At 50.6% G+C, this 141,335-nt stretch overlaps 3 protein-coding genes across 8 annotated transcripts; 2 read left to right on the plus strand and 1 right to left on the minus strand.

Moving 5' to 3' along the window:
• Positions 1-368: 368 nt before the first annotated feature.
• PTPN7 (protein tyrosine phosphatase non-receptor type 7) lies at positions 369-19,076 on the plus strand. Of its 6 annotated transcripts, none has more exons than XM_063709608.1 (10): positions 369-569; positions 6,458-6,765; positions 7,734-7,917; positions 8,212-8,296; positions 10,427-10,503; positions 11,713-11,850; positions 12,201-12,311; positions 13,344-13,501; positions 15,627-15,740; positions 17,324-19,076. In XM_063709608.1, the coding sequence occupies exons 2-10, from the start codon at positions 6,527-6,529 to the stop codon at positions 17,415-17,417; spliced, it is 1,200 nt and encodes a 399-aa protein (XP_063565678.1). In that variant the 5' UTR covers positions 369-569; positions 6,458-6,526; the 3' UTR covers positions 17,418-19,076. The 6 variants fall into 6 exon arrangements, with proteins under 6 accessions (XP_063565678.1, XP_063565677.1, XP_063565680.1 ...); XM_063709607.1 differs by having other exon boundaries at positions 371-569; positions 6,409-6,765; XM_063709610.1 differs by lacking the exon at positions 369-569 and adding an exon at positions 4,517-4,690 and having other exon boundaries at positions 6,596-6,765.
• A 2,240-nt stretch (positions 19,077-21,316) lies between these two features.
• Positions 21,317-32,648, plus strand: ARL8A (ARF like GTPase 8A). Its single transcript, XM_004028156.5, has 7 exons — positions 21,317-21,629; positions 27,604-27,684; positions 28,028-28,101; positions 30,265-30,358; positions 30,539-30,606; positions 30,845-30,915; positions 31,555-32,648. Exons 1-7 carry the CDS (start codon positions 21,507-21,509, stop codon positions 31,602-31,604), a joined length of 561 nt encoding a protein of 186 aa, XP_004028205.1. The 5' UTR covers positions 21,317-21,506; the 3' UTR covers positions 31,605-32,648.
• A 3,898-nt stretch (positions 32,649-36,546) lies between these two features.
• On the minus strand, positions 36,547-43,221 carry GPR37L1 (G protein-coupled receptor 37 like 1). The gene is made up of 2 exons (XM_004028155.5): positions 42,470-43,221; positions 36,547-38,314 (listed from the first exon to the last, which is right to left on the minus strand). Exons 1-2 carry the CDS (start codon positions 43,097-43,099, stop codon positions 37,499-37,501), a joined length of 1,446 nt encoding a protein of 481 aa, XP_004028204.1. The 5' UTR covers positions 43,100-43,221; the 3' UTR covers positions 36,547-37,498.
• Between the last annotated feature and the right edge of the window lie 98,114 nt (positions 43,222-141,335).

Raw genomic sequence — 141,335 nt, forward strand, 5'->3', positions numbered from 1 at the left:
GCCCAGGACTCAGAACAAACTCAGGTAGTGGGGAGAGGGGATGTGTGGAAAACACGCAGGTATAGAAGTCTGAACACCGACGCAGCCTCTCTGGTAGCTGGATTCTCCTGGGCCTGCCCCAGCAGGGAGGACAAGCCTGCCTCCGAGACCAGCTCAGCCCAGCTCCCTGCTCAGGCCACAGCCAGGGGCTGCTTGCCCCTCCCCCGCTCCACCCAGCCCCAAACCTCAGAGCCGCCCACCCGGCCCCTGGATGGGGGCCTGGAAACTCAGCACTGCAGACTCAGGAGATTTTCCAGGCCGTGTGTGCGCCTGCGCATATGTGCTCTTTTGAAAGGCGGGGGCGGGGGGCGGGGGAAGGTTGCAACCAGGGAAACTGATGTGAAAGGGAAGAGGTCCCAGTCTGGCCAAGAGGTGGCGGAAACATCGTACCTTCTCATCCCGCTTCACCTGGGGACATATCACTCTGTTCTTTCTGGTAGCCTTGATCAGCAACCAAAAAGGGGAGAGGCGGGGTGGAGGCGCCCTAATTCGGAATCTAAGGAGAAGAGACACACAGGACACATGTCTAGGTAAAGGCAGAGTGTGTCAGAACCTGCTCAAGAGTCCCCACAAAAAAGAGGTCTGCGGGGCCCAGCACAGACTCCATAGCTAGTCCTTTGGACGGAGCCTTGAGGAGGCACCTGGCCCTAAGATGCACAGCTGCCAGCCCCCAGCGCAGCCTAGGGGACCAGGAGACAGGGTCCCTAGAGGTTCTGATAAATAAGCTAGGCATGGTGGCTCATGCCTGTAATCTCAGGACTTTGGGAGGCTGAGGTGGGCGGATCACGAGATCAGGAGATCAAGACCATCCTGGCCAAAATGGTGAAACCTCGTCTCTACTAAAAATACAAAAAATTAGCTGGGTGTGGCGGCACATGCCTGTAATCCCAGCTACTCGGGAGGCTGAGGCAGGAGAATCACTAGAACCACGGAGTTAGAGGTTTCAGTGAGCTGAGATGGCACCACTGCACTCCAGCCTGGTGACAGAGTGAGACTCCGTCTCAAAAAAATAAAATAAAATAAATAAGCAGCAGCCTCCCCAGCCCAAACGTCTCCATTCAGCAAAAGAAAAGGTACCACAAGGGCTGTATCTCCTCCCCAGCAACCACCCCCACAGACAAACCCACATCCTCTCCCTAGAGAACCCCTGGGGTTCCCCCCCGCTACCCTGAGGTCTCAGGGCACCTTACTGATTCCTTCTGGAGAGAGCCAGCCAGGAGGCAGAGGAGAGAGCAAGGGGCAGATCTGGGAGTGCTGGCTTCCAAATGTGAACTGGCCTGGCCTACAGCTGTCCCAGGCAGCGCTCTTCCGGCCCCTCCCTGCTCTCCCACAGCCTGAAGCCTGGCCTTGGGCAGCCCCCACACTGGAGGAAGATAATCACCGGGCAGCAGAGGGGCAGGGTGGCTCAGGACAGCCAAGTCGCCCACTCCCCCTGCTGCCTATACTATGGGGAAGGTGGCCAGGGAGTGGGGGAAGGCCTAGGTCCCCCTGACCAGGCCATGGGAGAGCAGGGGAGGGGCTGGTCATGTGTGGATTGACACTGTGCATGTGCATTTGTGCAAACGTGGGCCATGAGGGTGTACACACCTGTCTGGATGGATGTATGAGTGGGTGTCCAGGGATAACACAGAGCGGGAGGGAGACGGGAGCCCCTGGGAAGAAAAGGCCACATTGTAGAATAGATGTCCATTTGGCTGGCTCTGGGCTTGGGAGAGAGGGAGGGACTCTTCTATCCTAAAACCTTCCTGCCAGGGTCCTGAGTTCCAGCATGGGGCAAAGAACCAGGCACTTTCCTGGACCTCCTGGCAGGCTGGCCCTGGCATCCCAGTGCCAAGCAGGGCTGGATTACTGGTCCTCTCAGCCAGGGGTAAATGGTATGGGACGTTCCCCTTCATCCAAAAGGTAGCAAGAGGTCCTAGCTGGCCTGGCACAGGGTTGAAGCTTTGAGACAGGGGTGCAGTTGTCACTCTGGTCGGCCTGGACTTATCCCATGCCCTTAACAGCACTTCCCTGCCCCACTCACCCTGTCTCCCCTGCTGTCTCCCTGCTTCCTGTGGGATGAGGCTTCCCAGATCCAGTTCTTGGTGTTTCTGTCTCCCCCACACAAACAGGAACAAGCCAGGGCCTGTAAAGTTGGGGCAGAACAAGCCAGCTCAGGCTGGCCTAGGATTTTGGGGGTGGGAAGGATGGAGGAACAGCCACCCGAGATCCTAGTGCTTCTCCAGAGAGGAGCCGAGGAGGGCAGCTAGGAAGGGGGCAGAGCAGCTGGAGTGTGCAGGACCCAGCAGTCCTGGCCCCAAGCAGCTGACTCTCTCCCCAGGATCCTCCCCTTGGATTGTTAGAAGGTGGCAGCCTTTGCCTCTGGGGGCCAACTGCTCCCCAGCAAGGAGCTCCCTACTCCCTAGGGGCTGGCAAAGAGCAACGACTTCTGGGAATTCCAGATGTAATGGCCGCCTTTCCCCGGGCCTGGGCTAGGGAGGGGGGCGCTTCTGACACTTGGGGCAGGGAGCTGCGGCTCACAGCCCTGGAACTGGGAATCACTAGAGGGGAAAACAAGAGAGTCAAGACGTGTGTGGCCAGAGCTTGGGAGGGCTGAGGGCACCCACCACAGCCTCAGATGGGACAAGGCTGACTCTCAAGATGCGTCATGCCCTGCACCAGTCCCTCCCCAGCCTGGCCTGGTGGCTTGGGACACCCCTCTTTGTCCTCCCTGGAGTGGACTCTGTCCCACCTGGGATGCTGGGAGACCCCTGGGAGTGACTCCTTCCTGCACTTCCTCAGTGCTCGGCTGGAAGTGCCCTGGCAGCCCGGTCAGGGAGAAAGTCAGCAGTGAGGAGGAAGAGGGAGGCTGGGGAGAGGTGAGACCCGGCAGCCATGACCTCCTCACCCTGTGCTGCTCCCAGACCCACTTCCCCAGCCAGCTCCTCCCAGCTCCTCGGTCCTCTGGCTGCTGACTCCCAACCTCTCCTCCGTGAGCAAAGCACGCCATGGGCTGACAAGGGAGGTGCTATGATCATCCCCCAGTGGAGGGAGGAAGCTGAGGAGGAGACTGAGACTCAGCAATTTGCCCAAGGTCACACAGTTAATAAGCTACGTTTAGACTCATTATGCACAGATCTTTCTGATTTCCAACTATTACTATACTTTCTCTGGAGTCGAGGGTGGCTAGAACCTAAATCTCAACCCAGGAACACAAATCAATTCGAGTGATGGAAGTTTGAGAGCTGCTGGGACCTTTTGGCCCCAGGGGTGGGAAGGTTCTGGAGGGGAGAGGGAGTCACGCCCAGGAGCCTTCCAACAGCCCGGATGGGACAGAGTCCACTCCAGAGAGGGCAGAGAGGGGCGTCCCAAGTCACCAGGCCAGGCTGGGGAGGGGGTGGTGCAGGGCGATGACGCATGTCTTGTGCCATCTGAGGTTGCAGTTGGCATCCTCAGCCCTCATGAGCTCTGGCCACACGCCTCCATGGATGTCCAGGTATCCCTAAGCACAGGGGAAGAAGGAGTGGGCAGGAGCCAAGGAGTGACTGTCCCCTCTACCCCAAACCCACCCAGAGGGAACAGGGGATCTTTGAGAGGTCTTGCCTAATGCTCAGCCACTACCCCTACCCCCAACCCCAACTATCTTCCCCATCGCCTGGCTCCCAGCTTCCTTGCTGTGAAGCTCAGCTTCCAACTGTCCAGCCACTGCTAGGCCTCGGTCTGTGGGGAAAAGGGGTGGGCTCACAGCCAACAGGGCTCAGACCCTGGAAACTTGGGGGGACCAGGCAGACCTGTGTGGGGAGGGCTTTGCCGCTTCCTCCTCCCACCCCTGTGGTGTCCTAGCTTCCTGTTCTTGATAACAATCAGCATAGGCTCAGAGCCGGGCCCTCTTTCCAACCCCCACCTGCCCCCTCCTCTGTCCCCAGGGCCCCCACTACCCACCAGTGGAAACACTGACTGGTGTGGGGGGTGAGGCAGAGGCCAGTCTCCAGGTCACTGCCCGCAAGCATGTTAGGGATTCCCAGGTTCCTGCTTCCCTCCAGTCTGTCCTGAGCACGGGAACCAACCCCTTTCCCAGCCCTAATCGGCCTCCTCCTCAGGGAAACCCACCCACTCCGGAGAGGAACGCAGGCTGCAGGGAAGGAGGTGCCAGGATCAGCTGGCCATGGAGGGGCTCAAAAAAGAGCCAGCCCCTGTCCCCACTGCCAAGAGGAAGGGCGGGTGCTGGGAGGCCTTCTGAGCCTCTGGGGGCTGTTCTTGTTCTTCGTCTCAACCCTCCTCCTCAAGGGGCCAGCAGAAGGCCAGCCCCCTCCCGACCACCCCCTCCGGCGTGCCTACCCCCTGTGCCTAGGGTACCTCATTTCTTTTTTGCTGTCACCATTTGACAGCTGAATCAGGGAAGTGGGAGGAAGAAAGAGGACGTGGATTGCGCGTGTTGGGGGCCGGGAAGGGAAGGGCGTTTGAAATGTTACAAGGTAAAAGGAGGCGTGCAGCGAGCATGAACTGGCTGGGCTGCTGGCCCGCAAGGAGCCTGCCAAGGTCAGGCAGGGGCAGTGGGCAGAGGAGTCTTGGACTTGGGGGCCACCCTTCAGGTCCCAGGCATCCAGGCACCCCAGCAGCGAAGAGGACATGGGAGTCCCCTGGTGTGAGGGCCAGAGACTGTCCACTGTCTGTAAGTCTTCTAAGTAGATGTCAGGGTTCTGGGAGGAGGCCTGCAGGGGGCTGGGGGCCCAGGGGAAGCCCCTCAGACTCCCTCCCACAAGTGGACTCTGCTATCTACTTCCTGCTGGGCTGGCCTACACTCAGGCTGTGGGCTGTGGAGAGCTGGGCCGTGGCACAGGCGTGGAGATGACCTTTTTGGCCTGGCCCCGGCCCTTTCCTTCACATTGTGAGGCATGGATTCTTGCCTCTTCTTTTTCCCCACCCCGAGTCTGTGCCACATCTGCTCTGGGAAGATGTGGTCTGTGCTTGGCCATGAATTCCCAAGGCTTGAAGCAGCAAGGGCTTTGAGGGAGAGGGCTGTGGGGCAGAAGCAGAGAAGGAGAAATAAGCCTCCGGCCAAGGTCAGGTTGAGCAGGAGAGCCTTGGGTTCTTTGTGGGACAGCACAGAGCTGGGGGTCAGGCGAGCTGTGCCCAGCAAGTAGGCAGCGGCTGGATGTGACAAAGACCCAGAGGAGAAACACAGAAGAGGGGAGAGGGTCTGGAAGCTGGGGAAAGCAGGATGGTCGGGAAGGCCTGGCCTCTCACCCATTCCCAGGCAATGGGGCCTTGGGCCCCAGAAGGGCACAGGCGGGAGGCAGCCGACCCCTGGTGGCAGCGGCAGCAGGCACAGGAGGGCAGAATGCAGCTGGGGTGTGCGTGGGTGGCAGCAAGGAGGGGCGGAGGGAGGAAGCTGGCTTCCTGGAGCCTTCTCAGCCCTCAAAGACAGAACGACAGACAGACAGACAGCTGGCAAGAGGCAGCGTGGGGGCCACAGCTGCTTCAGTAAGTATCTGAAGAGGGGACTGGGAGTACTGTGGCCCCGGGGGGTGCGAACTCCGGGGATATAAGAGGGCATCTCCAGGAGGGAGTGCGGGAGGGTGAGTGGGGCACCACAGTGCCTGGCTGGGGTATGGGTGCTCACAGACCTGATGTCCCCAAGACGGGGGTGAGCAGGGAAGCCACAGGGAGCTGCAAGGAGAGCAGAGGCTGAAGGGACCTTTTCTGCTGCCAGAGACCCTCGCTCTACCACTCACACCTGTGCCAGGCCCTTTCTGTCCCCTCACCTCCGTCCCTGCTGCCTTGGTGATTCAATACCCCCACCACCTCGCCCACTGTGACCCTGGCTCTGGGAGATAGGGACTGCCCCCAAGAGGAGATGGTCCCACCACCTCCATGCCCCTGTCTTGCCCCCAGCTGTCGCCTCACCATGCGCTGTCGCTCAAGGGCTTGGTGAGGCCATTTCCTGTGACGGTTACAGAGGCGGGAGACGGGGGGATGGGCAGGAGGAGGAAGGAAGCACCTCCAGCCTACCTCCCTGGACAGAGACCCCAGAAGCCAGAAATAGACTTGGGAGTGGAACAGCAGCAGTTAGGAGAGGACCCTGCTGGGGTCCAGGAGCCTGCCTGCCTGGCTGCCCAACCAGCTCCAACACTGCTGGAGGCCTCCATTCTCTGTTCAGGAGAAGGCCCACTGGTTAGCTCAGAGATGGCTTCTGCATGCTTTCTCCCTTCCGTCCTAGAGAACACATGTTTTCTGTTTCCTCCCTTGCCTTCTCCCACTTGGACCTGCTCAGAGCCCTGTGTACTCTGGTGTGTGGCCTCTCTCCCCTCTCTCTTTTCCTCCTCCTGGATTCTTTCCTATCTTCATCCACAATCTCTACCCTTTATCTTGCCATTACTCTACCCCCAGACTGCCTTCTGCCCTGGGTCCCACCAAATAGATCCTGTCCTTCCCTTAGTGAAAATGAGGCCACCTCTTGGAGAACAGAAGACGCCCCAGTGAAAACAGAGTGCAAAGCTGGCCTGGCATGGGAGCCTCCTTCTGGCCAATCAGGCAGGCCAGAGAACAGCAGCAGAGGGCCCTGTCTTTCAGGCAGACCTCATGGCTGAGTGAGCCTCCCCTGGGCCCAGCACCCCACCCCAGCATGGTCCAAGCCCATGGGGGGCGCTCCAGAGCACAGCCGTTGACCTTGTCTTTGGAGGCAGCCATGACCCAGCCTCCGCCTGCCAAAACGCCAGCCAAGAAGCACGTGCGACTGCAGGAGAGGTGAGATCTTCCCTGGGGGAGGGGTCTTCCCAGCCCTGAGCCCCCATTCCGCTCCTCCCTTCCTTCCATCTGCCCCTCCAGCTCTGACAGCAGGGTCCAGAGGGCCCTCAGTTGTTGACTCCAATTTGGAAAGGAAACCAGTAGTGCTCATTTGCAGGTCTTTTGCATGTCTGGAGCACAGAGTTTCATATCAATCATGAGCCTGCTCCCTAAATTCCAGGCAAGGCCAGCAGCCTTCTTGGTGCTGGATGCATGTCGGAGCCACAGGGCCTGGCTGGGAGTGGGAAGAGGCAGGCAGCTGGAAGGAGCAGTTGAGTTCAAGGCTGCCCTGTTCTGGCTGACAAAGGGAGAGGGCTGAGCCGGGCATGGTAGCTCATGCCCAAAATCCCAGCACTTTGGGAGGCTGAGGTGAGAGGATCTCCTGAGTCCAGGAGTTAGAGACCAGCCTAGGCAATATAGTGAGACCTCCTCTCTCTCAAAAAAAAAAAAAAAAAAAAAAGAGGGCACACAGCAGGGGCCCAAACCCTAAATTTACTGGGCCTCCAGGTTAAAGGAAAGATAAAGAGTGGCCCCCTCAGAGGTGCCTTATAACAGTAATACTTGTAAGAAAAGCAAATATGGTCAGGCACAGTGGCTCATGCCTATAATCCCAGCACTTTGGGAAGCCAAGGCAGAAGGATCACTTGAGCCCAGGAGTTCAAAACCAGCCTGAGCAACAGAGCAAGACACTGTCTCTCCAAAAAAAAAAATTTAAATTAGCCAGGTGTGGTAGCATGTACCTGTGGTCCCAGTTACTCTGGAGGCTGAGGTGGGAGGATCGCTTCAGCCCAGGAGTTTGAGGCTGCTGTGAGCCATAATAGTGCCATCACACTCCAGACCTGGGCAACAGAGAGAAACCCCATCTCTAAAAGAAAAGAAAAGCAAATATGATTGGGTGCTCACTAGGCAGTGGTGGGCTATGCCTGCAGGCGGGGCTCCAATGTGGCTCTGATGCTGGACGTTCGGTCCCTGGGGGCCGTAGAACCCATCTGCTCCGTGAACACACCCCGGGAGGTCACCCTACACTTTCTGCGCACTGCTGGACACCCCCTTACCCGCTGGGCCCTTCAGCGCCAGCCACCCAGCCCCAAGCAACTGGAAGAAGAATTCTTGGTAAGAAATTGGGGTCCCCTCCGAATCGCTCTGCCCTCTGTATCAGAGGCAGCCAGCTGGAACCATTCTCTCACGGGCACCCTGGGCAAGTCTCCCCTTTGGGCCCCTTAGGAAAGAGAACTTCAGGGCTGAGGGAGGGGCTGCCCCCAGGCTTCCCCTTCTGCCCCCACCCCATCTAGGCCTACATACTAATGTCAAGAAGGAATGGCCAGAGTCCAGCTGTTCTAGAAACAGGTAGAAGGAGAGAAAAGGAGGCTAGGAGTCAGCTGCTCACCCATTTCCTCCCCCTGCCAGAAGATCCCTTCAAACTTTGTCAGCCCCGAAGACCTGGACATCCCTGGCCACGCCTCCAAGGACCGATACAAGACCATCTTGCCAAGTAAGAACTGCCGCTGGGATGAAGGGAGCTGGGTACAGTCCCTGGGGCTAGAGAACTTCAGAGGACAAAGTACACAGTTTCAGCCAGGGAAGATCAACCTTGCTTGGCACATCTTCTCTCAGCAGAGAAAGGGGGAAGAAGGAGCAAGAATCACATCAGCAGCAATAATAATGTTTGCAGATATGTACCCTGGGCCAGGCCCTGTTCTCAATCCTTTTTTTTTTTTTTTTAAGACGGAGTTTTCACTCTTGTCACCCAGGCTGGAGTGCAATGGCGCAATCTGGGCTCACTGCAACCTCCGCCTCCCGGGTTCAAGCGATTCTCCTGCCTCAGCCTCCCGAGTAGCTGGGATTACAGGCATGCGCCTCCATGCGCGGCTAATTTTGTATTTTTAGTAGAGGTGGGGTTTCTCCATGTTGGTCAGGCTGGTCTCGAACTCCCGACCTCAGGTGATCCGCCCACCTCGGCCTCCCAAAGTGCTAGGATTACAGGCGTGAGCCACCGCGTCCTGCCTCAATCCTTTATATTCACTCATTTCTCACAACAATCCCATGAAGTTGGTACTGTGATGACCATTTTACAAGTGAGGAAACTGAGGCACAGAGAAGTTGAATATCTTACCTAAGATATTCAACTTAGCTACTTGCACCAAGCCCTTTTCCTTGTCTTCCTCTTGCATGGGAAATGCCCAGCCAAGGCTTGCAGTGAAGGAAGCACCACCAGGAGGGCTCCCAGAGAGACGGCTTTGAGAAAGTCAGATGGAGACAGGGCAACGGCCAGCAAGAGAGCAGTGGAGGCAGGGAGGGAGGACACTGTGCTAGGAGGGGGTGACCCTGCAAACTGGCAGACCCGGGACAAGCACCTTGTATTTTTCAGAGGCAGGCATGAGACCCTGGAGCCTCTCCCTCCCTCCCCTGCTCTCCCTACAGGGAAGCTACTCCCAGCTTGAGGCTTCAGCTCAGTGAGCACCCAGGCCCTGTCTCCTGCTAACCCTCCTGGAGTGTCCTCTGCCTGCATGGGCGGATCAAGGTGCTATTAGCACTATTCCAGGCCAGGGGGAGGAGTAGCCCTTGTTCTTGGCCTAATTCTAATCAGCCCTGCAGCCATCAGAAAAGGGAAAAATTCCTTTGCCTGAGATTCCCCTGGTCCCCAGGGTACCTTCTGTCCATGACCAGGCTGGCATGAGCAGAGCGAGAGTCTCTTCTCCTTTCCTCACAAGCCAGCTTCTTCGTCCATGTTTGGGTTTCATTTAGAGAAATCCTTCCCCCTTAGAGGCAGAGGCCAAATGCCTCGTGGCTGAGTGGAATCTGAGTCCCAGTCCCACTTCACAGCTATGTGATATCTGGCAAGTTGCTCATGTGAATCCCATATTCACCATTAGAAAACCAATTCTTCTTCCTCTACATCTCTTTTTCCATCCCTAGTGGCATAATCTTATTCTAAACCTGTACTGATCTCAAGGATAGAATACTCTATCTATTAGAATATTATATCTAATATTGTATCTTCCCATTTGGTCTCTGCTGTTCCGTTCCCTTTCTTCTCTAGTCCATCCTATACAGCACCACTCAGTTAATCTTCCCAAACTATTGTTTTGATCATGTCACTCTCCTGCTCAAAAACATTATATAGCTTCCTACTGTTTGCGTATAAAATACTTCAATAGAGGCCAGACATGGTGGCTCACACATGTAATCTCAGCACTTTGGGAGGTTGAGGTGGGAGAATTGCTTGAAGCCAGAAATTCAAGACCAGCTTGGGCAACAAAGTGAAACCCAATCTCTACAAAAAACATAAATAAATAAATAAATAAATAAGCCAGGTGTGGTGGCATTTGCCTATAGTCCCAGCTATGTCAAAGGCTGAGACAAAAGTATCACTTGAGCCCAAGAGTTAGAGGTTACAGTGAGCTATGATCGCACCACTGCACTCCAGCCTAGGCAACAGAATGAGACCCTGTCTCTAAAAACAACAACAAAAACAACAACAACTTCAGTGGGTGTAAGGCCACCTGCTATACACAAGGTGCTATGACTGTGATGAGCACAGGAACTCTCCTCTTTCTGACCCTGCTGGAGTCTGTGTTGGTCACCTTCTGACCTCTGACCTCTGCTGATTTTTATTTCCTAGATCCCCAGAGCCGTGTCTGTCTAGGCCGGGCACAGAGCCAGGAGGACGGAGATTACATCAATGCCAACTACATCCGAGTGAGTGGCCTGGCTGCAGTGGTGGGCGGGGAATGGGGGAATTCTCAGACGTCTGAGAATATCTTCCAGCCGTGGCTGGTGGATCAGGTGCCTGCATTTCCTACCCTCCCTGTTCCAGCTCACTGCTGTCATAGCCCTACCAAGCTGGGCTGGTACTGAACATGCCCCAAAACACCAACCTAAAAAACGGAGCAGATGTTGAAAAATATCTGGAGAGACCACCAAGTCTTCCTAACCTCCACTATCAGCCCTCCCATGCCACCCTCTAAACTTAGCAGGAAGTTAGCATTGTTGAACCCAATCTCCAGCTGCTTAAGAGCTCACAGCTCCCGAGAACTGCATAGGTGATGCCAGCACTAATGGGACCTCCCCGCCAACTTACCTTAACTGCCCCTCAGATAGCCCCTCTTATATGAAGATGGTTGATTGACGTCAAGCTATAGGAAGCTCCAGGCCAGGTGGGTGTTCCACGCCAGCTTCTCGCTGCTGTGGGCCCTAAGGAGATGTAAAAGCAGCGCTCTCTAGTGACTCAATGTGGGTAAGACATCAGTCAGGGGCGCAGGGAGGCGAAAAGCTCTTAGCTAGGGAAGCCATGGGGAAACATGATCTTACATTTGCCGGCCAATACCGGATCAACTGCAGTCTGGATTTCACCATCTTGAGAAGCAGGAAGCTGAGGATCCTGAAGGTGAGAAAATCAGGTTAGGGAGAGTGTGCTACATTTTGCTACTACTTTCATAGAAAAGTAGTAACATGTAAATGTGAAACTGTCACTGAACAAATATTAAACACTGTTTAGGTATTTTGTGCTAGAAGAAAGCAGCAGGGGAGGAAGGGAATAAACATTTATAGAGCACTTGCTATCGGCTAGACTCTCAATATATCTTACTGAATTTAATCCACTCTACATTCCTACAAGATAGATATTATTATGCCCAATTTACAGATGATACCACTGAGGCTTACGGAGGCTAGGTAACTGGCTTATAGTGGTACAGCCAGGAAACAGCAGAACAGGGATCTGATCCTCATTCCAGAACCCGTATCCTTTCCATCATGTGGCTTCTGAGTGTGCATGTCCGTGCATGTGTATGTCTACACGTGTGGTTCACAGCTTCAGGCTGACCCCAGCACCTGAGGCATCTACGATCTCCCCAGAGCTCTGCTCTCACTGCTCCCCACCCCTTCCCCTGTGCTTCTACCTTCCAGGGCTATGACGGGAAGGAGAAGGTCTACATTGCCACCCAGGGCCCCATGCCCAACACTGTGTCGGACTTCTGGGAGATGGTGTGGCAAGAGGAAGTGTCCCTCATTGTCATGCTCACTCAGCTCCGAGAGGGCAAGGAGGTAGGAGGCAGAGCCACAGTTCATGATGAACCCAGAAAGTGCTATGCCCGCCCCACCCCCACCCCACAGACAGGGCAGCTCAGGACCAGAGGTTTCCCTGGGAGCCAGCCCCAGCTCATACCTCTCAGAAAGTTCCCTGAGATATAGCCCTGGGAGGCTGTCTATGGCCAAAATATGGGATAGGGTGAGCACTCTGCTTGCAGGTATCAAGCTCAGAAGAGCCAGGCTCCCTGTTGCTGACCTCCCATCCAGTAGGGGTGGAGGATGGGGAGGAGATACCAGCCCCTCTCTGCTGCCCTGTCACCTGCTCCAGCTGACCCTCTTCTGACTCCCAGCTCCCTCCCTCCTAGAAATGTGTCCACTACTGGCCCACAGAAGAGGAAACCTATGGACCCTTCCAGATCCGTATCCAGGACATGAAAGAGTGCCCAGAATACACTGTGCGGCAGCTCACCATCCAGGTACCACCCCCCGGAGCCAGGCCCAGTGGGAAGTTGGGCCGCCCACAGCATCTCTGGGACTCAGGCTGGCTCTTCACTAGGAGCCAAGGGTTTGCTCATCTAAACCATCTTAAACCCACATCTATAGAAGAAAGAGAAACTTGAGCACTGTCCTCAGCCTCTAGTCTAATAGGGCAGAGCCAATAAGCCAAATAGGACTACCGGGAAGTACCCACCCATCTGTGTAAATGGTCAGGCGAGGAAAGGCTGGATCCAGGAGCAGGGCCAAGGGAAGGAGAGGAGGTTAAAGGAGATGTGGAAGGCCAGGTGTGGCGGCTCATGCCTGTAATCCCAACACTTTGGGAGGCTGAGGCGGGCGGATCACTTGAGGTCAGGAGTTCCAGACCAGCCTGGCCAACATGGTGAAACTTTGTCTGTACTAAAAATTACAGCTGCTTGGAAGGCTAAGACAGGAGAATCACTTGAACCCAGGAGGCAGAGGTTGCAGTGAGCCAAGATTGTGCTACTGCACTCCAGCCTGGGTGATGGAGTGAGACTGTCTGTCTCAAAAAAAAAAAAAACAAAAAACAAAATAAAACAAAAAAAGAGAAAGAGATGTGAAATAACATGTACACAAGGGCTTTTAAAATGCCTTCTATTATTTTATGGTGTTTTATATTTTTGAAAGCATTCCTCTATCAACTCATTCTCCTCCAAATATCCTGGCAAGTAAACCAGTAAGATATCACTGTTCCCATTTTCCAGGTGAAGAAAATGAGATCAAGGGACTTGCCCAAAGTCATGTGCTTATGGGAAGCAGAGCCAGGGCTTGAATTTGGGTCTCTCCCCTCTCCCAGGACAATGCTCCTTCCCAGGATTTTGAAGGGGGAAGTGGTGGAGAACAATGAGCACGAAAATTGCAACCTAGCTTGCTTTGAGTAGATGACCCCCCGACAGGGTAATTCCAGCCCTTGCCCTCCTCAGGCACCAGAGAAGAAGGTAGACAGTGCCCTCCACCCTGACCTTGGTTCTCATGCCTTGTCTCCAACCCAGTACCAGGAAGAGTGCCGGTCAGTAAAGCACATCCTCTTTTCGGCCTGGCCAGACCACCAGACACCAGAATCAGCTGGGCCCCTGCTGCGCCTAGTGGCAGAGGTGGAGGAGAGCCCGGAGACAGCCGCCCACCCCGGGCCTATCGTAGTCCACTGCAGGTGCGTGGCCCTCCCTTGACTGCAGCTTGTGGACTGTGCTCCCCTCCCCTGCCCCCTGGGTCTCTCCTGGGGAAGGGTCTGAGCAGAAAAGCATCAGGCAAGCCTAGTCCTTACTCAGACATGACTCGCAAGGCCATTCAGCAAGGGCTCTGTTCTTTTTACCTCCTTCACGCAGAACCCAGACATCTGGGCTGGACACCCAGGCCCCATCCACAGAGGGGATGGAATATCAGGAAGATCCCAGTCAGCTGCAGGAGGACATAAACAGGATTCCAGCTGTTGGGGAACTCATTTACTCATTCAACAAATATGTATTGAAAATCCTATTATTGGCCGGGCACGGTGGTTCACACCTATAATCCCAGCACTTTGGGACGCCAGGGCTGGCAGATCACCTGAGGTCAGGAGTTTGAGACCAGCCTGGCCAACATGGTGAAAACCTGTCTCTACTAAAAAATACAAAAATTAGCCAGGTGTGGTAGCACACACTTGTAATCCCAGCTACTTGGGAGGCTGAGGCAGGAGAATTGCTCGAACCCTGGAGGCAGAGGTTGCAGTGAGCCGAGATCACACCACTGCACTCCAGCCTGGGTGACAGAGCGAGACTCCATCTCAAAAAAGGAAAACCTATTTTTGTCAGGCACAGTGTTAGATGCAAAGGAGACAGCTATGAACCAAGCAGTTTGGTTTCTTCCCAGACAGGTTTATAGGCTGGTGGGAAAGAAGGCAGATTAGGCTGGGTGCAGTGGCTCATGCTTATAATCTCAGCACTTTGGGAGGCTGAGGCGGGAGGATCACCTGAGGTCGGGAGTTCAAGACCAGCCTGACCAACATGGAGAAACCCTGTCTCTACTAAAAATACAAAATTAGCCACACATGGTGGCGCATGCCTGTAATCCCAGTTACTCGGGAGGCTGAGGCAGTAGAATTGCTTGAACCCAGGAGGTGGAGGTTGTGGTGAGCTGAGATGGCACCATTGCATTCCAGGTTGGGCAACAAGAGCAAAACTCTGTCTCAAAAAAAATTAAATACCACGCAATGTGATGAGAGCTGTGATGGGGATATTATGGGGACCATAGAACCAAGTCTCCTAAACCAGACTTTGACCAGAGAAAGTTTTCCAAGAGAAAGGCCATCTAAGCCAAGCTAAGACCTGAAAGGTGAATTAGCCAAGTGAAGAGAGGGAAGGGAACACGTTCCAGGCAAGCGGAAGAGCATATGCTAAGGCCCAGAGAAGAAATGTGAAAATGGATACACTGCTGGGAGCAGGGTTACAGGTTAGGCCCAGAGGTTGTGTGTGGGGTAATGATGGGAGATGGGTTTGGAAGGCCAGTGAAGGTCAGATGATGAGGGGACTTGTAGGACTGGCTAAGACACTTGGATTTGCCATTTTAAAAGAACACTTTGGCTATAGAGTGAAAAATGGATTGGGCCAGAGTGAGGGGGTGTCGTAGGGGACAAGACTAAAGAAAGAGACCACTTGGGAGTGCATATCCTAAATAAAACAGAGCACAGAGGCAAAAGGCATGACACAGGGGCCTCCCAGCCCACCCACAGGTAGCACTGGGACATGTGCAGGGAGGTCATTAGGGGCTCACGCAAGAGGAAGGGGAGGCCTAGGGGGTTTTGAAATAAAGAGAGGGCACGATAGAGAAAGCAGAACAGAGTGGAGAGAAGACTGTGGGAGGGCGCCAAGGTGGGAAACAGAGGGGCCGGGCGTGGGCTGCATGGAAGATGAGTCTGAGCTGAGAGGAAGTCAAGGTTAGATAAGGAGGGCTCGAGGGTCAGCACACCCACAAGTAGGAAACTGTCTGTTGGAAACCACTGTAGACTCAGCAGAAGGGAGATCGTCAAAACGTCCACAGGGACCAAAAGGTGGCCTGCAACAGGCTTACAGTAAGGCTGGTAAGAAATGTAAACTCCTCCCATGCCAATTAAAACCTGCCTCCAGCAGGGCCCCCAAGGGGACTGGAAAGCAGAGTACTGCTACCTGCCTCCATCTCCAGAGCCCTATCCCCAAAATATAGCACCTGCAGGTCCCATTTCTTTCTCCATAGTTTGGGGCCTGGCTCTCATATTCCCTGGTCTCCCATGACCTCCCTGTCCCCTCCCTGGCTATCTCCAGTGCAGGGATTGGCCGGACGGGCTGCTTCATCGCCACGCGAATTGGCTGTCAACAGCTGAAAGCCCGAGGAGAAGTGGACATTCTGGGTATTGTGTGCCAACTGCGGCTAGACAGGTGGGTCTGTGGGTGTAAACAAGGCCAACAACGTTAGCGGGTGGCCTCAGTGCCTCTGGGCCCCAGAGTTCTGCTAGGCCCATCACCATCAAGCACTCCTGCAAGAAAGGAAGAAACCCTTTCTGCTTAGAGCTGTTTATTTTACAACTAACCAGGAAAAAATATCTATCTGGATGGCCGGGTGCGGTGGCTCACACCTGTAATCCCAGCACTTTGGGAGGCGGAGGCGGGTGGATCACCTGAGCCCAGGAGTTCGAGACCAGCCTGGCCAACATGGTGTAAACCCTGTCTCTACTAAAAATACAAAAATTAGCCAGGCCTGGTGCGGGCCCCTGTGATCCCAGCTACTCAGGAGGCTGAGGCAGGACAATTGCTTGAACCCAGGAGGTGGAGGTTGCAATGAGCCGAGATTGTGCCATTGCACTGCAGCCTGGGTGACAGAGCAAGACTCTGACTCAAAAAAAAAAAAAAAAAAAAGGATCTATCTGGAATGTTGGCTTGGATGCCTGGAATTAAACATGATATGAGGCAGCAACAAGCAGTGCAAAGAAGATCACTGGTGGAGGCAGAGCCGGTGTTCAGATTCCGACATCTGTCTCACTGAGATGTCACTAGATTTCTCTGAGCCCCCATTTCTTTTTTTTTTCTTTCTTCTTTTTTTAATAATAGAGATGGGGGTCTCACTATGTTGCCCAGACTAGTCTCGAACTCCTGGGCTCAACCATGCCCACTTGGCTTTGCAAAGTGCTGGGATTACAGGCTTAAGCCGCTGTACCCAGCCCCCACTTCTTCTTTATCTAGACAGAGATAATGGCTCCTTCCCCCAGAAAACTGTTGTAAGAAATGAGTTAACTTATATGAAAATGTTTTGGAAATGGAAACTACTATACAAATATATGGAATCATTATTTTTACTCTTTAAGATTATTAGAAAGAAGGAAACTTGAGGCTCAGGAGTATTCCTGGCCCAACCCAAGGCTTCAGAGATCTGGTTTTGTCCCAGGAGCTGAGTGGATCAAGGAAGACCAAGTGTCAACATGGGGCATCACCCCTCAGCACGTGTAAGGGGCAGAGGACTTCTCTCACAGCAGATCTGAGGGGCAGCAATGAGGAGTAGAAAGTAGAAAAGATGAATATAGGTGGTGGGGCATGGTGGCTCATGTCTGCAATCCAAGCAGTTTGGGAGGCCAAGATGGGCCAATCACTTGAGGTCAGGAGTTCAAGACCACCCTGGCAACATGGTGAAACCCTGTTTCTACTAAAAATACAAAAATTAGCTGGGCAAGGTGGCAGGCACTTGTAGTCCTAGCTACTCAGGAGATTGAGGCAGGAGAATCACTTGAACCTGGGAGGCAGAGGTTGCAGTGAGCTGAGATCATACCACTGCTCTCCAGCCTGGCTATCAGAGTGAGACTCTGTCTCACAAAAAAAAAATGTGAAAAGATGAATATAGGCAAAGGAGTTGGCATGTTCTTTGAGAAAGTCAGGACTTTCCCAGTAGGACCACAAGGATGTTTGACTGGAGCCATTCAGCCAGCACCCTGACCCTCCTTCACTCATGGTCTGTGTGTTTCTCCTTGCAGAGGAGGGATGATCCAGACGGCAGAGCAGTACCAGTTCCTGCACCACACTTTGGCCCTGTATGCAGGCCAGCTGCCCGAGGAACCCAGCCCCTGACCCCTGCCACCCTCCAGTGGCCCAGGTGCCTACCTCCCTCAAGCCTGGGAAGGTGGGTCTGGGGAAAGTGGGCCGAGTGATCTGGGGGTACCCCTTGGGTTGGTGTGGGGAAGGAGTGCCTCCTTAGTGGTGCTTGCAGTCACAGGAAGCAGCATCAGTAAGGACAAGGGGCCGGATTCCAGGTCTTCAACACTGGCCACTCCTCTGCTTCCTCTGTTGGCCCCAGATGGACAGTAAGGGGAACCTCCAATGTCTCTCTGAACTTAAAGACAGGAGCTGGCATTTATGACAGACAAAGAAAGAAGCCCAGGTGTCCTGGTCTTCTCTGAGACACTCTTTGTGAGCTTCAGTTTCCTGTTCTATAACATGAACATAAGTGCTTAGCTGCCATGAGGGAAAAGTAATGAGAGAAGTTTCTAGAAGCCACTCCAGCCACTCCTTCCTGGGGCTGACAAAAGGGTGATTCCAAGATCATCCTTCACCCGTGGTCCTGCCCAAGCACAGGCCAGATGCAAGAATGGGGAAAAGTCTGGTCCTGATCTCCAAGTCTCAACATCCTAGCAGTGACTCTGCTCCCTGACCACACATCGGAAGGGCTGGATGACCCCAATCAAAAGAAAGAACAAGGACTCTGGTTACCCTTGCCTCCACCCATGTGTCATAAGAGTAGGCTACAGAGGTGACCAGGCCTGGCAGTTGAAATCTCTGGAAGAGGGAACATGTGGGGACTACTCAGAGGCAAAGAGGGGCTGCTCCTGCCTCCATGGTTGCTGGCCACTCCCACCAACTACTCTTAGGGAGGCTAAGCAGTCTCTGTTTTGCTTCCATGGCTCAAATAATACCCTGGGTATGCAGGAAGATAAAAGAAAGAGGCAAGGGGAGAAGAGGAGGCAAAGTGCTCAGTCTGATTTTAGATAACCAATCCCGCCGTGACCCACTATACCTTGCATTTGCTGAGTACACCTAGAGAGCTTGGCTGTTTCCAAAAACAATCAGGGTCATAACCATCCATGCAGACATGGAGGCTCGGCTGAACCAGGACTCCTCACTGTCTACCTGAGAGAATGAGCACCCCTCATCCATCTCAGCATCAACACAATTTCCAGGGGACCTCAGGTCTACCTCAGGACTGAACGCCACACCTCAGGATTCCTCCTCCTTGAATCTGAGACTGGCTGCCCATTCTGAGATGGGGATGAAGGTAAGATGCCGCATCACCAGGCATGCCGCCCCTGACAGCTGCCTTGATACCAGCTCTCTGTGGAAACCCCTGAGGAGCTGGATCTGGAGAACAGCTGGGCCTCCTCACTCAGGACTTCTCTCCTGAAGAACATGCAGTGCTAAAACTGAGGATGATTTCCCTAATGCTTCTGCTTGGCCTTATGGAGGAGCTGCTCCTTCCTTACAGCCTTGGGGATGGACTTGCCCACACCTCCACCTCCCCTGAGCCCTGTGAGAGGCACGACTGTCTATGCCAGTGAGGCTCGGTGGGGGGCTCTCAAGTGCCTGATCCTGCCCTGGGCTTAGAGCCAGCCCAGAGGGAAGCAACTGCACAGCCCCACAGGCCCTCCCTGGCACTGTCCCCCCAACCCCATCTCAGAGCTCAGAGGGTACAAGCTCCAGAACAGTAACCAAGTGGGAAAATAAAGACTTCTTGGATGACTGTCTCATTCCTTCTTTCCATCTTCTTCTTGGCCCTCTGGGGCCTCTTTGTAGCAAGAGAGAAAGACTGCAGACCAGGGACTGGCAGGCTGCAAATCTTTGCCCTTGGGATATGCACTTTTCTAGCACTTCCAAGGACATAAAATAAGGTGAAACCAAAGTCAATTTAGGAAGTGAGACAGGGTGGACCCTCATAGCCTACTCAGGCAGCTGTAACAATTCACACTACCGTAAACCATGTGGCTTCTAAACAACAGAAATGTATTGCTGGCCTGGCGTGGTGGCTCATGCCTGTAATCCCAGCACTTTGGGAGGCCGAGGCAGGCGGATCACGAGGTCAGGAGATCCAGCTAACACAGTGAAACCCTGTCTCTACTAAAAATACAAAAAATTAGCCAGACGTGGTAGCACACACCTGTAGTCAGCTATTCGGGAGGCTGAGGCAGAAGAACTGTTTGAACCCTGGAGGTGGAGGGTGCAGTGAGTTATCATGCCACTGCACTCCAGCCTGGATGACAGAGCAAGACTCCATCTCAAAAAAAAAAAAAAGAAAAAAGAAAAAAAGAAATGTATTGCTCACAGTTCTGGAAGCTGGGAAGTCTAGGATCAAGACACTTGCAGACTCAGTGTCTGGCTATTAGGCAGAGCCTTCTTTCTGTCCTTGCATGGTGAAAAGGTTGTGGGCTGGTATTCTTCCCCCTAATCCCACCGGCCCCCTTTATAAGGCTCCACCCTCATAACTTAATCACCTCCTAATACCATCACTTTAGGGATTAGGACTTCAACCTATGAATTTGGGGGGACACAAACATTCAGTCCATAGCCTTTATCTTAGGAGGTAGAGGAGGACTTATAAAGGGCAGAGGTTAGAAAGATGGTGCTTAATAAACCAGAATATTGGCCAGGCTCATGCCTGTAACCCCAGCACTTTGGGAGGCTGAGGCAGGCAGATGGCTTGAGCTCAGGGCTTCGAGACCAGCCTGGACAACATGGCAAAACCCCGTCTCTACCAAATATACAAAAATTAGGCTGGCATGGTGGCGCATGCCTGTAGTCCCAGCTACTCGGGAGGCTGAGGTAGAAGAATCACCTGAGCCCGAGGAGGTGGAGGCTGCAGTGAGTCGAGATCCCACCACTGCACTCCAGCCTGGGCCACACAGTGAGACCCCATAAAAAAAAAACAAACCCAGAATATTATGCTAGCCCAAACCTTGTGATTCTTCTACTTTGGTAACTGTTTGACTATTTGGGGTCATCTAACTCCAGCTGATTGGACAGATATGGTTGATATTGATAGTTTACCCACTTTTGACTAAAACAATAGACTACATATGACTACATTTGAAAACCAAACCCCAACGGGCAGCCAGCGTAGGCTGGGGACTGCCCGAAGCCTGAGCCTACCCGGGACTGCCAGCTGGGGTTGTCAGCCTGCCTGAGCAGGCCCTATGGGTGGGTCTTGCAAGGAGAGGGGCAGGAGTAAGGCATCTTTGCAGGCACTCCACACCCACTTCAAGAGGAGAACTATCACTTCTCCTCCTGAAGAATACTCTGCTTTTCACCAAAACAGGGCAACATTTTCCTTTGTCACAGACGTTCCTCACTGAAAACCCCCTGCCAGGACTGTATCTGTTTGGGTATCTTGGGGATGCTGGTAAAAATCCGGAGCAAGTTCAAGCGTCCGTTTCACTTGGGGCCAGAGGCTTCCTAACAAGTGGTCGGGGTAAATTGTGGTGAACAAAACAAGATGGAGTATTAAAAGACCCGAATACGGTTGTCCCTCTGCACTGGGTGCATTTTGAGAGGATGGGACTGTACCCAGGAATGCTCAGAGGCAAGGGTTCAGGGACAAAAAAGCCTCCATCTGCCTCCCTGTCGTAGAGATCTCATCTCCGTGTCCTGGAAAGTGGGTGACCCACTCTCCTTCAACCTGGAAAGGCTCCTGCTTAACCGGAACCTCACCCACCTCGAGCCCACCACCCTTTAAGAAAGGGGGTGCCAGTCAGGGCGCGGCAGTCGGGGACAGGGTCTAAAATAAATTAGACCCCATTTCCCAAGCGCCTCTCGACGCCAGCTGCCAGTCAACCCCCGCCGCTGAAGCCTGCGGATTCCCTGCTCACCCCACCTGGGGGTGCGGCCCCTGGCCCCCCGGCTCCAGCGAGGGAGGAGCGCGCGCTCGGGTGCGAGCAGGACACGGCCCGGCCGCGCGGGAGGGCGGCGGCGGCGGCGGAGGAGGAGGGCGCTGAAGCCACACCCATCGGCGAGCCGATTCCGGGGCAGCGAGTCGTCGGCCGCCGCGCTCGAGCCTCCGCCCGCACCGAGCCGCGGGACCCGGGCCGTACCGGGGAGGGGCCGCTCCGGGCCGCAGCGCGAGGGCAGCGAGGGGCGGCGGGGACCTGGCACCGGGCGGGGCCGGCGGCAGCGACCATGATCGCTTTGTTCAACAAGCTGCTGGACTGGTTCAAGGCCCTATTCTGGAAGGAGGAGATGGAGCTCACGCTGGTCGGGCTTCAGTACTCGGGCAAGACCACCTTCGTCAACGTGATCGCGGTACGAGGGCGTCGGGCGCGGGGTCCCCGGGCGCGGACCGCGGGTCGGGCCTGTCCCCGCCCGCGCCGCGCCCTGCTGAGCCGGGGTCGCCGCCTGGCATGGCCGGGCACCGCCGGGCGCCGGGCGGGGGAGGAGCCGGCCCCGAGCGCTTGGGGCCTAGTACGGCCCGTGCCGTGGGGGACCGGGGCGGCGCGCGACCCGCTCTCTCACCCGGGCCGGTACTGCACGGCTGGGGGCAGGGGAAGGCGGGCGAACGGACAGGGCCGGTGCCACGGGGCAGGCGGCACCGAGGGGCTCTCGAAGCAGGAGGGACCCGCTGCCGGCTGAGACGGGCTCCCTCAGGCCCCCGCGCAAGGGGGCATGACGGGGCGAAAGTGCACGGGCCTTCCTGTCCCGCGGGTAGAGGGTCACGGGACGGGGCGGCCGAGAGGCTTGAGGAGGGGGTTTGGGCAAGCCCAGCCCCACCCAGAGGGCTTAACCCCTCCTTGCCGGAAGAGGAAGCCCCGGCCCTATTGAGGGGGAGGGGAGGTATCCCCCGGGGTAGAGGAGTCAGCTGAGGCCCTTGGCTCAAGCCCAGACTCCTCCCCAACTTCTCCCCGACCCGCAGTGTCTAGCCGGGGGTCCAGGGAGGATCGCATGGTAACGGGAGTTTGGAGACTCCGTCTGGCTCAGAAGTTTGCAGGAGCAGGTGCTCCCGACAAGAGAGGATGAGGTGTAGGGGCACTGCCCACTCGGGCCTTGGGAGAGTGGCTCTAAGGGCTTTGGGTCGTCAACACTGAAGTGGGTGATTGTAAGTCTTTCAGTGCCAGGGGAGTGGTGGGGAAGGAGTTAAAATCTCTCTCAAAAAAAGGGGAAGATGAGCTCCACGGGTGTGAGCTGAGGCTGCAGTAATGGCTGCGGCCTGCCTGTCAGAGCCAGGCTTGACAGGGCTTGTGGGTCGAGGAAGCATGGGACAGGGGCTGGGGTTGTCCAGGGACCTGGCCCCAGTCCCAAAGCTGAGGTTTCCAACAACTGTGAGTTGGCCAGATAGTAACCAAAGATACTGATGAGATAGGTCAGCAGAGGAATGTATCCAGCCGGCCTAGGTACCTCTACCTGTCCGTGTTGTTGCCCCGCCTTGCAGAAGATGGGCCTCCCCGACAGTTCTCAGCGTCCTATAAGGCAGGGGACGTCACTTCATTGGACCTGGGGCATGAAGGCAGGTGGAAAGCTCGAGGGGCGGGCATCCTGTGGTTACACGATTGAACACTGGCTTCCTTTCCCAAACATGCTCTGCAAATGACCTCTGCCCTTCCTCGACCCAGTGTCTCCTGTCTCCTGACCTAACAGGGCAGGATCTTCAGGCCAATGCTGCGGTTTTGGCACAGTAATTTTCGGAGCTAACGCCCCTGGGCTCTGTCTGCCTAGGCTCTGCCCTTGGGGTCAGAGACCCTCTGGTTAAACTCGGCATTGACTTAGGCTCTTGGATTCCCAGAGCAGGCACATAACACCTGGACTCTGACCTGACTCTGCAGGCCTAGGTGGCTTGGGTTCTAGGCGTTTAGGTCTGAAAAATGCAGCTGGGCCTAGGTATCTCCTCGTTCCCCAGGGTGTTACTATAGCTGTGCTCTGGGACAGGGATCCACAGGTACCCAGGTGGGTTCGGTTTCTGGGTCTGCAGCTGAGCCTTTGACAGGAGGGCCCCCTCTAGACCAGCATCATATCCAGAGAGTTGGAGACTATAGCAGGCCAGAAACAGAACCCAAGGGTCCCAAATTCCCCTGCCAGGGTCAAGAGTTCCTGTGATATACAGGAAAAGCCCCCCATCTCCAGCCCACAAGGTCCCCTTTTTAATCTTAAATTTGCCACTTCCGCTGGCACATTCTAAAAGAGCAGGCAAGCTAAATTCCCTTCTTTAGAGAGGCTTCCCAAGGAAAACCACCCCATGTGGGCTGCAGTTGGAATTCCAGTGTCCCGGTCACTCCAGTGTTTTCAGATCCTCTGGGGCTACCACACTGGCATTTCTGCCCACCCCGTGTATAATCACAGTTGAGTGTCTTCCAGAAAGAAAAGAAGAGTTGGGACCCCTGGGCTCTGTTCCCATGCCTACCACTGAATTTCTGAATTACCTGTGCCTGTTCATTTGGCCTCTGTTTGTCTCAGATCTTTCGCCATTGGGTTTTTTCTACTCACCCTATGAGGTCTGGCTGTAAATAGAAATTGAGTTTAGTGTGTCTAGCTGCTCAGCAGGTTAATGTGAGCTGGAAAGAAATTATATACACTGCTTCTAAGAACCTGAAACATCGGCCGGGCATGGTGGCTCACGCCTGTAATCCCAGCAATTGGGAGGCCAAAGTGGGGGGATCACCTGAGGCTAGGAGTTCGAGACCAGCCTGGCCAACATGGCGAAACCCCATCTCTATTAAAAATACAAAAATTAGCTAGGCATGGTGGTGGCCACCTGTAATCCCAGCTACTTGGGAGGCTGAGGCAAGAGAATTGCTTGAACCCAGGAGGCGGAGGCTGCAGTGAGTTAAGATCGTGCCGCCACTGCACTCCAGCCTGGGCAACAAGAGCGAAACTCTGTCTCAAAAAAAAAAAGAACCTAAAACATCCTTTGAGTTCTGAAGAAGTTGTGATGCTAGAAAAGTGGGAGATGTTTTGTCCTAGGAAACAACAGGGTCATTTTCAAATATTTAAAAGTGTCAAAGACTGTCCTATGGAATAACTAGTCTTGGAGTGCCGAAGGGGACTTAGGAACAATGGGTGGACATTCTAGGAATGATAGATTTTTTTTTTCTTTTTTTTCTTTTTTCTTTTTTTTTTTTTGAGACAGAGTGTTGCTCTGTCGCCCAGGCTGGGAGTGCAGTGGTGCAATCTCGGCTCACTGCAACCTCCGCCTCCCAGGCTCAAGCAATTCTCCTGCCTCAGTCTCCCGAGTAGCTGGGATTACAGGCATGCACCACCATGCCTGGCTAATTTTTGTATTTTTAGTAGAGATGGGGTTTTGTCATGTTGGCCAGGCTGGTCTCAAACTCCTGACCTCAGATGATCTGCCTGCCTCAGCCTCCCAAAGTGCTGGGATTACAGGTATGAGCCACCATGTCCAGCCGGATTGTTAACTCAATATAAAGAACTTTCTGATAGTTGGAACTGACCCAAGAGGGGATGGGGCAGAAGGGATTGAAGTCTGAGACAAGAGGTTGGGCTGCATGACTTCAGGTTACTTCCAACCTTAAATGAGGAGCTTATGAGACAGGGAGGCATTAGCAGGGAAATTAAGTCATAATCTGATTCCACCTTAGCTCCGATTCACAGCTGAACAAGACCTACTGGTGCTGGGGAGCCTGGCTCCTTGAAGGCCCTCCCAGCATCCCCCTCTGCCAAGGTCACATTCTGCCAGGCTGGGCTTCTCATTTACTTGGTAGCCTGTGGATCTTCTAGTTGCCAAAGAGCAGTGATGGTTCCCCATGCTATATCGAAACCATTTCCAAGCACGTTGTGAGTCTTATTTACAGTTCCTAGGAGACCAAAACCCTTCTCCCCAATTTTACATTCAGAAACACTGAGGTCCAGAGAAGTTCAAGTTTCTTATCCAAGCACCCCCTGGGATGAGAGACAAACAAGAACTGGGCCTCCTTCCTCAGACTCTATTGTTGGGGATGGGGTAGACTGCAGCATGCTGCCGGGGTTTGGGTAATTACAGCACACTTAATTCTCCCTGATTAGCTAGAAGAAGCCATTCCCTCTTCCTCAGTGGTTCCTAACTTTGGGGGCTCTCAGAACTTTTTGATATCTGAAAGAAGTAAGAGACCCTTTCTCCAGAAAAATGTACACACAAACAAAACTTTGCACACACACACAGATTGCGTACAGTTTCAGGGGGTTCAGGGGATCTCTGAAGCCCAACTGTGGACCTCAGGTTGGAAACCACTGCTGGACCTTGTCATTGGGTGTCAGTCCTGGGTACTCAGTTCTTACATCATCCTAGGGCCCTGATGAATAGGTGGTTCCTGCAGATAAAAGGGAATTGGGCTGGATGCGGTGGCTCACGCCTGTAATCCCAGCACTCTGGGAGGCCGAGGTGGGCGGATCACGACGTCAGGAGATCGAAACCATCCTGGCCAACGTGGTGAAACCCCGAATCTACTAAAAATACGAAAAAAAAAAAATTAGCTAGGCATGGTGGCACGCGCCTGTAGTCCCAGCTACTTGGGAGGCTGAGGCAGGAGAACTGCTTGAACCCAGGAGGCAGAGGCTACAGTGAGCCGAGATCACACCACTGCACTCCTGCCTGGGCAAGAGAGTGAGACTCCGTCTCAAAAAAAAAAAGGGAATCAAAGCAGTCTACTCAGATGGGATATCAGGGGTCTTCATGTGGACATGGAGGCACCAAATAAGAGCCAATCATCTCCTACATCTTGGCTAATGGTCAGGGCCCCTGATCTCTTTATGTAACCCAAGGCAAATCATTCCTACCAGCTGGTGGGAGAAAAAGGCATGGTAAAGGAACAGGGCTTGGCCAGGCACCGTGGCTCACCCCTATAATCCCAGTGCTTTGGGAGGCCCAGGTAGGCAGATCACTTGAGGTCAGGAGTTCAAGACCATCCTGGCCATTGTGGTGAAACCCTGTCTCTACTAAAAATACAAAAATTAACTGGGTGTGGTGGCACATGCCTGTGGTCTCAGCTACTGGGGAGGCTGAGGCAGGAGACCCTCACTTGAGCCCAGGAGGCAGAGGCTGCAGTGAGCTGAGATCACATCATTGCACTCCAGCCTGGGCCATAGAGCGAGACTCTGTCTCAAAAAAAAGGAACAGGGCTATCACCCTCAGGTTCAATGTTGAATGAGCCTCATCTTTTTTTTTTTCTCGAGCCGGAGTCTTGCTCTGTCACCCAGGCTGGAGTACAATGGCATGATCTCGGCTCACTGCAACCTCCACCTCCTGGGTTCAAGCGATTCTCCCGCCTCAGCCTCCCAAGTAGCTGGGATTACAGGCACACGCCACCACACCCGGCTAATTTTTTGTATCTTTAGTAGAGATGGGGTTTCACCATTTGATCAGGATGGTCTCAAACTCCTGACCTCGTGATCTGCCCCCTCAGCCTCCCAAAGTGCTGGGATTACAGGTGTGAGCCATCGCACCCAGCCGAGCCCCATCTCTTTAGCCTGCTTCCAAGGGATAAGCAGAAGTGTCCTACCTGTGAACATGGAGATATGACCTGGGAGGGAGTTGGGTCTGGCCTTATTTGAAGCCTGTAGGTAGTTTAGAAGAATCCAGAAATCTTAGAGACAATACAGAATGGATTTTGGAAAATGGAATTACAGTCAAACCCCCAGTATTCAGCAAACATTTACTAATGGTGTTACTATAGACCTGGGTCCTCTCCCAGGAAGTGTTCTTTCTAGTGAGGAGACACATAGATAAATAAGCAGACAATATAGAGTGTAGGTTATCCTTCCCAATAACTGGAGTACAGTACAAATAAACTGAACCGTGGATAATCCAGAAATTGCTTGGCATGCACTGCATTTTCAGGATGACCAATATACTCTGCCCTAAAAAGTTTGATTTTTTAGTTTGAAAATGCATCTGCTTTCTTTGAGATCCTCCTTAACTATTAGAACATGACTTGCTTCAAGTTCTCTTGCTGGAAGGTAATTTCTTCTTCCTCTCCACTGGAGAGAAAGTGGCGTCAGTTACTACAGACAGATGTAGGTTAGACTTGAGGAAGAATTTTCCCCTAGTCTAGGCAAAGAGATTGAGACTGTCTGACAAAAGTGGATCTTTTCACAGGGCATCCCCAGGTGTAGGCGGGACACATAGGTTGGTGATAGCCCATCCTGCCTGAAAGCACGGGATGTGCAAGAGTACCCCACGGTGGGAAGTCTAGGAAGCTCTGGCCTGGCCTCTGCATGGTTCTCGTAGCCTCTTGGTCTGCGGCGGGGGCATATAGATTTTTGCACTGTTTCCCATTCTGAGTCTTCTTTCCAGTCAGGACAGTTCAACGAGGACATGATCCCCACCGTGGGTTTCAACATGCGCAAAATCACCAAAGGGAATGTGACTATCAAGGTGAGGGCCCAGAAGCTTGGGGGGTGCAGAGGACTGTGTGTGTGTGTGTGTGTGTGTGTGTGTGTGTGTGTGTGTGTGTGTGTGTGTTGGGGAGGGCAACGGAGGCCCCTGGGAGGAGCGAGCTGAAGTGGGGCAGAGGCCAGGGTGCCCCTGCTGAGGAGCTGGGAAAAGACAGTAGAAGACTTCTAAGGTAGACGGAGAGGGGGTGGAGACGGGGGAGAACTGGAGAGAAAGCCGGGGAGGCAGAGGAGAGTAGGGCAGGGTAGGAGGGGGCATTTGAGACCCAAGACACGTTTTGGTGGCCTGCCCACTACTGAGGCTATCTCACCCTCTTCTTGCTCAGCTCTGGGACATTGGGGGACAGCCGCGTTTCCGCAGCATGTGGGAGCGCTACTGCCGAGGAGTGAGCGCCATCGTGTAAGTACACGGGAGGCATCGCCAGACTCCAGCCTTACCTGGCCCCCCTAGCCCTGCTACCTTTGAGGACCTCAGAGGCGCAGGGTTTTATTAGACATAATTCTTGGTTCATGACACAGTGTCGGTCCATGGCCTGCGTTTATTTTGCATGCCACTTGTTTCTTATTGGATAAATGCCCTGGGCACTCACTACCCAATCTAAGAAACAGACTATAGACTATTAACCAGCCAGATGCACCTGTGCATCCTCTTCATTGACTTGTCTCCCTCCCCTCAACCCAAAGTCACCACTGTCTTGAATTTTGTGTGGTTTAAATGATTCTTTTTTTTTTTTTTGAGACGGAGTTTCGCTCTTGTTGCCCAGGCTGGCGTGCAATGGTGCGATCTCGGCTCACCACAACCTCCTGCCTCCCAGGTTCAAGCGATTCTCCCACTTCAGCATCCCGAGTAGCTGGGATTACAGGCATGCACTACCACGCCTGTCTACTTTTGTATTTTTAGTAGAGACAGGGTTTTTCCATGTTGGTCAGGCTGGTCTTGAACTCCCGACCTCAGGTGATCTGCCTGCCTCAGCCTCCCAAATTACATGCATGAGCCACCGCGCCCAGCCCTCTCTTGCTTTTTAAAAATAATGGTTTTTTGGCTGAGCATGGTGCCACACACCTGTAATCCCAGCTACTTGGGAGGCTGAGGCAAGAGGATTGCTTGAGCCCAGGAGTTTAGGGCCAGCCTAGGCAACATAGCAAGATCCTGTCTTTAAAAAAATAAAATAAAATAAATTTTAAACATTGAAAAATGGCAGGGCATGGGCCAGGTGCGGTGGCTCACGCCTGTAATCCCAGCACTTTGGGAGGCCGAGGTGGGCAGATCACGAGGTCAGAAGATCGAGACCATCCTGGCTAACACAGTGAAACACCGTCTCTACCAAAAATACAAAAAAAATTAGCTGGGCGTGGTGGCAGGTGCCTGTAGTCCCAGCTACTCTGGAGGCTGAGGCAGGAGAATGGCGTGAACCCAGGAGGCGGAGCTTGCAGTGAGCCGAGATCGCATCACTGCACTCCAGCCTGGGCGACAAAGTGAGACTCTGTCTCAAAAAAAAGGAAAAGAAAAGAAAAGAAAAATGGCAGGGCACAGGGGGAGGCCAAGGCAGACGGATTACTTGAGGTCAGAAGTTCAAAACCAACCTGGGTAACATGGTGCAACCCTGTCTCTACAAAAGTACAAAAATTAGCTGAGCCTGGTGGCACGCACCTGTAGTCCCAGCTACTCAGACGACTGAGGTGGGAGGATCTCTTCAGTCCAGGAAGCCGAGGCTGCAGTGAGCTGTAATTGCACCACTGCACTCCACCCTGGGTGACAGTGAGACCCTGCCTCAGAAAATAATAGGCTGGATGCAGTGGCTCATGCCTGTAATCCCAGCACTTTGGGAGCCCGAAACGAGTGGATCACGAGGTCAGGAGATTGAGCCCATCCTGGCTAACATGGTGAAACCCCATCTCTACTAAAAATACAAAAAATTAGCCGGGCGTGGCGGCATGTGCCTGTAGTCCCAGTTACTTGGGAGGTTGAGGCAGGAGAATCGCTTGAACCTGGCAGGCGGAGGTGGCAGTGAGCTGAGATTGCACCACTGCACTCCAGCCTGGCAACAGAGTGAGACTCCATCTCAAAAATGATATTAATAATAATAATAAAATTTATTCTATATATATATGCCCAAACAATAGATTGTTTAGAATACACAATAGGTTGCTTTTTAACCTGATAACAAAAAGTATCTTGCTAAAAGAAATCTTCTAAGGTTTCCTTTGCTTTTTTCACTCTAACCTTATTTAGTCTTTCCATGAAAACATAAGTGGGTCACTTTGAGAGGGACTTACAGCTAATCTCAAAGGGCCCACGCTTTTCCACATGAGTAACGGCTTCCCCAGAGTAGCACTTGGAGGCTAATGGCAGGCCTAAGGAGTCCCTGCAGCTGTTCACTCCCATAGACTCAGAAAACATCCGTGGAGCACCTGCCTTGAGCCAGGCCAGGTAGCCCATGGATCCCGAGGTGACCAAGCTGCAACAGATGCTTTCACCTCCAAGCAGCAGCTCCTTCTCTTCCTTGCACTACCTCAGCCTGTGGTGTCAACATTCTTGTCCCCACCCTGCCTTTTTCCCCAGGTACATGGTGGATGCTGCTGACCAGGAGAAGATTGAGGCCTCTAAGAACGAGCTCCACAACCTACTGGACAAACCTCAGCTGCAGGGCATCCCGGTCAGCAGACCTGAGGGAGCGGGATGGGGAGGGAGCTCGGCTGGGAAGTCACTGGGAGCAGGTAAAAGCCAGGCATGGTAGGGGCGCAGAGAGGAAACGGGACCCAGGAGGCCAGCTCACCACCCAGACAACCTGGGCACGGCTGCCCTAGACCTCATCCTCACCCTCCCTTCTCCGTAGGTCTTAGTCCTGGGTAACAAGCGAGACCTTCCGGGAGCATTGGATGAGAAGGAGCTGATTGAGAAAATGTGAGTTGGGTGACTCTATATTACTTTCTGCTCTCCCAATTCCCCAACCACCAGACCAACAGCCTAGGCTTGCTGCTGTTCTTAGTATTAGCCACACGGTGGCAGCAGAGCCGACCTTTTCAGGCACCTCACCCTCCCCTTTGTAGCCTCTTAGGTAAGAAAAAGGCCCTGCTGTCCCCTAGCCCCAGGCCCCCTGGACGTTCGTAGCCTCAGCGGACTCTACTCTGGTTTCCCCCAGGAATCTGTCTGCCATCCAGGACCGAGAGATCTGCTGCTACTCCATCTCCTGCAAAGAAAAGGACAACATTGGTGCGTAGGATGGGGGAAAGGGAGGAGAGGGGAGAGGCATTTCTGAGCGTTTTAGTGGCTCTCAAAAGTTCTCCCTCCACAACTTTCCCTTAAGTCCAAAGCCCTGTGGCTCTTGGGTAGAAAAGGCAGCCAGGTGGCCCAGATTCTGGGCACTCTCCCAGCTTGTCGCCAAGAGGTTGTGTGATCTCGGGCAAATCGATCCCCGCTCTGGGCTTCACCTCCTTGTTTCTAAGATTCCAGGGCTGGACCCGGTGATTCTCAGGTCCCTGCTGGCTCTGACATGCTGTGGCTCTGTCTCTTTCCCAGCAGCTGAATTCCGCTACTACTCATTCAGGGCCATGTGACGCTTGCCAGCTCTGGACTTCTTGTTTGTTTGTTTTTGAGAAAGTGTCTCGCTCTGTCACCCAGGCTGGAGTTCAGTGGCGTGACCATAGCTCACTGCAGCCTCCAACTCCACTCCTGGGTTCAAGCAATCCTCTCACCTGAGCTTCCCATGTAGCTGGGACTCCAGGTGTGCGCCACCCCTCCTGGCACCTCTGGACTTCTGATACCCTTAGGTTTGGTTTCTTGGGCCTCTCTGCTGCCCCAGCATGGCCAGTACTTGCAGGCCTTATAAGCTGTTCTCTTTTCTCCCATCAGACATCACCCTACAGTGGCTTATTCAACACTCGAAGTCACGGAGAAGCTGAGACTCCAGCCCTTCTCCCTCAGACCAGGGACCGTCATCATCTAAACCTGAAGCCGAGCTCCCCGCCCACCCCTGTCGTCCCCCTAAGCCCACCCCTCCTCACCCAGTGTGAGGAGGGCCCTCTGGGGACCCCAGAGTCCTGTTCTGCTGAGGTTTGAACTCCTGTTTTTATTGTAAAATAAATTGCCCCCCATTCTGGTCCCCTAACTTCTCACCCTTCCCCCCTGCCTTTGTCCCATCACCCAGCCCTGCCTCCCTCCCAACAGCCCTGGGCCACAGCCCCCGCCCCTGGCTTTTCCCCGGCCCGCTCCTGTACCTCCCTTTTCAACACTCTCTGTTATTGTCCTGTGTGTACAGTATATATATGTATATATATTTTAATTTTTTAATTTAAGCAAAGACTAAAATCAACCATTTGATGCTGCAGGGGCCTTTCAGGATCTGGGAGGGGGCAGTCTGGAGAGAAGGAGGGAGACGCAGGTGGACTTGGGGCAAGTTCAGATCAGGAGAGGTGCAGGCTGGCACCTGCGGCAGGTACCAGCCTGGGCACTGATGGCCGCCTCCCTGTCCCGTGTGTTTCCACCACCCAATCTGGCTTGTCCTGGCAGTGTTTGAATGCCACAGGCTGGCAGGGGCCTCTGGGGGCCCCTCCCCTCGACCCCCAGCCTGGGTAGAGCCACCAGGTACGACGACCAGGTACCAGAAACCACCAGGCACACGGGGCAGAAAGCCAGCATCCATGCCCCAGCAGCCCCCTCCTGCCTGTTCCTGGCTCCCAGCTCCCGCCCCTCCCCAGGGCCCCCACCTCCACGGCCCACTTCATTTTCTGTTCTCATTTTGCAGAGTTGCACAAGGAGAGAACTCAGCATGGGGGGTTGGTTCTTTGGGTTCTGTTTGTTTATTTGTTTAATTTAATGATTTGTAAAGTGATGTTCCTCTTCCTTTTTTACACTTTTCAGCTCATATTTAACCTCTGTTTGGAAAATGATTCTTGTAACTGTACATTTTTTTGCTTCCTAATAACAATGACAACAAAAAAAATAAATGACCAGTTTTGTGTTGGGGGGGTGTATGGTGCTGGTTACTCTTCCGCAGTTGGCATGGGTTGCCCTACAGGCCCACAGGGCCACCAGCGCACACCCCCGCACGCTGGGCACCAACAGAGCCACGGAGCGCGAGCACATGCCCGCCCGGGGAACACAATGGCGCTGCACAAAACGGCCTCCCACATGTGCGTCCAGGCTCTTGCGCCACCTCCTTCTCATTCTCTTTTCAGACTTTCATGTAGTCCCAGCTTTGAGCCAGCAGCTGCCACTTGGGACTGCAGAGCTCTGTTGAGGGAACTGCCCAGGGCTGGGTAGAGGCAGCAAGGGGACAGGGCTGGGTGCTGTTTTGTGTGCGAACTGAGCTGCACTCTCCTTAGGCCCAGTTCAGGCCTCAGCCCCTCTTTCCCAGGCCCTGGATCTCACCAGCAGCCAAGGTTGAGCCAGAACCAGAACCCTGTCCCTCCAGCCCCCAGTTCCTACCCCAGAACCAGTTAACTGTGCTCCAGGGGTAGGGCTGGGCCCACAGAGCCTGGGGGAGTGTCACCGCCTTTGCTGCCTCTCAGTTAGTGTCAATGCTATGGGTTTCCTGGTAGGAGCCCTGCCCTCGCTCCTCTGCTGGATTCTAGTCCCCCACCCGACCTCACCGTCAGAGCTGGTCCTCCCTCGGCACTGCTCACAGCTGCTGCCTCAGAGCCTGGTGACCCTGCCTGCTCAAATCCGAGGCCATCTTGACCCAGTTTCACAGTAAGCCCCACCTCCTCCCGCTCCACCTCCCTCGGCCTCTCCTTCACCCTGGAAAATGGAGCAGGCCCTTGCAGAACACCCCAGCCCTTCTCACCCCTCCCACTGCAGGAAACAGGAGCCAAACTGTCCCTTAGTCCTGGGAGTGGGGACCTTGACTCCCCGTCCTGGGCCCTCCAGCCCCTCACCTTCATTGGTGCCCAGGGCTTCCTCCTGGAGGCAGTCATCAGACCTGTCAGAGCAGTTCCCTGCCTGGAGAGGCAGTTCCCCGCTGCCGGAGAGTTGGAGGAAAGAATGTGGATGGAATTTGGCATCTGAAGCTAAGTGATTCTAGGGTACCTCCCAACTCCTAAGCAAAATGGGACATGCCCTCCTGGCTAAGGAGGTTGAATGGGAGCCAGGGCTCTATCCCCTGCCCTCTCCTGACTGCAAGCATGGCTAGGTTTTCCTGGGCCTGGGATCCCGGGAGAGGACCAGCAATCTCACTCATCTGGGGCTGTTTCCAGGCCAAGGTGCCTTTCTCAGATCCTGTGATCCTCACTGAGGATTGAGGTTTGAGATAAGAGAGCTGGTTACCAGGAAGCAAGCAATCATCCTCCTTCCACAGTGCCGGCATGCAGCAGGTGCTAATATGACTTAAAGAATTTGTTCAGGGGCCAGATGCAGTGGCTCATGCCTGTAATCCCAGTACTTTGGGAGCCCGAGGTAGGAGAATGACTTGAGTCTGGGAGTTTGAGACCAGCCTGGGCAAAATAGTGAGACCCTATCTCTACAAATAATCAAAAATTAGACAGGCGTGGTAGTGCGCACCTGTAGTCCCAGCTACTCAGGAAGCTGAGGCAGGAGAATCGCTTGAGCCCAGGAAGTGGAGGCTGCAATGAGCTGTGATCACACCACAGCACTCAGTTTGAGTGACTGAGTGGGATCTTGTCTCAAAAAAAAAAAAGTATTCAGCCAGGCATGGTGGTACACACCTGTAGTCCCAGCTACTCAGGAGGCTGAGACAGGAGGACTGCTTGAGCCCAGGAGTTCAAAGCCAGCCTGGGCAACATAGTGAGACCCCCCCCCACCAGCTCTTAAGAAAAAAAAAACACACACAACCTATTAAAGTTGAATGGGAACAGACCATGAGTATAGGTAAATTGTCATGTTTGGGGCCCTTCGATGCCAAAACCTGGATGCATTTAAGAATCCCTGGGTCAAGCCTGCTCCATAACACTAGAGAATTGAATTCCCAAAGGAGAGGAAGGAATAAAAGGTTCGGGGCACCATGCGAAGTGCTTTATGTATCTTGTCTCATTAAATGACCATAATCCTCTGTGAAGGACAGATTATTCCCATTTTACAGATGAGGAAGCTGAGACTGAGTTTAAGTAATTGCATTCAGTTCCAGGATAGGTGATGAGAAGGTGACTCCCAAGTGGAGCAGGGAGACCCAGTGGGTTTCAGGCTCCCCTCAGCCCTGTAACCTGGCATCAGGATCTGAGGGCTGGTCTGAAGTCTGCCCTTGGGTGAACGTGTCAGTGCCCCCTCAGAGCATCCCAGCTCAAGTCCACCGCCCACCATGTGCCAACCCCCCCGCAAGCCTGGGACCCCTAAGCAACAAACCCTACATTGTTCCCCCAGCTGGCCCAGGCTGCGAGGACAGTGGCTCTTTCCCAAGGCCGCTGGCCTGCTGACTGATTCTGCAAGCCATTCACGTTGGCAGGCTTGGGAGGCGGCAGTGGCAGAGCCTTGGAGCCACCATCTCTCCCCCTTCATCTCTGAGCCGGCCAACCAGCAGGAGGGAGAGGTGGAGGGCACCCTTTGTGGAGGAGGACCCCTAAACAGGATGTTGAGGGGTCTGACTCCCCTGCCCTGGACTTCACCTCAGTTCACACGGCCCCTTCCTGCATCCCTTAGGAAGCTGGTGGTACCTCCGGGACTGGCAGGGGGGTGGAGAAGGAGTTGGGGAAATGCCGAGGAAACGGTCCCCAAGAGCTTCAGCACGACAGGCCTGCCTTTGGTCCCCTCTCCAACCTGCTCCCCCACCCATCTGAAATTTCTACAGACAGAGCCGGGGGCTTCAGTCACCGTGGCAACAGGTCTGCTGAGAAACGGGTGGGTGTCACTCCCCAGCACAAAGGGTGTGTGCATGGCGGCGCCATCACCTAGCAACGGCCTCCCTCTCTCTTGGCGGCATCACCCGCCCTGGGGGTGGGTGCCAGGGAGAGAGAACAAGGCCGTTAAGATCCCCAGGAGAGGGGGAGGGAAGCTTGGGTACAGGGCAGGCTGAGGCCAAGGGGTGTGGGTGGGTGGACAGAGGAGAATGGAGCCCCAGGCGCTTGGAAACCCTGCCCCTGCCCGTCCCTGGGCCCCCGGGACCCTTCCTGAGGCCCCATGTGGATGCTGTTAGGTAGGCCTGGTGGGCAGAAGTCTGGTGGGACCCAGGACAGAGCTTCAGACAGGGGGGGTGGTTCTGAGGAAAGCTGAGCTCCCAGGCCGGGAGCGATTGGTGGCCTGGCTGAGGCATCACTTCTGGTTGATGCTGTGCCAGCTTCCCAGGGACCCACAAGGCTAAGGGTGCCCTCTGGAAGGGCCCAGAGGTGGGGCTGGGGGAAGTGGGACTTCAAGGGCAAGACCCCACAGGAGAAGCTGCATGAAGGGTCTGCCAGGGGCAGTGGGAGCTCTGGCGGGAAGGGTGGTGCAGTGGGGGCTGGGTGGGGGCAGGCCAGGGCAGGCAGCTGGGCCGTCTACAGGCAAAACAGTCCGTTCTAAGAAACTGAACAAGAGCAGCTCTCAGAGTGACAAAGGCTGGGAAGCCCTGGGGCTCACAGAGGAAAGACCACTGGACTCCCTCCAAGGGGGGCTTTGTGGAGAGAGGGCATAGCAGAGATGAAGGCTCCAGAGGAGATATTTTCCAGGCTTTCGACTTCCCAAGGAGCATGGGGTTTAGGCCAGGATGAGGACTTAGGTCCTCCGGCTCCCCAAGCCCTCCATCTTCTCTGTCCCTCAAAAGCCATAAAACCCTTGGAGTCGCCAGGGCCACAAGGCTGTTCTGAACATCAGCCACAGGCCAGGCCAGGTCAGGAGAAATTCTCCTAGGCACTGCCAGGCCAGGAAGGCCCAGCTGCATCTGGGCCCTGCCAGAATGTGGCACAAGAAAGTGGATGGGCATAGGGGTAGTTCTACCTAGTTTATTGTTTCTCAAGAAGGGCCTCCTATGGGAAAGCACCTAACAAGGAGGTTGGGACAGGGCAACCCGGGGATCCCAAAGAAAGGAGGAGGAAGGAGAGAGAAATCCTCTGGAAGAAAAGAAGGCACCAGTAGGAGGAGGCATCCAGGACTGGGACAGATCTGGTCCAGAGAAGAGTGTACTGGGGCCAGGCGTGGCAGCTCACACCTGTAATCCCAGCACTTTGGGAGGCCAAGGCAGGCAGATCACTTGAGGTCAGGAGTTCAACACCAGCCTGGCCAACATGGTGAAACCCCGCCTCTTCTACAAATACAAAAATTAGCCGGGTGTGTTGGTGCACACCTGTAATCCCAGCTACTCAGGAGGCTGAGGCAGGAGAATCACTTGAACCCAGGAGGCGGAGGTTGCAGGGAGCTGACATCAGGCAAATGTACTCCAGCCTGGGCAACAGAGCAAGACTCCATCTCAAAAAAAAAAAAAAAAAGAAGAGTGTGGTGAGCCACACTGGGCTGGCCCCAAGGAGCCCCCATTCCAAGATGGGGCCCCAGGTTGGTGGTAGGAGGATGATGCCTGGGAAGGGCACAACTAAAGTATGGTCAGGTTCCAAGGCAGAGAGAGAGAAGAGAGACTGGAACCAAGGGAGGGCAGGCAAAGTTCTAGCTCCCAACTACTGGGACTCAGAGTTTCTGGGCAGTTCTAAGGACCTAGAAGCATCACCGCCCACCAGTGGAAAGGACAGGGTTGGAAGGCCCCACAAGGGACAGGAAAGGCCCTGTGTGGGGAGGGGGCTTTGACATTCCCAAACCTTGACAAGAGGAACCAAGTCCATCTCTAGACAGCAAGACAGGCAGCAAAGCAAGACCTATGGGGAAAGAACAGCAGACACCGGCGGGGGTGGCAGCCCCTCCCTCCCTCCCCACCCCTACTGGGGCCTCAGCAAGGTGTGCCCAGGGGCAGGAGTGGGGGTGAATCCCTGGGCTTGTGGAAGTAGATGGAAGAGGACACCTCCGTCTTGAGCTTGTTGTCTGACCCATTGGCAGCGGAGGCCTCCGAAGCCCCGCCGCACTCCTCGCAGCAGCAGCAGCAGCAGCAGTCCAGGAAGGCCTGGCCCAGCGGCCTGCAGATGCAAAGGAGCAGCACCGGGGTGATGGCGCCCTTGAAGAAGGTGGAGAACTGGTTGATGAGGCCCAGGAGGTCCAGGGTCTGGCGGGTCAGCTCAGTGGAGAGGTAGGCCACCACGATGTTGCAGACGTTCTCTGGGAGGGTGCAGAAGGCGTAGACCACGGTCAGGCCCACCACGGTGCTGTTGAGCTGGCTCTCACACTGCTCGTGCTTGCTGGCCCTGCACTCTGACTTCCTCCCCGGAGGGCCTCGCACCCGCCATGTCACCAGCTGGCAGGTGACCGTGAAGAGGATGGGCAGGCAGAAGTAGCAGCCAAAGTACCACCACATGCGGGCGTTCTGGTAGGTCATCACCAGTGAGTACAGGGACTCGGGCAGGCTGGCTGAGGGTTTCATGATGCACGAGTCCAGGGTGCCCATGGTGGGGGCAGGCTCCTGTGCCAGCTGCCACAGCAGGAGCTCGGGCACAGCCAGCGTCATGGAGCCCACCCAGATGACAGCCAACTTGGCCAGGATGGATTGGCACCGCTCGATGGGCCTCACCTTGGGCAGGGTGCTGGTGGCCACGTGGAAGCGGTCAATGCCCAGGGCACAGAGGCTGAAAGTCGTGACTCCCAGAGAGGAGACCTGTGGGCAGGATGTGGGGAAGAGAGAAGCACTTGGTCAAAATCTATGGGGACAAGGAAGGACACCTGGCTTCTGGCTCAGTTAGACCATGAATTGAGTGATAAGCATAGAAATTATAATAATGGGCCGGGTGCGGTGACTCACACCTGTAATCCTGGCACTTTGAGAGGCCGAGGCAGGCAGATCACTTGAGCCCAGGAGTTCAAGGCCAGCTTGGGCAACATGATGGAACCCCGTCTCTACTAAAAATACAAAAAAATAGCCTGTCGTGGTGAGGCACGCCTGTGGTCCCAACTACTCGGGAAGCTTAGGTAGGAGGATGGCTTGAGCCTAGGAGGCTGAGGCTGCAGTGAGCCAAGATCATGACGCTGCACTCCAGCCTGGGTGACAGAGCGAAACCCTGTGGAAACAAGGAAGGAAGAAAGGAAGGAAAGAAGGAAGAAAGGAAGGAAAGAAGGAAGGAAGGAAGGAAAGAAGGAAGGAATTATAATAATGGTAACAACTCCATTTAATGAGCATTTCCTATGGGTCGGGCACTTTATGTGTCATCACATTCCCAATCAACCACCTTACCATTGAAAAAGCTCAAGCTCAGGCAGGAACAGTGAATTGCCCAGGACCACACTGCTGATGAATGGTGGAGCTGAGGTTTAAACACACGTCTGCCTCCTTCCCCCTTGTTCTTTGCCTCTCAGGCTGGGGGATGAATGGCCTGGCTCCCGTAGACCCTGATGCTCTCTGACAGACTTTGGAAAATCATCTCCAAGGAAGAACCAAGATAAAGACATAGAAGTTCTGGATCTTTGCAGGTCCTTCCACTTCCCACATCCCATTATCTGCATGCCTGGGATGAATGGTCTTGGGGAACATGGCTTACGCGTGCACGCACACACACACACACACACACACATGCACGGTTCTGCTCCTGGCCCTGTCCGGGGAAGCCCAGGACCTGGCTGTGTGGGGAAGTGGCCCCCCTCTGAGCAGCCTGTGCCCACCATGCCCGCACTCTATTCATCAAGCGCATGGAAAACCACCCTGTGAGCCAAGAGGAAGCAGCCCGAGCGGCAGGAGAGGAGAGTGCCAAAGAGCAGGAAGGAAGAGGGGACCCTCCCGCACCATCAGACGCTGCTCAGCCACACTCAGGGATTGTGCTCAGATCCCCCTCCTGTCCAAATTCCTCCCTCTTCTGGCTGGGGGAACACAATCCCCGGCTTTTAGCACGGCCACCAAGTGTTCTTTGTGGGAACCCCAACCCCCTCTCTTGGCAGGGGAGCCCAGGCCTGCGGAGGCACAGGCTTCAGGCTTGGGTAGAAACGCCATTCTCTCTCCTTTTTTTTTTTTTTTTTTTTCCGAGAGTCTCACTCTGTCGCCCAGGCTGGAGTGCAGTGGCGCAATCACAGCTCACTGCAACCTCCACCTCCCGGGTTCAAGTGATTCTCCTGCCTCAGCCTCCCGAGTAGCTGGGATTATAGGTGTGCGCCACCACACCCAGCTAATTTTTGTACTTTTAGTAGAGATGGGGTTTCACCATGTTGGCCAGGATGGTCTCGATCTCCTGACCTCGTGATCTGCCCACCTCGGCCTCCCAAAGTGCTGGGATTACAGGGGTGAGCCACCGTGCCCGGCCCTGCCCTTCTATTTTACATCTCAAAAATATCTCAAGTTTTATTCCAAGCTGCCCTCTCCTGCTCCCTCCTCAGCACCATCCTGAGATCCTCCCTATAAAAGGGTGTTGCCGGGCGCGGTGGATCATGCCTGTAATCCCAGTACTTTGGGAGACCAAGGCAGGCAGATTGCTTGAGCTCAGGGTTTGGAGATCAGCCTGGGCAATATGGTGAAACCCTGTCTCTACCAAAAATACAAAAATTAGCCGGGCGTGGTACCGCACGCCTGCGGTACCAGCTACTTGGGAGGCTGAGGTGGGAGGATTGTTTGAACCTGGGAGGCGGAGGTTGCAATGAGCTGAGATTACACCACGGCATTCCACTCTGGGTGACAGAATGAGACTCTGTCTCAAATAAAGAAGAAGGGTGTTGTGGGTGACAGAGTGAGACTCTGTCTCAAAAAAAGAAAGAGTGTTTTCTCCCTCCTCCTGTCCCACCACCCAGCCTAGAAGGAAGACTCTCTACCAGCCTGTGGATCATCTCTATCCTCCAGGAGGTGTGGAGGGGCTGGCCCAGGAGGACATTATATATGTCAGGACCCACAGTCAGGTAGGGCCAGGTGTTCATTGACCTACCAGCCACATGCAAACAAGAGGTCGTATGTGTCTGCCCTTTTCCCCTTCTCCTCTATACCATTTTAATTCTAAGCACTGTATAGACATCACCCATTTAATCCCTTAAGAATTCACCCAGATAGCTATTATTATTATTATCCCCAATTTACCAATGAGGAAATTGAGATTTAGGTAGTTAAAGTAATTTACCAAATCACACAGCTAGTGATGGGAAAAGCCCAGTTTCTAATCTAGTCTGCTCAATTTCAGAGTCCTGTGTCTAAGCATGCACAGCTCACCTGGGTCGTGAGCACAAGATGATAACTAAGATGCAAATCCTCTCTCCAGTTGCAGGGTCTTTTTTTTTTTTTTTTTTTTGAGACAGAATTTCACTCTGTCACCCAGGCTGCGCAATCTTGGCTCACTGCAACCTCTGCCTGCCAAGTTCAAGCGATTCTCCTGCCTCAGCCTCCTGAGTACCTGGGACTACAGGTGCGTGCCACCACACCTGGCTAATTTTTTATTTTTAGTAGAGATGGGGCTTCACCATGTTGGCCAGGCTGGTCTCGAACTCCTGACCTCAAGTGATCCGCCTGCCTCGGCCTCTCAAAGTGCTGGGATTACAGGCATGAGCCACTGTGCCTGGCACAAGGTCTTCTTTCAGGGTGGAGTAACTTTGTACCACTGTTAGTCTCCCTGGGTTGGGAAGGACAGGAAAGGACTGTACCCACTGCTGAGACTCAGGGAGTCTGTCCAACTATGACATCATCATTGTTACACGGTGAGGTGGGGACAGACCTTGGAATAGGACCTGTGTCCGTATGCCTGATCCTGAGCCCTTCTCCGGCCAGGCAAGTCCCCCTTGTCATGCAGCATCATTCACGAAGGAACAGCAGCTTCACAGGGAGACCACAGTCACTCCATTACACTCCATGCAGCCAAAATTTGAAAGACTGTTTGCTTATTTTGTCTTACAGAGAGAGAGAGGGTGGCCTTGCTGTGTCTTGCATAAATGCACACATCAGTATGTTTCTGCAGTGTTTTAAGTTGTCTGTCTATGCTCTACATATCCTTTGACACCCATGGACTTATCGTAGACGCTACCAGAAGTGAGGGCATAGTGGTATACTTTAGAACTGTGAAACAGGCCAGCTGGAAGGACCATCTGGTCTACCCGCCCTGGTTGGGAGATAAAGAAATTGGAGAGGTAATGCATCCTGCCCAGTGACGCCCGGTGTGTCAGTGGCAGAGCTGAGACTAGAGCCCCCCATTAGTTCCAGTGCCCAGAACCAGGTATCCCTTTCAGAGAGGATCTAGGAAGTTGCTGGTGGAAATGACAACGATAACAATGAGAATCCCAGCAGGGAGGGAAGAACGGAGCGGTCTTTTGCTTCTGGTGCTTGTATTCTCGTGGAGTGGATGCTGACTTGATCCAGAGGGGTGTGAAGGAAATTGGGCTCTCCTTTCAGGCACTCCTTCGGGAGGCAGGAGACGGAGGAGCAGCGAAGGGAGCTGTAGGAGCAGGGCAGCGGCAGCGGGTGCGGAGGAAAGAAGAGGAGTCACAACAAAGGACAGACGGATCTTGGGTGGGACAGGGGAGAAGGGCTGAGGAAGGGAGAGGGCAGCTTAGGGTCTGGAGAAAGTGGCAAAGACCTGCCTTGAGGTTGCTCCCGAAGCAGAAGATCAGGCTGGGGCTGGAACCCAGGGGCCCCACACACCCGCCTGTCCCCCTGGCCTGCCTACTTCTCTTGAGAGCAACCGGAAACCAATACCGTATTTGTCTCCTTCTCCAAGGTAAAGGAGAAGCAAGTCAGAGCTCCAAGACTCAGGTTTTGCACACCCACAAATTCCATTTCCAAAGACCTGATGGAGACTTTGAATCCCTTCCCTGGATTGCAGCCTCCCAGCAGAGCTCAAACAGAACACACACTCACCTCCATGAAGGGCACGGCCCGACAAGAAACGTCACCCAGTAGCCTCTGCTTGGTGATCTCGTTGAAGATGACAATAGGGAGGCAGAAAAAGAGGACCAGAAAATCCCAGAGGGCCAGGCTGGCAAGGATGGAGTTCCAGGCGCTCTTCAGGTAGTAGCTGTGCCACACGATGCACATGACCGACAGGTTGCCCACAATGCCCACCGCAAACACCACCAGCGCCAGAAGCATGATGGCATAGGCACTGTAGGAGCTCTCGGTCACCGGATACAGGGGGTTCTGGATCTGTAGCCTCTGCCCTGGTGCCCCTGTCAGATTGCCCCTCAGTTCCTGCCCGCTGTCTGGGGTGCCCCCATCCTTGTCGGGGTTAGGGCTGGTGGCCACCAAGGGCTTGGTGGGCTGCAGGCCAGCAGGGTGAATGGGCCGGGGGTACTCCGCCCACTCCTCAGGCACATACTGCTGCACGCCCTTGGCCTCCTCATCCTCGGTGCCCCTCTTGGATCGGCTCTGCTGCTCCTGGGTCTCGGCTCTGTGCCTGCCCAGGTGCAGGGGGGCACCCCCAGAGACCCTGCTTAGCCCCACAGCCAAAATCACAGCAAGAGAGACAGCCAGGGGCCACAGCCACCGCATGGCTGGATAAGCAGGAGACAGCCAACCCAGGAAGAGCAGGTGAGTGCAGGGGGCCCAAGAGCTGGGCTCCAGAGAGGCAGCTGGCCGGCTGGATCCGCCTCCAGTCAGGCGTCTGGCATCACTCTCCTGCCCTCCCTCCCAGCCTCCGGCCACAGGCCGGGCAGGGCCCTCTGCTGGACACATAGCACTCTTTGCTGCCCTCACACACCTCGTCCTCCACGATGCCGCTTCTCAGGCCCTACAGCATGTCAGGCTGTGGGGCCCTAAGAGGGCATCTGCTTCAGGCCCCTGAAACTAGGGAGGAAATGTGGCCTGCCTAGGGTGACACAGGGAGGTGGGGCAGAATGGGAACTGGGGCGCAGGTCTCCTGATTCTAAGGCAGATCCTCCATTCAAAACTCAGCAATAACCATCACTGTCACTTACTGAACACTTACTAGGTGCTGGCACTCAGCTGGTTTCTCAATTAACCCTCGATTAATCTCAGATCACAAATCTGAGGTTTGTAGAGGTCAGTCACTTGCCACATAGTTGATACAAGGCAGAGCAAGGCCCACAACCCAGATCTGACTCCAGAGATTTCTAATTTTTTTTTTTTTTTTTTTTTTTGGTTGCCCAGGCTGGAGCGCAATGGCGCGGTCTCGGCTCACTGCAGCCTCCGCCTCCTGGGTTCAAGTGATTCTCCTGCCTCAGCCTCCTGAGTAACTGGGATTACAGTTACTGTAGTGCCTGCCACCATACCCGGCTAATTTTTGTATTTTTAGTAGAGACAGGGTTTCACCGTGTTGGCCAGGCTGGTCTCAAACTCCTGACCTCCTGTGATCCGCCTGCCTCAGCCTCCCAAAGTGCTGGGAGCCACCGCACCTGGCCTAAAACACCATATTCTGAGCCAGACACAAGATGTGTGGACATTTGCAATAACACGTCTTTACGTGTTATTACGTGAAACCCCGTCTCAACTAAAAATACAAAAAAAAAAAATTAGCCAGGCGTGGTGGCAGGCACCTGTAATCCCAGCTATTTAGAAGGCTGAGGCAGGAGAATCACTTGAACCCGGGAGGCGGAGGTTGCAGTGAGCTGAGATTGCGGCCAATGTACACCAGCCTGGGCGACAGAGCAAGATTCCGTCAAAAAAGAAAGAGAAAAGGAAAGGAAGTTGGGGGAGGAGAGGGGAGGGGAGAGGAGAGGAGATGAGAGGTGTGCTATTTGGGGATTTGGGTAACTAGAATCATCCATCATCTGCAGCATCACCACTCACCAAGTGCCACACTCTGTGCTAAATGCTTGCTATAATTGCCACTTAATCTTTATATTATTACCCTAGACTCTGAAAGGTAAGGCAACTTTCCTAAGAACACACAGCTAATGAATGACAGCTGGGATCCAAATGTAGGTTTGTCCAACTCCAAAGCTAAAACTCTTTTTTTTTTGAGACAGGGTCTGGCTCTGTTGCCCTGGCTGGAGTGCAGTGGCATGATCTTGGCTCACGGCAACCTCGGCCTCCCAGGCTCAAACAATCCTCCCACCTCAGCCTCCCAAGTAGCTGGGACTACAGGTGTGCACCACCACACCTGACTAATTTTTGTATTTTTAGTAGAAACAGGCTTTTTGCCATGTTGCCCAGGCTGATCTCAAACTCCTGAGCTCGAGTGATTTACCCGTCTCAGCCTCCCAAAGTTCTGGGAATACAGGTGTAAGCCACCTCACCCAGCCCAAAGCTGAAACTCTTAACCACTCCTTTGTGTGACTTCACAGAATTCTAACACAGGAAGAGATGCTAGAGATAATCTACACCAATCTTCTTATTTTTCAGGAGTGGAAACTGAAGTCCAGAGAAGCCAAGTGACCAGGCCAGGCACTTGGCAGTCCTGTCTCTGCTGTGGGATCCTCAGTGCTCCACAGGCACGTGCCAACACAGTATGGACACAAGCCCAGGGCTGGTACGTGTGAGCAGAATAAATGTTAGTTCTCTGCTCTTTAAAAAAAAAAAAAAAAATTCAGAGACAGAGTCCTGCTGTATTGCCCAGGCTAGAGCACAGTGACATGATCATACTCACTGCAGACTTGAACTCCTGGGATCAAGCAATCCTTCCACCTCAGCCTCCAGAGTAGCTAGGACTACAGGTGCACACACCCTGCCTGACCTTCTGCTTCTTATTTTATTTTATTTTATTTTATTTTATTTTAGAGACAGGGTCTCGCTCTGTCACCCAGATTGGAGTGCAGTGGCAGGATCTAGGCTCACTGCAGCCTCAACTCCTCCTGGGCTCAACTGATCCTCCCACCTCAGCCTCCCAAGTAGCTGGGCCCACAGGCACATGCCACCATGCCCAGCCTTTTTTTTTTTTTTTTGGTAGACATAGGGTCTGCCTATATCACCTAGGCTGGTCTAGACCTCCTGAGCTCAAGCAATCCACCCACCTCAGCCTCCCAAAGTGGTGGGATTACAGGCGTGAGCTACCGTGCCCAGCCTCTTTATGCTCATGGATCTGCCTCCATCAAACCTCACATTTTGCCTCACACAGAGTAGGTGCTCAATAAACACTGAATGCCTGAAAGGGCACCCCCTTGTGCCGGTCTCTGCGAGAACGGTTGGAACATCAGAGGCCACTAGGTGGAACCAAATGTCCAGTGATGGTAGTTAAGGGCCTGGCCTCAGCCCTTCACCCCATCGGATCTTAACCCATCCCACTCTGCCCAGGTCCTGCCCACAGACCTTCTGTGGCTGTCTGAGGAGGCCATCTGGAAAAAAGATGATAGGGGACAGGGTGGGCTCCCAGGGGCTGAGACTAAAGGGATGGGGGATGTGCCTACTCTTCCCTTCCACCCCCCTGGAGGGTGCCCAGCATGGGTCCCCCAAAAGTACTTTTCTCCTACCTGTAGTTCTACTTTAGGAAGATTCCTCTCTCTGGACAAGCTGGAGCCATCTCCCCTATTCAGAAGCATGCCAGGCAGAGATGGAAGGCTTTCCTAGCCCTTGGGAGTGTCTCTCCATGATCCCAGGAATTCCCCATTCCTCTCCCTGGGAGTTTCCCCAGTGCTGGCTACAGAAAAGGTACTTAGCTGGGGCCAGGCGCGGTGGCTCACGCCTGTAATCCCAGCACTTTGGGAGGTGGAGGTGGGCGGATCACGAGGTCAGGAGTTCAAGACCAGCCTGACCAACATGGTGAAACCCCGTCTCTACTAAAAATACAAAAATTAGCTGGGCGTGGTGGTACACGCCTGTAATCCCAGCTACTCAGGAGGCTGAGGCAGAAGAATTGCTTGAGCCTGGGAGGCAGAGGTTGCAGTGAGCCGAGATTGTGCCACTGCACTCCAGCCTGGGCTACAGAGCGAGATTCCGTCTACAGAGCGAGATTCCGTCTCAAAAAAAAAGAAAAGAAAAGAAAAGAAAAGGTACTTAGTTGGAATCGGGTGGGAGGGAAGCACTGAGGTGGCACTGAGGGCATCTGAGCTGGTGTGGAAGTGCCACCCATGAAAAAAATGAGCAAATGTTGTACTGAGCAGATTCCATGTGCCATGCATTCTCCAGCCAAGAGCACACTCTGGAATCAGACTGCCTGGATTTAATTCCTGGCTCTGCCACTTACTGTGTATGTGACTTTGGTCAAGTATGTAACCTCTGTCCCTCGGTTGCCTCATCTGCAACGTGAAGATAACAGGCTTGTTGTGAAGATTAGGATTAAATGCTGGGTGTGGTGGCTGTCCCCTCCCAGCACTTTGGGACGCCGAGGCAGGAGGCTATCTTGAGCTCAGGAGTTCAAGACCAGCCTGGGCAACATGGCAAGACCGTGTGTCCACAAAAAATACAAAAATTAAGGCCGGGCCTGGTGGCTCATGCCTGTAATCCCAGCACTTTGGGAGGCTGAGGCGGGTGGATCAACTAAGGTCAGGAGTTCAAGACCAGTCTGGCCAACATGGTGAAACCCTGTCTCTACTAAAAATACAAAAAAATTAGCTGGACGTGGTGGCGGGTGCCAGTAATCCCAGCTACTCTGGGAGGCTGAGGCAGGAGAATCGCTTGAACCCGGGAAGCGGAGATTGCAGTGAGCCGAGATCGCGCCATTGCATGCCAGCCTGGGTGAAAAGAGCAAAATTCTGTCTCAAAAAAAAAAAAAAAAAAAATTAGCTGGGCATGGTGGTGTATGCCTATAGTCCCAGCTACTTAGGAGACTGAGGTGGGAGGATCACCTGAGCCCAGGAGATCAAGGCTGCAGTGAGCCACGATTGTGCCAATGCACTCCAGCCTGGGCGACAGAGCAAGACTCTGCCTCAAAATAAATAAATAAGATGAAGTTATGCTAGGTGTGGTAGCATACACCTGTAGTCCCAGCTACTTGAGAGGTTGAGGCAGGAGGATCCCTTGAGGCCAGTAGTTCAAGACTATAGTGTGCTGTGATCTCGCCTGTGAATAGCCACTGCATTCCAGCCTAGGCAACATAGCAAGACACTATCTAAAAAAAAAAAAAAAGGCCAGGCATGGTGGCTCACGCCTGTAATCCCAACACTTTGGGAGGCCGAGGCGGGTGGATCACAAGGTCAGAAGTTTGAGACCAGCCTGGCCAACATAGTGAAACCCTGTCTCTACTAAAAATACAAAAATTAGCCGCGCATGGTGGCACGTGCCTGTAGTCCCAGCTACTCAGGAGGCTGAGGCAGGAGAATCGCTTGAACCTGGGAGATGGAGGTTGCAGCGAGCCTAGGTCACGCCACTGCACTCCAGCCCAGGCGACAGTGCAAGACTCAGTCTCAAAAAAAAAGATTAAATGAGTTCATCTGTGTAAGTCATTACAATAATATCTGGCATATAATAAGCACTATATACATGTTACCTACTGGCTAGAATTCATTTGATTCTCACAGCAACCTTATGAGGTAGGGTACTATCATTCTATCTACCTGTTTTACAGATTTGGAAATTGAAAAAGCAGAAGGCAGCCAAAGAGGCAGAGAGGGCAAATTCTGAGACAAGTTCTTTCCCCTGCCCGGGTTCCAGTTCTGAACAGGAACATGGGTCTGGCCTATACTGGACACGGACTAAGGCTGGGGGAAGCATAGACAGTCTGACCCACCAGATCTCACTGTGTCATTCTCCTCCAAGCTCTGGGCCCCTGGCCCCAAGTAGCACTTGGGTCCTGCTCTAGGGGACAGGTGAAGGGCCACTAGTGGGAAAATACGCATCTAAAAGTCAGGAGATCTGGGACTGAGTCCCAACTCGGCTACTAACTAGCCCTGTGATTTCAGGAATAGGTCAGTCACTCATTTTGAAAATATTTGTTGAGCACCTACTATGTGCCAGGCATTGTCCTAGGCATTTGGGAAACAGAGTGAACAACACAGCATGGCCTCTACCCTCATGAAATTCACATTCGAGGCCAGGCACAGTGGCTCACACCTGTAATCCCAGCACTTTTGGAGGCTGAGGTGCGCGAATCACGAGGTCAGGAGATTGAGACCGTCCTGGCCAACATGATGAAACCCCGTCTCTACTAAAAATACAAAAATTAGCCGGGCATGGTGGCGGGTGCCTGTAAACACAGCTAGTTGGGAGGCTGAGGCAGGAGAATCGCTTGAACCTGGGAGGTGGAGGTTGCAGTGAGCCAAGATCGCGCCACTGCACTAAAGCCTGGCGACAGAGCGAGACTCCATTTAAAAAAAAAAAATAGGAATTAACATTCGAGGCCAGACACAGTGACTCACGCTTGTAATCCTAGCACTTTGGGAGGCCAAGGCAGGCAGATCACCTGAAGTAAGGAGTTCAAGACCAGCCTGGCCAACACGGTGAAACCCCGTCTCTACTAAAAATTAGCTGGGTGTGGTGGTGCGTGCCTGTAATCCCAGCTACTTGGGAGGCTGCAGCAGGATAATCACTTGAACCCAGGAGGTGGAGGTTGCCATGAGCCGAGATCATGCCATTCCACTCCAGCCTGGGATACGGGGTACAGAGTGAGACTCCGTCTCAAAAAAAAGAAAAAAAAAGAAAGAAATTCACATTCAAGTGAATGAGGCAGTCACTGAAAAAGCCAAATTCCAAGTAACATAGCTATAAATTGTGATGAAGTCATAAGATCATGAGACCGCTCTGTCTTTCCAGTTTCCCCTCAGTAAAAGGTAAGGGGTATTCTCCTGGGCCTAAAGTCCCCCCAAGCATGCTATGGTAATAAAATGCAGTCATTGTGAAGGCATTTTAAAAGGTAATATGGACTGCTAAGATACTGTAAATCAGTGGTTTTTTATTAGATCATCAGGGTCAGAAACACCTGGAAACTGTTTTGAAATGCACATTCTCAACCCGCACCGTAGACCTGCTAGATCAGAAACAGGGTGGGCCCAGCTTCTAGGCGTTTTCTAGCAAGTCCTCCAGGGATTCTGATGAAGGCTAGAGTTTGAGAACTACTATACTAGGCATTCCCATTGCACTCAAATGGTGAGGGGTGGGGGTGGGAGGATGCTTGTAGGAGGTGACAGAGGGAGAAACACTGTACCCCTGGAGCTCCCAGATCAGGAAGTCACTGAACCTCTGGTGAGCAGGTCCTGTGTCTCCCTGTCTTGGTTCTCAGTGCCTGGCATTCAGTAGATGCTTGATACATGTGTTTCAGGGAAAAAAAAAAAAACAAGTAAATAGTAAGTAGAAACAAAAAACTGCTCAAAAATCCTACCTGTTATAAAATGCCAAAATTTCCTTAATGGGGGTAGGAGGAAACTTCTGGCTTCCTCGACAAAGGTAACACTTAACAACTTTCAAGTCCGGGTGGCTCACTCCTATAATCCCAGCACTTTGGGAGTCCAAGGTGGGCAAGTCACCTGAGGTCAGGAGTTCATCCTGACCAGTATGTTGAAACCTGTCTCTACTAAAAATGCAAAACTTAGCCAGGTGTGGTGGCGTGTGCCTGTAGTCCCAGCTACTGGGGAGGCTGAGGCAGGAGAATCGCTTGAACCTGGGAGGCGGAGGTTGCAGTGGGCTGAGATTGTGCCACTGCACTCTAGCCTGGGTGACAGAGTGAGACTGCCTCCAAAAAAAAAAAAAACCTTTCAAGATGGTCAGCAGAAAGTCTTTCAACTGTCTTCTGCTCCTGCCCCAAGATGCCCCTTTCCTTGGGGGAAAGGGGGTATCCTCCCCGCGCTGTGACTTTCCCCAGCCATAGCAGCCAGCTCCCTGCATGCACTGTTTCGAGCACATTTCACCATCTTTCCTCACTGGCCTACAGCACAGCTAAGGCAAGGCTGGAATGTTCAGATGCAATGAAATCCTCAAGGATGCTAAAGAGATACAAGCATAGTTGGTTACAAGGAGCCCAGGGATCCAGCTGACAAGGCATGATCCTACCTCCCAGATCCCAGAGCCCCCCTATCGTATCTCCTAGCTGGCACCAAGTGCTAGGAGCTCTCTATAAACACCTACTCTCTTCCAAGTCCACACCAAGACATGGGTGGAGACAGGTCCTCTTCTGCTTACTAGGATTGCTCTCCAGGTTAGTTTCTCAGTAAGGACCCTTTCAATATCAGAATAACTTACAGGCAGGGACTTGCCTCTCGGGGCCCAACTGGCTGCCCCCTCAGAAAAAAACCCCAAGCATTTATGAGACACATAGTGGCTGTGGGAGGAGAGAAAGCCAGCAGGTTGTTATTTGTTTAACAAATGTGTACTGAAAGCCTTTCATGTGGCAGACACATCACTGCTACCCAGAAGCATTTGTTATTAACCCCTCCTTTGATAGCTCACTACTTTCAAGATAGCCCATTCCAACGTTTAGATGGCTGTGATCATGCCGAACTTGTTCCCTTATCAGAAATGTGACTCAAGGAAAATCCACCCGTTGGTTCTGGTTCTGTCCTCTGGAAGAGACAGAACACACACACACACACACACACACACACACACACACACACACACACACAGAATCCAGGTGTGAGACACAGTCAGCAGGCATAACATCAAATGCATAAGGAGTAGGCACTGGCCACAGTAACAGGAGGAGGTATGTGAGGATGGCAGCAGGCAGGAGAGCCCAAGGGGATCAGACAGGCTTGGGTGAGTCAAAGAAGGCTTCCTGAGAAGTTCTAGAAGGGATTTCTTCAGGAGCAGAATTTGAGTGGAAGTGAGAGAGTTAGTTTGGCAGAAAGGAGCTGGGGCAGAAGTTCCAGGCAGGAAGAGAGCTGGTGGGGAGGAAAGACTCCAGGAAGAGCCAGCTGCTGGGTGGAGCCCAGCATCACTCAGCTGGAGGAGAGAGTCTGGCCCCTGCAATCACAAGACCAAGCAGTTGAGCCAGGGCAGGAATGGGGTGAGGCTGGAGGAGCCTGGGAAACCCCACAGGGCACCCTGCATCCTCTCATATCTCCCTTCCCCAGTGATTCCAGGCACACTTGGCTGTCCCCTACAGATGCCTGTACCAGATTTTCATCCTTGGTAGCTGGAGGGGCAGGCTGCAGGGCCCTCTGGAGTCTAGAACTTGGTTCTGAAGCCCTGGGGCGGGTGGAGAGGGATGGGATAGAAATCTTACAGGGAGATCCAAGTCCCAGGCTGTAGCTGAGATAGGTTTGGCTGCAGCCAGGGGCAAACGTGGAAAGCTGCCACAGTTCCTGTTTAGGTGGCTGTCTGGGAGATGGAGCAAGCACTAAACATAGAGGAGTCTCAGGTCCTGCCTCCAAGCTGGCTGGCCCCCTCCCCGAGCCCTTGACCCCAAGTCCTGGCACTGCCGCCATCCCCACCCCATCCCACACAGCCACAAGGCAGCAAGGCCACGACAAACAGATTATTCATTGCCAGGTGCCCTAGCCATGTCCTTTCTGCCTTCTTGCCCTGATGTCCTGACACAAGCTGCCAGAGAGCTCAGCACAAAAGAATGCAGGGCAGAGCCAAAGAGGAGGGTTAACCCTTCTCTGGGCAGCATCTGCCTGGACAGCTTTCAGGGGGCCGGTTGGGTGGGTGGGGAGGGAAAGGATGGTTGAACTTCTACCTCTGAGTCCCTCTGAGCCTAAGAGCGGCACCTTCTTCCTGCCCTTCTCTGGAGTTGATGGGTCATCCTAGACACATGAAATTGGATCCACAGAAATCCACATCTCCTCACTTCCCAGCTATGTAGCCATGGGCAAATCACTTAACCTGCCTTTTTTTTTGAGACGGAGTTTCGCCCTTTCGCTTGGGCTAGAGTGCAATGGGGCGATCTCGGCTCACTGCAACCTCCCCCTTCCGGCTTCAAGGGATTCTCCTGCCTCAGCCTCCCGAGTAGCTGGGATTACAGGCGCTTGCCACCACGCCTGGCTAATTTTTTTTTTTTTTTTTTTTTTTTTGAGACGGCGTCTCGTTCTGTCGCCCAGGCTGGAGTGCAGTGGCGCGATCTCTGCTCACTGCAAGCTCCGCCTCCCGGGTTCACGCCATTCTTCTGCCTCAGCCTCCCCAGCAGCTGGGACTACAGGCGCCCGCCGCCACGCCTGGCTAATTTTTTTATATTTTTAGTAGAGATGGGGTTTCACCATGTTGGCCAGGCTGGTCTCAAACTCCTGACCTCGTGACCCACCCACCTTGGCCTCCCAAAGTGCTGGGATTACAGGCATGAGCCACCACGACCGGCTAACCTGTCTTTATCTCAGTTTTTGATTTTTGTTTTTTGAGACGGGGACTCACTCTCGCCCAGGCTGGAGTGCAGTGGCGCGATCGTAGCTCACTGCAGCCTCCAACTCCTGGGCTCAAATCATCCTCCTGCCTCTGCTGGTATTATAGGCCCATGCCCGGCAGACCTCAGTTTTCTTTTTTTTAATATTTTAAAATAAAATTATTTTAAAATAGGCCAGGCACAGTGGCTCATGCCTATAATCCCAGCACTTTGGGAGGCCAAGATGGGCAGATCACTTAAGATCAGGAATTCAAGACCAGCCTGGCCAACATAGTCTCTACTAAAATTACAAAAATTAGCTGGGCGTGGTGGCAGGCACCTGTAATTCCAGCTACTCGGGAGGCTGAGGCACGAGAATTGCTTGAACCTGGGAGGCAGAGGTTACAGTGAGCCGAGAATGTGAAACTGCATTCCAACCTGGGTGACAGAGCGAGACTCCGTCTCAAAAAAAAAAATTAATAATAATTATTTTATTTTATTATTATTATTATTTGAGACGGAGTCTCGCTCTGTCACCCAGGCTGGAGGGCAGTGGCCGGATCTCAGCTCACTACAACCTCAGCCTCCCACGTTCAAGCAATTCTCTTGTCTCAGCCTCCCGAGCAGCTGAGACTACAGGCACGTGCCACTACACCTGGCTAATTTTTTGTATTTTTAGTAGAGACGGGGTTTCACCGTGTTAGCCAGGATGGTCTCGATCCCCTGACCTTGTGACCCGCCTACCTCAGCCTCCCAAAGTGCTGGGATTACAGGCGTGAGCCACCGTGCCTGGCCAATTATGTTATTTTAAAATAGAGACAGAGTCTTGCTGTGTTGCCGAGGCTGGTCTCAAATTCCCAGGCTCAAGTCATCCTCCCGCCTAAGCCTTCCAAAGTGCTGGCATTACAGGCAAGCACCACCACACCTTACCCAACCTCAGTTCCTGACTGTAACTGAGGACAATAACATGCACCTCCAAGGTTGCTCTGAACATTAAATTATGTAACTTGAGTGGTGCATTCCTGACATAAAGCATGTTCTTGATGAATGTCAATTTCCTTCCTCACTCCCGCTATTCACTCCTCCTTCACACACCTGCCTCATTCTCCCAGTCCCACTAAGAGCACTGTCCAATGCCTTCAGGCACTTCTGCTTACAGGGTGCAGCAGACCCTGAAACCCCAGGCTAGAGGGTCTCGGCCTGCTGTCCTGCAGCCTGGTAATGTGGCTCTGACTCAGACTGCTGCAGGACCTCGGGCCGTGCTGCCATGATCCCAGGCATCCCAAAGACTCCGGAATGGCTTTGAGGGTTTCCTCTTCCCCTCCTAAAATGATGAGTCTATTTTATGTCCCCCTTAGCCATTACCCCATACTGGGGGTGGGGAAGAGGCAGAGAGTGCTTCAAAGGGAGGGGGCAAAGCTCCCTGGCCACACCTCCCTGTGGGAGAGACGGAGGAAATTTCCTGTATGCAGAGGAGGTTAAAGACAGACACAGGGGGCCAGGCGTGGTGGCTCACACCTGTAATCCCAGCACCTTGGGAGGCAGAGGCTAGTGGATCACTTGAGGTCAGGAGTTCGAGACCAGCCTGACCAACATGGTGAAACCCGGTCTCTGCTAAAACTACAAGGCTGTGCATGGTGGCTCATGCCTATAATCCCAGCACTTTGGGAGGCCGAGATCGAAACCATCCTGGCCAACATGTTGAAACCCCGTCTCTACCACAAATATAAAAGTTAGTTGGGCATGGTGGCGCACGCCTGTAATCCCAGCTTCTTGGGAGGCTAAGGCAGGAGAATCTCTTGAATCTGGGAGGCGGAGGTTGCAGTGAGCCAAGATCGTGCCACTGCACTCCAGCCTGGTGACAGAGTGAGACTCTGTCTCAAAAAAAAAAAAAAAAAAAAAAGATTCAGAGATCCCATCCCAGCCCTTAGCTCTGGAATCGGAGCCCAGCATCTATTCCCTAGAAGAGACAAGGCCAAGCTGGCTGCCCAACATCTTGGATGAGACTTGATTTATGCACGAATAGAATGATTTCTACCCATGGGCAAAAGTCCTCCTACCTCTGGCTGTCCTTGGCTGTAGGGGTCAGATCTTGACCCCTCTGAATCTTCCTGGGGTTCATTCTGTTTCTCTCCTGTCTAAACCAGCACAAAAGTCCTGTGAGTCTGCAGGGGCAGTGTTTTGCCCGTTTGGGGGCCTGTGGCCTTGCGGGCTGAGGGAGGCCCTTTGCTGAAACTACCCTATACACCCTACATGAGAACAACCTGCAGGGGCCTGGGAACCTAGTTCATGTCTGTCTCCCCAGTGCCTAGCATAATTCCTGACACAAAGTATGCACTTCATGCATATAAGTTGTTTTCGTTTTTAGCAGGTCTCTGCTTGAAGATGTGGCAGCCTTCAGTCAAGTCATGTCTAGAGTCTCAATACTGGGTAGTATGAATGCCCTGCATCTGGAGGGCTCGAAAATTTGAGGGTTACACTGAAACAAGTTTGGATTGTCTGCATCTCCCTCTATTGAGGTCCCTCTGGCATAGAGCACTGAAATGCTAGTTCATCTAGCACCTAGGCGCTAGTTCATAGACCCTGAAACTCCCAGGCTGGGGGGTCTTGGCTTGCTGTCCTGCAGCCTGGTAATGTGGCTCTGACTCAAATTGCTGCAGGACCTTGGGTCATGCTGCCATGATCCCAGGCATCCCAGAGACCCCGGAATCATAGGCGCTAGTTCAACTAGGACCTATGAACTAGTGTTTTTCCCTCATAGTCAACAGAAGATCCCTGTTCTCCCAGCCTTTGGGTGGGGCCTAGGGTAGGAAGATTGGAGGACACACAAGCATAGTGCCCCTTTCCCAGGTCTCCCTCTGGACATGCCTGATCCACTGTGGCCAGCTGGGAGGCACCCCCCTGCAGGAAATCCTCCAGGGTGGGACCATGGGGCCAATATCTGACCTGGATCCTGGAACTTTGGCCAGATGCCCTTGCCAACAATCACGAGCACTGAGCCCTCCTCTGGAAGGAGAAACCCTCTCTCTGGGCCTAGCCCTCATCCGTAAAATGGGGCTTTGCTAGGGGTACTCTCAGTCCCCTCCAAGCACTAGTATTCCCAGATAAACCTACGAATGATGCCCAATGTTTTTGTTTGGTTTTGTTGTTTTTTCCAGAGGATGAGGGAAAATGTCTGGACCACTGTTGGCCTAACAGTTCACAGAAAGCTGCCACTGTGCACTGGAAAGGTATATTTAGGTCTCTTGCAATATCCTTTTCTCTTTTGCCAATTTCTGACCCAGGAGGGTGGAGGAGAATAGAGATGGTGGTGACCTTGGTGGAGGCAGGAAGGAGCAGGGCTGATAGCTAGATTTTCATCTGTGCAGGTGCATGTTTATGCATTTGTGTCTGTCTCTGAGCTCAATATAGATCAGCGTGTATCTCCCTCCATATCAGAGTTACAGAGCTCTCCATTTACAGCTGTAAAAGAGATTTACATTTCTTTCTAGAATGGTTGGGGCAGGGGTGTGGTTCAACAGATGGCTAGCAGGTTACAGGTGTGTCTAGCTGAAAAAAGTATCTGGCCCAGGGCCTCCTGATTGGCTGTCAGTGAGTCACAGCGGTTGGGTTCTTGGAGTGGAGCTAATTGGCTGTCATGGAGCTGGGTTCATGCCCTGCCTTATCTTTAGGGCCTTCTTCTGCCAGCCTAGACGGACAATGTTCCCTGTATAGGCAATGACGCTTGCAGGCTGCTGACTGCAGGTCAGTGGGACGTGCCCTTTGGGTAGTTTTCCCAGCAGCATGTGGTTCACCTTGACCTGGCCACACCCTGACTTCTCAGCCCTCCAGAGCCCGATGGATGGCACCCTACTGGGGAGTGATTACAGGGGCCAGCTGGCTGTGACCTGGCAAAGTCACAAAGGTATTTCCTCAGTTCTGGAAGTGCCCTCCGAACTGACTGGCAACAAGAAAGTGTTTGTGGGTAAACATTGTAGAAACCAACTCTGGATTCTGTGAAAGGCCTCTGGAGAGATAGGCAGGGAACTGTTGTCATGGTAACCAGCTCAGGGGGTCGGAGCAGAAAGCAGAAGAGAGGCAGGCAGGAGGGGTCCCTGTCTTGGCTTTCCAGATGCAAGGAATCCTTGAACATGCAGGCTCTGGGAGTGGTCTGCCTCCCAGCCTCAAGTCACATGTACACACAGGGCTTTTCACTTCTCCTGGGCCTTACATGGGTGTGGCTTCATGCCCTTCCAGGGAGTGGGACCCAGACAGTTATTCCAGGGTTAGAGATGGGCAAAGCAAGCCCTCCAGGAGCATACACACTGCCCAAGGTCACAGGGCAGAGACTAGCAGCCAGCAGGAGCCCAGCAGACACAGGGACACTTGACAAAATTCGTTTTCTGTCTGTCCGCCAAACTAGCTGCAGCCCCCGGTCCTCCATTAAGAGTCCCAGGGACCACTCAGCTCAGGGTAGTGGGAGGAGTTGGCATAATCTTCTTGGCTCAGGGCTACAACTTCTGAGAAGTTCAAGCAACCACATATTTCCCCATCCTCCTCCTCCCACCTGTCTGTCCACCTGAGTAGAATACAATTTCTGTGTCTGAGCAGTGGGGGGCAATTGAACTGGGGAGACCTTGACAGGCCCCTTATCAGCTCCCTGGGGCTGCCAGGCTGCCTGTTGGTATCCTGGACTCCCGGCTCTTGCCCGCCCAGGCTGGCACAGTTGCCATCCAGGGTGCCTGGGCGGAGAGCCAGAGGGAATTTTCCACCTGCCTGCCTTTGTTGTCTGCTCTGTGGTCTGGAGCCTGGGCCAGGGGAGGGGCAGGCCCCCTGGGTATCTGCAGGAGGGCTCCGAGGTTGCCTTGGGCTGCCTCACACAGGAATTGCCAACCCTTCCCGTGTTCCATGACCCAACGAGGTTTCTTTTTCTCCATGGGGGAGATGCGGGAGCTTGTGGGGATAGGGGAAGGTTGGGCACTGGGGTGGGGATGCCCACCTGGGTAACCACAGAGTGCCAGGGTTAGAAGGAGCCTAGGCTTATCCAGCTGAGCCCCTACCTTGTACAGATGGGAACACTGAGGCACCTGCCTTGTACAGATGGGGATAAGAGGGCAATGGACATGGCCAAGGTCACAAAGGGAGCCAAGCCATGACTCAAAGCCGCTTTCCAGACTCACATCCCAGTATCTGTCACCAAACCTTTCAGTCCCCCCATAACTTCACTTTTCCATTCGGGGCTGAATCAGGCTATGGGTCTCCCACTCCAACCCCTCCTTCCACACCCTGTCCTCTCTTCTTAGCACAGGATGTGTGGGCCTGGGCCTGCCTTCCACACCTCCTCAATGTGAGCACCAGCTCCCCTGGCCCCCAACTGCCTTCAAGAGGCCCTCGCCTCCTGGAACTGGCTGAGCTCTGCACGGGGTCCTCAGGCTGAGGGCGGGGCCTGGGCTGCTCTAGGGGCAGTGGGTGAATGAAGACAAACCCATGGGAAGAGATGAGAGGCAGCGGGCTGAGCTCAGCAGCTGGACAGGGTGGTGGGCCCACTTGGAGCTGTTTTATGCTCCCCAATTTCCTCACCTTTCTAGAGAGCTCCAACCCCTGTGCTGGCCTTGGGCAATCTGTGGGTGTGGGGTCAGGCTGTGCCCCAGAGCCTTATATCTCTCCTTCCTGTGGTGAGGTCACCCAGGTGCACCTGCTCCTGGGGGGTAAACAGCAAATGAGAGGCCCGGGGCAGGGGTGGGGCAAGGCTGAAACTGGGTGCCTGGAGCCGGATGAGTCACATTCTCACTCCGGGGCCACCAGGGATAAGAGGGGGAGTGAAGGATGGGGGAAGGACAGATTAGGGCCATGACAAGGCCAACTCAGAACACCCCCCACCCCCCGATCCTCCTGCTCTCCTATCTGGGCCTCTTGCAAGAGTCCTTGGCAATCTCTCCCCCAGCCTCTTCATTTTATTGAATTAGGAGGCTGTGCTCTAGAGATGGCCCAGAGAGGACAAGTGACTTGTTGGGGACACAAAGCACGTTGGTAGTCTCAAGTCTCCTGAGCCAGTCATGGGTTCAAATCCCAGAGCCAAAAGCAGAACACCAGCAAGCTTTTCCTGCCCAGTGGTTCAGAGAGCAATCTGTAACTACAATCATCGCTAAAATGCAGTCAAGCCCCTGAACTGCCCTGGGGATAAGAGGGATCTGCGGCTCCTCCACCTCCCTGACGTCAGCTGAGTGTCACCAATCCCCAGAAGCCCTGCCCAGTGGTGTGACATCACAGGGCTGGGCCAGCTTTGCTGGAAGGGGCTCCACCCTAGAGAGGAGGGTGGAGGGATTCTGGTCTGGGTCTGTCGCTATCGTACAATGCAGCCTGTAGCCTAAGTGCAGGGGGGTTATCGAAACTCGAGGGCCTCTCTGCTGCCCACCTCCCACTCCCTCTGAAACCCAGGACTCCTGGGGCTGCCACAGGAGTCTGAGTCAGCTCTCGGGGCCAATGAATAACATAAAGTCAGGCCTTCCCTGACTACATGTATTGTGTTAAGGAGGTGGAATTTAGAGAATTCAGAGTGTCAGGTCATCCTAGCAAATCTCAGCTCCTCACTAGTCAGCTGTGAGACCTGGGCCAGTTTCTGACCTCACAGAGCCTCTTCTGTAATTTGGGCATGAGATTACCTATCTCACAGGATTGTTGTGAAGATTAAATGAAGTGACCTGTGCATCACTCGGGCACACAATGCTTGGCATGCAGCAATATGGGCTCAATTTTTGAAAGATGAAGTATAAATATTATAGAAGAGAACTCCACCGGGTGTGGTGGCTCACACCCATAATCCCAGCACTTTGGGAGGCCGAGGCGGGCAGATCACTTGAAGTTAGGAGTCTGAGACCAGCCTGGCCAACATGGTGACACCCTGACTCTATAAAAATACAAAAATTAGCTGGGCATGGTGGTGTGCAACTGTAATTCCAGCTACTCGGGAGGCTGAGGCATGAGACTCACTTGAACCCAGGAGGCAGAGTTTGCAGTGAGCTGAGATCACACCACTGCACTCCAGCCTGGGCGACAGACCTAGACTCTGTCTCAAAAAAAAAAAAAAAAAAAGGCTGCATGCGGTGGCTCACGCTTGTAATCCCAGCACTTTGGGAGGCCAAGGCGCGTGGATCACTTTAGGTTGGGAGTTTAAGACCAGCCTGACCAACATGGAGAAACCCCGTCTCTACTAAAAATACTAAATTAGCCGGGCGTGGTTGCACATGCCTATAATCCCAGCTACTCGGTAGGCTGAGGCAGGAGAATTGCTTGAACCCAGGAGGCAGAGGCTGCAGTGAGCCAAGATCATGCCATTGCACTCTAGCCTAGGCAACAAGAGTGAAACTCCGTCTCAGAAAAAAGAAAGAAAGAAAGAAAGAAAATAACTCTTATAGTAATGATAAACCAAGGTTTGAAACTTTGCACTTACATCACAGAAGAAGAGTGTAGGGCACTTCTTGGCTTTATCTATCTATTCAACAAACTTTTCTGAAGACCGGTGAGGAAGCACCCCTCTGACCAAAGTGACAAACGGAAGTGATGGGCTCCTCTTCCAAAAGTAGAGGGCTTAGGATGGGATTAAGAGGAAGGACAGAAAGAGACAGGAGCTTTCCAGTTACTCCAAAAACAAATGCACCTCCTTCTGTCTGTGCCTCTACACAGGCAGGTTTTTTCGAACCAGAACTTTTTGCTATTCACCCAAACCTCTTCTTTTTTTTTTTTTTTTTTTTTTGAGATGGAGTTTTGCTCTTGTCGCCCAGGCTGGAGTGCTATGGCGTGATCTTGGCTCACTGCAACCCCGCCTCCCGGGTTCAAGCAATTCTCCTGCCCCAGCCTCCCAAGTAACTGGGATTACAAGTGTGCGACACCACACCCGGCCACCAAATCTCTTCTTTACCAGCAGATATCTACTCCTCCTTCAGAGCCCAACTCAGGCTTCACCTCCCATGAGCAACAAGTCAGGACCAACACCCTACTCGGGGCAGGGTGAGGTGCCCCTCCTATATACTCCCATAGGACTCTGCTTCCTTTCCTGCTGTTTATCTTAGCATTTTGCACACTCTTTTGTGATGAATTGTCTCTTCCATTAGACTGTAAGCTTCCCTAGGCCAAGGACCTCTTGTTATCTGGAATTCCCAAGAGAGGTAAGGGTAAGCGTTTGTGGAATGAATACATGAAGGAAACGGACTGTTCCTCTGACAGATGTTTCCCTGGGGTTCTGTGCCCATGAAAGGGGCCTGACTGACCATACATCCTAAAGTGCCCAGGACAACCACGGCTTATGCTGTTGTCCTGTCACGATTATTGATAGCACCCCCTTTTACCTGCCAGATGTCCAGGTTGAAGGATAAATTTTATAGTCACCCTTCTGTCAGAGAAACCTGGAGGAAACCCAGTTTCACCAACCAAAGGTTTCTTGTTACTTTTTTTGTTTTAAGACAGGGTCTCAGGCCAGGCATGGTGGCTCATGCCTGTAATCCCAGCACATTGGGAGGCTAAGGCGGGTGGATCATGAGGTCAGGAGTTCGAGCCCAGCCTGGCCAAGACTGTGAAATCCCGCCTCTACTAAAAATACAAAAATTAGCTGGGTGTGGTGGCGGACACCTATAATCCCAGCTACACGGGAGGCTGAGGCAGGGAACTGCTTGAACCCAGGAGGTGGAGGTTGCAGTGAGCTGAGATCACGCCACTGCACTCCAGCCTGGGTGACAGGGCGAGACTCTGTCTCAAAAAAAAAAAAAAAAAAAAAAGAGGCAGGGTCTCACTCTGTCGCCCAGGCTGAAGTCTAGTGGTGTGATCTTGGTTCACTGCAACCTCTGCCTCCTGGGCTCAGGTGATCCTCCCAACCCAGCCTCCCAAGTAGCTGGGATCACAGGTGCACGCCACCACACCTGGCTAATTTTTTTTTTTTTTTTTTTTTTTTGAGACAGAGTTGCGCTCTGTCACCCAGGATGGAGTGCAGTGGTGCAATCTCAGCTCACTGCAAGATCTGCCTCCCGGGTTCACACCATTCTCCTGCCTCAGCCTCCTGAGTAGCTGGGACTATAGGCACCCGCCACCATGCCCGGCTAATTTTTTGTATTTTTAGTAGAGACGGGATTTCACCGTGTTGGCCAGGATGGTCTCGATCTCCTGACCTCGTGATCCACCCACCTCGGCCTCCCAAAGTGCTGGGATTACAGGCTTGAGCCACTGCACCCGGCCAACTGGCTAATTTTTTTTAAGTTTTTGTAGAGACAGGGTTTCGCCATGTTGCCCAGATTGGTCTCAAACTACTGGGCTCAAGAGATCCTCCCGCCTCGGCCTCCCAAAGTGCTGGGATTACTGGTGCGAGCCACTGCACCTGGCCTTCTTTTTACTTCTTTGTTTGTTTGTTTTGAGACAGAGTTTTGCTCTGTCACCCAGGCTGGAGTGCACTGGCATGATCTTGGCTCACTGCAACCTCCGCCTCCTGGGTTCAAGCTGTTCTCTGCCTCAGCCTCCCAAGTAGCTGGGATTACAGGTGCCCGCCATCACACCCAGCTAATTTTTTGTATTTTTAGTAGAGATGGGGTTTCACCATCTTGGCCAGCCTGGTCTTAACTCAAGACCTCGTGATCTGCCCGCCTTGGCCTCCCAAAGTGCTGGGATTACAGGCGTCAGCCACCACGCCCAGCCCTTTTTACTTCTTATTTCCTTTTGTCATCCCTTTGTTCATTTTCCCAGCTGTGTTAAGAGATATGGGTGGAATACCCTGGCTCACCCTGGCCTGGGTTAGGGGGGAATGTGCAACAATAAAAAGACCTGTGGCTGGGTGCAGTGGCTCACACCTGTAATCCCAGCCCTTTGGGAGGCTAAGGTGGGCAGATCACTTGAGGTCAGGAGTTCGAGCCCAGCCTGGCCAACATGTTGAAACCCCGTCTCTACTAAAAATACAAAAATTAGCTGGGCGTGGTGGCGGGCGCCTGCAATCCCAGCTACTTGGGAGGGTGAGGCAGGAGAATCGTTTGAACCTGGGAGGTGGAGGTTGCAGTGAGCCGAGATCACACCACTGCACTCCAGCCTGGGCAACTGAGAGATTCCATTTCATAAATATAAATAAATAAATAAATAAGAAACCTGTGGGGAGAAGGACCAAAGGAATGGTGCAAGCTGTGGCAGTACCTCCCAAGAAGAAGAGGTACCCTGCTAGGAAATCTGGGGGTGGCCCATTTAAGAAAGCCCGAAAGAAAAGACACTGCAGGTACAAAGAAGAATTCAATAGGCCCAGCTAGTAGGTGAGGAGGAAATTACCATACAATCAGGCTCTTTGTGTCTAAATCCTCCTGAGGCCTCAGCAGGGCCAGCCCACCTCTAACCTGTGAGACTGCCAAGCCCCATAGCACCCACAGTAAAGCTGTGGAGACCTAAGAATCCTCCTCCCAGATGCAGGCAACCTGATCCCTGGGCCCGCCAGGCCCCAAGGACAGTGCAGGCTCACCCTCGCCCCTGGCACCCTCTAAGGGAGGGGGTTGCCTCTGTTTCTCTACGGCCCCCAGCTGGGATTTCAATGCAGTGTTTGGGGAGGTGGGAGGAGGTCTGAAAGAGACAGAAGAGAGAGAGAGAAGAGAGAGACAGAAGAAAGAGAGAGAGAGAAAAAAAACCATGGCAACCAGTCCATAAATGAAGACTCATCAAGAAGTCTGGAAGAGACCTCGAGGAGGCACCTAGCCAGCACCTCATTCAATTTATTCAGCAAACATTTATTAAGCCTCACAGGGTGCCAGGCACTGGGCTAGGCCCTGGGGATACAGAAATGGAAAAACAGCCCCACCCTGTGGAAGCCCACAGGCTTCCGGAGGAGGCCAATGAGCAAACAGATGCTGTTAAGGACTGGCAGGGATGCTGGGCTGGAAGAAGGCCAGGAGTGTTGCTGGGGCCAAGGAAGTGCCTGAATCCAGAGGAGGCCTGGTACCCAGATGAGGCTGGGGGTGGTCAGACACACGACCCCTGACCTCAGGCCTGAAGACTTGTAGAACCAGCCAGGCCAAAGCAGGAAATAGACAGGTTTAAGAAGGGGAGAAGCACCTCAGGCCCAATGAGAAAGAAGCTGTATGTTGAGGGAGACAGAGGAGCATGGAATTCGCTAAACCTTGAGTATTTTAGTGTGCCTTCTTAAGAAAAATTATCCAGAATTCGGAAATTAGACCAAAAAATGTCAGCATGTCTTTCAAAATTATTCAAAAATTATCTGATGTGCTGTCAGCTGGGAAAGACAGGAGGCAGGAAGACTGCTTGAGGTGGGGAGGTGGAGGCTGCAGTGAGCTGAGATCCCACCACTGCACTCCAGCCTGGGTGACAGGTTATGTCTGCAATCCCAGCACTTTGGGAGGCCAACCAGCCTGGGCAACACAGTAAAACCTTGTCTTTACTAAAAATAAAAAATTAGCTGGGTGTGGTTGGGTGCACCTGTGGTCCCAGCTACTTGGGAGGCTGAGGCAGGAGGATCGCTTGAGTCCAGGAGATCGAGGCTGCAGTGAGCCAGGATCATGCCACTGTATTCCAGCCTGGGTGACAGAGCGAGACTGTCTCAAAACAAAACAAAAACAGCTCTGTGTGTTTAATTACGGAGTAGAGCCCTACAGACCTTTGCAAATTTGATGTTAACTTGTAGGAAATTGATAGGTTGCAAATTTTTTTTTTTTAAATGACAGGGTCTCACTCTGTTGCTCAGGCTGCTGGAGTACAGTGGCACAATCATGGCTCACTGCAGCCTTGACATCCTGGGTTCAAGCAAACCTCCTACCTCAGCCTCTGGAGTAGCTAGGACCACAGGTGTAAGCCACTACACCCAGCTAATTAAAAAAATTTTTTTTTGTAGAGATGGGGTCTCATTATGTTGCCCAGGCTGGTCTTGAACTCCTGAACTCAAGTGAACCTCCTGTCTTGGCCTCCTAAAGTGCTGGGATTATAGGTGTGAGCCATCATGCCAGGACACATTAAATAAATCTTTGATGTGGCCCACTATTTATGTAGGAGACATGCTTTTAACTTTTTGAAATTATAGGCTGGGCACAATGGCTCACACCTGTAATCCCAGCACTTTCGGAGGCTGAGGTGGGCAGACTGTTTGAGTCCAGGAGTTTCAGACCAGCCTGGGCAACATGGTGAAACCCAATCTCTATTATTTAAAAATAAACAAATAAAATAAAATAAATTCCACAGTCAGCTCTCTGTATCCATGGGTTCTGCATCCATGGATTCAACCAATTTTGGATTGAAAATACTGGGGGAGGCCAGGCTCGGTGGCTCATGCCTGTAGGCAGCACTTTGGGAGGCCGAGGCAGGTGGATCACCTTGAGGTCAGGAGTTCGAGACCAGCCTGGCAAACATGGTCAAACCCTGTCTCTACTAAAAATATACAAATTAGCTGAGCGTGGTGGCAGGCGCCTGTAATTTCAGCTACTTGAGAGGCCGAGGCAGGAAAATCGCTTGTACCTGGGAGGTGGAGGTTGCAGTGAGCTGAGATTGCACCACTGAACTCCAGCCTGGATGACAAGAGTGAAAATCTGTGTCCAAAAAAAAAAAAAAAAAAATTAGCTGGGCATGGTGGCACACTACTTGGGAGGGTGAAGCGTGATTATTGCTTGAACCTGGGAAGCAGAGGTTGCAGGGAGCTGAGATCACGCCACTGCACTCCAGCCTGGGTAACAGAGCAAGACTCTGTCGCAAAAAAAAAAAAAAACCATATATATATATATATATATATATAAATGGGGAAAAATGGATAGCTGCATCTGTACTGAACATGCAGGCTATTTTTCTTGTCATTATTTCCTAAACTATACAGTATAACACCTATTTACATAGCATTTAAATTATATTAGGTATTATAAGTAATCTAGAGATTATTTAAAATATACAGGAGCTCTACAGAAAATAAAAAAATTGGAGCACAGCTGTAGTCCCAGTTTCTTGGGATATTAGGGTGGGAGGATCACTTGAGCCCAGGAGGTCAAGGCTGCAGTGAGCTGGAATCACAACACTCTAGCCTGGGCAAAAGAGACCTTGTTTGAAAAAAACAAAAACAAAAACAAACAAAAAAAAGTATATGAGGCAGGGTGTAGTGGCTTATGCCTGTAATCCCAGCACTTTGGGAGACCGAAGCAGGCAGATCACCTGAGGTCAGGAGTTTGAGATCAGCTTGGCCAACATGGCAAAACCCCATCTCTATTAAAACACAAAAATTAGCCAGGCATGGCGGCAGGCGCCTGTAAGATTTTCACTCTTGTCACCCAGCTACTAGGGAGGCTGAGGCAGGAGAATCGCTTGAACCCAGGAGGTGGAGGTTGCAGTGAGCCCAGATCACGCCATTGCATTCCAGCCTGGGCAACAGAGCAAGACTGTCTCAAAAAAAAAAAAAAAAAAAGTATGTGAGAGGATATGTGTATGTCCCATTCATGCAAATACTACACTACTTTATATGAGAGACTAGAGCATCTGCAGATTTGGCTATCCTGGGCGGTGGGGTGGGGGGGTTCCCGGAACTAGGCCCCCATAGATACTAAAAGACAACTGTTCTTTGATGGAGTGCTTATGAAGTCATGATGGGAAAGGAGGGCTTTATACGTCACATTAAAATAGGCTGGGCACAGTGGCTCACGCCTGTAATCTCAGCACTTTGGGAGGCTGAGGCAGGTGGATCACCTGAGGTCAGGAGTTTGAGACCAGCCTGGCCATCATGATGAAACCCTGTCTCTATTAAAAATACAAAAAATTAGCTGGGCGTGGTGGCAGGCGCCTGTAATCCCAGCTACTCGAAGGAGGAGAATCGCTTGAACCCAGGAGGTGGAGGTTGCAGTGATCCAAAATCATGCCATTGCACTCCAGCCTGGGCAACAAGAGCGAAACTGTCTCAAAAAATAAATAAAAATAAAGGGAAGAGGGTGCAGTGTTGTGCACCTATAGTCCCAGCTACTCAGGACGCTGAGGCAGGAGGATCACTTGAGTCCAGGAGCTGGCGTCCAGCCTAGGCAACATATAGTGAAACCCTGTCTCAAAAACAAAAAAACAAAAATAGAGGAAGAATGTATGTTTAACTTTATAGGAAATTAATAAACTGTTTTGTAGGTTTTTTGTTTGTTTGAGACAGGGTCCTGCTCTGTCACCCAGACTGGACTGCAGTGATGTGATCACCGCTCACTGCAGCCTCAACCTCCTAGGCTTAGGCAATCCTCCTGCCTCAGCCTCCTGCGTAGCTGGGACCAAAGGCATTGCCACCACACCTGGCTAATTTTTTTTTGTTTTGTAGAGGCAGGTTCTCACTGTGTTGCTCAGGCTAATCTTGAACTACTGGGCTCAAGTCATCCTCCTGCCTTGGCCTATAAGAACAGAAACCTACATATACTTCTATGTTCCACTTAGTAACTGGGGCAGTTCTCAACCCATAGAAGGCAGGATAACCTGGATGGGTGCCATGGCTTACGCCTGTAATCCCAGCACTTTGGGATGCCAAGGCGGGCGGATTACCTGAGGTCGGGACCAGCCTGACCAACATGGAGAAACCCTGTCTCTATTAAACATACAAAATTAGCCGGGCTTGGTGGCACATGCCTGTAATCCCAGCTACCCGGGAGGCCGAGGCAGGAGAATCGCTTGAACCCAGGAGGCGGAGGTTGCGGTGAGCTGAGATCGTGCCATTGCATTCCAGCCTGGGCAACAAGAGCAAAACTCCACCTCAAAAAAAAAAAAAAAAAGAAAAAAAAAGGAGGCAGGATAACCCTTACTGACACTTGGGTTGTTCCCCATATGCCGCCGCCGCCGCCAACCCCACCACCGCCGCCATGCACTGTTCAGGTTTATTGAGGGCATGATGGGCTAAAAGGGAGCCCTGGATGTCTGAGTGTAAGGCCTGGCATCTGCCTAAACAGTGGTTCAGTGGGTGGCCAATGAGGATGGAGTTTCCACCACCTGGGTTTGCTTGAAAATGTGATTCTCTGGCTGGGCGAGGTGGCTCACGCCTGTAATCCCAGCACTTTAAGAGGACCAGGTGGGCAAATCACCTGAAGTCAGGAATTCCAGACCAGCCTGGCCAACATGGTGAAACCCTGTCTCTACTGAAAACACAAAAATTAGCCAGGAGTGGTGGCGGATGCCTGTAATCCCAGCCACTCAGGAGGCTGAGACACAGAATCGCTTGAACCCGGGAGGCGGAGGTTGCAGTGAGCTGAGATGGCACCACTGCATTCCAGCCAGGGCAATAAAGTGAGACTCTGTCTCAAAAAAAAAAGGAAGAAAGTGTGACTCTCAGCTCTACCTTGCCCAAAGCCTTTGGGCCCAAACATGGCATAGTAGCAGGGGTGGTTTCAGCAGGGCTTGCCTTCGTACTCAGCATGCCCCAGCTTGGCCTCCAGCATCTATATACATTTCTCATACTTCAGGAAGGGCTGCTGTTGCTGCTGCTGCTGCTGCTGATGACGATGGTGATAATAACATTTATTAGGCACTTACTATGTACCAGCACTCTTCCCAAATGTTTCCATATGTTAACTCACTTAATCTTCAACAGCCTTTCATAGTAAGTACCATTACAATCATTCCCATTTTACAGATGAGATAACTAGGGATCAGAGAGACTACAAACTTGCCCAAAGTTCTCTTACAAACTAGCAAGGAGCAAAGCCCAAGTTCAAACACAGGCCATCCATCCTAAGGGCCTTCTCTCAACCTGTGGTCTGTATATCAGTGGTTCTCAAACTTTTTAGTTTCAGGGCCCCTTTAAATCTTAAAAATTATTGAAGACTCCAAAAATCCCCAGTTTATGTGGGTTATATCTATTGCTATTTATCAAATTAGAAATTAAAACTGGCCAGGAGTGGTGGTTTATCCCTGTAATCCCAACACTTTAGGAGGCCTAGGCAGGAGGATCACTTAAGTCCAGGAGTTTGAGGCTAGCCTGGACAACATAGGGAGACCCTCATCTCTACAAAAAATTTAAAAATTAGCTGGATGTGATGGACCACACTTGTGGTCCCAGCTACTCGGGAGGCTGAGGTTAGGTTGGAGGATCACCTGAGCCCAGGAGTTTGAGGCTGCAGTGAGCTATGATAGCACCATCGCAGTCCAGCCTGGGCAACAAGCGAGAACCCTTATCAAAAAACAGAAAGGTAAGGCCGGGCGCGGTGGCTCATGCCTGTAATCCCAGCACTTTGGGAGGCCGAGGCGGGCAGATCACGAGATCAGGAGATCGAGGCCATCCTGGCTAACACGGTGAAACCCCGTCTCTACTAAAAATACAAAAAATTAGCCGGGCATGGTGGCAGGCGCCTGTAGTCCCAGCTACTCGGGAGGCTGAGGCAGGAGAATGGCGTGAACCTGGGAGGTGGAGCTTGCAGTGAGCCAAGATCGTGCTACTGCACTCCAGCCTGGGCCACAGAGCGAGACTCCATCTCAAAAAAAAAAAAAAAAAAAAACGGTTAGGGGGCGATGACAAGACACATGGGATAGAATGAGGGAGTATGGGGTGTTTTTTTGTTTGTTTTTTGAGGCAGAGTCTCACTCTGTCACCCAGGCTGGAGTGCAGTGGCACGATCTTGGCTCACTGCAACCTCTGTGAGAAAGTATGAAATAGACAAGAGCTGGGTTTGGGATCATCTCTCACCTTAACCATTTATGGCCCCGGTAGTAAAGTGCTTTCCTATGCATAGGGAAGGGATTCACAGTAAGAAACCCATTATACATTAACATAAATAACTTTTTTAAATTAAAAAACTACATTTTCCAAAAGCAGAAAAACTTAGTGAGAAAAATGACATTGTTTTACATTTTTCCAAATCTCTTTAATATCTGGCTTAATAGAAGACAGCTGGATTCTTGTACCTTCTTCAGCATTCAATCCTTTGTGAATGTTGTTTTGGTTGATGTACATGAATAAAATCCAGCTTCACACAGATTTGCAGTTTAAAGAGTGAGGAGTATTTTAATAGCATTTTTTTTTTTTTTTTTTGAGACAGGGTCACCCTCTGTCACCCAGGGTGGGGTGTGGTGGCACAATCTCAACCCACTGCAACTTCTGCTTCCCTGGGTCAAGCGATCCTCCCACCTTAGCCCCTCCAGTAGCTGGGACCACAGGCATGCTCAACATGCCTGGCTAATTTTTGTATTTTTTGTAGAGATGGGGTCTCACCATGTTGCCTAGTCTGGTCTTGAACTCCTGGTCTTAAGCAATCTTCCCACCTCAGCTTGGGATTATAGGCAAGAGCTGCCACGCCCAGCAGAAATAGAAATCTTAGAGGTTAGTTGCAATGTAGACTCTGAAACCCTATCAATGAACTTTTTGTCCTCTGTAACATTAAAATCCATTGTTCCTTCATTTTGTAGGAAACTTTTAGGGGGTGATAGACATGTTCACTGTTTTTATTGTGGTGTTAGTTTCATGGGTGCATACATATGTCAAAACTTATCAAACTGTACACTCTAAATACATACAGTTTATTGTATATCATTATTACTCAATAACAATTTTTTTTTGAGATGGAGTCTTGCTTTGTTGCCCAGGCTGGGGGTACAGTGGTACGATCTTAGTTCACTGCAACCTCCATCTCCTGGGTTCAAGCAATTCTCCTACCTCAGCCTCTGAGTAGCTGGGATTACAGGCGCCCGCCACCACACCCAGCTAATTTTTTAGTAGAGACAGGATTTCATCATGTTGGCCAGGCTGGTCTTGAACTCCTGACCTCAGGTGATCTGCCTGCCTCGGCCTCCCAAAGAGCTGGGATTACAGGCATGAGCCACTGTGCCTGGCAGGATGTTTTTAAAACACAATCCTAAGAACTAGATTGTCCTGACCTATTCAGAGAAGCAGCATGGCATGAAGGAAAATATGTGAGTTTTGGAAAACAACTTAGCTGGGTTTGCCTGGCCCTTCCTAGCTATGTAAGCTTGGGCAACATTCATTAATTCACTCATTTCACATGTATCAAACCCCATGAGACTCTATGAGGTGGGCCTAAAGCAGTGAACGAGCCACGACCCTCACAGTTGAGGAGCTTATGGTCTGACTGGGGAGACAGGCAATGGCAAGACAGAGTGGCAGAGAGCTCTGCGGAAATAGCTGGCAGGGGCAACCAATCAGAGGGTTGTGATCAGGGAATGCTTCCTGGAAGAGGTGCCATCCCAGCAAAAACTTCTCTAGGCAAAGGGTAGGAATTCATCAGGCAAAGACAGGGAAAATGAGCTTTCCCAGCAGAAGGAATGTGATGGCAAAGGCCCAGAGACACAGAGTGGTCCAGCAAGGCCACAGTAGAGTGGAGATGGCAGGTGGGGTTGCGGGGGGACGATGCCGAGAGACCTGCAGTCAGACCCTGAAGGGCTCTGTCTAGGCCTATCCCGAGGACGACAGAGAGGCACTGAAGGGTTTTAAGTAGGAGTGATGAGATCAGAGGTATGCTTCAGAAAGATGACTCTGCTGCAGTGTGGAGAATAAATTAGAGGGGCTACAGGGACGGGAAAACCAGTTAGCAGGTTACTACAGTACGCTGGGCAAGAAGTGTCCGTGGTCTGAATGAAAGTAGTAGTACTGGGCCGGACGCAGTGGCTCATGCCTGTAATCTCAGCACTTTAAGAGGCCAAGGCAGGGGGATCATTTGAGGTCAGGAGTTCGAGACCAGCCTGGACAACACAGTGAAACCCTGTCTCTACTAAAAATACACATATTAGGGGTTCCCTCTTCCGGCTTGGAGCCCCCCTCCCTCTGTCTCTGTACGGGGGGAACCTCTTCCTTCTTTCTTGCCTATTAAATTCTCCACTACTTGGCCGGGCGTGGTGGCTCACGCCTGTAATCCCAGCACTTTGGGAGGCCAAGGCGGGCGGATCACGAGGTCAGGAGATCAAGACCATGGTGAAACCCCGTCTCTACTAAAAATACAAAAAATTAGCCAGGCATGGTGGCGGGCGCCTGTAGTCCCAGCTACTCGGGAGGCTGAGGCAGGAGAATGGCGTGAATCCGGGAGGCGGAGCTTGCAGTGAGCCGAGATCGCGCCACTGCACTCCAGCCTGGGCGACAGAGAGAGACTCCGTCTCAAAAAAAATAATAATAATTCTCCACTCCTTAAAACCAAAAAAAAAAAAAAAAACCAACCAACCAACCAACCAAACAAAAACATATATTAGCTGTGTGTGGTTGTGTGTGCCTGTAATCCCAGCCATTTAGAAGGCTGAGGCAGGAGAATCACTTGAACCCGTGAGGCGGAGGTTGCAGTGAGCCGAGATTGTACCGCTGCACTCCAACCTGGGCGACAGAGCAAGACTCCGTCTCAAACAAACAAACAAACAAAGTAGCAGCGCTGGTAGCAATGGATGGAGAAAGAGGTAGACAATGGGTGAAGATGCTTAAAATTAGTTTTAATTATAAAAATAATGCTTGTTCTTAAAAGTAGAGCAATACAGAAGTATTAAGTAAAGGGTAAAAGCCATTTCCACTCCCAATGTGGCAGGAAAAGCTCCTAACAGACCCATATTGGCCAGCATGGGTTATGGCAGAGAGTACATGTGGTCCTGGGACAGGGGCAGCCTAATTCTGCGATGTGCTTTGGGGGTTTTTTTCCTGAAAGCTCAGCCTAGATTCTGTGAGTTGGACCTTCCCAACAATTCTGGGAGCTATCTTTATCCCTTAAAAAAAATCCCCCTTTTGCTTAAAATAGAATGGATTCTATGGTTTGCAATTAAGAACATTAACCTAAGCAAAGAGATGAGGGGCAAAGGGGCTGGAAAGGGGTTGAAATGACAGTCTAAGTTGGATTAGGAGGGAACCAAGGCAGAAAGTGCCTGATAGATGGGGACAAAACAGAAGCATTGTGGGACTGGAGGTCTCAAACTTATGCTTTAGAAATAAAGGACACACACCGGGCATGGTGGCTCATGCCTGTAATGTCAGCACTTTGGGAGGCTGAGGCAGGCGGATCACCTGAGGTAGGGAGCTCGAGACCAGCCTGACCAACATGGAAAAACCCCATCTCTACTAAAAATACAAAATTAGCCGGGCGTGATGGTGCATGCCTGTAATCCCAGCTACTCGGGAGGCTGAGGCAGGACAATCGCTTGAACCCGGGAGGTGGAGGTTGCAGTAAGCAGGGATTGCGCCACTACATTCCAATCTGGGGGACAAAGCGAGACTACGTGAAAAAAGAAAGAAAGAAAGAGAGAGAGAGAAAGAAGGAAGGAAGGAGAAAGAAAGGAAGGAAGGAGAAAGAAAGAAAGAGAAAGAAGGAAGGAAAGAAAGGAAGGAAGGAAGGAGAGAGAAAGAAAGACAGAAAGAAAGACAGAAAGAAAGAAAGAAAAGAAAGAAAGAAGGAAAGAAAGAGAGAGGACACAGCCTAGGCAACATGGTAAGACCCCATCTCTAAAAACAAAAAATACAAAAATTAGCTGACATAATGGTGCACATCTGTGGTCCCAGCTACTCAGGAGGCTGAGGCAGGAGGATTGCCTGAGCCCAGGAGGTCGAGTCTATAGTAAGCAGAGATGGCACTACTGCACCTCAGCCTGGGTGATAGAGCAAGACCCTGTCTCAAAAAAGAAAGAAAGGAAGAAAGAGAAAGAAAGGTAGCTGTGGTGAGTGGAGAGGTCATGGAATATCTCAATTTAAGATTTAAGTGGTAGGTAAGTTCCTAGTGATGACAACTTAGAGGATGTGATTATGGAAAAGTGACTAAGGTAGAGTGGAGGTCAAGCAACAAGGAGGTTAAGGTGTTGGATGGTTATCTTCATGGACAATGAAGTCCCTCAGAATAATGGCAGGAAGAGAAAAGAGACTCCTTTCAGGTCCCCAAATCCAGAAGGAATAATGGTGAGTCACCAGCAGGTGGTAGAGAAGAGTGCCAAAGAGATGGTCAAGATAGACAAAGGGGAGGGAAGGGGCCCTACAGGACCCTCTGGAAATGAAGCTAATAGCAGGGGCCAAGATGCCTGGAGTATGAGGAGAGTCAGCCTCCCTCCAGAGATGCTGCTGGGAAGAGAAGTGAGTGTCTCACGTGACTAGCGACTATTTGAGGCCAGTATCGCGCAGGTGGTAAGGAGAATTTACTAAGACAGTTGTAGGTAAAGAAAGGCAGATTTGGCCGGGTGCAGTGGCTCATGCCTGTAATCCCAGCACTTTGGGAGGCTGAGGCGGGCAGATCACTTGAGGCCAGGAGTTCGAGACCAGCCTGGCCAACATGGCAAAACCCTGTCTCTACTAAAGATACAAAAAGCTGGCCAGGCGCGGTGGCTCATGCCTGTAATTCCAGCACTTTGGGAGGCCGAGGTGGGTGGATCACTTGAGGTCAGGAGTTCGAAACCAGCCTGGCCAACATGGTGAAACCCCATCTCTACCAAAAATATAAAAAATTAGCCGGGTGTGGTGGTGCACGCCTGTAATCCCAGCTACTCGGGAGGCTGAGGTAGGAGAATCACTTGAACCAGGAAGGCAGAGATTGCAGTGAGCCAAGATCGTGCCACTGCACTCCAGTCTGAGTGACTGGAGCGAGACTCCATCTCAAAAAAAAAAAAAAGGCAGATTTATTGCAGGAGGGCTATGTGTCCTAGACCATGAAGAAAGGCAGACTTACAGCTTATCTGCTGTCTCTTTCTGCTTTCCCTTGGTCCCACCAGCCCAACTCCTTTTCCCTAATTAGGACTGCACAGTGAGGACTTCCGGGGAGCCAGGTTCCCTGCTGAGGGCAGAGGTGCTGGGAATAGTCTCTGAAGGGATGAGTTGAACATATAAGGAGTTTTCATGGATCACAAATTTTATTATTATTATTTTTGTTGTTTTGGTTTTTTTTTTGAGAGAGTCTGGCTGTATCACCCAGGCTGGAGTGCAGTGGCACGATCTCGGCTCACTGCAATCTCCACCTCCCGGGTTCAAGCAATTCTCCTGCCTCAGCCCCCTGAGTAGCTGGGATTACAGGTGCGTGCCACCACGCCCGGCTAATTTTTGTATTTTTAGTAGAGACAGAGTTTCACCATGTTGGCCAGGCTGGTCTTGAACTTTTGACCTCAGGTGATCCACCCATCTGGGCCTCCCAAAGTGCTGGGATTATAGGTGTCAGCCACCATGCCTGGTACCCCAGCTAATTTTTAAACTTTTTTTTTTTAAGAGACAGAGTCTCACTATGTTGTCTAGGCTAGTCTTGAACTCCTGGGCTCAAGTCATCATTCCACCTTCACCTCCCAAAGTGCTGGGATTATAGGTGTGAGCCACCTTGCCCAGCCAGGACTGATAGTCTTTAAAGGAATCCTAGACCATGTGAGAAAGTTACTTGACCTCGGCCGGGTGCGGTGGCTCATGCCTGTAATCCCAGCACTTTGGGAGGCCAAGGCGGGCAGATCACCTGAGGTCGGGAGTTGGAGACCAGCCTGACCAACATGGAGAAACCCCATCTCTACTAAAAAATACAAAATTAGCTGGGTGTGGTGGCACGTGCCTGTAATCCCAGCTACTAGGGAGGCTGAGGCAGGAGAATCGCTTGAACCCAGGAGGTGGAGGTTGCAGTGAGCCGAGATCGTGCCATTGCACTCCAGCCTGGGCAACAAGAGTGAACTCTGTCTCAAAAATAAAGAAAGACAGTTACTCGACCTTGACCTCGACCTCTCTGGGACTCAGTTTTCTTATTTGTAAGATGGGCATCATAATACCTAGCTTGTTAGGGTGTTACAAATTTTATAAATGAAATTAAGGCCAAGGCAGGAGGATGGCTTGAGCCCAGGAGTTTGAGACCAGCCTGGGCAACATAGGGAGATCCCATCTCTACAAAAAACAAAACAAAATGAAACAACTAGCTAGGCATCATGGTGCATGCCTATGGTTCCAGCTCCTTGGGAGGCCAAGGTAGGAAGATCATTTGAGCCCAGGAGTTCCAGCCTGCAATGAATTATGATTCATAAGACCACTGCAGTCCATCCTGGGCAACGAAGTGAGACCCTATCTCAAAAAACTAACTAAATAAATAAAACTAAAAATAAATAAAGATAGAAATAAAGTTAAAATAAGGCACTTAACTGAGTATCTAGCCCAAAGTGTGTTTTCAGTACAATGGCTGCTATGTTTTCCTGTGGTTATAATTTAGTCCCTTTGGGGAGGCCAAGGCATAGATGAGAGATGACATGAAGGTCAGGATCTGGTGCTTGAGACACCTCAGGGTCCAGCCCAGGTCTCACTCTCCTCCCCTCCCCTCCCTTCCCTTCCCCACAATTGGCCTTCTCAAGGAATGTGGCTCTTACCTTCTCATAGGGTCCAGGCATTCTATTTCTCTCCATTTAGGGAAAATAGAAAGTCCCCTGTCACCAGACAGAAAGTACTCTGCTGAGGAGAGCATCCCTCGAATCCGATTGCTCAGAGCCCAGGGCACCCATATGGCCCTGTCCCACTGATTCCTCCCTCAGTATCTCTGACCCATTAAACTCCCTGCTTACCTCTGCCCTCATCTCTCAGCCTGCAGCAAAGCAAAATCCTGGCCAGATAACTTCCCATGGGCAGCAGAAGCTGGACAAAGTCCTTGGGCAGCCATCACCATGGTGACGAGCTGGAGAGAGCTGGCCCAGAGGAGAAGGCAGATGTTTCAGCCTATCTCCCCCACCCCTTCTACCCCTCTGTCCTGTCTTCCTAGCTGCCTCTTTCCCTCTGCTGTGCTCTCCCTGTGTCCCTCACTAGCCCTCTTAGGTCTCCTTTCACTTGTTCCCATCTCTTTCTGAAAAGGGGCAATAGAAATGAACATGACTTATCAAATTTGGAAAGCTGGTAATAGTTTTATACACACATGCACACACACACACATATTCTTCATCTCCTCTCATCTTTTCCTCCCTGTCTCTGACCCTGCCTATTTCTCTGGACCGACTGCCCTCCCTCTTCTTCATTTCTCACGCTCTTCATTCTCTTTCCTCTTCCCAGATCTGTTTCAGGCTATCGCCTCCTCCCTTCGACAAGACAGGAGTGATCTGAGCTCCCCTCTTGCCATCTGCAGGAATGAGATGCCTGAGTAGCCCAGGAGGATGCTGCCAAGGGGCACAGCAGAGTTCGCCTTGAAGCCACAGACTGGACCTTGAATTCCAACCCATCTGCCTGATCAGTCATCGATGCTCCCCATGCCTCAGTTTATCAATAAAATGATGTGTTGTGATGACTAGTACATATGTAGATTTCAGCTCATATGAAATCATAGGGACCAGCCTGGCCAATATGGTAAAACCCCGTCTCTACTAAAAAATACAAAAATTCGCTGGGCATGGTGGCGCGTGCTTGTGGTCCCAACTACTCGGGAGGCTGAGGCAGGAGAATCGCTTGAACCTAGGAGGCGGAGGTTGCAGTGAGCTGAGATCACACCACTGCACTCCAGCCTGGGTAACAGTACAAGGCTCTGTCTCACAAAAAAAGAAAAAAAAAAGAAATCATAGTTACACCATAAAGAGAACAGCTGATGTCCCCCAAACTCATCTGTTCTCACCTACTGCCTAGTCTGTCTGGGTCCTCAGTCTGAGATCAAGAGGCCACTCATATATTCCTGATGGCCCCCAGCCCTGGACTCCACCAGTTGCCTCCCAGGGGAACCTCCCTCCCTCCCCCATACACACCCTCTGGCTCCCTCTGCCAGGGTAGCAGCCAGCCACGGCCGGCCTGAGCAGGACTGGGTTGGGAACATCTCCAGCCCCCTTCATGGCCCAGTGTCAGTTTCAAGCCCTTCTGGGGTGGGAGGAGGCTAGGGTGGGGCTGCCAAAGTCAATACAGCCTGTCTTCACGGGCAGGGACCGGTTTGGCACCTGCAGGCCTGGTTTCCAGCTCACATGCTTGAGTCTTGACCTCTCCTGGGGTCAGCTGGAGTTCCTCTCCCTCCAGTTCTCCAGTCTAACGTGTCTCTGCCTCTGCCCTGCAGTCTGGTCATTGCTGTTCAGGACCATAGACCCTCCTGCCATTCCCCACCCCAAACTCCAGACCAGCCTCTAAAGAGCTTTTACCCTCACACCCTCTAAACTTACACCTAAAATAGAAACTACCTACTACAGACACAACTGATGGTTACATTAACATGACTTTGCTAGTCCACTGTCTTCATTAGCATAACTTTATTATTCCAATAAACTCCGCCCAGGTAAAAGACCTGATTGTTCACTACGGGAACTTCCCACAAAACCATCAAATCTTCAATGGAAGCATCTACTTTGAGCTTGCTTCCTAACATTGTTTGAATCCCTTGTCTCAAAAATCCTGGCCTTGATGTTTGTACCAATTCTTGACTGTTAAATGGCGATCCTTACCCAGTCCTAATCAAAGCCCCTGCACTGCAAGATCCATCTTAAACCAAACTTCCAACAACCTTGCCTTCCCCACTTGGAGAGACTGCCAAATCTCTGTCTCCCTCACCAAGGTGAGCAATAAACTGTGCTTTGTGATATCAGTAGATTGTACTAGTGATTTTGAGGAGCTGGCATTTAACACTTTCTACTTACCTTCCCCCTAAAATGAGCCATTCTGGTCTCCACAGGTGCAGCCCCAATAAGATCCCAAACCTGGCCTTCATCCTCCTAAACAGATGTGTTTCTGGAATTCCTCAGGGTCAAGCCAACTCCCTGCACTATGGCTGCCTCTGACTGGGAGGCCAGCCTAGGACCCAGCCCACGCCTCCTGACACATGGACAGAAGGAATGGGAGGCAGGGAAGGGGCTGGATTTAACTAACAAATGGATGAGGGGGGCAGAAGCCCTCACCAATCCAGACTTCTCTCCCAAGCAGGAAAGGGGAGCAAAGCAAAGTCCTCACGCTCTCCAACAGTCGGATTTGTTTTGCAAACTCTGAGGTCATCCTATGTTCAGGCCCCAGGGAAACTGTGAGGGCTGGGGGGAGGAGGAGGAGGCAGCTCCACAAGGGACACACACTGCTGCATCCAGACTCACTACCTCGTCCCCATCCCAACGTGCCCCTTCTTCATGCCTACTTCCAAATGCTCTCTAAGTTCTAACTCCCACTCTGCACAGCAAATCCTGCTCCCTACCCTGCTGCCTGTTTGATAGATGTGGAAACCTGCCAATGAGGAGCCAGCCCTTCCCCAAATGTAGGGGGGCACTAGATACCCCAACATCGGCCTCGACAAAGATAAAACTGCATGCATTTTGAGCATGAGGCTGGAGCAATTCAGAAAAAAGCCCCCTTTCACCCCTGTCTGAGGCCCCTGTGCCAGCAGCGGGACATCATTAATGCCCTTTGCCCATCATGGGCAAGCTCAATGGGAGCCAGGCAGCTGCCTCACCCAGCACTGCCCTGCCCCTACCCCCTCTTCCCTACCCGGGGTGCGGCTGTCCTTCCTCTCCCCGAGTGCCTCCTGGGGCTCGGGTCCCAGGGCTATACAAAGAGTCCTTTGTCTGTGCTGGAAACAATTGTTCTCCCCTTTATGGAAACATGGGCTGTGTCTCATAATCAAGCCTTCAGAGGCCGGATCAAAGTGCACTGCAGCTTGGGTGCTGGGGATTATGTAGTTGCCCTCGGAGCCACTGACAACCTGTCATCTGCTCCTAATCTTTACCTGTTCCAAACCCACTGAGAACACCATTTCTTCCCTGGGCTGGGCCTGTGTGAGCCCTTGGAGAGGGAAGGGAGCTGGGGGGGACAGGAGGAGGACAGGGTGGGTCTCCCCCTCCTGGCACCCAGGGCTCAGGTTACAGCCCCTGACAACACAGCATTGGGTGTGAACGTGCAGGGAGGCACTACCTGGTGAGAAAGGGAGGTGCCTGATTTGGCCCAGGGCCACCCCCCATCTCCGGGATCTTCAGTCAAGGGGGGAACCACCCCTCAGACTCACAGGGGCCTCTTCTCCGTATTTGCTTTGGCGTGGAGTGAATCTCTGCCCAGAGACACATGGGACGGGGTCCCTGTTCTGCCCACAGCTCTCTAGCTCTCTGCCTGTCACCACCCAGCCCCTTCCCACCTCGCGATTCCTCCTCCGTCCACCTTGTGGCCCTCCCCACCGTCCCCTGCATCGCCCACACAGGAAAGACTGGCTGGCTCGACTCCCACGTGGGCCTTCCCTTCTCCATCAAGCCCACGTAACCAGGCCTGGAGGCTGAAAACATGCAGGCTCCAGACCACAAACTCCTCCTTTGCCTCCAAAAACATATCCACACACCTTTTCCAGAACGCAACAAAAACAAGTCCTAAATCACTCACCTGGAGATTAAAACCAAGTCTGTCCTCCAAGGTTGGAGCCTTTCTGGGCTAGTGCTACAATCGGCGCACAAAAATCACATTATTAGAACTGGAAAAGCTCTTAGGGACAAATTTAGGGGCTTGTGAACCTGTTCCTCTCAGTTACACACAAAGTTTTGTGCACCAACTCATTATTCTGGAGGTATCTATAGATTCTGTTGGTATTTCATTTTCTTTTTTTTTTTTTTTAGATGGGATTTCGCTCCCGTCGCCCAGGCTGGAGTGCAATGGCACGATCTTGGCTCACCGCAACCTCCGCCTCTCCGGTTCAAGTGATTCTCCTGCCTCAGCCTCCCAAGTAGCTGGGACTACAGGCATGCGCCACCACGCCCAGCTAATTTTTGCATTTTTAGTAGAGACGCGGTTTCACCATCTTGGCCAGGCTGGCCTCGAACTCCTGACCTCGTGATCCACCGGCCTCGGCCTCCCAAAGTGCTAGGATTACAAGTGTGAGCCACCGCACCTGGCCTGATTCTGTTAGTATTTCAAACATAATTTAAGAAACGGCCTTGGCCAGGCGTGGTGGCTCACACCTGTAATCCCAGCATTCTGGGAGGCCAAGGCAGGTGGATCACCTGAGGCCAGAGTTCGAGACCAGCCTGGCCAACATGGTGAAACCCTTGTCTCTACTAAAAATACAAAAATTAGCCAGGCGTGGTAGCAGGCGCCTGTAATCCCAGCTACTCAGGAGGCTGAGGCAGGAGAATCACTTGAACCCGGGAGGCGGAGGTTGCAGTGAGCTGAGATCCTGCCACTGCACTCCAGCCTGGGGGACAAGAGGGAGACTTTGTCTCAAAAAAAAAAAAAAAAAAAAAAAGAATCAGCCAGGTGCAGTGGCTCATGCCTGTAATTCCAGCACTTTGGGAGGCTGAGGTGGGTGGATTGCCTAAGGTCAGGAGTTCGAGACCAGCCTGGCCAACATGGTGAAAACCCGTCTCTACTAAAATTACAAAAATTCGCCTGGCATGGTGGCGCATGCCTGTAATCCCAGCTACTGGGGAGATTGAAGCAGGAAAATTGCTTGAACCTGAGAGACGGAGGTTGCAGTGAGCCAAGATCGTGCCATTACACTCCAGCCTGGGCGACACGAGCGAAACTCCTTCTCAAAAAAAAAAAAAAAATCCATGTAGTCCAGTCCACATCCTTTTACAGATGGGGAGACCGAGCCTCCGAGTGAGAAAACTTTTGTTAGGTCTCCTAACCCCCAGGCCACAGACAGATCCCTGCTCTTTCCTGTGTAGCTTGTCTCCCTGCCAGCAATCACCCACAGGGGTTCCTGGCTTTTTTGCAAAGATCACCATTAATTCAAATGTCTGGAAGACCCAGTCCTTCCCCGGAGGAAGCTTACAATCAAGCGGAAGTGGAACAGGTAAGAACTGACAAGCCGGTGATGGCTGAAGGTGGCTGACCAGGCACAGTGGCTTACTCCTGTAATCCCAGCACTTTGGGAGGCCTAGACGGGTGGATCACTTGAGTCTGGAGTTTGAGACCAGCCTGGCCAACATGGTGAAACCCTGTCTCTACTAAAAATACAAAAATTAGCCAGGCATGGTGGCATGCGCCTGTAATCCCAGCTGCTCAGCAGGCTGAGGCAGCAGAATCACTTGAACCCAGGAGGCAGAGGTTGCAGTGAACCAAGATCATGTCACTGCACTCCAGCCTGGGCAACAGAGCAAGATTCTGTCTCAAACAAACAAACAAACACACAAACAAACAAAAAAGCTGATAGCCCGGGATATGAATAAATGCAGCGTTCAATGCAATGCACTGAGATAGCATCAAAAGCAGGCCTACTACAAATACACGAGAAAACTAGTCCTCCCAGGCCGGGCGGTGGCTCACTCCCGTAATCCCAGCACTTCAGGAGGCTGAGGTGGGCAGATCACCTGAGGTCAGCAGTTCAAGACCAGCCTGGCCAACACGGCGAAACCCCGTCTCTACTAAAAATACAAAAATCAGCGGGGCATGGTGGCGTGCGCCTGTAATCTCAGCTACTCAGGAGGCTGAGGCAGGAGAATCGCTTGAACCTGGGAGGTAGAGGTTGCAGTGAGCCGAGATCACACCACTGCACTGCAGCCTGGGGAACAGAGCAAGCCTCCATCTCAAAAAAAAAAAAAAAAGAAAGAAAGAAAGAAAACTAGTCCTCCCAAAAAGGCAGGCCAGGGACCTCTGTCCCACCTTCAGGTCTGGCTGGCTGTGGGACTGTGGGGTCAAGGCTGGCCCGCTGACCAGAACAGAGCCCCTGACTGGGCTTTGGTGTGTGTCCTGCCCCCCAGGAAATTAGTGTTCTGTTCAAGAGACAGGACACAAGGCCCCCCGATAGCAGCCAGAGAGTTCAAACCCTCCATGGCTCTACATCTTACCTGTAAAAGCCAAAGTCCTACAAAAGCCCGGTGCTATCTACCCCTGCCCTAGACTTCATCTCCACCCCCGCACCCTTGGCTCTGTTCCATTTGCACAGGCCCCCTTGGCTTTCCTCACAGGAGCCGCACATTCCAGCTGCTGGCCTTCATAAAGGCAGAAAGGTGTGATCACTTTTCTCACCCACCAGCAGGTTAACAAGAGAAAACGTAACAGATTTATTTAATCAAAGTTGGGTTTTGTTTGTTTGTGTCTGTTTTTCCTCACTCTGTAGCCCAGGCTAGAGTGCATGGTGGGATCTCAGCTCACTGAAGCCTTGACCTCCTGGGCTCAGGCGATCCTCCTACCTCAGCCTCCCGAGTAGCTGGGACTAGAGGTGCACACCACCATGCCTTGCTAATTTTTTTAATTTAATTTTCGTAGAGACTGTGTCTCACAATGTTGCCCAGGCTGGTTCAAGCAATCCTCCCACTCAGTCTCCCAAAGTGCTAGAATTACAAGCATGACCCACTGGGCCTAGACTATTTGATCAAAGTTTTATGTGTTCACAACCAGCCTGGGCAACATAGGGAGACCTCATTTCAATAAAATTTTTTAAAAATTTTGAGACAGCCTTCAGAAATGAAGACCCAAAGACCCGGGGAAAACTGTCTGAGTTTATGCTTAAGGTTGATGAGGAATGGTAGCTGTGTACAAATGTGATTGGATGAAGGGGTATGATCTAATGCTCAGTGACTGAGAGAGGAAACAGCAAGGCCTGTCTGCTTGATTCTCCTTGGCTTCTCTGTGTAACCGTTCTTTCTTTTTCTTTTTTTTTTTTTTTTTTGATATGAAGTCTCACTCTATTGCCCAGGCTGGAGGGCAGTGGAATGATCTTGGCTCACTGCAACCTCCACCTCCCAGGTTCAAGCAATTCTCCCACCTCAGCCTCCTGAGTAGCTGGGATTACAGGTGCATGGTACCACACCCGGCTAATTTTTGTATTTTTGGTAGAGACAGGGTTTCACCATGTTGGCCAGGCTGGTCTCAAACTCCTGACCTCAAGTGATCTGCCCGCCTTGGCCTCCCAAAGTGCTGGGATTACAGGCGTGAGCCACTGTGCCCAGCCTGTGTAGCATTTCTTCTTCCTAGGCATGAGGAAGGACCCCTCTGGGATGAGGGTCTTTAAGGGAGAAGGGAGAGAGGGAAAATGACCTCTCTAGGTTTCGCTTTCTGGGAGAGGGATTCTAGTTTCTATGGCCTTGGGGAAGAGGAATTCTGGTTTCTGTGACTTGCCTTGAAAGAGAAAGAAAGGTGAGCAGCAGGGCAGGAGGTCAGAGAGACTCTGCTTCCGAGGCCTTCCCATCTCCTTTAGTTCAAAATACTCAGCATGCCTTACTTTGGGGAATTGTGTTCTGAGCCCTGCCTGGAAGTCTCTTCTCTGTGGTGGTTCCACAGCTCTATCCTCAGGCCAGTACTGAAACCTTCTCTTAACCAAGACATCTAAGAGGAGCCCACATCGAAGCCTACCCTCACCCGTTTCATCTCCATCCTTTTCTTTCTTCTGCTTTGTTTTTCTTCAGGGAACATATCAGCACCTGACATAATTGTGTGTTTCATTATTGTTAACTGTATTTTTTTTTCAGGTTTTTTTTTTTGAGATGGAGTGTCACTTCGTTGCCAGGCTGGAGTACAGTGGCATGATCTCGGCTCACTGCAACCTCCGCCTCCCGGGTTAAAGTGATTCTCCTGCCTCAGCCTCCCGAGTAGGTGGGACTACAGGTGTGCGCCACCATGCCCAGCTAATTTTTGTATTTTTAGTAGAGACAGGGTTTCACCATGTTGGTCAGGATGGTCTCGGTCTTTGACCTCGTGATCCACCCACCTCGGCCTCCCAAAGTGCTGGGATTACAGGCATGAGACACTGTGCCCGGACTTTTTTTTTTTTTTTTTTAAGTAGAGACAGGGTCTCCCTATGTTGCCCAGGCTGTTCTCAAACTTCTGGGCTCAAGGTATCTACCTACCTCCACCTCCCAACGTGCTAGGATTATAGGTGTGAGCCACCATGCCCGTAACAATAACCACAATAATTGTTGTTAATTGTATTTTGATTGTCAGTTGCTCCAAGTAGAATATTAGCCTCATGAGGACAGAATTTTTTTTTTTTTTTTTTTTTTTTTTTTGAGACAGGTTTTCACTCTGTCACCCAGGCTGGAGTGCAGTGACACGGTCTTTGCTCATTGCAGCCTCAACCTCCCAGGCTCAAGTGATCCCCCTGCCTCAGCCTCCTGAGTAGCTGGGACTGCAGGCAGGCACCACCACGCCTAGCTAACTTTTGTATTTTTTGTAGAGACAAGACTTTACCATGTTTCCCAGGCTGGGAGGACAAGATTTTTGTGTTTTGTTCTCTGCTGTATCCTCAGTGCCTAAAACAGCACACAGTAGGAATTCAATAAATATTTCAATGACTATTGTTGAAAGAATATAGGAGGCCGGGTGTGGTGGCTCACGCCTGTAATCCCAGCACTTTGGGAGGCCGAGGTGGGTGGATCACGAGGTCAGGAGTTCAAGACCAGCCTGACCAAGATGGTGAAACCCTGTCTCTACTAAAAATACAAAAAATGGCCAGGCGTGGTGGCTCATGCCTGTAATCCCAGCACTTTGGGAGGCTGAGGCGAGTGGATCACGAGGTCAGGAGATCGAGACCATCCTGGCTAACACTGTGAAACCCCGTCTCTACTGAAAATACAAAAAAAAAATTAGCCGGGCGTGGTGGCGGGTGCCAGTAGTCCCAGCTACTTGGGAGGCTGAGGCAGGAGAATGGCGTGAACCCGGGAGGCAGAGCTTGCAGTGAGCCGAGATCGCTCCACTGCACTCCAGCCTGGGTGACAGAGCGAGACTCCGTCTCAAAAAAAAAAAAAATACAAAAAATTAGCCAGGCGTGGTGGAATGCACCTGTAATCCCAGCTACTCAGGAGGCTGAGGCAGAGAATTGCTTAAACCTGGGAGGCGGAGGTTGCAGTGAGCTGAGATCACACCACTGCACTCCAGCCTGGGTGACAGAGCAGGACTCTGTCTCAAACAAAAAAAAAGAAAGAAAGAATATAGGAAAAGGGGGCCAGGCATGGTGGTTTATGCCTATAATCCCAACATTTTGGCTGGGCGCGGTGGCTCACGCCTCTAATCCCAGCACTCTGGGAGATTGAGACGGGTGGATCACGAGGTCAGGAGATCGAGACCATCCTGGCTAACATGGTGAAACCCTGCCTCTACTAAAAATACAAAAAAAAATTAGCCGGGCATGGTGGTGGGCGCCTGTAGTCCCAGCTACTTGGGAGGCTGAGGCAGGGAGAATGGTGTGAACCCGGGAGGCAGAGCTTGCAGTGAGCTGAGATCGCGCCACTGCACTCCAGCCTGGGGGACAGAGCGAGACTCCGTCTCAAAAAAAAAAAAAAAAAAAACCAAAAACCAACATTTTGGGTGACCAAAGCAGGCAGATCATATAAGGCCAGAAGTTTGAGACCAGTCTGGCCAATATGGTGAAACCTCATCTTTACTAAAAATACAAAAATTAGCCAGGTGTGGTGGTGCACATCTGTAATCCCAGCTACTCAGGAGGCTGAGGCAGGAGAATCACTTGAATTGGAAAGGCAGAGGTTGCAGTGAGCCAAGATCGCACCACTGTACTCCAGCCTGGGTGACAGAGCAGGAGTCTTATCTGAAAAAAAAAAAAAAAAAAAAAAAAAAAAAGACTATATGAAAAGGAATATTAGATAAAACACATGGCCCTAGTTTCCCCATATGGAAAATGGGAAGGATTAAACTGGATCTAAGATTCCATCTGTCTCCAGGAGTCAGGCAGGCTGTGCTGGGGCGGCCTGGTTGGGCATGGAGGTGGGGCTGAGAGGGACAGTTTCCTCACAGGCTTCAGAACAAGCCTGTGTGTGACTGGCAGGGTGGGGCAGGGCGTTGGGGGAGGGGCAATGGAAGAACTTTGCTAAAGATCTATCCAGAAGACTTCAGAATTCCCTGAATGAGGCAGGTCCAGATGTGGGCAGCTTCAGGTCAGGGCATGGGGCCCTTCAAATAAACAGCAGCAGGCCGGGCGCGGTGGCTCACACCTGTAATCCCAGCACTTTGGGAGGCCGAGGCAGATGGATCACCTGAGGTCTGGAGTTCGAGACCAGCCAGGCCAACATGGTGAAACCCCATGTGTACTAAAAATACAAAAACTTAGCCAGGTGTAGTGGCGGGTGCCTGTAATCCCAGGTACTCAGGAGGCTGAGGCAGGAGAATCGCTTGAACCCAGGAGGTGGAGGGCCGAGATGGTGCCACTGCACTCCAGCCTGGGCAACAAGATTGAAACTCTGTCTCAAAAAAACAAAAACAAAAAAACTCCAAACATTTGCAGAGCACTTCCCACAGGCCACAGCCTGTCTGACCTTTCCAGACCAGTAAAGCAGGCCATCCCTCCAGCTCCTTTCCTCAAGGGCCCTTCCAGCATCATTCGGGTCTCAGGCTAAATGTCACTTCCTTGGAGTGGGCTTCTCTAATCACACCCTGTCACCCTCTAGCAATCATCCTATTTTAATTTCTCACATAGCACTTGGCATTCCCTGTGGATTCTCTGGTTTGAGGTCTGACTCCTCCATTTGAGTGGAAGTCCCATAAGGGCAGGGTCTGTCTCCTTCGCCACAGCATTCTTCACCCGGGGCAGCACCCAGGGCAGCACCAGAAGACAGGTGAAGAGAAACCTTGTTTTATAGCTATGAAAACAGAAGCACAGAGGCTAAGTGTCTGGCCCAAGGTCTAACAGAGAGTCAGTACCAGAGCCAGGATCCATCCTCCCATGCTGACCCTCCTGCTCACCATGCCTGTCTCTCTGCCCTGGCTACCACATGGCAGCCAAAGTGAGTTTTTCTTTTTCTTTCTTTCTTTCTTTTTTTTTTTTTTTGAGACGGAGTCCTGCTCTGTCGCTAGGCTAGGGTGCAGCGGCACGATCTCGGCTCACTGCAACCTCCTCCTCCTGGGTTCAAGCGATTCTCCTGCCCAGCCTCCCAAGTAGCTGGGATTACAAGTACACACCACCATGCCCGGCTAATTTCTGTATTTTTAGTAGAGACGAGGTTTCACCATGTTGGCCAGGATGGTCTTGATCTCCTGACCTTGTGACCCATCCGCGTCAGCCTCCCAGAGTGCTGGGATTACATGCTTGAGCCACCGCGCCCAGCCCAAAGTAAATTTTTCAAAACATAGACCAGATTCCTTCTGACTCATCTTCCTGTGGGTTGGTTTTCTGCATATCATCATCTCCAGACTTCTTATCTAGGCCTATCTGACTGTCCTCATCAGGCCTCTGCCCACCATCCTCTTCTCTCCAGCTTCTATTTAACCCCCAGATCATGCTCACTCCTGCCCCAGGACCTTTGCACTGGCTCTCTCCTCTCCAGGAAGGTTTTGGCATGGCTCATTCTTATCCCCCAGGGTCTTTGTAGGAAGGTCATCCTGACCACTCTAAAGCCACCCTGTGCTGTCCCCATAGTCCCTCCCCACCACAGCCCTCTTAGACTTTCCTCCATTGCACTCAGCACCCACTACAATTATTGATTTTTCTTTTGTCTCCGGCTACCCAGAACACAGCCCAGTGAGAGTAGAAACCATGCCTGGTGGCTTCCTCGGTGTATCTCCAGTGCCCAGAATGGTGCCTGGCACAAAGTGGGCACTCATAAAATATTTGTTAAATGAATGGATGCAGGAGTGAATACATTTGAGAAAAAGAACCAATGGGCAGGAAAGAAATGAGGTTGGAAAGGCAGGGCTGGGGGCTGAGGGTCATTTCATAGAACAAGCACAGAGGCCTGCAGGCCCAGGCACAGACCTCAGGAGAGATGCACAGACTACCATTAAGAGACAGTGACACTGAGGTTCCTCACGGTGCTGGGAAGTCTGACTTGAGAGTACGGTGCTGGTTATGATTATAAACTGGCAAAAGGCAAACAGGCGAGACTGGTGAGCTTAACCCAGTGCATCTCACTCCTCTTATCAAATTTCTCTGAAGCTGTTATCGCTCTGGACTTCAAACAGCTGCCTCTTATCTTCAGCCCAGCCCAAGCAGTTATCAGGTTCTAGAATAACAGCTTTCCAGGCTGCTAGGAGCAGAGCCCAGTGCTAGGTCTCCAGCCTGGCGTGAGGAAGGCCAGAGTGTGTCTTCCCTGCACTCAGCAGGGCCTATTCACTCCCAGTCCCCAGAGTCCCTCATCACAGCACAGGAAGGGTGGGAGATAGGCTGAATCTCAATGAAGCCACTTTGGGTAGGGGTGGAGCAAAAAAAAATTTCTACTCACAGTTCCACCAACCTGCTAAGGGACTGGTCCTGAGTCTCCTCTTATCACCTGAGCCACAGGTTAAAGTCTTAAATGGGACCCCTGGGACCCCAGAACATGACCCGGATGTCAGGCCTCCTCTGAGAATATCCCAGTCCGCAGCACCCTTTAGTGCAGGAAGAGAAGTTTACCGGAGAGAAGTAGGCCCTTCTATGTGCCTTGGTCTACTCTGACCTAAGAAATCACTCCTCAGCCACCCAGGACCAAGTCACCTTCAGAACTTTGAAGCCAGATGTGTGAGAGGGAGACTGAGTCACTCTGCAGGACAGATCAGGCCCTCAGGGTTCTGCCTCCTCACCATCCCAGCAGGACGCAGAACTCCAGCAAAGTCCAGGAGGCCACAGGCTGACATCCACCTGGCCTCACTTCATACCAGGTGGTGCACTGGCCCAGGCCCCATAGACAAGGGACAGCCAGGGCCCTCCCTACACACTGGGGTAGGGGCAGGAGCCAGGGCAGGACAACGGGCACAGCATGACATGCCCTGAAGGACTTGTGCCTGCTGCCTCCCACCGGTGCCCTCCCTCTGTTAGCTATAGAGATGTGTGTAAGTCTGAGTCATGGGAAGGCTTCCTAAGGCATCTTTAGAAGCTGGCCAGACCCCTCACTTCCTGACTTCATTCCCCCTTGAAGCAGGGGGTGCCAATAGGGAAAAAAAAGCACATACAGAAGTAGCATTAGCAACAGCATGTCAACACCTGTGCAGAGCAGTTTATCAGTAAACAAAGGCCAGAGCACAGGGCAGAGAGGGGAGCTTGGACTTGACCCTGTGGACAAAGGGAAGCTGTGGTGGAGCTTTAAGTAGGGGGTGGACAGCACCAGATTTGCATGTTTGAAAGACCCTCTGGCTATAATGAGTGGGGAGGAGCCACAGACAGAAGGGACAGACTTGCAGGAGGAGCTGTTAGCAGTGCAGGAGAGAAACCGACCATTTGAGAGAGTCCACAGTACGCATGTATTTTCTCAATATAAAGACACTGGTTCGGCCAGGTGCGGTAGTTCACGCCTGTAGTTCCAGCAATTTGGGAGGCCAAGGCAGGCAGATTACTTGAGACCAGGAGTTCGAGACCAGCCTGGACAACATGGCAAAACCCTGTCTCTGCTAAAAATACAACACTTAGCCAGTCGCAGTAGCGCATGCCTGCAGTCCCAGCTATTCAGAAGGCTGAGGTGGTAGGATCGCCTGAGTCCAGGAGGCAGAGGTTGCAGTGAGCCAAGACTGTGCCACTGTACTTCTAGCCTGGGTGACAGAGTAAGACTGTCTCAAAAAAAAAAAAAAAAAAAAAAAAAGACAGCGGTTCGAGACCAGCCTGGGCAATATAGTGAGACCCTGTCTCTAAAAATAATTAAAAATTAGCTGGGTGTGGTGGTGTGTGCCTGTAGTCCCAACTACTTGGGAGGCTGAGGTAGGAGGATTGCTTGAGCCCAGGAGGTTGAGGCTGCAGTGAGCTGTCGTTGTGCCACTGCACTCCAGCCTGAGCAACTAAGAAAGACCCTGTCTCAAAAAAAAAAAAAAAAAAAAAAAAGGCACTAGACCAGGCACAGTGGCTCACGCCTGTAATCCCAGCACTTTGGGAGGCCAAGGTGGGCAGATCACGAGGTCAGGAGATCGAGACCATCCTGGCTAACATGGTGAAACCTCGTCTCTACTAAAAATACAAAAAATTAGCCAGGAGTGGTAGCAGGCACCTGTAGTCCCACCTACTTGGGAGGCTGAGGCAGGAGAATGGCATGAACCCGGGAGGCGGAGTTTGCAGTGAGCCGAGATCGCGCCGCTGCACTCCAGCCTGGGCAACACAGCAAGACTGTTTCAAAAAAAAAAAAAAAAAAAGACACTAAAAGCCAAATTCCAAGCATGTGGAAGCTCATCAGTTGTTTTTTTTTGGTTTTTTTTTTTTTGAGATGGAGTCTCACTCTGTCGCCCAGGCTGGAGTGCAGTGGTGCAATCTCAGCTCGCTGAAAGCTCCACCTCCTGGGTTCACATGATTCTCCTGCCTCAGCCTCCCGAGTAGCTGGGACTACAGGCGTCCACCACCACACCCGGCTAATTTTTTTTGTTTTTAGTAGAGACAGGATTTCACCGTGTTAGCCAGGATGATCTCGATCTCTTGACCTCGTGATCTGCCTGCCTCAGCCTCCCAAGTGCTGGGATTACAGGCATGAGTCACTGTGCCCGGCTCATCAGAAGTTTTTAACTGTTTTTGAAAAAGTCTTCATCCTCCAAAAGGCTGGGAAGGCCTCCATGTATAGGTAACACCCAAGCCCCTTCCTCAGGCCTCCAAAGCCTTCCAAGATGGGGCCCAGCCTCATTCTCCAATGCTGTGCCCTTGTTTGCACCCCAGTGTCCAGCATGAGGCCTAGCCCCCTTTGCCCAGGTAACCACAGTGACCCATGCCTCCATGCCACTGTGCAGGCTGTCACTGCTGCAAAGCATTCACCACTCCCTCCTGTGTCTTGTTCAACGCTCAGCACAGCACCTGGCCCATGGTAAAGCTCTCAATCAATATGTGTTTTACACACAGCAGAGGTAATCACTCCCTCTACCTCCATGCAGAGTACACACCTCTAATATCGCACTTACGTTGCTCGGCAATAGCCTGTTTACTTGACATGTCCACTCAGACGGCGAGCTCTTTGAGGGCTGGGACTCTTTCATCTTTGTGTCCTCACTGCCTGGCACACAGTAGGTACTCAATAAATGCTTGTTGAATGACTGCGTAAAACCCATCTGAACCTTCTCTAATCACTTCTGGTAAACCTTAGTACATCTATGGCACCTCTTTTTTTTTTTTTTTTTTGAGAGAGTCTCGCTCTGTCGCCCAGGCTGGAGTGCAGTGGTGTGATCTCAGCTCACTGCAGCCCCCACCTCTCGGGTTCAAGTGATTCTCCTGTCTCAGCCTCCTGAGTAGCAGCTGGGATTACAGGCGCCTGCCACCACACCCAGATAATTTTTGTATTTTTAGTAGAGACGGGGTTTCACCGTGTTGGCCAGGCTGGTCTCGAACTCCTGACCTCAGGTGATCCACCTACTTTGTTCCCCCCAAAGTGCTGGGATTACAGGCATGAGCCACTGCGCCTGACCAGGCACCTCCTGTATCTCCCTCACCACACTGCTCTGTAGCCCAGCAGTTAATCCAGGTACCTCAGACAAGTCCAGGTCCAAATCCTGGCTGCACCATTTGATGATGACCTAGCACACCCCTTGAGCCTCAGGTTTCCATTTGGTGTCCATATTCCATTAGGGAAGTGGAAGAATGCAATCAGATAATTCATGGCAAGAGTTTGGCAAATGTCAAATAAATGCCAACTTTGTTATTCTGGCCTCACCCACAGTTTTCTCACTCCCAGAATCCTAAAGCCAGCCGTTTAGTGCCTCAGAGACCTTGCTCTTAGAGAGATAAGATGCCCTAGGTGTGGCCAAAGAACAAGAAGGTCCAAAGTGAAGATAACATTTTTTAAAATGTGTAGAATAGAATGAGTAATAAGAAAAGGAAGGCTGGCCAGGGTAGCGACAGAATCAGGAGGGACCTTGAGGCTGCCTGGGAGTGCCTGTGTGTATTGGCGTGGCAGAGCCAACCGTCAAGGTCCGGCACCGGCCCGCCCAGCATCTGGGTTCTGCTGCAGCTCTTCTGGCCAAGGCTGGGTGGCCACTTCTCCCCACACCGCTCAAGGGTTCTCCTTCCTCAGCTCCCTGGCTCTCCCCACAAACCTGCTGTGAATTTCCTGGGGTTGCTCTCCAGTTAGGGATTGAGAGGCCTTAGACGTGAAGGGCAAAAATGTCATTAGGAACCCAGACTGGCCGCCTAGCATATATGGCATACCCTGGGCCTCATCATTCTTTTTTTTTTTTTTTTTTTGAGACGGAGTTTCACTCTCGTCACCCAGGCTGGAGTGCAATGGCGCGATCTCGGCTCACTGCAACCTCTGCCTTCCGGGTTCATGCGATTCTCCTGCCTTAGCCTCCTGAGTAGCTGGGACTACAGGCAGGCACCACCACGTTCAGCTAATTTTTTTGTATTCTTAGTAGAGACGGGGTTTTGTCACATTGGCCAGGCTGGTCTCGAACTGCTGACCTCAGGTGATCTGCTTGTCTCAGCCTCCCAAAGTGCTGGGATTACAGGCGTGAGCCACTGCACCCGGCCTTAATTTTTATATTTTTAGTACAGATGGGGTTTCACCATGTTGGCCAGGCTGGTCTCGATCTCCTGACCTCAGGTGATCCGCCCACCTCGGCCTCCCAAAGTGCTGGGATTACAGGCGTGACCTAGCACTCCCAGCCCATAATTCTTCATTTGTAAATTGGGATAGCAATTTCTATCTCATAGATTTTTTTTTTTTTTTTTTTTTTTTTTGAGACAGATTCTCTCACTCTCCCACCCATGCTGGAGTGCACTGGCGCGATCTCAGCTCACTGCAACCTCTGCCTCCCAGGTTCAAGTAACTCTCCTGCCTCAGCCTCCAGAGTAGCGGAGACTACAGGCAAGTGCAGCCACACGCAGCTAATTTTTTTTTTTTTTTTTTTGAGACGGAGTCTGGCTCTGTCGCCCAGGCTGGAGTGCAGTGGCGCAATCTCAGCTCACTGCAAGCTCCGCCTCCCGGGTTCACGCCATTCTCCTGCCTCAGCCTCCAGAGTAGCTGGGACTACAGGCGCCCGCCACTACGCCTGGTTAATTTTTTGTATTTTTAGTAGAGACGGGGTTTCACCATGTTAGCCAGGATGGTCTCGATCTCCTGACCTCGTGATCCGCCCGCCTCGGCCTCCCAAAGTGCTGGGATTACAGGCGTGAGCCACCGCGCCCGGCTAATTTTTGTATTTTTAGTAGAGACGGGGTTTCACCATGTTGGCCAGGCTGGTCTCAAACTCCTGACTTCAAGCGATCTGCCTACCTTGGCCTCTCAAAGTGCTGGGATTACAGACATGAGCCACCGCACCCATCCTATGTCATAGAATTTTAATGTTAAGTTAGATCATGTTAGGTTGGCCATATAATTTATTATCCAAACCAGGATACTTTTGAAAGTGAAAGGAGGCCACTGTCCACATTTACACTGGAACAATAGGCCTAAGCCAGGACTGCCCGGTGAACAGGGAGGTAAGGTCACCTTGGGTTCTGCTTATAAGTACCTCACCTTAGTGGTAGCAACAACAGCAGACACTCATTGGCTCTTACAATGTATGGTGTATGATTCTAAGTGCTTTGCCTCATTTGATTTTTACAAATAATAGAAGTACCTGTTTTACAGGTAGATATCCACCATTTTGTAGGTGAATAAACCAAGGCATACAACATTAAGTAATAGGTTGTTTGTTTTGTTTTGTTTTGTTTTGTTTTGCTTTTTTAAGGCCATTCAAGTGAAACAGTGGGAGTGAAGGAACAAAGAAATCTGTAACTGCTTGTGATCAATTAGTTGTAAACACCAAGTAATACGTCTTCAGTCACCCAGATGGTAATAATAGTAGAGATGGAACCCAGAGTCTATGTGCAGGATTACCAGACCATGCTGGCCTTGGTCAAAGCTGTTGGCTCTTCCTGAGTAAGCCATCCCACTCGGATTCCCAGGAGTCAGTCTCTCAGCCCCAGCTGAGCAGGCTTCTACATCAGGTGTGTCTGTCATGGCATAAGGCCCCTCCTCACTGTCTAAGCTCACTCCCTGGGTATTACCCATCCACACACCCTCAGCAACCAGCTGTGATCACCAACCTAGCATTTCAGCCCAGGTGTCTGCTGAGCTCCAGACTGGCATATTCAGGGCCTGCTTGGGCATCTCTGGGGTCCCTATCTGGAACCAAAGCACACTGAGAAGGGACTGAGGTGACCTCTCACAGGGTCCAGGGTGCTCCAGGGTAGATGACCTATACCAGAGGAATTGATAAACTGATATGTCCTAAATTTTAAAAAACCTCTCGGCTGAGCATCTGATAACTGGGCAGTATGAGGTACAGACTGTTTTCTTTCTTTTTTTTTTGTTTTTGTTTTTGAGAGGGAGTCTCACTCTGTCCCCCAGGCTGGAGTGCAATGGTGCAATCTCGGCTCACTGCAACCTCCGCCGCCTGGGTTCAAGTGATTCTCATGCCTCAGCCTCTTGAATAGCTGGGATTACAGGCACCAGCCACCACACCCGGCTAATTTTTGCATTTTTAGTAGAGATGGGGTTTCGCCATGTTGAGCAGGCTGGTCTTGAACTCCCGACCTCAACTGATCTTCCCACCTCGGCCTCTCAAAGTGCTGGGGTTACAGGCTTGAGCCACTGTTCCCGGCCCAGATTGTAACTTTTTAATGGGGCAACCACCCTTGGCCTTCTAGTCATCGTTGATGTCTTCTACAATACAAGCCTGTCTGCTGTGCATGCATTTTGCCCCCACAGACATCAGGTTCTATTAGCCATCTGCAGGTCATGCTCCCTTGCCTGCCATTCTGACCTTGCCAGTGTTTACAATGTCTGCTACAATCTGGCTTTTTGTCGCCAGGGCAGCCACCTGGTCTCCGTTGCTTCAGAGTCCTCTTATTTCCACTGATATCAACAACAGGCCTCTCCTACTGGGAGCCTCAGCCTACAGAGGAAAGCTGCCACTGAACTTCTGAGTGCTGCTGGTGTCCCTCTCAGCACTGCATTCCTGATGGTCTTGGTGTAAATGGTGCATCCTTGCGGGCTTCCCATGGAACCTAAACATCTGATGGGTCTTCTGGTAGCACCCAGCATATCATTTGAGCATGTCCCCTTCCCTGCACTTTTTTTTTTTTTTTGAGACAGAGTCTCGCTTTGTTGCCCAGGCTGGAGTGCAGTGGCACGATCTCGGCTCACTGCAACCTCCGCCTCCCGGGTTCAAACGATTCTCCTGCCTCAGCCTCCCAAATAGCTGGGACTACAGGTGCATGCCACCATGCCCAGCTAATTTTTTGTATTTGTGGTAGAGACAGGGTTTTACTGTGTTGGCCAGGCTGGTCTTGATCTCCTGACCTCGTGATCCACCTGCCTTGGCCTCCCAAAGTGCTGGGATTACAGGCCTGAGCCACTCCGTCCAGCCCCCTGCACTTTTTAATCCTTTCCTTCACCACCTGCTACAGTAATTCTGGTACTGCAATTTCATTCACTGTGGACGCTTTTTCCAGCTTCTAGAAGCCATCATTATGGCAAGTTCATACACTCTCCTGAGATCCTCACTAAATCCAGTATCTCGGTAGAGCTCAATAAAGTCAATAAATTTTCCTATCATATATATATATAAATATATAAAACATTATTTTAAATTTTAATTTAAAAAATAGAGACAAGGTCTTGCTATATTGCTCAGGCTGGTCTCGACTTCTGAGCTCAAGCCATCCTCCTGCCTTGGCCTCCCAAAGTGCTGGGATTAAAGGTGTGGGCCACCATGCCCGGTCTCCTATCCAATTGTTCCAGCTCCTTAATCAAGCATCCTCGGAATCATTCCACCCAAACTCCCCTGGGACTGCTAGCAATGCTGATTCTCGCAGCTCGTTTGAAACACAATCTCCTTTTCTCTGTCATTAGGCCCAGCACCTCCCCAGCTGGCTTACTCCAAGACTTAAAGGTTTAGTGTAGCCCGAAAAGGAGGTGGTCCTGAAGGGGCACTCTTTGTCTTGCTGGAGTGAGGCTTCTGCATTGCCTTTGAGCAAGGGCTGGTAGGGAGGCAGTGCTAGCTCACAATATGGAGGAGTGGATCACATCTGCAGATTCAGAGTAGCCTGGGATACCAGGATCTTCAGGAACCTTCACCTGGATGTCTCCACTCATAGTTGTTTCCATCCCATGGGTTAGGGTCCCAGATTTTTCTAAATTTTTAATTTAATTTAATTTTTTGAAAAAGTATCTGGCTCTAATGCCCAGGCTGCAGTGCAGTGGTATGAGCTCGGCTCACTGCAACCTCCACCTCCCAGGCTCAAGCAATCCTCCCACCTCAGCCTCCCAAGTAGCTGGGACCATAGGCACGTGCCGCCACCATGCCTGGCTAATTATTATTATTATTATTATTTGAGCCAGAGTCTAACTCTGTTGCCCAGGCAACAATGGCTCGATCTCAGCTCATTACAACTTCCGCCTCTTGGGCTCAAGCAATTCTCAAGCCTCAGCCTCCCGAGTAGCTGGGATTACAGGCATGAACCACCATGCCTACACACCCAGCTAATTTTTGTAGAGCCAGGATTTCACCATTTTGCCTAGGCTGGTCTTGAACCCCTGACCCCAAGTGATCTGCCTACCTCGGCCTCCCAAAGTGCTGGGATTACAAGTGTGAGCCACCGCACTGGGCCAAGACCTTCTGACTTTCACACCTGATTTTCAGTTGCTTGTTAGTCCCCTCAGCTGTTTTTCATCTTTCTACAGAAGTAGGAGGTTAAGCAATTGCCATTCAGGAGCCCTCTCCTAATTGATACCAGTTCCTCCACACCGGTCAGACTCCTGGGACCACACACCTTCCAGTGCATTCTCTCTCTCTGGTATACCTTCTGGATTTACCGCCAGTGAAAGTTTTAATGCTGCCACCTTGTGCCAATAGCCCTCTGTACCCCACTTCCCACCAGGGATGAGGTCCTCATTGCCAGCTAGGCAGTGAGGCATCCAGCTCCCAAAAGCCATCTTATTACCTGCTTTCTTGGACCGTTCCTGAATGGGTTCTCTGGAAGCAGACCCTGAGACAGAGCTGGAATAGAAGACATTTGTTAGGGATCAACACCTCTAAAAGTAAGACAGGAGGCAGGACTGGGCCGAGGGAGAAGCTGAGCTGCCATGCAGGCCTGTGAAGACTGGACCAATCAGTGGAGATCTCTGCAGTAAGTATTGCCTATCAGAGTCGTCCCACCATGGGCTGTGATGGCCAGGTGTTTCTAGCCTTATCTTAGTCGCTAGATCCAGGCTGCCCTGGGGAGGCATGACCTCAGGCTCTCTCAAACTGAGGCAGACTGTGACAGAGCTGACAGCTGGGAGCTATCTGGTGGCCTCACTCCCCACACCTGGGCAGCGAGTCCTTCCTTAAGGGAGGATCTACGCAGCACATCTTTGAGTCTACAAAAAAGCAATTTAACATTCATTCAGTCAACAAACATTACTTCCTATTATTATCTGCTAAGCACTATTCTAGGTGCTGCAGATGCAGCCATGTAAGAGACAAGCACGTGCTCTCATACGGCACTGTATGACTTAACAGACTATTCACCTAGAGATCAGGTTGACATCACCTTATAAAACTTGAGGATTCTGGCCAGGGACGGTGGCTCATGCTTGTAATCCCAGCACTTTGGGAGGTTGAGGCGGGTGGATAACCTGAGGTCAGGAGTTTGAGACCAGCCTGGCCAACATGGTTAAACCCCCATCTCTACTAAAAAAATACAAAAATTAACTGGACGTGGTGGTGCATGCCTGTAGCCCCAGCTACCGGGGAGGCTGAGGCAAGAGAATCACTTGACCCAGGAGGCAGAGGTTGCAGTGAACCAAGATCATGTCACTGCACTCCAACCCACGCAACAGAGCAAGACCCATCTCAAGAAAAAAAAAAACCTTGAGGATTCTAATAACAATACCAGACAGAAGGCCATTCACTCAGAGGGGAAGAGGGACAACGTTATTCTAATATCATCTCTTATGGGTCTGCTTTAATGTGTAAAAGAATAAAGAAATGGCTGGGCGAGGTGACTCACACCTGTAATCCCAGCTCTCTCGGAGGCCAAGTCAGGAGGATGTCTTGAGACCAGGAGATCAAGACTAGCCTGGGCAACGTAGAGGGACTCCATCTCTACAAAAAATTAGCTGGGCATGGTGGTATGCATCAACAGTCCCAGCTACTCGGGAGGCCAAGGTGGGAGGATTGCCTGGGCCTGGGAGGTCAAGGCAGCAGTAAGCCGTGATGGTACCGTCGCGTTCCAGCCTGGGCGACATGGAGAGACCCTGTCTCAAAAGAAAAAGAAAAAACAAAAGAATAAGGAATTGAAGGCCCAGAGTTACTCTCCATGTAACGTGGCTTTGATAATTATTTTTAAAAATAGCTTTACTGAGATATCACTCACATAAAATTTATGTATTTAAGTTTGCAGGCTGGGCACAGTGGCTCACACCTATAATCCCAGCACTTTGGGAGGTCAAGGCAGGCAGATCACTTGAGGTCAGGAGTTTGAGACCAGCCTGGCCAACATGGTGAAACCTCGTCTCTACTACAAATACAAAAATTAGCTGGGCATGGTGGTAGGCACCTGTAATCCCAGCTACTCGGGAGGCTGAGGCAGGAGAATTGCTTAAACCCAGGAGGCGGAGGTTGCAGTGAGCCCAGATTGCGCCACTGCACTCCAGCTTGGGCAACGGAGCAAAAACTCCATCTCAAACAAATATATAAATAAGTAATAGAGTTTACAATTCAATTATTGTATTCATAGAGTTATACAACCATCACCACAATTAATTTTGGAACATTTTCATCACCCCACAATGAAACCCATGCACATTTTTATCACTCCAAAAGGAAAACCTGTACCCATTGGCAGTCACTCCCCATTCTCCTCTCCTCCCAGCTTTAGGCAGCCAGTAATGTACTTTGTGTCTCTATAGATTTGCCTATTCTGGACATCTTATATAAATGGAACCGTGTAATGTATGGTCTTTTGTGACTGGCTTCTTTCACTTAGCATAATGTTTCCAAGGTTCATCCATACTTCCTTCTTTTTTTTTTCTTTTTTTTTTTTTTGAGATTGAGTCTTGCTCTATTGCCCAGGCTGGAGTGCAGTGGCGTGATCTCGGCTCACTGCACCCTCTGCCTCCCAGGTTCAAGTGATTCTCCTGCCTCAGCCTCTGGACTAGCTGGGATTATAGGCGCCCGCCACTACGCCCGGCTAATTTTTGTATTTTTTAGTAGAGTCAGGGTTTCACCATGTTGGCCAGGGTGGTCTCAAACTCCTGACCTCAAGTGATCCACCTACCTCAGCCTCCCAAAATGCTGGGATTACAGGCTTGAGCCACCACACCCGGCCACTTCCTTGATTTTTATAGCTGAATTATCTCCTATTTTAGAGGTATATGCATGTTCTTTATCTGTCAGTTGAAGGATTTTGGGTTTTCATTTTTTGCCTATTATGAATAATGCTGCTCTGAACATTTGTGTGTAAGTTTCTCTGTGGATTTTTTTTTTTTTTTTTTTTGAGATGGAGTTTCACTCTTGTTGCCCAGGCTGGAGTGCAATGGCGTGATCTCGGCTCACTGCAACCTCCGCCTCCCAGGTTCAAGCAATTCTCCTACCTCAGCCTCCCGAGTAGCTGGAATTACAGGCATGCACCACCACACCCGGCTAATTTTGTATTTTTCGTAGAGATGGGGTTTCTCCATGTTGAGGCTGGTCTCGAACTCCTGACCTCAGGTGATCCGACCACCTCGGCCTGCCAAAGTGCTGGGATTACAGGTGTGAGTCACCGCGCCCAGCCGGACATATGTTTTGTTTTGTCTTGGGAATACACCTAAGACTAGAAGTGCTGGGTCACGTAGTAACTCTATGTTTGACATTTTAAGGAACTGCCAGACTTCCAAAGTGACTGCACCATTTTACATTCCTCCTAGCAATATATAGAGTTCCAATTTCTCCACATCATTGACAACACTTGTTATTGTCTGTCTTTTTGATTATAGTCATCCTAACAGGTGTAAAGTGGTATTTCATTGTGGTTTTGATTTGCTTTTCCTTAGTGGCTAATGACATTAGTATCTTCTCATGTGTTTATTGGCAGCCTCAATAACTTTAGCCTGGAATTTCAAAAGATCCACTTCAGGAGTTTTCACACTTGTTGAGCCTTAGAATTCTTTCTCCAGATGCCAGTTTACAGGGAAGTCTAACAAACAAACCCAGAGTCAGGGATCAGGGTGAGAAGGAAGCAAGGCTCAAGCCACTCTGCCCAGTGTCTTCCGCAGGGCCTACCCTTAACAGCAATAGCCTCTGAAACTCACAACTTTGTAAAGCACAGTTTGAACAGCACCAATTGGCCAGGCGCGGTGGCTCATGCCTGTAATCCCAGCACTTTGGGAGGCCGAGGTGGGTGGATCACCCCCAGCCTGGCAAACACGGTGAAACCCCGACTGTACTAAAAATACAAAAATTAGCTGGGCATGGCGGCGCATCCCTGTAATCCCAGCTACTTGGGAGGCTGAGGCAGGAGAATCGCTTGGAGGCAGGAGAATCGCTTGAACCCAGGAGGCGGAGGTTGCAGTGAGACAAGACTGCGCCACTGCACTCCAGCCTGGGCAACAGAGTAAAACTCTCAAAAAAAAAAAAGAAAAAAGAAAGAAAACCACCAACTGGGGCAACATCACGAGATAATGAAAAGAAAGACAGAACAGTAAATAAGGAAGAAATAACAAAAAAACAGAGCTACAGAATCTGACAACAGAATATTTGAACCTGAAAGTTTTTCGAAAATCCTGTCTTTATTCTGCTTTTTTTTTTTTTCTTTTTTTTTTTTGAGACAGGGTCTCACATTGTTGCCCAGGCTGCAGTGCAGTGGTGTGATCTTGGCTCACCACAACCTCCACCTCCCAGGTTCAAGCGATTCTCCTGCCTCAGCCTCCTGAGTAGCTGGGACTACAGGTGCACACCACCATGCCTGGCTAATTTTTTTTATTTTTTTGTAATTTTAGTAGAGACAGGGTTTCACCGTGTTGGCCAGGCTGGTCTCAAACTCCTGACTTCAGGTGATCCACCCGCCTTGACCTCTCAAAGTGCTGGGATTACAGGTGTGAGCCACTGTGCGCTGGGCTTTAGTCAACAAATATTAATTGAGATCTTTTCATATGCCAGATTTTCCAGGTTCTAGGGATTAAAGCAGTAAACAAGACATGCCCCCACCCTGAGATTTACATTCTAATGAATGGAGGCAACCACAGACAAATGAGTAAACAAGAAAAACATCAGATGGTCAATAAGGCTTTGCAGTGACTCAGCTATCTCCATGGATCTGATGACTACTTTAGGAGGTCAGAGACCCTACCCTCTACTTCCACCCCCTCCCTTCTGGAAAGTGACATTTTAACTAGAAAGCTGAAGAAACAGACAGACAAACCTCTAGGGTGAGACCCAGCATGACCTGCTCACACAGCTTTAAGGAGGTGGAGCAGAATGGCCGGGGAGAAGTCAAAATGAGACTGGAAAAGCTGCTAATAGCCAGGTTTTGTTGGCCTCTCTGGGCCAGGCTAGAGGGTTTAGATTTTATTCTAACTATGATGGAAAGTTATTGAGGTGTTAAGCAAAAAAGTGACATAACTGATTTATCTTTCTTTTTTTATAATAAACATCTTTGATGATTTTATTCATTTATTAGAGACAGGGTCTTGCTGTATTGCCCAGGCTGATCTGGAACGCCTACACTCAAGCAATCCTCCTGCCTTGGCCTCCCAAAGTGCTGGGACCACAGGTGTGACCACTGTATTCAGCCTGTAATAATCTTAGAATTACAGCCAGGTGCTGTGGCTCATGCCTCTAATCCCAGCACTTTGGGAGGCTGAGGCTGGCAGAGGTCAGGAGATCGAGACCATCCTGGCTAACACAATGAAACCCCGTCTCTACTAAAAATACAAAAAATTATCCGGGCATGGTGGTGCGCGCCTGTACTCCAGCTACTCAGGAGGCTGAGGCAGAAGAATTGCTTGAACCCGGGAGGCAGAGGTTGCAATGAGCCAAGATCACACCACTGTACTCCAGCCTGGAGACAGAGCAAGACTCCATCTCAAAATAATAATAATAATAATAATAATTTTAGATTTACAGAAAAATTGAAAAAGGAATACCAACAGTTCCCATATACCCCATAACCAGTGTCTCCTATTATTAACATCCCACATTAGTATAGTACATTTGTCGCAATTAGTGAGCCAATATCGATACATTACTATTAACTAAAGTCCATATTTTATTCAAATTTATTTATTTGTTGAGACGGTCTTGCTATGTTACCCAGGTTGGATTTGAATTCTTGGACTCAAGGGATCCTCCTGCTTCAGCCTCTCCAGTAGCTGGGATTACAGGTGTGTGCCACAATGCCCAACTACTCAGATTTTCTGAGTTTTTCCTTAATGTGTATTTTTTTGTTCCAGTACCCCATCCAGGATACCACATTACATTTAGTCATCATGTCTCCTCGGGCTTCTCTTGGCTGTGACAGTTTCTCATACTTTCCTTGATTTTTGTTTTGTTTGGTTATGTCTTTTTTTTTTTTTTTTTTTTTTGAGATGGAGTTTCACTCTTGTTGCCCAGGCTGGAGTGCAGTGGCACGATCTCAGCTCACCACAACCTCCGCCTCCTGGGTTCAAGTGATTATCCTGCCTCAGCCTCCTGAGTAGCTGGGATTACAGGCATGTGTGACCACGCCTGGCTAATTTTTTTGTATTTTTAGTACAGACAGGGTTTCTCCACATTGGTCAGGCTGGTCTCAAACTCCCGACCTCAGGTGATCTTCCCACCTCAGCCTCCCAAAGTGCTGGGATTACAGGCATGAGCCACCGCACCCGGACGTTTTGTTTTTGTTTTTTTGAGACAGAGTTTCTCTCTTGTTGCCCAGGCTGGAGTGCAATGGCGCGATCTCGGCTCACTGCAACCTCCACCTCCCAGGTTCAAGCGATTCTCCTGCCTCAGCCTCCCAAGTAGCTGGGATTATGAGCATGCACCACCCATGCCCGGTTAATTTTGTATTTTTAGTAGAGACGGGGTTTCATCATGTTGGTCAGGGTGGTCTCAAACTCCTGACCTCAGGCGATCCGCCCACCTCGGCCTCTCAAGGTGCTGGGATTACAAGCAAGCATGAGCCACCACACACGGCAGACTTTCCTAGTTTTTAATGACCTTGGCAGTTTTGACGATTCCTGGAGATTCGTTTTGGAGAATGCCCCAGAGTTGGGATTTGTCTGCTATTCCTCTCATGATTAGAAATGGGGTTGGAGAGGCAGGGCTGGGTGTGGGCATCATCCAATAGGGCAGTCATTTACTTACATCAGTGTGGACTTGTGGATGTCTGTGTCATATTCTGCGTTGTCATCCAACACTACTTGATTTTGTTGTTCAGATTGTTTAGGCTTTGACCAGTGGGAGCTCTTTCAGTTGCTTCCTGTGTCCCTCTGACACACTACATCTTAAGACAGCAGGGGCAAAGCCAGAAGCAACCCAATTTACAATAGAATGTGGGCAAAGTGACAACATGTGGCTTCCAAGGCTAAGTCATAAAAGACATTGCCACTTTCAACTTGTACCCTCTGAGGCTGCTCACTTTGTGGAAAGCCAGTGGCTGTGTCAGAAGGACGCTTAAGCAATCTCTGGAGAGGCCTCCACTGGGAGGAACTGTGGCCAAGAATCACCGTCAGCTCTCCTCCAGATGTGTTTCTGGGCCTCCTTGGAAGTGGATCCTCCAGCCCCAATCAAGCCTTCAGATGACTGCAGCCTTAGGAGGGACCCCCAAGCCTAAGTGTACCGAGGTAGGCCCCACCAGAATTCCTGACAAAAAGAAACGGTGGCTCACACCTGTAATCCCAGCACTTTGGGAGGCCGAGGCAGGTGGATCACTTGAGGTCAGTACAAGATCTGCCTGGCCAACATAGTGAAACCCCATCTCTACTAAACATACAAAATTAGCCGGGCATGGTGGGGCATGCTGGTAATCCCAGCTACTTGGGAGGCTGAGGCAGGATAATCACTTGACCCCATGAAGCAGAGGTTGCAGTGAGCCAAGATTGCGCCACTGCACTTCAGCCTGGGCGCAGAGTGAGACTCCGTCTCAAAAAAATAAAAAAAGGCCAGGCACGGTGGCTCACGCCTGTAATCCCAGCACTTTGGGAGGCCGAGGCAGGTGGATCATGAGGTTAGAAGTTCAAGACCAGCCTGGCCAACATGGTGAAACCCCGTCTCTACTAAAAAATACAAAAATTAGCTGGGCATGGTGGCAGGCATCTGTAATCCCAGCAACTCGGGAGGCTGAAGCAGGAGAATTGCTTGAACCTGGGAGGCGGAGTTTGCAGTGAGCTGAGATCACGCCACTGCACTCTAGCTGGCCTGGGTGAAACAGCAAGACTCTGCCTCAAAAAAAGAAAAGAAAAGAACCTGTAAAACAATGAATGTTCATTTTTTTTTAAGTCTCTATCTTTTGGAGTAATTTGTTATGCAACAATAGAAAACAAAGGCACAAGAGTAGAATGCTATAAAAAAAATAACATGTATCGGACATGGTCCGCCTGGCCAATAAAGTAAGACCTCATCTCTACAAAAAAACAAAAATAATTAGCTGGACGTGATGACATGTCCCTGTAGTCCCAGCTACTTGGGCAGCCGAGGCAGAAAGATTGCCTGAGCCTGGGAGGTGGAGGCTGCAGTCAGCCGTGATCGCGCCACTGCACTCCAGTCTAGGTGACAGGGTGAGATCCTGCCTCAAAAAAACCCCCACAATAACCAAAAACATAAAAAGAGCTCTTGGAAATTAGATACATGAAAACAGAAAATATAAACTCAATAAAGGGTTAGAAACAAAGTTGAGGAAATCTTCCAGAAATTAGAGTTGAAAGACAACAAGATGCAAACAGGAAAGAAAAGAGAATTAGACAATTTGCTGTGAAGAGCCCAACTTCCGATAAATAGGGGTTCTTGAAAGAGCAAAGAGTATACAAAAATTAGCTGGGCGCGGTGGCACATACCTGTAATCCCAGCACTTTGGGGGGCTGAGGCGGGCGGATCACGAGGTCGGGAGATTGAGACCATACTGGCTAACACGGTGAAACCCTGTCTCTACTAAAAATACAAAAAATTAGCCGGGCGTGGTGGCAGGCGCCTGTAGTCCCAGCTACTCGGGAAGGCTGAGGCAGGAGAATGGCATGAACCCGGGAGGCAGAGCTTGCAGTGAGCTGAGATCGCGCCACTGCACTCCAGCCTAGGTGACAGTGTGAGACTCTGTCCATCTCAAAAAAAAAAAAAAACAAAAACAAAAAACCACTGAAACAATCCAAGCAAATTTCCAAAAACTGAACTAAATATCCTTCAGTTTTCAGGTTGAAAGGGCACAGTAAATGCCCAGAATGATGTTTGAAGATAGAAGTACGCTAAGGCGGCCAGGCATTGTGGTTCACACCTGTAATCCCAGCACTTTGGGAGGCTGAGGCAGGCAGATCACTTGAGGTCAGGAGTTCGAGATCAGCCTGGTCAACACGGTGAAACCCTGTCTCTACTAAAAATACAAAAATTAGCTGGGCGTGGTGGCACACACCTGTTGTCCCAGCTACTTGGGAGGCTGAGGCAGGAGAATCACTTGAACCTGGGAGGTGGAGGTTGTGGTGAGCTCTGATCGCGTCACTGCACTCCAGCCTGGGTGATAGATTGAGACTCCATCTTAAAAAAAAAAAAAAAGGAGGAATGAGGGATACAGAAGAATCAAGGATGACATCTTGATTTTTGGTTACAGCAACCTAGTAGATGGAAGTCACAGTTACTGAGATGACAGGGAAGACAGTCTGCCTCACCTCTGGCCCCTGAGGGCATGACTGGATTTCACAGGCTACACAGGCTCCAAGGGAAGCAGCACCCTCAGGGCTGGGCTAAATTTAACTGAGGCCAGAAAGTGAAGAGTGTTTGGTGGAGGGTGGGGAGACAGTAGGAGGGTAGATCAAGGGAGAGGAAACCCCATCACAGTAGGCTTGGGCTTGCAGGAGGACAGAGATGACCAGAGGGATTGAGAATTACAGCACTGTGGGTGTAACTGCAGCAGGCATGGTCCACATTGGTAGCTGGCAATGAGATTGGTTGGTTCCCCAGACTTTGTTTGTTCCTTTGACATCCAGGCTTTGCATGAACAAACACCCATGTCCCCTTCTCAGAAAATTGCCCATCCCCTTGTTGGAATTTTTCTATTAAGACAAAATCTCCCTTCCAGTGACCTATGCTCAGTGGTTCCTGTTTTTTATTTGTTTTTTGAGACAGGGTGGCCCAGCCTGGAGTGCAGTGGTGTGAGCATGACTCACTGCAACCTCAACTTCCCAGGCTCAAGTGATCGTCCCACCTCAGCCTCCTGAGTAGCTGGGATCACAGGCATGTACCACCACACCCAGCTAATTTTTAAATTTTTTTTGTACAGACAGGGTTTCGCTATGTTGCTAGGCTGGTCTCGAATTCCTGGGCTCAAGCGATCCTCCTGCCTCAGCCTCCCAAAGTGCAAGGGTTTCAGACATGAGCCACAGCACCCAGCCATGCTCAGTGGTTCTTGATTTACCTTCTGGTCAGCTACAATGCAGAGTACATGACTTCTGTGCTTCCTCACTTTGAGCATTGAAAGTTTTTTACCTGGTCATACCAAACCTTGGCAAGAACAATTTCACCAGCCACCAATGAGAAGGGTCACTTCTGCAGTGGGTGTTTAAAAAAAATAGGCCCGGGTTTTCTTTTTAATATGATGTTGTTTTGTTTGTTTGAGATGGAGTCTCGTTCTGTTGTCCAGGCTGGAGTGCAGTGGCGTGATCTCAGCTCACTGCAACCTCTGCTTCCCAGGTTCAAGTGATTCTCATGCCTCAGCCTCCCGAGTAGCTGGGATTACAGACGTGCACCACCATACCTGGCTAATTTTTGTATTTTTAGTAGAGACAGGGTTTCACCATGTTGGCCAGGCTGGCCTCGAACTCCTGAACTCAGATGATCCACCCGCCTCGGCCTCCCAGGGTGCTGGGATTATAGGTGTGAGCCACTGTGCCCGGCAATTTTTGTTTTTTTAGAAGAGATGGGGTTTCGCCATGTTGGCCAGGCTGGTTTTAAACTCCTAACCTCAAGTGATCCACCCACCTCGGCCTCCCAAAGAGCTGGGATTACAGGCATGAGCCACCATGCCCAGCAACCCCTTCTTAAATTAACCCCTTGTAATATAGTAGAGCTTGTCTCTCCAGATAAAGGGCTGTAGGGAAGGAAACCAGACGGGGCAGTTTTCCTGGCTCCCCACCTACCTCATTCCCCCAGGATATGTTTCCAGTGAGCATCCCAGAGTCCCCCAGGCCACCCCAATTAATCTTGTTAATGGGCCCTCCTGGGGAACCTGTCTCCTCCCATAACCCTGACCAGATCAAGGCAGGAGGTGCTAGGCAGCACTGTGCGGCCCCGCCCTCTGCAGTTACAGTTGCCCAGCTGAGCGCTTTGTTAGGTTCGTGACTCCAGTCTATCTGGTGACTAGAGTCTGTTTGCAGAGTGCTGGCACCCGGTGCGGCTCACAGAGCTGACATTCTGCTCCACTCTCTGGCGCCAGGCCCACGCCACCACGCCTGCCCATGCCCCAGCAAGGCTGGCTCAGGTTACCCCTGAGCACCCGTGGTTCCCCAGGAGGCCCAGGGCTGGGTAGGAGGGTCCTGCCCCACCCCGCAGGTGGCATGGGTGCTTGAGGAACACAGAAGGGCCTCACCTGAGGTCTCTGGGAGAGCCATGAGGATGTGCAGTGGCCTTAGTTGTCATAGATACCAGAATCCCGGGGCAGCCCCACTTCCCATTTCCCAAGCTTCACTGTGTGGGCCTCACAAAGCCACTTGGGGCTTGTCCATACTTGCCCTGTGCACGGAAGTCTAGCATCAGTGCCAGCCTCGGCCCATCCCTATCTTGACCACACTAAGCTGGGAAAAGCATTCCAGATCTAAATAGCAACTGCAGCCAGGCGCGGTGGCTCACGCCTGTAATCCCAGCACTTTGAGAGGCAGAGGTGGGCGGATCACCTGAGGTCAGGAGTTTAAGACCAGCCTGGCCAAAATGGTGAAACCCTGTCTCTACTAAAAATACCAACATTAGCCAGGTATGGTGGGGCACGCCTGTAATCCCAGCTACTCGGGAGGCTGAGGCAGGAGAATCACTTGAATCCAGGAGGCAGAGGTTGCGGTGAGCTGAGATTGCGCCACTGCACTCCAGCCTGGGCGACAGAGTGAGACTCTGTCTCAAAAAAAAAAAATAGCAACCTCAGTGACCATTGGTCTTCTGTGAGTGTGATGTTTTGGCCTCCTGTGCTCACTGTTGCATTACCATCCTCTCAGCAAACGCCTGGACTCTGTTGTTGCCGCCTGTATTTCTTATGCCTCACAGCTCATTCATCAGCAGATTCTTTCAGCTCCACCACCAAAATATAATCCTAGCCTGTCCATTTCTCACCACCTCCCCTGCTCCATCCCGGTCCAAGGCACCATTGTCTCCACCATGGAGGCCTGCAGTAGCCTCTTAACGGCTGTCCCACCTATACTCTTGCTCCTGTCTATCTTCACATGGCCACCAGAGTGAGCTTTTAAACATGGAAATCAGGCCAAGTGAGGTGGCTCACACCTGTAATCCCAGTACTTTGATAGGTCGAGGCAGGAGGATCACTTGAGGTCAGGAATTCAAGACCAGCCCGGCCAACATGGTAAAACCCTGACTCTACTAAAAATACAAAATTTAGCCAGGCATGGTGGCACACACCTGTAATCCCAATTATTCAGAAGGCTGAGGCAGAAGAACAGCTTGAACCCAGGAGGTGGAGACTGCAGTGAGCCGAGATTGTGTCACCACATTCCAACCTGGGTGACAGAGTTAGAATCCATCTCAAAAAAAAAAGGCCGGGCACGACGGGCACGATGGCTCACTCCTGTAATCCCAGCACTTTGGGAGGCCAAAGCGGGCAGATCACCTGAGTTAAGGTGTTCAAGACAAGCCTGGCCAACATGGTGAAACCCCATCTCTACTAATAATACAAAAAAATTAGCCAGGTGTGGTGGCACACGCCTGTAATCCCAGCTACTTGAAAGGCTAAGGCAGGAGAATCACTTGAACCCGGGAGGCAGAGGTTGCGGTGAGCCAATATCATACCATTGCACTTCAGCCTGGGTGACAAGAGTGAAACATCGTCTCAAAAAGAAAAAAGAAAAAAAAATAGATTGGATGACTCCCTGTCTTAAAATTGTGGCTTCTCATCTCCCATAGAATAACACCCCGTCTCTTTGCTCTGGCCTGCAAGAGCGTATGCATTCTGGTCCCCTGTGGCTACCTCCTCAGTCTCATCAGGTGCCACCATGTATTCACTGGCCTTGGCACACAGCTTCCCTGTTTCCCCAAAACACCCAGCTTGCTCCTGTCTCAAGGCCCACCTGCTGTTTCCTCTTTCCTCTGCGTCTCACCAGACAGGTCTCAGTTCAAATCTCACCTATTCAGAGAGCCTCTGCCCAGCACCCTATCTAAAATAGATCCCCTTCCCAACCCCACCCCACTTTCCAGCACTTCACCCAGCCATCTTGTCTTCAGAGCCCTTATCCACCAGAGATTATCCAGTGTCTTTCTGTACTTGTTTACTATCTGTCCCTCACCAGCCCCAATGTAAGCTACTCAAAGGCAGATCTTTTTTTTTTGGAGATGGTGTCTTGCTCTGTTGCCCAGGCTGGAGTGCAGTGGTGCAATCTCAGCCCACTGCAACCTCTGCCTTCTGGGGTCAAGCGATTCTCCTGCCTCAGCCTCCCGAGTAGTTGGGATTACCGGTGTATGCCACCATACCCGGTTGATTTTTGTGTTTTTAGTAGAGATGGGGTTTCACCATGTTGGCCAGGCTGGTCTTGAACTCCTGACCTCAGGTGATCCACCCACCTCGGCCTCTCAAAGTACTAGGATCACAGGTATGAGCTACTGCACCCGGCCCAGATCTAGTTTTTAAAATAACTTTTATTTTAGGTTCAGGGGTACATGTGCAGTTTAGTTATTAGGTAAACTTCTGTCACAGGAGTTTGTTGTACAGGTTATTTCATCACCCAGGTATTAAGCCTAGTACTCAATAGTGATTTTTTCTGATCCTCTCCCTCCTTCCAGCCTCCACCCTCAAGGAGGCCCCGGTGTCTGTTGTTCCCGTTTGTGTCCATGTGTTCCCATCATTTAGCTCCCACTTGTAAGTGAGAACATGCGGTATTTGGTTTTCTGTTCCTGCATTAGTTCATTTAGGATAATGGCCTCCAGCTCCATCCATGTTCCTGCACAAGACGTGATCTCATTATTTTTTTTTTGGCTGCTTAGTATTCCATGGTGTATATGTACCACATTTTCTTTATTCAGTCTATCATCGATGAGCATTTAGGTTGATTCTTTGTCTTTGCTATTGTGAATAGTGCTGTGAGGAACATACGCATGCATGTGTCTTTATGTAGAATGCTTTCTATTCCTTTGAGTATATACCCAGTAATGAGACTGCTGGGTCGAATGGTATTTCTGTTTCTAACTCTTTGAGGAATTCCCACACTGCTTTCTACAACAGTTGTACTAATTTACATTCCCACCAACAGTGTATCAGCGTTCCCCTTTATCTAGAAATCTTACCAGCATCTGTTATTATTATTATTATTTTTTTCGAGACGGAGTCTCGCTTTGTCGCCCGGGCTGGAGTGCAGTGGCGCAATCTCAGCTCACTGCAACCTCCGCCTCCTGGGTTCACGCCATTCTTCTGCCTCAGCCTCCCAAGTAGCTGGGACTACAGGCGCCTGCCACCGTGCCCAGCTAATTTTTTGTATTTTTAGTAGAGACAGGGTTTCACCGTGTTAGCTGGGATGGTCTCGATCTCCTGACCTCATGATCCGCCCGCCTTGGCCTCCCAAAGTGCTGGGATTACAGGCTTGAGCCACCGTGCCCGGCTGCATCTGTTATTTTTTTTACTTTTTGAGGCAGATCTATTTTCTGTCATGTCCACATGAGTGTCCCCAGCAGCTCTTCCAAAAGCTGCTCAATAGAAACATTTTTGAGTGATAATGATGCTAATAATTTAGATACATTCTCTACTTGTACACGAAACTCAAAGCCCACCAGCTTTTTTTTTTTTTCCTGAGCCAGTGTCTCTCCCTGTCACCCAGGCTGAAGCGCAGAGGCATGATCACAGCTCATTGCAGTCTTGACCTCCTAGGCTCAAGCAATCTTCCCACATTTTTTAATTTTTTTTTTTTTTCGAGACAGAATCTTGCTCTGTCTTCCAGGCTCGAGTGCAGTGGCGTGATCTCAGCTCACTGCAATCTCCGCCTCCCGGGTTCAAGCAATTCTCCTACCTCAGCCTCCCGAGTAGTTGGGATTACAGGCATGTGCTACACACCTGGCTAATTTTTGTATTTTTAGTAGAGACAGGGTTTTGCCTTGTTGATCAGGCTGGTCTCGAACTCCTGACCTCATGTGATCCGCCTGCCTCGGCCTCCCAAAGTGCTGGGATTATAGGTGTGAGCCACTGCGCCCAGCCCATTTTTAAATTTTTTGTAGACAGGAGGTCTCACTATGTTGCCCAGGCTGGTCTCAAACTTCTGGGGTCAAGCCACCCTCCTGCCTTGGCTTCTCAAAATGCTGGGATGAGGCTGGGCGAGGTGGCTCACGCCTGTAACTCCAGCACTTTGGGAGGCCGAGGTGGGTGGATCACCTGAGGTCAGGATTTGAGACCAGCCTGACCAATATGGAGAAACCCTGTCTATACTAAAAATACAAAAATTAGCCAGGCGTGGTGGTGCATGCCTGTAATCCCAGCTACTTGGGAGGCTGAGGCAGACGAATCGCTTGAACCTGACCTAGGAGGCGGAGGTTGCAGTGAGCCAAGATTACACCATTGCACTCCAGCTTGGGCAACAAGAGAGAAACTCAGTCTCAAAAAAAAAAAAAAAAAAAAAAAATGCTGGGATTACAGGCATGAAGCTCCATGCCCAGCCCCTACCAGCTTTTTTAAAAAATTATTTTATGGCCGGGTGCAGTGGCTCACGCCTGTAATCCCAGCACTTTGGGGGGCTGAGGCAGGTGGATCACTTGAGGTCAGGAGTTCAAGACCAGCCTGACCAACATTTTTCTACTAAAAATACAAAAATTAGCCAGGCGTGGTGGCACATGTCTGTAATCCTAGCTACTCAGGAGGCTGAGGCAAGAGAATCGCTTGAACCTGGGAGGTGGAGGTTGCAGTGAGCTAAGATTGCACCACTGCACTCCAGCCTGGGCGACAGGGCAAGACTCTGTCTCAAAAAAATAAATAAATAAAAATAAAAAATAAAAAAATTATTATTATTATTATTTTTTTTGAGACAGAGTTTCCCTCTGTCGCCCAGGCTGGAGTGCAGTGGCCTGATCTCAGCTCACTGCAACCTCCACCTCCCAGGTTCAAGCTATTCTCTGCCTCAGCCTCCCGAGTAGCTGGGATTACAGGTGCCCATGACCACACCCAGCTAATTTTTGTATTTTTAGTAGAGATGGTATTTCACCCTGTTGGCCAGGCTGGTCTTGAACTTCTGACCTCAAGTGATCCTCTCTCCTTGGCCTCCCAAAGTGCTGGGATTACAGGTGTGAACCACTGCGCCTGGCCCCCACCAACTTTTTGCAAAATATTTGTAACAGTAGAACTTGGTTGGAATATTATTCAGCAATAAAAAGTAGTGAAGTACATCCAACAACATGGTGGAAACTTGAAAAGGATATGCCAAATGCAAGAGCCAATCCCATAAGACCGTAAGTTGTATGATTCCATTTATGTGAAATGTCCAGAATATCCAAATCTATAGAGACAGAAAGTAGATTAGTGGTTGCCAGAGACTGAGGAGAGAGAGAAATGGGGAGTGGCTGTTAATGGGCACAGCGTTTATTTCTGGAGTGTTAAAAATGTTCTGAAACGAGCTAGTGGTGATGGCTGCACAATTCTGTGAATATATTAGAAACCACTGAAGTGTATACATTTAAAGGATGAATTTTATGGCATTGTGAATTAAATCTCAAAGAAGCTGCTATTTTTAAAAAGTACATGGCTATTATATGATTCAATCAGTGCCCAATGGGTAGAAAGAAGAAATGAAAAATCATATTAAATTCTACCCCCAGAGATAGCAACTGACAGCCTATTAGTGAGTGTCCTTCCAGACATTTTTCTGGCAATGTACACTCTTACAGATAGACAGAGTTACTCTCAATCTTTTCTAAGATCAAAAAACCTGAAGACCATGACATACTCCTCGGTAACCTGGGCCAACCTCAAGAGTGAGTCTCGCCAGGTGCGGTGGCTCACGACTGTAATCCCAGCACTTTGGGAGGCCGAGGCGGGCAGATCACCTGAGGTCAGGAGTTCAAGACCAGCCTGACTAACATAGTGAAACCCTGTCTCTACTAAAACTACAAAAAGTAGCCGGGCACAGTGGCGGGCACCTGTAATCCCAGCTACTCAGGAGGCTGAGGCAGGAGAATCACTTGAACTCGGGAGGCAGAGGTTGCAGTGAGCCAAGATCGTGCCATTGCACTCCAGCCCAGGGAACAGAGCGAGATTCCGTCTCAACAAAAACAAAAACATTTATTTATTTTTATTATTTTTTTGAGACAGAGTCTTGCTCTGTCGCCGAGGCTGGAGTGCAGTGGCAGGATCTCGGCTCACTGCAATCTCCGCCTCCTGGGTTCATGCCATTCTCCTGCCTCAGCCTCCCAAGTAGCTGGGATTACAGCCATCTGCAACCATGCCCAGCTAATTTTTTGTATTTTTTGTATTTTTTTTTTTTTTTGAGACGGAGTCTCACTCTGTCGCCCAGGCTAGAGTGCAGTGACGTGATCTCGGCTCACTGCAAGCTCCGCCTCCCGGGTTCACGCCATTCTCCTGCCTCCACCTCCCGAGTAGCTGGGACTACAGGTGCCTGCCACCACGCCTGGCTAATTTTTTTGTATTTGTAGTAGAGACAGGGTTTCACCGTGTTAGCCAGGACGGGCTTGATCTCCTGACCTCGTGATCCACCTGTCTCGGCCTCCCAAAGTGCTGGGATTACAGGCGTGAGCCACCGCGCCCGGCAATTTTTTGTATTTTTAGTAGAGATGGTGTTTCACTGTGTTAGCCAGGATGGTCTCGATCTCCTGACCTTGTGATCCACCCACCTCGACCTCCCAAAGTGCTGGGATTACAGGCGTGAGCCACCACGCCCGGCCTAATTTTTGTATTTTTAGTAGAGACGGGGTTTTACCATGTTGGCCAGGCTGGTCTGGAACTCCTGACCTAAAGTGATCCGCCTGTCTCAGCTTCCCAGAGTGTTGGGATTATGGGCATGAGCCACTGGCCTAATTTTTCTTTTCTTTTCTTTTTCTTTTTCTTTTTTTTTTTTTTTTAAGTGGAGTCTCACTTTGTAGCCCAGGCTGGAGTGCAGTGGGGAGATCTTGGTTCACTGCAACCTCCGCTTCCCGGATTCGTGTGATTCTCCTGCCTCAGCTTCCAGAGTAGCTGGGATTACAGGTGTGCAGCCACCATGCCCTGCTAATTTTTGTAGTTTTACTAGAGTTTCACCATGTTGACCAGGCTGGTCTCGAACTCCTGACCTCAAGTGATCTGCCCTCCTTGTCATCCCAAAGTGCTGGGATTACAGGCATGAGCCACCGCGCCCAGCTCCCACCTAATTTTTCAATTATTCATAGAGATGAGGTCTCAATGTGCTTCCAAGGCTGGTCTCAAAGTGCTAGGCTCAAGCAACCCGCCTGCCTCAGCCTCCCAAAGTGATGGGATTTCAGACATGAGCCACACAGCCCATCCCCAGAGAGATTCTCTTCATGCAGCCTGTGATGTGGCCTGCAGACTGGTTGGTACCAGTCCATGCTTAGAAACTATTAAAGTAATTTGACAGAAAAATGTTACATCTGTTCAACCCAATAACAACAACAACAGCAACAACAAAATGGGCTTATAATTTGTATATCCTTTCCTTCTTTTCATTTTTCCAGCAATTCATTTTTATTATGCTTTGCAATAATTTTAGACTGGAAATTAAAAACAACCCAAACCAAAGCAAAAACAAAATTGGTCCTTTTTTTTTTTTTTTTTTCAAAATTGGTCCTTCACAGATAGTTTGAGAAGCTCTGGTCTACAAGACCTGGGCTGGTGTCCAGGCTCCACCGCTGTAAGGTAACAACTTGACCTTGGGTGAGCGGCCCAACCTATATGACTCTTATATTTCCTTATAAGTAGAAAGGGATAATAATAGTACCTACTCCACAGGGTTGTTGAAAGACTTTGATAACATATGCAAAACACATGCCTACGTAATAGGTGGTAGTTCTCCCCACCCTTTCCCGTCTGCTCCCATTCTTTCTAGTGACTCTGGAATGATATATTCTGAGAGATCAGGGGAAACCCAGCTTAAGAAAGAATGATGGAGCAACAAGTGCTGGAGACAGGCAGAGTCATGGCTCTAAAGAGTGGGGGAACAGCAAAGAGAGCTAGAAAATCTCTTCTAGAGGGAGCAAGAGCTGTACAGAGGACTTCAGCCTTCCAGGGTGCCTGTGTTAGGAATAGGACTAACCTGTGAAGGGCATCAGACTATGGCAAAATAATTATTTTGGGCTGAAGGCAACTGAGATATAGCTGACACAGGAGAAGCTAGCTCTCTGCCCTCTCTCTGCCTAAAAGCAGGGCATAAGTTTCCCTTTGTAAAAGTGACATATTGGGGCCAGAAGTGGTGGCTCATGTCTGTAATCCCAGCACTTTGGGAGGCTGAGGTGTGTGGATCACTTGAGGCCAGGAGTTCAAGACCAGCCTGGCCAACAGAGTGAAACCTCATCTCTGCTAAAAAATACAAAAATTAAGGCCAGGCACGATGGCTCACACCTGTAATCCCAGCACTTTGGGAGGCTGAGGCAGACGGATCACCTGAGGTCGGGAGTTCAAGACCAGCCCGACCAACATGGACAGAAACCCTGTCTCTACTAAAAATACAAAATTAGCTGGGTGTGGTGGTGCATGCCTGTAATCCCAGCTACTCAGGAGGCTAAGGCAGGAGAATCGCTTGAACCCAGGAGGCGGAGGTTGTGGTGAGCCAAGATCGCACCATTGCACTCCAGCCCGGGCAACAACAGCGAAACTCCGTCTCAAAAAAAAAAAAAATTAGCCAGTGTGGTGGTGGGAACCTGTAATCCCACCTACTCAGGAGGCTGAGGCACAAGAATCTCTTGAACCTGGGAGGTAGAGGTTACAGTGAGCTGAGATTGTACCACTGCACTCCAGCCTGGGTGACAGGTGAAACCCTGTTTCAAAAAAAAATCCTAAATAATCCTTATCTATTGTTAGTTTCCCCATATATTTACTTTACCATAATTTACCACCCTAAAAGGAAAAGGCAGTAGGCAGTGAGCCATGGACCTGGAGGACCTTGAACAATTCCTTCTAGAGCTGAGAGACAGCCTGGGGACTGAGAACAAAAATCGCAGAGCTAACAGCCCATATGGATGACAGATGATATGACCTGGGGAGACAATCCCAACACTCCTTGGAGGGTGAGAACCCTTTTACTAGAGGAAAGGTGTGGAGGAAATGAGAGGGCCTTCCCCGTAAAGATCTGTTGAAGAAAACCACCATCACCAGAATATGCATAGTTCTTTGGCAAAGGTCAAGTAAAGATGAAATCTGTATACAGTGTGCCTAATGTACCTCTGTCACTTTATCTTTGGTTTTCCTGATACATTCAATGTTGGAATAAACTGAATCCTAATTTTTGGCTTGAAAAAACAAAAAAAAGATGAAATCCAAGTCATTGTGTCCCAGGACATACAGAATCAGGTGTGGGGACTGCAAAGCTTTGCCACAGGCATCTCAGGCACAATGCAGGAAACAGGCTAAGCCAGCAGTTCTCCACTGTGGCCACCCTGAGCCTCTGCCTTACTCAGCAGGATCCCCTAAAGCAGGCCCCTAGGTGGTCTTAGAGCTGAGCCTCTGTGTGCTAATCTCCTGTCCAGAGAAGCTGAGCAGGACTGGGACCGCCAGCACCGGGGCAGGGTTGACACCTCTTCTACTCCTCTGGAGGGAAGGTGGTACAGATTCAGCAGGGTGGGAAACTGAAGGATTTCCTGTTTGAGGTCATGGCCTTCCGGTGAAGAAGACAGCAAGATCATTTGATGAGAGTCAAGAGATGCAGGAGCTGCAGGTGAGGGTGGAGGAGTGATGGAGGGAATGGGAGAAGGAGCTGACCAGGACAGTGCCCCACCGAGATGATGCCATGGATTGGTAAAGTCAGCAATGAACACAGCTGTGATCTAAGCACCCAGCAAAGGGCTGGGCACATAGTAAGCAGTTACTACATATTTGTTGACTGAGTACACAGTCATCATTGTTGTTGAGAGAGACAGAAGAGATCAGGTGGAAAACACATCTTAGGTAAACTTGGTCAGTTAATCCTCTGGTGGCAAAGGAAACTTCTCTGAGTTGAGACACACCCACCCAAGGCCTCTGCCCCTACCCAGACTCCTGACTCTGACCTGCCTAAAATAAATCTGGGGGCTGCAAGTGGCCTGGAGGCTGGACACTGGTGTTTCTCTTCCTCTGGGACACAGGCTCTGCCTTCTGACTCAGACTTGCCTCATCTGACACCTATGTCCCTTGCCCAAGTCTGCCTTTCCCCCTTGCTCCTTCCAGAAACCCGAACTCCAGGTTTACTCTTGCTTCCTCAACTGACCTGACTGCAGAACAAAGTCCAGAGAGAGGCAGAGCCACCCAGGGTGCCCAGTACCACCACCTCCTCCTGGACACCATGTTACAGTGGGGTCTCCCATCAAGGCAGCTAGCAGCTCAAGTGTGGATCTTATTGTCAATTCTACTCTGTCTCGCTCTAGACCTCAGATTTCTGCTGGGAAATGCCCACTGAAGATAAAGAGCCTTTGGTCCTCTTGCCTCTGAGGGCTTGAACACAACTTCCTGGCACTCCTTGGGCAAGGTAGCCCCCCCTAGAGCCATCCCATCCTTTTGGAGTTGGCCAAGAATTCCTGGCCCAAGGCAGCAAGAGCCTGGCAGCAGCACTGCCATGGAAAGGAACAGAGCTTGCTCCCCAAGGGCCTGAAACACCTGCCAGTACTGCCACCCGCTCTCCACCCCCAAGAGCTCTGCCCAACCTGTCCTACAGGTGTGTCTGGATCAGGGCCAGTGGGGCCCAGCACCCAACTCATTTACGGGAAGGGAGGATGTAAACAGAGGACAAGGGGCGGACAGAGGGCAAAGGCAACCCAGGTTTCTTGTTTGCACCTCACTTAGCTCAGAGGCTGCCCACATCACATCCCAGGGGGGCTGGTACCCTGGGACCTGGGACCTGCCCACCAAGGGGCAGCATGCAGTGCCATGAGTTGCCTTTATTTGCCCTCCAACCACCAGCCTTCAGGCCATTTGCAGCCTCCAGGCCATTTGCAGACCCCGGATTTATTTTAGGCAGGTCAAAGTCAGGAGTCTGGGTAGGGGCAGAGGCCTTGGGTAGGTGTGCCTCAATTGGGAGAAGTTTCCTCTGCCTTTATTTTACCTTCCCACCACCCCCTGGTCCCTGTTGCTGGCACTGTCCCTGGCCCGCCTGTCCTCCCTCACAGCATGGTCTCAGCCTCAGACAACTCCCTACCCATTCAGCCTATGGCCAGGATGCAACTAGAGAGTGGCAGGTGCTGAGACATTGGATAGAGTTTGCCACATGGCCCACTCTGGGGAGGGAGGCACTTTAGGTTTCGTTTTCCCACTTCGAGGAGTCAAGAGAAGGCAGGGGATAGAAGGCCAAAGGACATTTGAAAGGGCCTCACCAATTATCAGGTGAGAACACAGGTAGAGTGAGAATAATAATACCACCTGCCTCTCAGGGTTAATCCATGCAGGATGCTTATGAGTACTTGGGCCATAGGAAATCTTAAAAACTCCATGCAGTTGGCCAGGCGCAGTGGCTCACACCTGTAATCCCAGCACTTTGGGAAGCCGAATTGGGCAGATCATGAGGTTCAGGAGATCGAGACCATCCTGGCCAACATGGTGAAACCCCCTCTCTAGTAAAAACATAAAAATTAGCTGGGCTTGGCTGCGTGTGCCTGTAATCCCAGCTACTCAGGAGGCTGAGGCAGGAGAATCGCTTGAACCCGGGAGGTGGAGGTTGCAGTGAGCCGAGATTGCGCCACTGCACTCCAGCCTGGCAACAGGGCTAGACTCTGTCTCAAAACAAACAAACAAACAAACAAACAAAACTCCATGCAGTCAACAAATCAATCTTTCTTTCTTTCTTTCTTTTTTTAGAACAAATATTTATTTATTTTTTGTCTCACTGTGTTGCTCTGGCTGGTCTCAAATTCTTGGGCTCAAGTGATCCTTCTGCCTCAGCCTCCCAAATAGCTAGGATTACAGGTGTGAGTCACCACTCCTGGTTAACACATATTCCTTGACCATCCACCAGGTTCCAGGTACCCTTCTAGGGGCTGGGATAAATCAGTGAACAAAACAGACCACTGCCTGCCCACATTAGCCTCCATTCTAGTGGGGGATAGACGTGAAACAAGATAAATACACAAATATCTCACACATTAGATAATGATGAATGCTGGGGAGGAAGAGGAAGTACAGGAAGTGTGTGGAGGGGTTGCGAGGGAGGTCATCATGCTAAGGGGTTATTTGACTAAAGACCTGAAGCCATTGAGGGACAGATCCTGGTGAACGTGGAGGGGAGGACTGGGGCAAGCAAAGAGCAGTGCAAGGCGCTGAGGTAGGGCCATGTGTGGCACATTAGGAGGACAGTGAAGAGGCCAGTGCTGCTGTAGGGAGGGAGGAAGAGGGCAGGGAGGAGGATGTCCAACAAGGACCCTGGTACCAGTTACCCCAGGACCATGTAGGGGCTCAGTGTATGCTCTAGTGAGAGGGGCACCTTGGAGGGCTCTGAGCAGAGGAGAGTCATGGCTCACTCATGACTTAGCTGGATCACTCTGGCTGCTGGGTTAGATAATAATACATTATTAGTAAATGTTGCCTTTTTTTTTTTTTTGAGACAGAGTCTTGCTCTGTCACTCAGACTAGAGTTCAATAGTGCGATCTCAGCTCACTGCAACCTCTGTCTTCCCAGCTCAAGCGATCCTCCTGCCTCAGCCTCCTGAGTAGCTGGGACTACAGGCGTGCGCCACCACACCCAGCTAATTATTTTGTATTTTTGGTAGAGACAGGGTTTCACCATATTGCCCAGGCTGTTCTTGAACCCCTGACCTCAGGTTATCAGACCACCTCGGCCTCCCAAAGTACTGGGATTACAGGCACGAGCCACCACCCCTGACCAAATGTTGGCTATCAGTTTTGAAATTTTTAAAAAATTATGGTAAAATATACATATCCTAAAATTGATCATTTTAACCTTTTTTTTCCCCCCCGAGACGGAGTCTTGCTCTGTGCCCCAGGCTGGAGTGCAGTGGCACAATCTCGGCTCACTGCAACCTCCACCTCCTGGGTTCAAGCAACTCTCTTGTGTCAGCCTCCTGAGTAGCTGGGATTACAGGCATGCACTACCATGCCCAGCTAATTTTTGTATTTTTAGTAGAGACAGGGTTTCACCATGTTGGCCAGGCTGGTCTCAAACTCCTGAACTCGTGATTCACCCGCCTCAGCCTCCCAAAGTGCTGGGATTACATGTGTGAGCCACCCCGCCCAGCCATAACTTTTTTTTGTGGGGAGGCGGGGACGGAGTTTCGCTCCTGTTGCCCAGGCTGGAGTGCAATGGTGCAATCTTGTCTCACTGCAATCTCCGCCTCCTGGGTTCAAGCGATTCTCCTGCCTCAGCCTCCCGAGTAGCTGGGATTACAGGCATGCACCACCACGCCCGGCTAATTTTTTTGTATTTTTAGTAGAGACGGGGGTTTCTCCATGTTGGTCAGGCTGGTCTTGAACTCTCTACCTCAGGTGATCCACCTGCCTCAGCCTCCCAAAGTGCTGGGATTACAGGCATGAGCCACCATGCCTGGCTGGCTATAACAATTTTTAAATGTATAGTTCTGTGGCATTAAGTACAGTCACATTATTGTGCAATCATCATCACCATCCATTTCTAGAACTCTTTCATCCTCCCAAACTGAAACTCTACCTGTTAAACAGTAACTCCCCATGCTCCCTCCCACCACGCGGCAACCACCATTCGCTTTCTATTTCCATTAATGCGATTGCTGTAGGCACCTCCAGTAAGTGGAATGATGCAGCCTTTGTCCTTTTGTGTCTGGCTTATTTCACATAGCTATTAGTTTTTTATTCTTTTTTTTTTTTTTTTTTTGAGACGGAGTCTCGCTCTGTCACCCAGGCTGGAGTGCAATGGTGCAATCTCAGCTCACTGCAACCTCCGCCACCTGGGTTCAAGTGGTTCTCCTGCCTCAGCCTCCCGAGTAGCTGGGATTACAGGCATGTGCCACCATGCCTGGCTAATTTTGTATTTTTAGTAGAGACGGGTTTCTCTAGGTTGGTCACACTGGTCTGGAACTCCCAACCTCAGGTGATCCACCCGCCTCAGCCTCCCGAAGTGCTGGGATTACAGGCGTAAGCCACCAGGCCTGGCCTAGTTTTTTATTCTTTCATTAAAAAATAGGAAGAATAATAGTTGCTTTGACTACCTCAGAACTGTCATGTGAAGACCCAAGCTGGTGACGAACGTGAAGGTGTTTTGTAAATGGTGAAACCCAATCAAAATGTTAGGATGATTGCCATGGTCATTATTCTGCCCAGGCAGAGCTGCCCAGCTGGCGGTGAGGTAGGACATGCAGCATTGGGGGGATTTCTGAGCCTCCTTCCAGACATTAAAGGGACAGTGGGGGGTCACCAGGTGCTGGGCAAGTGAATGACTGCTATCTCTGGGGCAACATTTTGGGGCTTGTTGGAAAGAGCCTCCCTTGGCTGGGGTGGGGGCCTGGGGTGCTGACCCTAATGAGGGGCAGGGAAGCCAGCTCCTCCTACAGCCACCTGATGCCAAGCGTCCCTCACCAGTTGAATGTGTGTTGCTCACCATATACCCCTGCCACACTGCAGAGTGGCAGAGCTGCCCACTACACATTTCCCTAAAGCTACTGACCACCCTAGTGCCAACCCAGGGTAGACATCCCCGACAGCAACTGTCACAGTCTCTTACCTCAGTTGCTATTGGATACGAATGTTATCTTAGAGATATTCCCTGGGAATTCGAGGAGCAGAGAGAGAACTGAACACTCTGAGCCAATGGAGGAGGGGCTCGGTGAAGGTTTCCTGGAGGAGGTGACCAAATATTGCTTTGCCCTCTTCTCAGTAATAACAATAGTAGAGCAGCGGAAGGAGAGATGGCATGTGCCGCACAGCAAGCATTACATGCATCACATCAGTTAATCTCACTAATCCCACAAGGCAGGGACTGAGCACCCCCACTTTACAGCTAAGGAAACTGAGGCTCAGAGAGGTTCAGCCACTTGCTCAAGGTCATACAGCTCTAGGTGGCCATGCCAGAATGAAGTCTGAAGTCTGAAATATGCTGGTCTCTGCAGTCTGCACTCTGTTTTTGTTTTGTTTTGTTTTGTTTTTTTTGAGAAGAAGTCTCACTCTTGTCCCCCAGGCTGGAGTGCAATGGCACGATCTCAGCTCACTGCAACCTCTGTCTCCCAGGTTCAAATGATTCTCCCGCCTCAGCCTCCTGAGTAGCTAGGATTACAGACGCCTAGCACCACGTCCAGCTAATTTTTTAATTTTTAGTAGAGACGGGGTTTCACCATGTTGGCCAGGCTGGTCTCGAACTCTTGACCTCAGGTGATCCGCCTCCCTAGGCCTCCCAAAGTGCTGGGACTACAGGCGTGAGCCACTGTGCCCGGTCTGCACTCTGTTACACTGCAGGCTCCTTCTGAAAGGCAGGGCTGCCCAAGGTGTGGCCAAGGGCACTACTGGTGGTTCCTAAGATGAGCTTAGGTGGCACATGGCCAAACATTTCTAAACATTTAATAGGTGTTAATTGAGTTTAATTTATGCTAGGAAAGTGATAACTAGTACATCAAACTTTTGGTGAGACAGAGAGATATAAAGTTTCCTTTGGAATTACATTTAAGTAAAATGGGCTGACTTTTTAAAAAGTTCTCAATTCACTTCTAAATTCTTCCAGGTATCACAGCAAAATGTTATGTTTATCAACTGGAAGGGCTGAACTGTGGTAAGACAGACATAACAGTACCTTTTTAACCATTTTGTCCATAGAAATCAGAAAAATAATTTATTCCAAAAGATGGTTTAGTGTAATTCCATTGGGACAGATCTTCCCTCTGAACGTGCTCTCCTGCTGACCCCCAGCTGGTATCTTGTCTGTCTTGCAGCCGTTTTTAAACACTTGGTTGATTTCCATGTTGTGAGAAGGTAGGAGCCATCTTCAAAACCACAGATTCCAAGGAGGGACTAACATATTTATCAGAAGAACAACATCTTCTACCTCAAAAGAGTGTGTTAGCTGGGTGTGGTGGCTCATGCCTGTAATCCCAGCACTTTGGGAGACTGAAGCGGGCAGATCACGAGGTCAGGATATAGAGATCATCCTGGCTAACATGGTGAAACCCCATCTCTACTAAAAATAAAAAAAAAAATTAGCCAGGTGTGGTGGTGGGCGCCTGTAGTCTGAGCTACTCAGGAGGCTGAGGCAGGAGAATGGTGTGATCCCAGGAGGCAGAGCTTGCAGTGAGCCGAGATCACGCCACTGCACTCTAGCCTGGGCAACAGAGTGAGACTCCGTCTCAACAACAACAAAAAAAGAGTGTGTTAACATTGTGCAGAGTCAGCACAGGTTAGGTCAAGTAGGCACAGAATTCACCGAAGTGTGAAAAAAGTGAAAGAAGGTCAGGTGCGGTGGCTTACGCCTGTAATCCCAGCTCTTTCGGAGGCCGAGGCAGGCGGATCACGAGGTCAGGAGTTTGAGACCAGCCTGGTCAACATAGGGAAAACTAGTCTCTACTAAAAATGCAAAAAAGTAGCCGGGCGTGGTGGTGGGCACCTGTAATCCCTGCTACTTGGGAGGCTGAGGCAGGAGAATCACTTGAACCTGGGAGGCAGAGGTTGCAGTGAGCCGAGATCACACCATTGCACTCCAGCTCGGGGCGACAGTGGGAGACTCCATCGCAAAAAAAAAAAAAAAAAAAAAAAAGTGAAAGAAGAAATACTGCATTGTAGCCAGGCACAGTGGCTTACGCCTGTAATCCCAGCACTTTGGGAGGCCGAGGCAGGCAGATCACAAGGTCAGGAGATCAAGACCATTCTGGCTAACACGGTGAAACCCTGTCTCTATTAAAAATACAAAAAATTAGCCGGGAGTGGCGGCGGGCGCCTGTAGTCCCAGCTGCTGGGGAGGCTGAGGCAGGAGAATGGCGTGAACCCGGGAGGCGGAGCTTGCAGTGAGCCGAGATCACGCCACTGCACTCCAGCCTGGGTGACAGAGCAAGACTCCGTCTCAAAAAAAAAAAAAAGAAGGAATACTGCATTGTTGAATAAGATACTCAAATGCAGTCTTAACATTTAAGGTGGCTGATGCCCAAAATAGGCAAGTCAAGAAAGGTGATTTGGATTTGGAGGCGATTTTGCACCTGGAAGGAATTCTCTTCCCATGACCTTATGAATATTGTGGAGCATGTCTTCATCCTTAAGGTCAATGATGCGTCAGATACCAGATGGTTTCGTTTCTCAGCTGTGGTCCAAAGAGAGGGTTGAGTTGGGCCAGAGTTGCCAGAATTGCAATCAGCCAAGTTTGCTGCTTTATGATCAAGGATATTACAAAGTATACAGACGGAGAGATGTGTAGGGCAAGGCATGTGGGAAGGGGCATGGAGCTTCTACACCCTCCCTGGGCACACCACCCTCTGGGAACCTCCATGTATTCAGCTGTCTGGAAGATCCCATTTTATTTATTTATTTATTTATTTTGAGACAGAGTCTCGCTCTGTCACCCAGGCTGGAGTGCAGTGGCGCGGTCTTGGCTCACTTCAAGCTCCACCTCCCGGGTTCACGCCATTCTTCTGCCTCAGCCTCCAATGTAGCTGGGACTACAGGCACCCGCCACCATGCCCAGCTAACTTTTTGTATTTTTAGTAAAGACGAGGTTTCACCGTGTTAGTCAGGATGGTGTCGATCTCCTGACCTCGTGATCTGCCTGCCTCGGCCTCCCAAAGTGCTGGGATTACAGGCGTGAGCCACCACGCCTGGCTGTAGGTCCCATTTTAAAAAAACAGTTCTGTGGCATTAAAGTATATTCACATTGTGGAGGCTGAGCACGGTGACTCACACCTGTAATCCCAGCACTTTGCAGGGCTGAGAATCACTTGAACCCAGGAGTTTGAGACCAGCCTGGGCAACATAGGGAGATCTCATCACTATACAAAAGCTAAAAATTATCTGGGTGTGGTGGTGCATGCCTGTAGTCCCAACTACTTGGGAGGCTGAGGTCAAAGGTCACTTGAGCCCAGGAGATTGAGGGTGGGGTGAGCCGCACCACTGCACTCCAGCCTGGTCAAGACACTGTATCTTCATAATAATAATAAAAAAAGGATAGCCACATTGTGTTGCAGCCATTTCCACCACCCATCTTCAGAACATTTTCATCTTCCCTAACTGCAACTCTGTACCCATTAAACACTAGCTCCCCATTCTTGCCTCGCCACATCCCCTCCTAACAGCTCCTACCAACCACCATTCTACTTTCTGTCTCTGTAAATTTGCCTATTCTAGGTATCACATAGAATAATTGTTCTTTCATGTCTGACTTGTTTCACTTATGATGTAAAGGGGAGTCTATTTAAAGAGAAAACATCAGGCTAGGTGCAGTGGCTCATGCCTGTAATCCCAACACTTTGGGAGGCCAAAGTGGGTGGATCACTTGAGGTCAGGAGTTCAAGACCAGCCTGGCCAACATGGCAAAACCCTGTCTCTATTAAAAATACAAAAACTAGCTAAGTGTGGTGGTGCACACCTGTAATCCCAGCTACTTGGGAGGCTGAGACAGGAGAATCACTTGAACCCAGGAGGAGGAGTTTGCAGTGAGCCGAGATTGTGCCACTGCACTCCAGCCTGGGCAACAGAGCAAGACTCCATCTCAAAAAATACAAATAAATAAATAGAAAACATTAAAATATATTAGAATTTAGGATGTCTGCAGATGTGGCAATGGTACAGGGTGACTAAAGATGGAAATTCAACAGGCTGTGAGAACAGAGGACTTCTCCCTCATCTCTGTCTGTGGGGATAACTAGATCTACTAATCTGGGAATTTCAGGACACACGTTGGGAACAGGAGAAAGAGGAGGTGGAAAAGGGGTCCAATGCAAGCTCCCCATCCAAAGAACCAAGCAGGTGCCACTGAGCTCTCCTGGGAGCCTTTGTGCTCCCAGGCCTTTGACACAGGGCTAGCCATCCGCTCTGTACACACCTGACAAACAGCTGATAGGTGGCCCATCTGTGGGCTGCATTCGAAGCCTGCTGGTGCCATTTTCTCACACTTGTCTGACTGGTGTGAGAAAATGGCACCAGCAGGCTTGGAATGTGCCCAAACAAAGCCATCCAAGGGACTTCGTACTGTTGTGGATCCATATACATCCCAGAAACCAAGTAGAATCCAATGACTAGATGTCCCATATCTGAAGGTTCTGAGTCAGCAGCAGAGATAATACTTAGGGCAGGATCTGTGCAGTGAGAAGACTGAGATTGGGAAATCCCCAGGGACCTGGGCTGAAAACAAAGCCATTTCTAGAACAGAGAGGGAGCCAATCTCCCTGGAGGACTGAGGTCCTTGCAGAGAATCCTCACTCAAGGTTGCAGTAGGCAGACTCCTCATATTAGTCCGTTTTCACACTGCTGATAAAGACATACCCGAGACCGGGAAGAAAAAGAGGTTTAATTGGACTTACAGTTCCATATGGCTGGGGAGGCCTCAGAATCATGGTGGGAGATGAAAGGCACTTCTTACATGGCAGCAGCAAGGGAATATGGGAAAGAAGCAAAAGCAGAAACCCCTGATAAACTCATCAGATCTCGTGAGACTTATTCACTATCCCGAAAATAGCACAGGAAAGACGGGCCCCCATGATTCAATTACCTCCTCCTAGGCCCCTCCCACAACACATGGGAATTCTGGGAGATACAATTCAAGTTCAGATTTGGGTGGGGACACAGCCAAACCATATCACTCCTACCACTATGGTCTCTAGGCACAATGATCCAGAAATACTGGGATGTGAGGTTTCTCTCCAAGGAGCACGTTCATTGCCAGGGATGGGCCCTCGTGCTGAGCAGTCCTGTGTGCCCCAGGCCTGTGGAAGGTGCTACTGCTCCATCTGTGCCTTGGATACCTCCATGCAGCCCAGCCCTGAAAACCAATTGATTATCCTTCCTGATTCAGATGATCTCTAACTAGCAGCCAGGCCTCACTCAATGGTGCGGTTCACTGGATGTCATCTGCTAATCTCACACGCTATAAAGCCTTGAGAGAAGGGATCACTCTGTTCTCTTCCCACTTTGTACCTTCAGTATCTAGCACAGTACTCCATAGATAATAGTAGCTCATTAAATATTTGTGAATAAATCAGTATATACATGATCATCAATCCTGATGTGTTTTATTGAATGTCTTTCTTTTATAGTTTTTTTGGTTTTTTTTTGAGACAGGATCTCCCTCCCTCACCTAGGTTACAGTATAGTGGCGAAATCATGTCTCCCTGCAGCCTCAACCTCCCAGGTTCAAGCGGTCCTCACACCTCAGCCTCCTGAGTAGCTGAGACAACAGGTATGCACTACCATGCCAGGCTTTTGTTTTGTTTTGTTTTGTTTAGAGACAGGATCTCACTATGTTGCCCAGGCTGGTCTCAAACTCCTGGGCTGAAGTGATCTGCCCGCCTCAGCCTCCCAAAGTGTTGGGACTACAATTGTGAGCCACCATGCCTGGCCCCCCCATTGTGTTCTTTCAAGATTTATACCTATACACGTGTGTAATACACACCACACATCTTTACATACATATATGTATAATTTGTTAGCTTTATGATTTTAAAAATCCAGAATCTTGTGATATTTCTGGAGAAAAAAATTCATATTTTAATATATAATTTGCATTTGCATTGCTAGAGGACTATTTACCAACTCCTGAAGTCAGTACATCTGAAAACAGAATGTGTCATGGAAAATAATTCTCTTTTAAAAATTCACAGCAATCAGGACAAATCTTATTTTGAAAACGGAAACATGCTGTGTTCATGCCTGTAATCCCAGCACTTTGGGAGACCCAGACAGGTGGATCAGTTGAAGTCAGGAGTTCAAAACCAGCCTGGCCAACATGGCAAAACCCCATCTCTACTAAAAATGTGAAAATTAGCCAGGCATGGTGGTGCGCGCCTGTAATCCCAGCTACTCTGGAGGCTGAGGCAGGAGAATCACTTAAACCTGAGAGGCGGAGGTTGCAGTGAGCTGAGATCATGCCACTGCACTCCAGCCTGGGTGACAGAGCGAGACTCTGTCTCAAAAAAAAAAAAAAAGAAAGAAAGAAAGAAAAAGAAAAGTAAAAGGAAACAATTCAAGTGTGAATGGAGTCATAGTGGAAAAAAAGAGTTCCAGCCAAATTCTTTCCTATGCAGCATTCCCTGTGGGCAAACATCTCTTAATGAGAGGAATTCCTACTTTCCCAAGTCAAGAACTTGCTGCTCCAAGTTGCTAATATTATAGTAGTTCTATATTTTATATCAACTCCTGGATCTATTTCTGGGTTGGGAAGTCCTTCTGGTGTCGTGGGTAATCTAAACACTAATGAATAGTGCAGGTAGGATGCTGAGACCTTCAGGGGTAAAAAGCAATTTTTAGATATACATCTAAGTTTATTTTTTTGTTTTGTTTTTGTTTTTGAGACAGAATGTCACTCTGTTGCCCAGGCTGGAGTGCAATGGTGCAATCTCAGCTCACTGCAACCTCCGCCTCCCAGGTTCAAGTGATTCTCCTGCCTCAGCCTCCCGAGTAGCTGGGATTACAGACGCCTGCCACCACACCCAGCTAATTTTTGTATTTTTTAGTAGAGACGAGGTTTCATCATGTTGGCCAGGCTGGTCTTGAACTGCTGGCCTCAAATGATCCACCCGCCTCAACCCCCTAAAAGGTACTGGGATTACAGGCATGAGCCACCGCGGCCAGCCTAAACATACATCTAAGTTTAGATGGAAATATGTACTTAAAACAACAATAGATGAATAAAAAGCCACCGAAGCTTAGGCAAAATGGAAAATGTTATTTGCCATCGGAAGCCTTCCACGTCATATGTATATTTATATATGCTGTAGACAAATTTTTATGACACTTGTGAGCAGTGATGCAGATAAGAGGGCAGTGGCCAAGGACGGGGCGGTCACACACCCCAGCCCCGGCTGGGGTATGTGACCCCGCATACTAGGGTATGTGACCATGCAGCCCCTTGCCCTGTAGGCCTACACCCCAGGACGGGCCTTTGAGGCCCTCCAGGATGAAGCTGGTTAATCATTCACTCTGCTCCCAGGGTGAGGTAATCCAGTCTCCCCAGGGAGAGGTGAAACTTGCGGGTAAACCAGCCCAGCCTGCACTGCAGGGCTGACATCACCGTCACTGAGCTAGCGAGCTAGTGGAGGTTGCTGCTGGCCAGGCCACGGGTGGGTGGGGAACCTGCGGTCGGGGGTGGGTATGGGGAGTGGAAGGTGGGGGAGGGTTCTCTTGAGCTGAGGGCACATTCCTGACTAAATTCACCCTGAGCCTGCTCTGGTGGAAACCACCAGCTGGTCCCAGGGCCCTGGTGCTGCAGAAAGAACGGCAGGCTGAAGGAAAGAGATCTGTGAGGGCCCCTCCACCTAGTGTGAGGGCCACTTGGTGGAACGGGGCAGCAGGGTGGAGGGGAGTGACTCTGTAGATGGTGAGAACATGGGAAATCCTGTGGAGAAAGCCCTGATTTAGGAGGCTACAGACCCTTAGTCCTGGCTCTGCCATACCACGCCCCACGCCCTGCTGGGCGCCTTCCACCCCCATTCCCCAAATAAGGACAGACCATACGTTCCTTGGTGACCTCTCTGTGCTTTTAAGTGCCAGCTTCTTACACAGATGATCTCATTTCATCTTCAGAACAACCCCAAGAGATGGCTGTGAGGATCAACCACATGTGAGAGGTGGGGAAGCTGAGGCAGGAGCAGTGGGTACTTACCATGGATTACCCAGCAGTCAAGGCTGATTGAGGACCTTAACCCAGGCAGGCTGGCTCTGGCACCCGCAGCCACAATGCCATCCTGCCTGGGTCCCAGCTGACCTCTTCTGGGACCTGTCCCCCCCACCCTCCCCCGTCTAGCATCTCATATCCTCCTCCTTCCTCTCTGCCTTTTCATATCCAATTCCTTGGAAGCCCTAGTTCTCAGAGAGGAAGGCTTATGAAGCGTTGATTCACACAGCTTCCCCATCCAGCCCAAGGGTATAATGAAAAGGAAAAGCCAATCAGTAGCAAAGAGGTCAACCTTTTGCCCACTGATTAGAGCTAAAGGTCCTCAGCCTTGCCAGAGGTCACCAATCAGAGGTTCAAAGATGATAATTAGTGGTCATCAATTTCTTGATGAGGTATCAGGTAGATGCATTCATTTATTCGATAAATTGTTTATTGGATGTCTTCAGTGGGATAGACATTGTGAGCAAAGCGGGCAAAATGCCATGCCCTCACGGAGTGTTCATTTTAGTGGGGGGAGAAAGACAATTACAAACAGCAAAAATAGATAAATATTTTGTGTGTCTGAGCATGATAAATGCTATGGAGAAAAATAAAACCAAGAAAGAAGATAGGAAGGCGGGCAGGGCTAGGGTGGGCAATGGGTTACAATTATTTTTGTGTTTTTTTTTTTATTATTATTATACTTTAAGTTATAGGGTACATGTGCACAACATGCAGGTTTGTTTCACAGGTATACATGTGCCATGTTGGTTTGCTGCACTCATCAACTCGTCATTTACATTAGGTATTTCTCCTAATGCTATCCCTCCCCCAGCCTCCTACCCCACTTTTGTTGCTGGTTTTTTTTTTTTTTTAAGAGACTGGGTCTTGCTGGGCATGGTGGCTCACGCCTGTAATCCCAGCACTTTGGGAGGCTGAGGCAGGTGGATCACGAGGTCAAGAGATCGAGACCATCCTGGCCAACATGGTGAAACCTCATCTCTACTAAAAATACAACAATTAGCTGGGCATGGTGGTGGGTGCCTGTAATCTCAGCTACTTGGGAGGCTGAGACAGGAGAATTGCTTGAACCTGGGAGGTGGAGGTTGCAGTGAGCTGAGATCGCACCATTGCACTCCAGCCTGGGCAACAAGAGTGAAACTCCATCTCAAAAAAAAAAAAAAAAAAAAAAAAAAAGAGAGAGAGAGAGACTGGGTCTCGCTCTGTTGCCCAGGCTGGAGTGTAGTGGTGCAGTCATAGCATACTACAGCCTTTCTCTCCTGGGCTCAAGCCATCCTCCCGCCTCAGCCTCTTGAGTAGCGAGGAGTACAAGTGTGCGCCACCATGACTTAAGTTTGTTTTGTTTTGTTTTTTGAGACGGAGTCTCGTTCTGTTGCCCAGGCTGGAGTGCAGTGGCACAGTCTTGGTTCACTGCAGCCTCTGCCTCCTGGTTCAAGCAATTCTCTTGCCTCAGCCTCCTGAGTAGCTGGGTCTACAGGTGTGCACCACCACGCCCAGCTAATTTTTGTATTTTTAGTAGAGACAGGGTTTCACCATGTTGGCTAGACTGGTCTTGAACTCCTGGCCTCAAGTGATCTGCTTGCCTCAGCCTCCCAAAGTGCTGGGATTACAGGCATGAGCCACTGTGCCCAGCCCTTGCTAACTTTTAAAAATTTTTTGTAGAGACCGGAGTCTCCCTATGTTGACCAGGCTGGTCTCAAACTCTCGGCCTCAAGCGATCCTCCTTAGGCCTCCTAAAGTGCTAGGATTACAGGTGTGAGCCGCTGTGCCCAGCCTGTTTTTAAGATGAGAGAAATTATAATACGTTTATATGCCAATGTAAATAATCAAGTAAAAAGGAAATTTTTGAGAAGGGAGAGAGTTGCTGGAGCACTGTCCTTGGGTAGGCGAGATGGGAGGGGATTTAGTGCACAAGCGGAGGGGTTAGCCTCAGCCAGGAGCTCAGCCAGTCATCTGCAGTAACAGGAGAGAAGGCAGAGGGTTTAGGCGTGGAGGCTGGTAGGCGGGTGGGTGCAGGGGTGAGACATTGGAGGGAGTCCTCATCTGGTCGCTTCCATTTTCTCAGTGAACTAAGAGGCAAGATCCTCCACCAAGTGAGAAGTGGAAAGCAGATGAAGGTTTGATGAGAGAGAAGGTATAAAATATTCCTCTGAGAAAACAAGAGGGTGAGTCAACTTGGGAAAGGTAGTATGATTGTCAGGTAACACTAGGGCCCACATGAAATTCATGATCAATAATTTAGAGAAGCGTTTCTCAATCTCAGCATTGTTGACATTTTAGGCCAGTTAAGTGTTTGTTGTGGGGAGCTGGCCTGTGAGCTACAGGATGCTTAACATGGCTGGGCTCTCTACCCACTAAATACCTGTAGCACCTACCCTCAGGTGTGATAATAAAAATGTCTCCAAACACTGATGTCCCTGACAGGGGCGGTGGCGGCGGGGTTGCGGGGGGTGCCAGATACAAAGCTGCTCCCTACAGAGAACCACCAATTTAGACTGAGAACAGTCAATGTGTCTGTTAATCAGCACAGGTGCATACTCAGAACGGACAGAGGGTTGGATTTTATCAAGATTGTGGTTCTGCCAAGTGAGAAGCACAAAGCAAAAGGGGCCAAGAGAGTTCAGGGTTTCTGAAAGAAAGTGATTGTAATGACCGATCATAAAATGTAATCTGGGTAAAGAGGGGAGAGAAAACTTGAAGGGATGAGGGACAGAGAAAAGACAGAATGGTCAGTGGATTAGATATCCCTGTGAAACTGAACGGGTGCTGGAGTTATAATTCCACAGAGGTGAGCTATAAAAACGAGAGGCAGTGGCCAGAGTGAAATTGAGAATATTAAGGTGTTCAGTGTCTGGTAATGACAAGGATTAAGAGATGACCAAGGGAGTCTACAGTTGAATTAATGTGGAGGACAAGCCCCCTGAAGTCTTAACAAAGGGATTTTCAGTCACATCCTTGATTTATCTTTAGACAATGTTTCCTGACAGTGCCCTGGATCTTCTCTTTGCCTGGAAATTATTTCTTTTGTTTTAAGTCCATAGGGCAATTTTTTTTTTTTTTCGAGACAGTCTCACTCCGTCACCCAGGCTGGAGTGCAATGGCACGATCTTGGCTCACAGCAACCTCTGCCTCCCAGGTTCAAGTGATTCTCCTGCCTCAGCCTCCCAAGTAGCTAGGATTGCAGACATGTGCCACCATGCCCAGCTAATTTTTTTTTTTTTTTTTTTTTTGTATTTTTAGTGAGATGGGGTTTCGCCATGTTGGCCAGCCTGGTCTTGAACTCCTGACCTCAGGTGATCCACCCGCCTCAGTCTTCCAAAGTGCTGGGATTACAGGAGTGAGCCACCGTGCCCAGCAGGACTATATATATATATGTGTATATATATATATAGAGAGAGAGAGAGAGAGAGAGAGAGGTCTTGCTCTGTCACCCATGCTGGAATGCAGTGGTGCGATCATGTCTCACTGCAGCCTTGACTTCGTGGGCTCAATTGATCCTCCTGCCTCAGCCTCCCAAAAGGCTGGGATTACAGGTGTGAGACAATGTGCCCATCATAGCACATTGTTTTTTTGAGACGGAGTCTTGCTCTATCACCCAGGCTGGAGTGCAGTGGTGCAATCTCAGCTCACTGCAACCTCTGCCTCCCAGGTTCAAGCAATTCTCCTGCCTCGGCCTCCTGAGTAGCTGAGATTACAGGCGCACACCACCATGCCCGGCTGATTTTTGTATTTTTAGTAGAGATGGGGTTTCACCATGTTGGTCAGGCTGGTCTCGAACTTCTGACCTCATGATCTGCCCGCCTCAGCCTCCCAAAGTGCTGGGATTACAGGTGTGAGCCACCGTGCCTGGCCTATGAGCGTCTTTTGATATTTGATACTATTGACTACTTCTACCTTGAGGTTTCTACTTCTTGGGTCTCTCTGACACCATCCTCCCTGGTTTTTGTTTTCTTCCTACCTAGTTGATCTCACCTTCTCAATCTACCAGCCCTTCTTTCTCCATTTAGCCCCTAAACATACAGAAGCTCTATCCCTGGACTGTTTTCCCCTGTATTTTTCTGTCCATTTTCCCTGATTAGTGTTCAAACCCTTAGCTTCAACTATCATTTAAATGCTTCAAGACCCTAAAAGCTACTTTTTGACCCAAGCCTCCCTCCTGAACATATCTGCCTACAGAATATCTCAGGCCCCTCAAAGCGCAGTAATCAGATCCAGCCCCCAATCTGTTCTTCCTCCTAAAGACCGGAGCCTGGCCTACCCAGCCACATGTCAGACTCTCTGTGTTATCTTGACTCTGCCCTCCCCTTCACCTCTCACCAAGTCCTGCCCTTTAGACCTCTGTGATGTCTCCTGACCCTTTGCTCCACTCCAGTCCTCATCTACACTGTCATTGCTGCCACTCAGGCCCTCATCCCCTTTTCTTGGGAACTGTAACAGCTTTCTGGGTGGTGTCCTTTCTTTAATACTATCCCATCATGCTACCCTCCACATTGCCATCAGTGAGACATTACCAAAAAGCTATTTTGACACTGTTACCTTACATTTCATGATCTACAAATCTCTCAGCCTCATTTTTTGCCACTCCTGCCTGAAATGCTAGGCTCCTATCCTATTCAATTTCTTCCTGTCCTCTGTTTAAATCATACCATTTCATGCATCTTGACCTTTGCACGTGATGTTCTTTCTGCCTAGGTGACCCCCATCTCTGTGCCCTGGTGAGTTCCTACTTATCTTCCCAGAACCCCCGCGCACCTGGTTCCAGAGTCTGTGTTCTTCTCTGTGGTTTCAGTGTCACTATAGATACTTTTGTCATACAATTATTCCCATTATGTGTTAAGCATCTGTTTACTCATATAACCTCAAGAGGGGAGAGTTCTCATCTTGGTTTCTTTTATATCATCAATGCCTGGCACAAAGCAGATTCTTCAATGAATCATCATTTTTAATGAAGGCATAGTATTCCATAGTAGAAATAGATGAGTCATACTTTGGTTAACTCATTCCAAATATAGACATGTTGTTTATTTTACTTTTTTTGAATTACTAATGTTTATTTTTCAAAACGAAGGAAGAATTTTCTTCTTTTTTTCCCCCCCCGAGGAAACACCAATTTTAATTTAAAGAAAAAAAAAATCAGAAAAATATCTGTGAGAATAATGGAGCAAAACAAGTCCTGAAAAAGAGTTCTGCATCTTGGTCATGTTTATTGGAAGAGCTTGAGAAAACTGAAAATACCATTTAGCTTAAGAAGTTGTCAGTTACGCCGGGCGTGGTGGCTCACACCTGTAATCCCAGCACTTTGGGAGGCCAAGACGGGCAGATCACGAGGTCAGGAGATCGAGACCAACCTGGCAAACACGGTGAAACCCCGTCTCTACTAAAAATACAAAAAATTAGCCGGGCGTGGTGGCGGGCGCCTGTAGTCCCAGCTATTGAGGAGGCTGAGACAGGAGAATGGCGTGAACCCGGGAGGCAGAGCTTGCAGTGAGCCGAGATTGCGACACTGCACTCCAGCCTGGGCGACAGAGCGAGACTCCGTCTCAAAAAAAAAAAAAAATAAAATAAAATAAAATAAAGTAATTCGCTCATCTAGGCCTAGCCTGATAAGATCCAGGGGCTCCTCTACAGTGTCGGTAGTGCGTTTCTGGTCTGTGTCGTCCGCCATGTTTCAAACCCTGCGCCCTTTCCCGCCTCGTTTTCTTCTTTTTTTTTTTCCCCCTTCCAACTACATCCTACACGATGTCTTCTTTTTTATTTTAACAGAAATACAGGCTTTTTGTAAAGGAAAATTCAGGCAATATGGAAAGGCATTAAGACAAAAGTAAAAATTATGCATCATATCATTATCCAAAGATAGTTGTCATTAAGCTGATATCTTCCTCCCAGACTGTTTTCTTTTCTTTTCTTTTTGAGACGAAGTCTTGCTCTTTTCCCCCAGGCTGGAGTGCAATGGCGCGATCTAGGCTCACTGCAACCTCCACCTCCCGGGTTCAAGCAATTCTCCTACCTCAGCCTCCCGAGTAGCTGGGATTACAGGTGCCTGTCACCACGCCCGGCTAATTTTTGTATTTTTAGTAGAGAGGGGATTTCACCATGTTAGCCAGGTTTGTCTTGAACTCCTGACCTCAGGTGATCCACCCACCTCCGCCTCCCAAAGTGCGGGATTTATAGGTGTGAGCCACCATGCCCGGCCTCCCAGACTGTTTTCTTTCTTTTTTTTTTCTTTTCTTTCTTTCTTTCTCTTTCCTTTCTTCCTTCCTTCCTTCTCTCTCTCTCCCTTTCTCTCTCTCTCTCTCCCTTTCTCTCTCCTCTCTCTCTCTCTCCCTCCCCCCCCTCTCTCTCTCCCCTTTCTTTTTCTTTCTTTCTTTTTTTTTTGGAGTCTCACTCTGTTGTCCAGGCTGGAGTGCAATGGCCTGATCTTGGTTTACTCCGCCTCCCAGGTTCAAGCAATTCTCCTGCCTCAGCCTCCAGAGTAGCTGGGATTACAGGTGTGCATCACCACACCCAGCTAATTTTTGTGTTTTTAGTAGAGACGAGGTTTCACCTTGTTGGCCAGGCTGCTCTTGAACTCTTGATTGCCTTCCTTGCCCCCCCAAAGTGTTACAATTACAGGCATGAGCCACCTCGCCTAGCTCGAGACTGTTTTCTATGCATAAATATACAATAGTTATTTCTACATTTTAAAACCAGAATTGAGAAATACTGTGCATAGTGTTTTGCAATCAGCCTTTTTCACTTAACAGTATGTAATGAACAATATTCCATGTCATTAAATACTCACAGATCATTGTTTATAATGATTGCATAGTGTTTCATTTTATGGGTATGACAATTTATTTAACAGATCACCTATCTTTGGACTTTTTAAAAATAGAGATGGGGTCACACTATGTTGTCCAGGCTGATCTCAGACTCCAGGGCTCAAGCAATCCTTTCACCTTGGCCTCCCAAAGTACTGGGAGACACTGCACTCCAGCCTGGGCAACAAGAGCAATACTCTGTCTCAAAAAAAAAAAATGCTAAAAGCATTAAAAATACTTTTCTATGGCAAAAAATTCAAATGGTCCCGTAGGTTATATTATAAAAAGTCTCCTCACCTATTCTGACTTTCATTCCTATTCCACAAGGAACGCAGTTTATCAGTTTCTTTTGTGTCCTTCCAGAGATTCTCTCCTTTCTTTGTCACTCACACATACACACAGTAAACGATACGCACTATTCTACATCTGCTTTTTTCACTTATTCTGTTTTGGAGATTGGTCCACATAAATTCATGCAGAATCACCTCATTTTTTTTTTCAGTGCACTGTAATTTTTTTAACTACTCCCCTATTAGCGGAGATTTAGGCATCATGCTTAAGATTCACGCATAAGCTCTGAAATCAGACTGCTTGAGTTTGAGTACTGGCTCCACAATTTACTAGCTGTGAAATCTTGAGCAACTGACTGACATTCTTTGTGCCTTGGTTTTCTCATCAATAAAATGGAAATGACATAGACCCACCTCAAAATGTGGTTGTGAGGATTCAGAGTTTGCATCTATAAAACGCTAACAAGATCTGACACATAGGACCACTTAATAGAATGACTTCTTCTCTCTCTCTCTCTCTCTTTTTTTTTTTTTGGAAACAGGGTCTGGCTCTGTCACCCAAGCTGGAGTGCAGTAGTGTGATCTTGGCTCACAGCAACCTCTGCCTCCTGGGCTCAAGTGATCCTCCCACTCAGCCTCCCCAGTGGCTGGGACTACAGGCTCATGCCACCATGGCCGGCTGATTTTTTGTATTTTTTGTAGAGGCAGGGTTTTGCCATGTTGACCAGGCTGGTCTCAAACTCCTGGGTTCAAGTGATCCTCCCGCCTTGGCCTCCCAAAGTTCTGGGATTACAGGCATGAGCCCCCCACACCTGGGCAAATGACTTATTTTTTATTTGTCTCCAAATACAAATAATTATTTTCCAAAAAATACTGCAATGACTATCCTTGTACCAATATGAAAGTATATCTGGATAACAAGTCACTAGAAATTAAATAGTTTCTGTTCTGCATAAGATGTCCAGCATCTGGCCAAGCATGGTGACACATGACTGTAATCTCAGCACTTTGGGAAGCCAAGGCGAGTGGATTGCCTGAGCTCAGGAGTTTAAGACCAGCCTGGGCAACATGGCAAAACCCTATCTCTACCAAAGATACAATAAATTAGCTGGGCATGGTGGTGCATGCCTGTGATCTCCCCTACTGAGGTTGAGGTGGGAGGATTGCTTGAACCTGGGAGGCAGAGGTTGCAGTGAGCCAAGACTGCATACTACTGCACTCCTGCCTGGGCAACAGAGTGAGACACTGTCTTAAAAAAAAGATGTCTAACACTTAATAAAAAATTATGAGATGCACACAAAAATGCAAACATGGCTGGGTATGGTGGCTCACACGTGTAATCCCAGCACTTTGGGAGGCCAAGGCAGGCAGATCACTTGAGGTCAGGAGTTCAAAACCAGCCTGGCCAACATGGTGAAACCCCATCTCCACTAAAAAATAGAAAAATTAGTTGGGCATGGTGGTGCGTGCCTGTCATCTCAGCTACTCGGGAGGCTGAAGCAGGAGAATTGCTTGAACCTGGGAGGCGGAGGTTGCAGTGAGCCGAGACTGTGCCACTGCACGCCAGCCTGGGTGACACAGTGAGACTCTGTCTCGAAACAAAATAAAATAAATAAAAATAAAAATACAAAAATTAGCCGGGCGCGGTGGTGGGTGCCTGTAAGCTCAGCTACTCAGGAAGCTGAGACATGATAATTGTTTGAACCTGGGAGGCAGAGGTTGCAGTGAGCTGAGATGGTGCCACTGCACTCCAGCCTAGGCAACAGAGTGAGACCCTGTCAAAAATTAAAAATAAAAAACAGCAACAAAAAAATGGAAATAGAGATAAAGGCTATCTTCAGTGGGCTCATCAGTAGACTCAAAACAGCTGAGGAAAGAATGAATTTTTTTTTTTTTTTTCGAGACAGAGTCTTGTTCTTTCGCCCAGGCTGGAGTGCAGTGGCGTGATCTCTGCTCACTGCAACCTCAGCCTCCCGGGCTCAAGCAATTCTCCTGCCTCAGCCTCCCAGGTGGCTGGGATTACAGGCATGTGCCACTACACCGGCTAATTTTTGTATTCTTAGTAGAGATGGGGTTTCACCATGTTGGCCAGGCTGGTCTCAAACTCTTGACCTCGTGATCCACCCGCCTCGGCCTCCCAAAGTTCTGGGATTACAGGCATGAGCCACCACGTCCGGCCCAAAAGAATAAATTTTAAAAACACTACAGTTTGCTGTGAATCTTTGGACAGAGTTTTAATCTTTCAGAGTCAGAGGTTTCTTGCCAAATTGAAAAGAACAATTCTTGTCACTGAATACCTAAGAGAAAGAAATGCCTCTGGAGACATTAATTTTTTTTTTTTTTTGAGACGGAGTTCTGCTCTTGTTTCTCAAACTGGAGTGCAATGGCGTGATCTTGGCTCACTGCAACCTCTGCCTTCTGTCTCACCATCCCGAGTAGCTGGGATTACAGGTGCACACCATCAGACCCTGCTAATTTTTTTTTTTTTTTTTGCAACTTCCGCCTCCCGGGTTCAAGCGATTCTCTTGCCTCAGCCTCCCGAGGACCTGGGATTACAGGCATGTGCCACCATGCCCGGCTAATTTTGTATTTTTAGTAGAGACGAGGTTTCTCCATGTTGGTCAGGTTAGTCCCGAACTCCTGACCTCAGGTGATCCGCCCGCCTTGGCTTCCCAAAGTGTTGAGATTATAGGCATGAGCCACCGTGCCCAGCCTAAAATTATTTTGATTCTGCAGAGATGGGGTCTCACTTTGTTGCCTAGGCTGGACTTGAACTCCTTGCTCTCACCTTGGCCTCTCAGTGTTGAGATGACAGGTATGAAGCCTGGCCCTAGAGACCCTTTTTTTTTTTTTTGGGACAGAGTGTCGCTTTGTCGCCCAGGCTGGAGTGCAGTGGTGCCATCTTGGCTCACTGCAAGCTCCACCTCCCGGGTTCATGCCATTTTCCTTCCTCAGCCTCCCAAGTAGCTGGGACTACAGGCACCCACCACCACCACCACCACCACCACCCCTGGCTAATTTTTTATATTTTTAGTAGAGACAGGGTTTCACCGTATTAGCCAGGATGGTCTTGAACTCCTGACCTTGTGATCTGCCCACGTCGGCCTCCCAAAGTGCTAGGATTACAGGCGTGAGCCACCGCGCTCGGCCTAGAGACACTTTTAAAATGTTGTAGAGATGTAAATAACAGCCTTTGGAAGCTTTTCTTCAGTCCCATTGATGCTTTTTTTTTTTCTTTCCTTGAATGGAACATAGCTTACTTTTTTATGATAACATATGCTCTATTTAACTTTTTTCAGAAAATATATGTTTCATACCACCCAGAGATAACCACTAACATTATACAAGTTAGAATCATTATATACAAAATGAGTACAAACCTTTTTTTCGCTTAATAATATATCATGGACAATGCTACATGTCAGTAAATATAGCTCCATAGCATCACTTTAATGACTGCCTAATATTTGAATAAATATCTCTATTGTAGTTTGTTTCACCCATCCTTCTTTAAAAATTTACTTATAATTTTTATGTACTTCTATTTTTAGAAATGGTGTCTTACTATGTGCCCAGGCTAGTCAGGAACTGGGCTCAAGTGATCCTCCTGCCTCAGCCTCCCAAAGAGCTTGAGCCACAATGCCCAGCCCTATTTATAAATTTTAGATTACAGACTTGAGCCACAATGCCCAGCCCTATTTATAAATTTTTTTTTTAAGCATGCCCTGAACCAGAATAGG

Source organism: Gorilla gorilla, chromosome 1, assembly GCF_029281585.2.
Source record: "Gorilla gorilla gorilla isolate KB3781 chromosome 1, NHGRI_mGorGor1-v2.1_pri, whole genome shotgun sequence".
NCBI classification, from domain to species: Eukaryota; Metazoa; Chordata; class Mammalia; order Primates; family Hominidae; genus Gorilla; species Gorilla gorilla.

Excerpts from the sequence above, each read along its gene's own strand:
- PTPN7 (XM_063709601.1), top strand. The coding sequence starts at position 5,240 with ATGGTCGGGAAGGCCTGGCCTCTCACCCATTCCCAGGCAATGGGGCCT. Across the intron at positions 7,918-8,211 it reads AACTGGAAGAAGAATTCTTG|AAGATCCCTTCAAACTTTGT; the intron begins GTAAGAAATTGG and ends TCCCCCTGCCAG. Across the intron at positions 11,851-12,200 it reads AGCTCCGAGAGGGCAAGGAG|AAATGTGTCCACTACTGGCC; the intron begins GTAGGAGGCAGA and ends CCTCCCTCCTAG.
- ARL8A (XM_004028156.5), top strand. The coding sequence starts at position 21,507 with ATGATCGCTTTGTTCAACAAGCTGCTGGACTGGTTCAAGGCCCTATTC. Across the intron at positions 27,685-28,027 it reads AAGGGAATGTGACTATCAAG|CTCTGGGACATTGGGGGACA; the intron begins GTGAGGGCCCAG and ends CTTCTTGCTCAG. Across the intron at positions 30,607-30,844 it reads AAGGAGCTGATTGAGAAAAT|GAATCTGTCTGCCATCCAGG; the intron begins GTGAGTTGGGTG and ends GGTTTCCCCCAG.
- GPR37L1 (XM_004028155.5), bottom strand. The coding sequence starts at position 43,099 with ATGCGGTGGCTGTGGCCCCTGGCTGTCTCTCTTGCTGTGATTTTGGCT. Across the intron at positions 38,315-42,469 it reads GGGCCGTGCCCTTCATGGAG|GTCTCCTCTCTGGGAGTCAC; the intron begins GTGAGTGTGTGT and ends TCCTGCCCACAG.